Genomic DNA, 126238 nt, shown 5'->3' with positions numbered 1-126238 from the left:
ATGTAACTCAGATGGAATCTCAATTGGAAAATACAGTTTGATTCAGTTGCCATGCTTGTTGAGGGAAGCAGTGGGACGAACATTGTTAATGGAAACTGGCTGGTCTGCGAGCACCACACTGGAATCTCACTGGTTTTGAAAGGTATTAAGAGCTGTGAAATATAAAACCAGTATGCACAATAATTTATATCCATCTTAAAGGCTGTCCTGTGGCTTGATGTAGCACCTACCTTCTACAGACTATAGCATGGTAAAAAAATCACAGAACAGTGATAATGGTGATTTGTAACTCAGTGATACAGTGGATGAGAGTGCAGTAGAAGATCACTTAATATGCATGTGCTGCTAGGCTTTTACAATGCACGAGACATTTTGCTTAGACAAATATACTTGATTTTAAAACACCACTGATGATGCTCTGGGGATTCCTGCCTACCTTCAAGTGGCCCCTAGGTAGATGCATGCTTGCTTTCTGTCACTGTAGCAGATCAGAAGTAAAGATTTAATGTGCTTGTCCTGATGATGGTAATAAGACTGTAATTCCCAGTGGTTTATAGATACAAGTTTTTATGTAATTATCACCAAAAAGAAATATGATTAAAGAAACAAGAACTGAATTCCAAGGTGCCTGCAGAGCATCACTAGGGGCTTATTTACATAGTTTGACAACTTTGATGTTCAGTCAGTTGCTTTACAGTGTATGAAGCAGCAGCTGTGGTCCATGGCACAGAGGTGTGGTATTGTGGTCTGATTGGAAAATAAAGGGAGCAGGGTCCAAAGACCTTGAGTTTTGTTATCTTTGAACTGATACATGGAAGAGAAGTATGAAATATGTATTTTATATCACTGCTCTTACTTTGCAGGTGTTTGCGAGACTGGTCTGAAGCTGCTTAAAGAGCCATGGAAGCTCCTTATGGCAGCAGCAGGCCCTTGAGTTCAGTGATGTCATACCAGTGGCTGCTGGGTCACAGAGCAGCATCAAAGTCCCTCTTCACCTTCTGTGTCTTTTTCTTACAGTTCTGTGCTTTATTTACAGGGAAGAGGAGAAAGGTTGCTTTAGGTTACGGAAGTGTGTATAGGAAAATGCTGACAATACACAGTGTCAGGTGTGAGGACAGCCAGATAGTAGTCACAATGTTGGCTGAAGGGTCACCTTGTCAATCAGCAGAAATACCTTTCTGCTGAGATGTAGATAAAGCTTTCCCTTATCTCTCAGAAAAGGCCTTGGACAAACCAAACATTTGAGTAGTAACTCAAAACCTCCTTGCTATCAACAACCGTTCCCAGCCTGAAAATCAAAACACAGCACTGCACCAGATACCAAGAAGGAGAAAAAATGACTGCTACTGCTCAAACCAGGACAATGATAAGCTAAATCTTGAGGTTATTTATCTGTATTGAGTTAGGTACTTGCTATTTCCAAAAGCACAGGCTCACAGTGGATCCAGTGTAAAACAAACAAGGGGTTAAGGGAACTTAAGTCAGGATGGATCATCTTTCCAATGAGTTGTGTTTGTATTATCCAATACAGAAGAAGCTTATTGTACTGGTAGTACAATGGTAATCCCCCAAAGGGAGGGCTAAATTATGACTTCTTGCATAGACTTGCAGAAGTATAAATAGACTAGACTGGGTACCAGCCATTTGCCTTTCTCTTTCTTGCAGAGGAGGAAGATGTTGAAATATGTCTCTGGAGGCTCTGGAGGTCAAGATAATCATATGACAGAAGTAACCAGAAGTAGATCTTATTCTGTTGGTGTGGCATAATGGTTTGAATGTGCTCATATTTTCTTGCAAATGAGATGGTAGAGTTTAGTTTGAATGTGTTGCTTCAAAAAGGGAGAACTGTCATGGGTGAAAGGATTATATACAGCAGAATAGAGCTATGGTGTAAAACAGCTGGCTGGTGTATCTATCGCTGCAGCCAACCATCAAGGAATGCCCTGTATATACACAGTCTGTGCGTGGCAGTAATTATAAGTTGGTGACAGGTCTGGGATAGAAGTTAATGTGCTTCATTTGTTCTGTGAGGTGACATTTTTTGAAAATTCCACTTAAAATACTCCTTGTGGAATTAATGTTACAGTTTCTTAATTTCCTTTGTAGCCCTCTTTTATTCTGTAGAAAAAGGACTGTGCTTCCCGTGCTGCAGTCTTTAAGATTGAGTTCAGGATGCTGCTGTTGGGAACTGCAGAGCTTTGTCAAAGTGAGATGCCCTGGAGTCAGCTGCAGAATATCTCCTTTCCTGGGTTTATAGTAGCAGTCAATTTTTCCCCTCAGTAGCTGGTGCAGTGCTGTTTTGACTTTCAGCCTGGGAACAGAGCTGGTAATACTGATATTTACTCTGACCAAGGACTTTGTGAGTCTCATGCTCTGACAGGGAGGAGGGGAGGCTGGGAAGAAGCAGGGACAGGACACTGGACCTAAACTAGCCAAAGAGGTATTCCATACCACAGCATGTCATGCCCAGGGAGGTAACTGGGAGTTACCCAGAAGGGCACCCTCTTCTGGGTCGGGCTCATTTTGGCGGGTGGTGTTGTATTCTCTTCCCTTGTTATTTCTCTTATTATTATTATTGTTGGCAGCAGTAGTGATTTGTGTTATACCTTAGTTACTGGACTGTTCTTATCTCAACCCATGGCAGTTACATTCTTTCGATTCTCCTCCCCATCCCTCTCTCTGAGTCTCACTGCTGACTAGGGTGACCGGATTAGTGTTTGTCTTGATAGCTTGTTATTACAATAAAAAAAAATTTGGGGTTTTCTGGCTGAACATTTGTGGCCAGTGATTTTGTAAAGGGTTTTGCCGCCTTTTCTTAAATTACCAGTCAAAACACAAGAATGTAGGTACTTACGAATGTAGATTAATTGATGTGCAGCAGGAGATGTCTATTAGCAAACTTGTGGTTTAGAATGAAGGTGGCTTAGGGTGGTAGGTGGATCATTTTTTATTTTGATTGAAATTGTACATTTAATTTCTGCAGTTTGTAGGCAGGTAACTTTTCAATATACTATCTGAGTCATATCAGGCTGTACCTGTGAACTAACAAGCAATGAACTGCACAAATGTGTTGTTCTTGGAAACTGTTCAGCTGTGAAAACAAGGCCACATCTGAGCTGAGACAGCCTCCTCTTAAGACAGACTTTTTGTTGTAGCCTGTTTTAGCAAGTAGAAGACTTGTGTGTAGCTGTTGAGCCCACCTTACCATTGTGAAGAAGTGGAGCTGCTTCTGGTATGCTTTTCTCATTTGATAGGAATACCATTTTTAGAGTGTGAATTTTGAAGATGTAGTGAGTTTGAAATATAGCAATAGGAATCAAAGTTGCTATGATGACCAAAATTACAGTAATTCTGGTGATGACTTGTATCAGTAGCTTGCTGTTCAGGGTAGTTAAGGCAATCTGCCTTGGTGATATTTTCTCTGAAGTTGCTAGAAAAACAGCACTAAACACTTAGGATATTGATGTGGAGTAAAAGTTGCTAGAACTACATCTTGAGGTCAGTTTTTTGCCTTTAGAGATACAAAATGCTGCAATTCCCACTACTTTATTTGCTGCAACTATGAAATGTCTCTGTGGCTGTGCTCAGCCTGACCTGTTTTGTTTACTGTGTCTATTGTGTGAAAAGCACACAGCATATTAACAAAGATCCCTCCTCCAGCTTGCCATAAGCATCACTATACTAGTGTTTCCTCATTCTGGGGAAATTTGGGGGCAATTGGGTAGCTGATAAGCTTGATATTTCTCCCCTTTCCCCTGCCTCTAATTCTGGAAGATTGTCATGGTTTAAACCCTGTCAGCCATAAATCACAGTCGCTCTCTCACTTCCCCCCCTGCTTTCCCTCCCCCCTGCTCCTGGAGGGATGGGGAGGAGAATCAAAAGAATGCAGCTCCCATAGGTTGAGGTAAGAACAGTCTAGTAACTCAGGTATAACACAAACCACTACTGCTGCCACCAATGATAATAATGATAAAGGAAATGACAAGGGAAGATAATACAACATCTTGCCACCTGCCGACCGATAGCCTGCTCTACCCTGCCCAACTGAACACTGACCGATACGTACTCCAACCCCCCAGTCCCCTAGCTCTTCCGGATAACTCTCAGTTACATCCTGGGCATGACATGCTGTGATATAGAATACCTCTTTGACTAGTTTGGGTCAGGTGTCCTGTCTCTGCTTCCTCCCAGCTTCCCCTCCTCCCTGTCAGAGCATGAGGCTCAGAAAGTCCTTGGTCAGAGTAAACATCTGAGCAGCAACTAAAAACATCGATGTTATCAGCATTGTTCCCAGGCTGAAAGTCAAAACCACAGTGCTGCACCAGGTACTGAGGAGAAAAACTGACTGCTGCTGCTGAACCGAGGACAAAGATGTCGACTTACTTTGCAGAAATGAATGAGGCATAATAACATCAATGCCTTCTGATGGGTGTGTAATAATTCCACTGGTCTATTCTATTTCTAGATGCTGTGACAATGGAGTTGAGCTGCGCTGAAGTACCTCTTTATGTAAGTTCTACAACACTAGGCTTCTGCCCAGGGAGTTATTTTCTTTTGTGTAATGGCTCTTTCAAAAAACAGGGTGAATGAAATCAAAACCTATTCTCTGGCTGTCTGAGACCACAGGCTGTTCAATGTTGCTGTCTGAGGCAGGCACATACAGGGATGATGGTTTTCAGTACTGTGGCTCGGTTCTCTGAAGTAAGTTTAACCTTATTTCCCCTTTATGATCATTATTTTATTCTCCTTTAGTAGTCTTAATAGCAGTTTTCAAAAGCAGAGTTACTTACTGCCTACGAAGAGACACCACTCACTCTCTCCCACAATTTACAGCTGTTTTTTTCCCTCTAAAATTCCAAATTACCATTGTCTCCACTTTCTCAGAGAAGAAAACTGTATATCACAAAAAGAGTAACTTAAAGTTTGTATTCAAGTGGATTTTTTTTTCTGAAAGAGCTAAAACGGTTGGTTAAAATAGGTTAACGCAGAGTTAAAAAACATGTAGTAACAGGAGTGAGGACATGCATTAGATAAACTTAACTTTCTTGGTGCTTTTGGTGGGGTGTGAGTAGGGGGATTAAAACTTGGTCAGTCTAATAATTATTATTAATAAATCATGGTTGTCTTTTTTTTTTTGCTTGTTCTGCCATTGTTTGCAATGAGAATGGTAGTAGCAGGACGTGTATGAATGTTTGGGAAAGTAGTAGGAGACACTGAATGTTTTCAAAAGGGTGGTAAAAGGTGAAACAAAGACAGAAACAAAACAATTACCTGCTTATTGTGATGAGGTGGGGATGGAAATGGAGGAGGACAAATAATTTGTAACCTGGAATACTGAAGGAACATGGGATTACTAATGCACCAGCAAGAGTTTGCATTTCATCTGTCAGCTTGGGAGTGGAATCCCCTGGCTGGCAAAAATTAAATGCAGCATCTTTAAAGGTGGTGTGTGTGTGTATGTGTGTGTGTGTATGTTTGGGGAGGGGGAGGAAAGGTAGAATGGAATTTGTGAGGTCTGTGTGGTATAAGGTTTTAAGAAGAAAAGAATAATAAAGGGCATAGTACTGATTGATGAAATTCAACATGGTTTTGTCATAGGCAGCTGTATCAGACTGATCTGATATCTTCCCATGATAAGATAACTGACCCTTAGATAAGGACAATGCAAGACACTTCATCCAAGTTGTTTCAAATTAAATGTTTGATACTGTGTCTCATAGGAAATTCTTATGGAAGGAAGTTGTGAATGCTCCATCCATGGCGGTGTTCAAGGCCAGGTTGGACAGAGCCTTGGGTGACATGGTTTAGTGTGAGGTGTCCCTGCCCATGGCAGGGGGGTTGGAACTGTATGATCTTAAGGTCCTTTCCAACCCTAACTATTCTATGATTCTATAAGATAAAGAAGGTGGAGATTAATGTAAAGAGGTAGGGATATATGGATATTGCAAGAACAGTTCTTAGGGTGGAGAGAAAGATAATGACAAGTGATACTCCTTGAGTATCATACTTGAGGCCAGTTCTGTTTGATATTTTGATTATAACCCTACGAGCCAGGTGTATCCTTGTGGAATCTGTGTAAATCTGTGGGCATCATAATACTGGAAGGTGTTGGTTAGTGCTGAGGAGAATTCAGTTATTGCATAGAAATATTGAATTTTCTTGCCTTTTATTTACTCCAGGTAATAACAGCATGGTACAAACTTGTGTATTTTGGGACTAATAATGACACAACTCTTCCTAGAGACACATCAGAGGGAGGCAAAGAGAGCATGGGTGTATAAATTACTTGTAGACTGATGGATATGAGAATGTGATTTTAGTTGGGAACATTCACCCTAAGCTTCAAGCACGCAAAGCCGTGTATTGGACCTGAGCTTTGGTAACTTGATAGTTGTGTTCGGCAGCCTCTCATCAACCTAGGCGAGTAAATCCCAGAGGGGTCTTTTAACTTGCTAGAAATCTGATGAGAATTATTTGGATTGCAGTTAGGCAGCTACCATCTTGTTTTCTTGAGGGGTGAACAAGTGGAGGTGGTGTTTTTCTTCAGAGTCTTCAGTGTCCTACTGAAACTATGGATAGCGGCACAATATGGACTCCCAGAGACTTGCAGCAGGACCACCTGGAGTGAGTTTCCCAGAAACTGGGGCTTTAGTAATTTTTTAACAGCCTCCTAAAATATTGTGCAGGTGAGTGTGTGTATGTGGGAATGAGGGTATGTAAAACTTTCAGGGCTTCGAAAGGGAATGAGAAGGGGCTATGTGGACACCCTAAAGTGACTGAAAAAGGTTCAAGCTTGTCTCTCAATGCCCATCTGAAATTTGTAGTTGTTCTGCTGAGTTAGTTTCTTGAAAGAGTTGCAGCTTTACAGGCTTGTCCCTCACAATATTGCTCCTAATCTGAATACTTCTCAGTGCATCTGGGAAGATCAAAGAGGTCTGTTCATCTTGAAAAAGCCCTTGAGTTAAGGCATTTCTTTTCTCTTAGTTAGGTCCAATTACTTAATCAGTTCTGGAAACTTCCAACTGCTCCTGCTTTATTTGCATGACTTTGTGGGAGAACGCAATCAAATCAGCCTTTATATTACATGTGAAAGTAGTTTCTTTGTGCAGTTCTTTAAACAGTTTCCATTAAGCAGTTCTCTGACTTGCTGAGCTTGTCTAAAATCTCTTGATTGTTCATGCGTAAGCAGGGATAGAGAAAGCATCTCTTGGGAAGACTGGGGGAACATAACGAATATTTGCACTGCAGTGAATCTGGGTATTAGAAAAATTCTGATGTATTCTGACACTTTTAAAGGGCACAGTGGAACTGTAGAATACCATGTCATAGCAGTTACATACTGTTCCCATGCAACTTTAAAAATGTCAGCATACAGTTATAGCATTATTTTCCACAGGAAAAGTGGAAGTGGTCAAAAGGTAGGAAGTAATCTGTTCTTTGCAGCCTCTAGGAAAACATAGACTTCTCTTCTTTGAGAGATCTGTATGCTGGGTCCAAAATTAGGATGTTTTTCAAACTGTATTTAAACATGGTTAGCATTTATATCAAGTGGATTTTACACTCTTTATTCCAAGAATATCTATTTGAGAGGCTTGTCCTTCCTGTCAGACTGTCTGAGAATAACTGCAATTCTGTGTTTACGATACACATTTTAAAGATTATATGCAAAGCGCTTTGTTGGCTTGCTGTATATGAGCAGTTGTTACTCAGCTGGAAGATGCATCCATACAGTGCTGTTATTTCAAACTGCCATGCTTTGTCAGTACTGAATTTCTTTTCAGATCTATAATGGTATGCATAACCTGGTTGGTTGAGTGATGGCTGTTTCTTTTTGTTGGGTAAGAGAGAATGCATTCAGAAAGCCCAAGGAACATGCTGGGTAATACAATTTTTGTGAAATAGAATTTAAAGGTACTCTATGAAATTACTCCATTTCAGAAATGCATTATTTTGATACATTTCTCTTTAGATGTAATTTTTGTGGCAGCAATGCATTCAAATATAATCACAACACACATAAATGTCATGGTTTAAAAATAAATGTTAATGAAACAGAAAATTAAATATTTGAAGCACATGCTTTTCAGTTAATTTGAGGAGCCTGTTTCTGGCTTCTAGACAGCAAAATGCTATTAACCACATCATAAATTTTTTCCTTCTAAGCCAGTGTAATTTTCAGGATTGACTAACCAAGCATAAACTGAAACATCATACATGTTGTCTTTTCTTTCACTGCTAGGAATGCATTGTTTAAGTAAATAGAACTTGAATTTAAATAGCTTTCCCCCTCCTAAATTATGCTTTTTAAACCATAATTAGAGCAGCAAGCTGAGGCTTTTCATTTCGTAGTGTACTAAACACATTACATGGAATAAGACCGTGCTGTCTTCAGGCAATCACTGGTTTCATTGCAGACAGAAAAAAGACCATCTGTGAAAGACAAAAACAAAAATACTTGATGAAGCACTTATCATATGTTAAAAAACTATATGTGTGCAAGTTGTTTCTCCTATTGGAAGCAGTTCCGATTGTGGAAAAGCAAATCTTTCTCATGGAAAATACTTCCTTCTTATTTAATTGTAGGTGACTGGTTTTTGTTTGGGTTTTTTTTTGTTTGTTTGTTTGATTCGTTTAAAGTAATGTTATTGATGATCAACACTGATCTTTGACATTGGCAAAGAAATGTCTTACTGCTGTAGGGCAAACATGCTGTGGGAGTAGTCAGCTCTCAAGAACAGAAAGTAAGTGATCTCGAAACTTTGTAAATTATTCTCTGCTGAGAGTGGATGATTGTATCACATGGGAAATAAAGGGATGCTGCGCCACGTAGGATATCCACAGCAGTTCTGTGCAGACATCAAAGGGGCCTCGTGTCCAAACAAGATGATCCTGAAGGTTATGTGTGGATTCTGTCTTTTTAAAGGAGTATTTGGATGCTAATTCTCTGGGAAGAGATAGAAACATGGACTCTCAGCTTCAAGACTCAAGATCATAGAATCATAGAATAGTTAGGGTTGGAAAGAACCTTAAGATCATCTAGTTCCAACCCCCCTGCCATAGGCAGGGACACCTCACACTAAACCATATCACACAAGGCTTCATCCAATCTGGTCTTGAACACTGCCAGGGGTGAAGCATTCACAACCTCCCTGGGCAACCCGTTCCAGTACCTCACCACCCTTACAGTAAAGAACTTCTTCCTTATAACCAGTTTAAACTTCTGCTGCTTAAGTTTCAACCCATTACCCCTTCTCTTATCACTACAGTCCCTAATGAATAGTCCCTCACCAGCATCCCTGTAGGCCCCCTTCAGATACTGGAAGGCTGCTATGAGGTCTCCACGCAGCCTTCTCTTCTCCAGGCTGAACAGCCCCAACTTTCTCAGCCTGTCTTCATACAGTAGAGGTGCTTGAGTCCCCTGATCATCCTCGTGGCCCTCCTCTGGACTTGTTCCAACAGTTCCGTGTCCTTTTTATGTTGAGGACACCAGAACTGCACACAATACTCCAAGTGAGGTCTGACGAAAGCAGAGTAGAGGGGCAGGATCACCTCCTTCAACCTGCTGGTCACGCTCCTTTTGATGCAGCCCAGGATACGGCTGGCTTTCTGGGCTGTGAGCGCACACTGAAGCTGGCTCATGTTCATTTTCTCATCGACCAACACCCCCAAGTCCTTCTCCGCAGGGCTGCTCTGAATCTCTTCTCTGCCCAACCTGTAGCTGTGCCTGGGATTGCTCTGACCCAGGTGCAGGACCTTGCACTTGTCATGGTTAAACTTCATGAGGTTGGCATCAGCCCACCTCACAAGCATGTCAAGGTCCTTCTGGATGGCATTCCTTCCCTCCAGCGTATCAACAGAACCACACAGCTTGGTGTCATTGGCAAACTTGCTGAGGGCACACTCAATCCCACTGTCCATGTTGATGATAAAGATTTTGAACAAGACTGGTCCCAACACTGATCCCTGAGGGACACCACTCATTACTGGTCTCCAGCTGGACATTGAACCATTGACCACAACTTTTTGCATGCGGCCATCCGGGCAGTTCTTTATCCATTGAATGGTCCACCTATCAAATTGATGTCTCTCCAATTTAGAGACAAGGGTGCCACGTGGGACAGTGTCAAACGCATTGCACAAGTCCAGGTAGATGACATCAACTGCTCTAGCCCTGTCCATCAGTTCCATAGCCCCATCATAGAAGGCCACCAAATTGGTCAGGCAGGATTTCCCCTTAGTGAAGCCATGCTGGCTGTCACCAAGCACCTTGTTGTTTTTCATGTGCCCTAGCATGCCTTCCAGGAGAATCTGCTCCCAGATTTTGCCAGGCACAGAGGTGAGACTGACTGGTCTGTAATTCTCCGGGTCATCCATTTTCCCTTCTTGAAAATGGGGCTTATATTTCCCTTTTCCCAGTCACCAGGAACTTCACCTGACTGCCATGATTTTTCAAATATGATGGCCAGTGGCTTTGCAACTTCATTCTCCAGCTCCTTCAGGACCCGCGGATGGATTTCATCAGGTCCCATGGACTTTTGTACATTCAGGTTCTTAAGATGGTCTCGAACCAGATCCTGTCTTACAGTGCGCCCAAGGTCTAGGTTTTCACAGTCCCTGCGTCTGCCTTCCAAGACTTGGGTGGTGTGGTCAGAGCCTTTGCCAGTGAAGTGCGAGGCAAAGAAGCCATTCAGAACCTCAGCCTTCTCCAAGTCCTGTGTAGCCATTTCTCCTGAAAGCTTCCAGAGGGGGGCTGTGTTGTCCCTAGTCTGTTTTTTAGCCGCTACATACCTATCGAATCCCTTCCTGTTATCCTTAACATCCCTAGACAAGTTTAGCTCTAACTGGGCCTTAGCTTTCCTAACCTGGTTCCTAACTTCCCGCACAACATCCCTGTATTCATCCCAGGCCGCCTGTCCTTGCTTCCACCTTTTATAAGCCTCTTTTTTCCTGTGAATTTTTCTCAGCAGCTCCTTATCCATAACCTGGAAAATAAAACTTCCACTTTGTCCTGTACTGCATATTGCTTACTGTTCTCAAAATGCACTTAAGGTTTCCCATACTTTTGCCTACAGCCACTGGAGTTAGCTGAAAGTGCTCAATGTCAAAACTCAACTTCTCTGTTTTCCTGCTAGACCAAGTCTCTCTCTCTTAAATGTTTCTGCTGGTTTGTTCTTGTTTGGGGTTGGGTTTTGTTTCTTGAACCTGTCAAAGATTCTTTGGTGAATTGTAGGTGCCAAGGAGGGAAGGGTGCTTACGTATTCACTGTTTAATAACAATGTATTGAAGTATTCCTACAGGCAGTGTGGGTTCAGCAGGTTTTCCTGTAACTGGGCCGAGAGTAGGATGTAGCACCAGGTTGCTTACAGCCACAGAGCATCCAAATGCCTGGAGATTGCTCTCTTTTGAACAAGATAGGCAGTGGTCTTTGCCTGGGCTGAGTCTGCAGAGTGCCAAGCATGCTTAGTTTTCTAGGGTTTCTGTTTCCCCAATTTTATTCTGTCTAGCATATTTCCTCTTAGTGGTCTTTATGGAGTTTGCTTGGTCATGCCAGTTCTTTGCTTGACTATTTGTTTGTTTTTATTGCTGATTTGCTCCACGTGATGTGATACTGGCTTAATGCGCTCTGGTTTAGGAGCTTATGTGTTTCATCACTGTAATAATGTCAGTGCCTGGTGATCTCTGTAGTGCACTGTTCTTCAATGCTCTTTTGTAGTTAGATGTTTGGCTTCATTTTCAAAGAAGAACTGAAGTGATGTAAATGCAGTGACATGCCTAAAATGTAAGAAAGGTGTGATGCGCTCCAGTTCAGATTTTTCATATCCTATCCTAGAATGGTGAGATGGGGCAGCATCCTTCTTCTGTAACCTGTTTAGAAGTTAAATATGTCTGTATGAAGAACATTTTTGTGAGAAGTAGTTTGCTTTGCTTCGACAGTAAGTGATGATAAGTTAGCTACTTCTAATGCAGCTTGCTCATGGCACATCCCATCAGGAGAGGTGCATCCCATCTCATTTACAGTTCCTAAGAAAGGTTGCAGCCACACTGGGTGAAGACAGAGAGGGGGAGGAGGTGCATCAAGTCTGCACTCACAGCCATCTCTCCTCCAAGGATAAGTGGGAGCCAGAGGAACCATGTCTTGATGTTCATCCCCTTATCCTGCAGTGAAGTGGGATGTAAGCCAATGGCTGTTTCCATGAGGGTTTGGAGCATTTGAGGCAGTGTGTCCTGAATTCATATGCTAGTTCATATGAATAAGCAAGTGCAAACCTGGGCCCTATCCACACCAACATTTCCTTTCACCATTGCACTGCTGGAGCTCAGCCTTGGAAGCAGCAGAGGAGGAGAAGGAGTGAGGTCAGCTCCATGGCTGTGGCTGGCCTTTCAGGTGGACTTGCTCTGAGCAAGTTGAGATGACAGTGTAGCTTCCCTGCTGCCTCCACAGTAACCACAGGCCAAAGAGGTTGACTCTGTAAAGATAAAATAGGAATGGAAATTGGGAATTAAATGCTGGTGTGTACCAGAGTCTGGCAGGCTTTTTTATCACATGTAATATACCTGTAGCTTATCTCCATGAAAGTATGTTTGTATTACAGCCTCAGTTAGTTATCTCTTGGATCCATGCTGTTTTATTTCCTTCTGTCATTAAGGAATATTTTTCAAGTTCTTCTGATTTTTTGTTATTTTTTCAAAGGATATATCCTCCCTCCAGGAGCTTTTGGTCAAACACCTGGGGTTCAGCCATGTTCATTAGCATCTTCTTCTAAACCTGCAGTCTTGTGATTCTTCAGAGATGAGTTGGCACAATTCTCTAGAATCCAGCTGAAAACACTACTGCTTATTTACAGGTACCTTGGCTGAAGAAGGTACCTAAGGAACCTTCTGAGAGGAGAAAGTGAAATAAGGGATCTGTTTCATACCCAAGGGGTGAGACAATAACAGCAATTCCTGGTGTGATTTTAAGGTTCTTCAAATCAAAACCTGCTGCAGTGATGGATGGTTTAACTACCTGGATTTCTGTAGGTGAGAAACATGGTGAAACAGAATTAATTAAAAAATATTTTAGTTGGCAGGTAAGCTCATTTAATTATTCAACAAGAAAAGACATAAGCTGGTAGGCACTGGCAAAAGAATGAGCAAGGTTTCTCTGTCCAGCTAGCTGCCAGGGCCTTCTTGCCTTGTCCCATTGCTGGCTTTCATGTTCGCCTGTTGAATTAGCTCTGGTACTGTTGGACGATCAGTGCCACTCATGAGCAGTGACATGGAATGGGAAAAATAGTTGGAGTTTCTTAATGGACATTTCATAAACTGTTTTGAGGCAAGCTTCAGGATATGCATGGCTGCCCCACAGCAGAGGAAATTAAAAGACAAAAGTTTCAGATCAGGATTTTAAGTCCTATTGAAAAGATCAGAAGGCAAAGGGTCATAGAAAATTCAATTCAAGAAGAGGATTTTAATGTGTATCCAGGGACTGGGTTAATTTGGTACTCTGTTAGCAACTTCTAGCTGCCTGGGCTGTTTTTACCTCAAAGGTGAGAATTTTCCCAAGTGCTCTGTGTTAGCTGATGTTGCTCCAGCTGAAGGCAATGTTAAAGTTCACTCTGAAATTCACATAGTCCTGAATGCCTCGAAAATTTTCAATTCTGCACTGGGGCTCATGCAAGAGGCGATAAAATAAACAAGGTTTTATTTGTACTCTAGCAGCATGTCCAGGAATAATTTGAACACATCTACCAGAAAATGGTCCATTGGCAGGGGGACTCTGAAAACACTTGGTGAGTTAAAAAGTTGTGAATCATCTTGTCTGGCAGGAATAAATTCCAAATTTCCTTTCTAAAGTATCTTAATTTGTGTGCCTAGTTAGAGCTAGAGGGACAAATGAGCTGTAATTTTTGCCTTCTTCACAAATGTGTGGTTTTCATGTGCATGAGAATTGGGAAACAGAATTAACAAAAATAATTAAACAATGTTGGTTTTTTTTTCCTAAATGACTGAAGTGAAGTTCAAACTTGTGCATGATTTCAGCATGCTTTTGCATGACATGAGTAGTAAGAGCCAGTAGGACTTATATATTGATCTCAGAATAAGTAGTTGATTGTTTACCTTGCAAAGCTGTGTGCCTTCCCAGTTCCTTCATGCTGAAGAGCTGAGAAGAGTTGAGGTGGGAAGAGGGGTGGAAAAGGATAGAGTTTTCCATAGTGGAATACAGTGTTTGGATCTTTTGCTCTTGTTATGTGTTCAGTTTCTGCTAGCCAGCTTTTAGACCATCTTGCTCATCCTATGCTTTCATGTTCTTTGCTGTTGAGGTGGGGTTGGACATATCACAGGCCAGCCTGTGTGTTCAACCAGGCTGAAAACACTTTCTTGGTTAGACAGTGATTTCAAAACACAAAAAAGTAATGTAGCTTGAAATATAAATGTGTGTTGGGTTTCCAGCGTGCATTTGCTAATGCATGGAGCTGTGCTTTCTGGCCTGATGCAGTGCTGGCTGGAGACATGAGTGTTTTGTTGTTGACCTTTGTGGGAGCCTGATCAGGTCCATTGTGGGTGGCTTGCATGTGAACACATGGAACAGTGTGCACAGGCTGCCAGAATGAGACTGAGGAAATAAATGTGGAAGAATGGGATATATTTTAAAAGGTATGAAGAAAAAGAATGGGTACTTCAAAGCATGTCCATCAGCAGTTGGATCATTTTTTGCTCCCATGGTGTATTTTTTTTCCTTTATTTTTTGTTTCCCTGTTCAGTCCTTAGACTGGGATTTTTCTCAGCAGGGACTTTGTGCTCACATGTATTTGTGTGGTGTCTGCAACAGTAGAGTCCTGATGTCAGACAGGACGTGAGAATACTGTTATCTGATTGACATATTGTAAATCAAGTCAACTGAAAGAGGTAACTTTTGTTCTTTTAGTTAACAGTTGCATGTCAGAATGGATGCTAATTTTCTATTCATATGCCTTACTGGAGAGTTTTTCTGACCTGTGCATGTGAACAGCTCATTCCCAAGCTTCTTAATTCCTCTGTATGTTTATGTGTATGAGCATTGATTGTGTTGCCATTGACAGCAAAACACTGAATGATATTTAGTGATAGACCAGCAAGAATGTTAATGCATGTTTTGGCACTGTGTAATACTTGCAAAGATATTTTTTAAATTTTATTCTTCCCTTTTATTGCCCCCTCCCCCCCACCCGCACCCCTTTTTCTGATAAGGGCATCAGGCTTTTTTTATTTTTATCTGGCAGTTCCAGAATTAGAAGATTCTTCACAAGTATTGGTTACTTTGCTATATGGGAGACTGAAAACGTTTCTTCACCTTACCCGTTGTCACAGTTTGATGATACATTAAACACAGCTTTAAAACTGCTGGTGACAAGTTAAATGAAATAGTGGCTATGTGGTGCAAGGTACTGAACTGCTATAAACTTGATCTCAGGTTCAGATTGTTTAAAAGCTTTTGTGGATTAATTCTTCACCAGCAGCCAGATCAGGTATTGTCTGTTTTCCTGCTGCTGACATACAGCAGGTATAAAAAGCATAAAGCTGGCATAAGCTTCTCATCGTGTGCTCTCACATTAGTGAGATATTAACACTATCAACAACAAATAGCAAATTGAGAGCCCATATCTGGGGTGGATCAGGTTAGTGTTGCTGGATGTTACTTGTGATGTGTAAATGGTCTTGCTGCCAGCTGTGTATTTAAATTAAAGATTAGTATTGCCAGCCTGTGCTGAGGAAGAAGTTAGTGGATGCTTTAATTCTGTTAATCTTTATGATTTACAGAGTTACTGGGGGAACTTCTTGCTCTTGGCTGAGTTCCTGCAGCCACCTACTCATGATCATATAAAGTGTCTGAACTTCTGCACTTGGCAGTAGAATACCTTTCTGAAATGGCTGATTATATGTTTATATGTCTTTTGATTTTCCATTGTAAATTAATCCTTACAGTACCTTAGTTGTTCCTTTCCTCCACCATCACCCTTTATACCAGTACAGCAGCGCAGCATGAAAACTACATGACACGTGCATTACAGCATTATGCTTTTTTTCACTGCCTTTTGTGGCCTAAGATTGTGCCAGACTTCCTGGGCAAATTTGGTGACCATAAGCTCCTGCTGTGTTTTTGCTTGACATCTCTCAGCGATGGTGCTTTGCAGCAGGGGTGAAGAGCTGACAGAAGTTAAACAAAAAGCAGAGAGTTAAGTGAAGGGGTGCAACAGGAGAAACAGGGCTGAGGAGGGTAGTTTTTTGTGATAAGATGATGCTATAGAATATAAGGACCTGGGACCTGCATCTGGGTATATTGCATGTGCACTGAGTGAAATGCATCAATACATCTAATAAATGTTTCTTTTTAAAGTGAATAACAGAGTCAATTTAGCAGTGAGGAGCAGCATAGAGACTTGCAGACATATATATATCTCATTGTGTGTTACTGGGTTTCTTAATTTTAGAGGGATTGTATTTTGCAGTAAATAAGCAGTAACTTAAATGCCTGCTTTTTTTTTGTTTTTTTATTCTGCTAGTTTCTAATTCCTTTTCCTGGGGCCAGATCTTGCAGTTCTCAACAAGAAACATGTTCTTCTGACTGTGTCTATGAAGAGAGTGAGCTTGTATTGATGCTAGTGAGGAGATAGAACGTGTAGCTTTGGGAAATGCAGTTTCAGGAAGTCCAAGTACAGCAAGTGTACTTCAGTTTGTCATCAAAGAAGGAGTATTATAATAAGCTCAACTGAAAACCTACAAGGTTTAAGGCTGATCTCCTGTAGAACCCAACAAGATGAAATACAGCCCATATCTCTCCTTCTCTTCAAAACAAATAAAAGAAGTAATCCAGCTGTGAAGTCATTGACAGGTTAGAGCTCAGCTTGCGTGTGAAAACAATTGTACAGAAATGGAGGCTGCAGTGCATTCCTTAGCATGGCCTTCTCTGGCACATTGCTGTCCATTTCATATCACCCAACTATTATATTATCAGCCCTAAAAACCCCCAAAGTAGGTACCAGCTGTGGAAGGTGGGAGAGGCCAGGCAGGGAGTTCTTTGGGTGGGAAGAAGTTCCCAGTGCTGTGTGTTAGGTAACTGAGTGAGGGGTGCTTTCACAACAGGGTGGGCAAAACCTCTTTGATGAATAACTTGGCAGTGTTGATCCTGCCATGAGGCATGGGGATCAGTTAGTTGACTCCTTATGATCTCTTCCAACCTTCTTGTTCTTTTTTGCCTTGAGTATACTTTTGTCATCTGTTTGGATGTAACAGAATGCTTGATGTTTTTTCAGTTTATTTGGGCTACTTAGCAGAAAAAAAGGTGGTAATAGCTTCTACCAATACTTGCTTTTTCTTTTTAAAAAGACACTGCATCTAAGCCAAAGTGATGACTTTGTTGATATTGCGTATCAAAAGAGGGACCTTGCTAAAAGCATCCTTCAGGTTATATTCTGGGAGCAAATGTCACTGAATGCTTTTTTTGGAGAGCTGCCTCAGCTGCTAAGTTGTTGGGCTTCTTTGTGCTGTCTTGTGTTAAGTAGATGCTGGGGAGATGCTTCTCACTTTTGCCCAGAGGTGTCTGTGCAAGTACTTCCTCTGTATTTCTCACAAATGTGCCTCACACTGAGGAAGTACCTACAGATACTTGGCTCATAAAGCTGATGTTATTTGGAGTATCTGCTGTGGCATGTTTCCTGTGCGCAGGCACTGTCTTGTGCACAGGTGTGGAGGCTGAAGGATTCTGTTTGACATAGTGTGAATGAGTGAGGTTCTTGGTGTGCTGATGGAGTTTGTCAGTGTAAGTCAGCACAGGACTGGCTCTTCTCAAAGCAGCCATATGTGCATATTTATTTTTCGTGAAAATCTATGTGTAGGCTTTTGGGCAATGTGTAATACTAAGTATGACCATCTCATCACATACCTTGTCTGTATGTGGAATTATGCTTTTTCTGTTACTGTGGATAGAAAAGAAATTAATCATACTCAGTTGTTTCTTCTCTTTAATAATTCAGTTGAAGAGCCCTGACCCCCCATTTTTGTTTAATAAGTTATTAGTTATACAGTTAGATAGTGCTTATAGAGAACTGTTAGCTTTTCGCTCCTATTTTTTCAGTTTGTTACTTTCTTTCCTTTTCCTTTGTTATGCCTTTCATTGTGTGTTTAGCCTTGAATTCCATTGCATTCCATTCAAATAGGGCACATGCTTTCTTAAACAAATCCTTGACAATGTTTACTGCAATCTGTTGACAAGAACTGTCTGGTGGATGTTAAAGAAATACACTCAACATTAGGCATGTGTACAACTTTGTTCTTGTTATTAATGGTATGGTTGTTTTGTGTTTATTTACAGTTTCCCCACTGCTTTTTTGGTGCCTTTTGTGTAGGATTGTTTGTAGTTGCAGCTAAGATGCAGCAAAGGTATTTAGAACTATATGGCTGCTCAGGGAAAATACTTGTCACTATTCTTGTCTAAGCAGACGTACAATATAATTGAACTATTCACCTTAAAATACAAAGATTTTCTGAAGTTAGTCTTTTGAACAGTGATGAAATATTTATGTTGAATTGTGGCTACTGGCAACTTAAGTAGAGGAAAGAAGCCCAATTATTGTTAGCAATACTTGGGGGCTTGCATTTGCTTTGAGATGTTGGGACTTGCATTTTGGAAACAAAGAAACCATTCTTTTATGCACATAGGTATTAGAGCATGTAATTACAAATGTGGTGTCTCTTTATAGTAGTGTATTTAAAGATAATATCCTTGAAAATGCTAGATAAAGTGTTATTCCTCAAGCTATTATTTTGCTTATATAGTTTGACAAGGACATTTTTAGCTACTTTAGAATGTATTATTTTTATGGTAAAAGGCTGTTGGGAAAACAGATTTATCCAGGCAGTGTAAGCAAGGATAGGGGCAAGCTCTTGAAGTTTTTAGCGTTAGCCAGGATGATGGCCTGGATCTGGAAGTCCGCTGAAGGTCCTTTTGCATTGCACTTGTTTTGCTGGGGCAAGTTGCTGGTGAAGAAGATAGTGTTATCTAAATGAATTCAACGTGGAAGAAGCTTGCTTCAGGTTGAAGTTATTTATTAGTACATGGGATGACTTGCAGCAGAATATGGATCAGGCACACTGGAAGTGCCATAGTTGACCCATCATCCCTTCCTGCTGGCCTGGATACCGCTATGCCTCAACCGTGAGGGTTTACTACCTCCTTTCCCCTCTTCTCCTCACAGGCAGCCTGCCCCAGCCTGGTGCAGAAAAAGTTCAGAGCACGGCTGTAGGTTGAAGCTCCTCTCCAGAGGCTTTGGGAAGTCTGGTCTTTGCTGCTGTCTACCTGGGATGTAGGGCTTGGGACCCTGCTCCTGTGTGCCTGACCTAGCTCTTGAGTGCCCTAGAGAAACAGAAGGAAAACCTGTTTTGTTGCATTGAAAGCGTGCATAGACCTATAAATCCTGTTAAAAACACAAACCTTCCTAGTCAGCTCCTTGGTGCTGGTGCCAGGGTAGTGTTTTCACTGGTAATAAAAGGTATGCTTTCTTTTATGGCTCCCAGAGAGATCAAAGCTGCCAAGTACTTGATTAGCGACAAGTTTAATACATTTACAGCTGAGTTGGTGTCTCTTAATTCTGCCATAGCTGCAGCCTCTTCTCCCCCTTTTCTCCCACATGCCTCTTTTATTTCAAGGATTGCAATGATAATGTTGGCTCTCATTATATTCATGGCAAAACTCCTCCTGCCTTCAGTGGACCAAGGGTTTCTCCCATGGTCACCTTCTGTCAGTTTGCTTTTGCAGACATAAATGTTGATGTGGCTGCTTGAAGTTCTCTGCTGTTACAGGCGTGGGTGGTGTTTGAGGGATCTTCAATTCCTGTCTGTCACTGTGATGGTTGGGTGGAGTTGGGTGCTTGTTTTGAACACCATTTACTGTGTAAATGTAAATAATGTAATAGCTGTCTGGTCTCAGTAAGTGCCCTTTGAGTTTAAAACTTGCTCTTTTACCAACTTTGTGAGGATATATAAAAGCTTGTTAGTGAGAGGAAAGAGTGGGAGAGAGGTTGAACTGTTGTTAAATAGTGAACTTGTGAAAATGGTGTCGAAGACACCTACCAACTAGTGGATTGTCAGGAATCTTGTGCAGTAAAGTCCTCTGGGGCCATGCTGTTTTCAAGCCACTTGCCTGAAAGCTTGGCTGGTTTTCCAAAGATGAGTCACCTGTGTGACTTACCTAGTTTGGGTTTTGGTACCTAGAGGATGAACGTTAAGCCTAAATTGGTTCTGTATTTAGAAATGGAGAAGAAACATGTCAATTGGTATGTATTTCCAGCTTCAGTGTCTGAAACAGGCTTAGAACAAACATTGCTCTGTAGCAGCATAGTGTCCCCATTTCAGATAGTGCGTATACCATAACATGCTTGTGAGGTGGGCTGATGTAAACCTTATGAAGTTTAACTGTGGCAAGTGCAAGGTCCTACATTTCGGTCGGAGCAATCCCAGCCACAGCTAGAGGTTGGGCAGAGAAGAGATTCAGAGCAGCCCAGAAAGCCAGCCGTATTCTGGGCTGCATCAAAAGCAGCGTGACCAGCACGTCAAAGGAGGTGATCCTGCCCCTCTACTCTGCTCTCATGAGACCTCACTTGCAGTATTGTGTGCAGTTCTGGTGTCCTCAACATAAAAAGGACACGGAACTGTTGGAACAAGTCCAGAGGAGGGCCACGAGGATGATCAGTCCCCTGAAGCACCTCCTGTATGAAGACAGGCTGAGAAAGTTGGGGCTGTTCAGCCTGGAGAAGAGAAGGCTGTGTGGAGACCTCATAGCAGCCTTCCAGTATCTGAAGGGGGCCTGTAGGGATGCTGGTGAGGGACTATTCATTAGGGACTGTAGTGATAGGACAAGGGGTAACAGGTTGAAACTTAAATAGAGGAAGTTTAGATTGGATATGAGGAAGAAGTTCTTTACTGTAAGGGTGATGAGGCACTGGAACGGGTTGCTCAGGGAAGTTGTGAATGCTCCATCCCTGGCAGTGTTCAAGGCCAGACTGGACAGAGCCTTGGGTGGCATGGTTTAGTGTGAGGTGTTCTTGCTCATGGCAGGTGGGTTGGAACTAAATGGTCTTAAGATCCTTTCCAATCCTAAATATTCTATGATTCTATAATTCTATAATTTTTTGGGTTTGCTTTTTAGTATTGATACATGAATAAGTGGTTAATTGCATACTTTTAAATGCTGATAACCATAATCGCTTCATGCTTTAGTGATAGGTCTGTGTCACAATTCTTCAGCAGACTTCAGAATGTGTTTTGGTTGGGATAGCAATCACTGGAGAAGTGCTTTTACCAGATATGGTGAGAGTGATATTGAACAAATACTTTCTGTGAGTATGAATTTCTAGTGGAATGCTGGAAAATGTGTTTCCCTGTTTACCTGCAGTATTTAATTGTTGTAATAGTCTAATGGATGTATGTTTTGATTGAGAGCACTCAGGCTCTCCCAAAAAATCCTGTTACAGAGAGGTAGCAGCTCCTCAAAAGCTCTGGGAAAGCCCTGTGAAGCAGTGAGGAAATGCTTTGGTGGAGGGGTACATTACAGAGTGTCATTGCAGGATACAGCCCCCTTACCTCCTTCCTGTGTGCCTTGCTAGGAAAGGAGGAGGAGGATGGAGCTGGACTTGTTCCCACTTGTGATGCTCTCTGAGTTCATTTATCTAGAGAGGAAAGATCTGTCCAGGTAGCTCCTGCTTCAACCTGCTCCCTGGCTGGGCTGGCCTTGCCTGAGGGAGCCAGGAAATAAATGCCTCTGCAGGGAGCAGATACAATGGAAACATATAAATGGTCCCTCAGATTTAAGCAAGTAAAATAAGCCCTTTTCTCACAGGGCTAATGTACGGCTGCTGGGTTTCTGCCTAGGTTATGTGTGCGCCAAGATGAGAGAGATCAAGTTCGTACATGTTTCTGAAGCTCTTATTTCAGTTTTCTAACACTGAGCTTACCTCAATTACTCAATTACTACAAAATGTAACAATCCCAAGTAGAATAGACTAGACTGTTTCAGTTGGAAGAGACTTAAAATGATCATCTAGCCCAACTGCATGACCAGTTCAGGGCTGACCAAAAGTTAAAGCATGTTATTAAGGGTATTGTCCAAATGACTCTTCAACACCGATAGGCTCGGGGCATTGACCACCTCTCTGTTCCACTGTTTGACCAAAGTAGTTGTGGCACTGAAATTTTGTTTATTTACAATATATATATTTTTCAACACTCTGTATATTATTCTTTCTAGGCTGTTCTTATATGGCCTAGGACACCCTAAGTGGTGGGTTTTGGTTTGTTTTTTTTTTTATACTTGTAATAAAGTCCTCTGCATCAGTCTCTTCCCCACACCTTCATGTGACAAGTGCTGGGTGTATCATGCTTGGGAGAAGTTTCTTGCCCAAAGCTCTTCAATGTGTTAAACAAACTTGTGGAGGACATACACAGTCATTACGAGTAAGATTGGCAGCTCTCAATAAAATATATTGCCTGTGTGCAGAGCTGCTTAGCAGGGTAAGTCAATGCCCTTGAGTGATCTGCATCTAAATGCAGCTAAAGGCAGGGTCATACATCCGAAAACAGTGCAAAGAACTAAATGAACTGGCAGACTTTTTCCTCATTTCCTCTTCCTCCTTCTCCACCACCTCCATTTTGGTCTGGCTTGGAAGCAGGATGAATCCTTTTGCCTTTTCCAGCTGCAGAGTCTGAAGGAGGGTCACAGCATGCATCACTTTCTCCAAGTATTTTTCTACCTATGAGTTTTCTAGAATGGACTGCAGGTGTTCTTTGTTTGAAGGAAAAAAAAATAATAATTAAATAGTTCCAGTAACAAAGTTGGCTTCACACAGAGGAAATGAACAGCGTGCTAATTACAGTGCTGTCTCATGGCAGCTAGCTTCACAGCTGTCAAGAAGAATAGGAAAGCACCTTTGATGTGTGCATAGACATACACAAACACCTTTTGTGGCAGCAATAAAAGCATCCTCAGAGTTCAATGGTATTTTTGTTTTCATATATGTAGTGGATGAGCCTCTGTCAGCAGTGTTTGGAGGGAAGTCCAAGTGGATAGTAACAGTGGGAAAGACTGATCTGCCAAATAAATGTATTTTGGCAGCAAATGGATTGTGAGTGCAGCTATCCCCATCACAGTCACATCTGTTTGTGATACTGTCTAGCTGCATTACAGGATCTTTGTTTTAATTAGTTCATATGTATATGCAAGGATGTAGATTATATGTATGCTACATATGCAACATATCTACTAATTATATTAACTGTACAATAGCTCTATAGAAATCTAAAAAAAGATCTTGCAGATGTAGGGAAGGGTTGATCAAACATAGTATGAGGTTCTTCTTTCTGTCTTACGACTGCACTTCTTTAGCAGCATATGGATCCTGAATGCTTTTGTTGGAGGTATCACTTTACATTCAGACCTGGCATTAAATAGATGTAATTCAGCACCAAAGGAAAACAGTTCTGAAAGGAAGAGACACTTAAACACAGGCTAAGCTAGGCTCTGTCACATGTAGATCTGAAGCCAGGGTGAAGGCTGTAGCTCAGAGGAGAGGGTGAAGGGAAACAGAAGAACTGATGTGTGATAGAAGAGAAGTTGTCCTGTGAGAAGGCAGGCAGCAGGGTGGGACATGGCTGTACAGGACAAGTGTTGTGCAAAGTATTGGAGGGATGGGAAGGGATGAGTTAAGGGGTGAACTCCAGTGGTAGTAGGATGCAATTGTGAAAGATTTTCAGGAGGTGAGAAGATGACATTACTGCACCAGGGGTGCAGTTGGAGAGGAGTAGCTGAGAAGAAAAAAGATCCTTTGAAACTAGAGCAGAAGGCATTTGTGGTGGCCTGAACAGCAAACTGATGCATGTTTAAGTGGTGGCAGCAAGGATGAAGTTGGTGGAATTGAGCAACATGAAATGCGAACAACTGAAGACAGGATGGAGGTGATGACAGGAACTTGTCCTTTGAGAAATAACTGCTTCTGATGCCAGGTGTGGTAACCATGCAGCATCAAAAAAGGTGTAGCATAGTTCCCTGTGAAAGTTACTTTTTCTGTTATCTTTGAATTCTCTCAAGTAATACAGGGTTTAAGCCTCCTTTTGGGTCACATGGGATTCTCAAAATGAATCACTTAATTGCTTGGCCACATACAAGCTACCTGCTGATTTGCCTTCCTTCTGTAAAATCTTTGGTTAAATTTGCAGCAATTTCTTCATCTAGAGGGTTGAAAGGAGTGGATTATGAAAAACTTTTGTCCTAGGCATATGAACTTTCCACTTGGTCTTTTTTCCTTAACCCATTATAAGTCAAGGAGTTATGAAATTCTCCCTCATGACTGTATGTTATGCAGTCTGATCGGTTCAAGATGCTCCTCTGTCCTTACTGATTCTAAGTTAACATTTTAAGAAAAGGAGCAGTATACAATTTGAGCTTAATTTCCCTCCCCTCCCTCCCTAGAGTGAGGCTTAACAAATCAGAAATATTGCTACAAAAATTCTCCCTTGTTTCACATAGTGCAAAGAAAATGCAAGAGCTGGTGGGCTAATGTAGTCCCTCAGCCTTAGGGGTCCAGAGGGTACAGAGGTGGTTTGGGAGTTGTGGCCACAAGTGCCTGCGTGGGAGAAATTCTGCTGCACTTCTGTGTACCATGCTGCAGTCAGTTAGGCATGCACCAGAGCAGACTCCGGAATGTCGTCAGGGTCTTACCCTGTTCTTACTTCCCCCCAAATAGCCATCCAGACAGAAACGGCTATTCACAACTAACATAGGATTAAAAACTTAAATATTCTGGATAGAACAGTGCAAAACCCAAAGAGAAATAGGAGAAAACACTTGGCAACAAAAACTTTAGGCTACTAAAAAAAGGTGCATTATCAGTTTCTGGGGATGTCAGGCATGTTTGCTCTTGATACTGGATTCGTAATGTTGCTTACATCTATCCTTAATGGAACAATCCTATCTAAGGAGGATTTTGTGCCTGAAACTAGCCTTTGCTTCTTTACGCATAGTTCAAAAGAGTTGCCGACATTTAAGAGGAAAACAAATGCAGGATTTACATCGTTACAAGTGACCATAAAGATGTCCTTGGGGAAGGAAGGTGAAGACGTTATGCTGGGAGGGGAGGGGGGGCAGCAAGACTCTTGCTGCTGTAAGATGTATATTTGCTGTATAATGAACAGGGAAGGAGCTGCTGGGTGTTTGACAGGACTGTCAGGGTTGTAACTGCAGTTTTCAACCACTGAAATTTCTGTGCTGCTGAGCTGTGCTTTGTTTTTTACCAGACTTGTTTATGGAGCTGGTGGAGCCAGTGCTGTAGGAACTGTTTCAAACAGAGGCAAGGCAGGTGTAGTTTGGAAGTGTGGATGTCTGAGGTATTACTCTTCTGTAGTGTGATTTCCAGAAAACACCGTTTTTGACAGATGTTGGAACAATTCTGTCTTAGAACAACCGTGGAAGCTGTTGAGGCACAGTGGAGCACACTGTCCTCTTCTCCAGGGAAATACAACTTCATCTAAATTTCCTCCCTCAGACATGTCAGACATTTGTTATTGTTTGCTGCTTCTCAGATCCCTTTCCTGTTCCTTTTTGAAGCTATTGTATGACAGATTTTTCTTGGCTGGTTGCTTTCCATTTGCTATAAAGAAACCCACAGGCAGATATCTGGGAACTAGTATTCTTTGAAACCAGCATAGTCAGTTGTATAATTATATCAGTGCTTATGTTTTGTAAAATTGATTCTAAGATAATTTCAAGCGCTTCTGATTTATTTTTTTTAACACTGTGTGGTTTTTGAATAGCAAGATAGTTTGATTCACTGACTCACTTTTTCCAATGTGTTTCAAATAAAAAGTTACATTTGTGTCAGGGTGAAAGGAATTAGTTGAAAGGCATTATTTAAAAAGCATTTTTTTTAAATCACCTTTGCTTGTCAGCATAAAACTAGTGTTATTTTCTAAGTGGAAGTAGAAAACTGTAGATTTTTGGTTTTGGATCACAGCCTTTGTGTAGTATTGTTGAAAAGGTTGTAATAAATTTGCATCTGAAATACACTGGAGGTGAGAAATTTACTGTATGCTTCTGAAAGCCCTCTCATTTTCCAGGGACAGGTGATTATACATGCAAAATTTGACAAGGATATTTACCTCCCAAAGGATGCTGAGTTTTACTTTGTTTATGATGGATCCCTGAAGAGGCATGTAATGTTTGCAGAGCGAGTTAGTGACAATGCTCTTCGGTCTATTGTTGCAGGTGAGTGTTAACTACTGTTCACATTTTTGCTCTCTTTGCTGTGCCCTACATCCATGTCAAAGCTGGGCACAACTGAATGATTTGGTACAACTCAGGTTTATGGCGCTGTAATGGAGGAAATGCAGGAATTGCAGGATCCAATGGAGGAAATACAGGATCCAGGCTGAATTTCACTGACGATAGGTGTTCCTGCCTTTCATAGCAATGAACAGTGATACCAACGCAGTATCAGGTGTAGATAGTGTTACTGGGCTTGCACAGTTGGGTGTGCATTAAAGTGGTGTCTTCAGGAATGGCATAATTTTCAATGTGAATTAATTCTATTCCGTAATTGTTCACTTCCAGGCATCCTAACACCTCAAAAGCTATGTTTTTTCTGAGCTTTCCCTTGATGCAGCAGCCACCCCAGCTTCCAAGGCCCTCGTGATGGAGACATGCAATGCTTGGAGATCTGCTGGAGCTATACTCAGTACAGAGGTGTCAGTGGAACTGTTCCAGTGGTGCCTTGCTGCAAACAGGGGGATTTGTTTTGCCTTCCAGCTGTCTCTCTGCCTTGGCGTTTTCCCCCTTACGGATGTAACATAAACCCCGGTTGTTGTCTTTCTTGTGTGCTTTGTGACCTTTTCATTTGTGCGAGTAGGTGGCTATAGACATGGTGTACCTGTGCAAAAGGATCTGCTTGCTATTTTTTCTTGTTTTCTAAAGGGGATTTAGAGTCTGAAAATAACTGCTGAGTATAAAAAGGGAGTTTGCTGCTGTTACATAGTGGCTCCTTTGATCCTGTGAATGATAAATGATTGTCATGGATTACAACTGGAGAAAATTCAATGCTAGGCTTATTCCCGGACAGCAAAGTTTTGTGGGTTTTTGGTTTGTTTTTTTTTTTTTTAAGAGGCCTGAAATGACACTGTTAAATGATTGCTTCTGAGCTATGAATAAAAACAGGAGGCTGCAAGCAACACTTAATCCTCTGCCTGTTCCCAGCAGACGCCATTAACAGATGAAAATAAAGTGTGAGGTTAAAATATAGTCCTGCTGATGTTAACGTTGTTTCATAGTGGCCAAATTAAACATAAGGGAACGCAGAGCACTTTAAAAACAACTGCAGATGTGGTAAGTACATGCTTCCTTCTGCAGTTGCTAGATTGCATATATACTTGCAGTCGTTCAGGGATATTTTGGGGAATTTAGATTTGCACCCATAGTATGTCATGATTAGCTCTCCTGTGAGAGTTATAGCTTGCAATTCTTAGATATATGATAGCCACCCTCACTTAGATAGCAAAGTAGGAGGAGGAATGCACAAGGTGCTTAAGAGGTTTGAGAGACAAACTACCTTGGACTTCGAGGGTCCCAACTATAAGCTTGAGAGTTGATACAGCATTTAATCAAGTCTGCTGGAAGCTTGAATCATGCATTAGTTAAAAGCTTCTAGGTTTTGGCCTACATGGAGACACCAAGTAGGTACAAAATGGGTGTTAAATAGATACATTATTCAGAGTTTGTGTTGCAGGCCACTGTGCCACTCTGGTAATAAGTATCTCATTTACGTAATTCTTATCCAGGAACCTTCAAGGTTTTGATTTGTGGGATTTCATATTGATATAGTTACCTCTTCTTTCCATTGTTGTTAAAGAGCCTTCACCTAGAAAGACTGTTCTTGGTTTATGTCAGTATAACTGGGAGGACTGGCAATTCAGTCTAGTCAAGTCCAAGTTCATCACCAGAAATAGTGATGTGATTAGAGGAAAGAATGAAATAATGCTGGATAAGTAGTCACAGCTTTTGGAGGCAGGGGGGAATGAGGAAAAACTAATGAATTTTCTGAACATAGGTATTGTTAGTGAATAATCTGCATTATAATTACAGGTCATGGATGCCAAGAAGCAGTTGCTGTCTCTGTGTTAATGTACACAAGGGGATACTCACCTGTAGTCCTCGGCAGCTGCCTTGTCAATTACAGGGAGAATCTGTCTTGCAAGTTGTCTCGCTTTCTGGTTGATCATGCAGAATGTGTCACTGCCGCTAGTCATGAGCTGTTGCTGGATAAATTTGGGCTAAGGACAAAAGATCTGCAGTCCCTGGATAATGATTTAATGATGGCCGTTGCTTATGAAGAGTTGCCGTCGACTTGGAACATCCTTGGAAGCTGCTCAGAAGGTGGTAAACTTTTATTTTCAGTTGGAAAGCTTTTAACAATGGTTTTGCTCACAGTTCAGAGTAGGGTGTCTCATCATTTTATCCCAGGTTCTCAATCCTAGTGTTTTATTTTGTGGTTAAGATGAAAAATTGCTCAAGTATGAGAGGGGCAGTGAGAGATTTGGTTTGTGCCCAGAGGTTTAAAAAGGATAATAATGGTTATTGTAACTTAGTCTCTCCAGAAGGTTTTTGTGCCTTGACTCAGTGTAAATGCAGTTCTTTATTTATAAATAGACTCTGACTTTTCACAAATAAAGAGCTGTCTATTTAAAAAAGCAAGGATTGTAGCAGTGAGATGCTGTCGCCATGTTTCCAACCAAGTGAGATATTTTAATTACACAGACAAAAAGGAGATGGTCATAAAACAGAAGAATGTGTTATTGTAGGCAGTGATGTACAGAGTTAATACAGTTTTTAGCACCATTCAGTCTGTTTATGCTTTAAGACTATAACCATTCTTCGAGGAGAATATCACTAAGCAAGCTTTGTTGCTTTTATTTTATTATAGAGGAAGTGGGATAGAAATATACATGAAACTTTACATTAGGCTGGGCTGTTGAAAATTCTGTAACAAAATCAAGTGAAATTTTCCTGGTTTCAGGTTTGACTGCAAACAGAAAACTGTTGTTAGATTTTGCTGAATAGTATAATTATTTTTGCAGACCCACCTGATTTATAGCTGAGGTTGGAAACTCTTAAACTTGATGACTTCGTATGTTTTTCATTGAAAACTTGGTACTTTTGGCTGTTTTCCTTTTAGCACTTTAAATTGCTAAAAGCTGGAGGACAGGCAGTTTTCATGTGAGCCAAACTGAAAAAGAGTTTCATGCAAGCTTCTGGGAAGTAAAAGTACAGCACTTAGCCCTTTTCTTTAGGTGAGGACTTTTTTCCCTTCTTAAATCTTTCTAATTCTTAATGACACATAGCTTGAAATCTGCTACTGCCTTCTTCAGGAGAAGGATGGGTTTTGTCTGTCTGTTGTAAACAGCTCTTTCAAGAGATGTAAAAACAAATACCATGTCTCATTCAAATATTGGCTAGATAGGAGTAAAAAAAAGGCTGATACTTGTTTCATTTTGATGTGTAGTAAATATTTGTTCATGTTATTCAGCTACTGGAATGGCTGTTGGATCTTAGCAATGAAGATCTTGATTCAAAGTCTGAAGAAATCAACTATAGTTTTGTTCACAGACTTGGCTAAGCTTTTCATCAAAACCAGTTGAAGCCCAATGCAGAAGTATCAGCAGGATAACAATGGTACTGAGAGATGCTTGGGCAAAGCTAGCTGGGTACCTACTTGCTGGAAACATGGGGGAGCCTATGCTGGGTGTGTTGTGCACTCAGAGGTTTGGAGATAGCTCAGCTGGTACCAGACTGCAATGCAAATAGCAAAATTCTTTAAGTTTTGGTAATGCTAATTGTTAATTTTTACATGTGCTGCAACATTTGTATGGAAAAGAGTATGTTGCCCTCATGATACTTTATAGGACTGGTATTTTTATGTTTCTATGTCTTTTCCAGTCTTTGTTCACTTTTCAGATTTAAATGTTATACATAAACAAAGTTTGAATACAGCAAAAAAGCAGGGATGTGTGCCTCAGTCACTGTACAAAGTCTCTGTGAAGGTTTGAAATGTTATACAAGCATGCCTCATTAGAGATTGCCACATGGGCACTGTTACACAGAAGAGGTGACATCTCCTTTTGTACCCCAGTTATTGCTCTTAAATGAAGCTGTGTTCTTTCCTTGTTTCTGAATAAAACAAAAGCTAATCTGAATTCCTGGGGGCCTCCTAGCCACAGTGAGGAGCTCTCAGTGCAGTGCAGTCCTGCCTCAGCAGTTTTTACTGGCCACCCTTGTTGAGTGTGGGGCTCCTGGAAGCTTTCTGTACAGCTTGGCCTTCAGCCTAAGGGAAGTCAGTCATTTCCTTTGTCTCTCTCTCTGGGATCCAGCTTGGGCAAGGCCTGACATACATTTTGGTATCCTCTAAGCAGTTTGTATATTTTTTTTGGCTCCTGTATCCTTCTCTCTCCTTTCTGACAATATAGTTTTGATTCTTCTTTCATACAGCTTTATTTCTTTGATTCTTCTTTCTACATCTATATTCTTCTTTAACCTGATTCTGAGAAGCACTGACTCTTGTTGCTTCCTCATGCTGTCCCCATCACTGTGTTTTTGTCCCCAAAGCCAAGAAGCCAAGCATAATTGAGAAAGCCCTGTGTGTGCAGATGAGGGAGAGGGAAGGACAAGTGGGTGGACCAGGGCAGGAGGGCTTCAGATCTCAGCCTGGTGAGAAGTTGATTAATTTCCACCATGAGGTGATCAAGAGTTGTCCCAGCACTCCATTTCTTCCCCATGTTCTGAAAGATCAAAATGGGTGGGAAAGAGAGACTTTATAAGGATATAGAAAGAAGGTGAGACTTTCTTTCCCTAGCTGCTGTACCTGCAACTCCTTGCTCCAGAGGTCTGATGGTGTCATGATGTGTGGCTTTTTAGTATTGGTGGTGTCAAAGATGTGAGTGCTATCATCCTTCACTAGTTAGGACCTCATTTTTGTGAGATTCTGTTAGTTTTCAGAGTGCTTGGTTATTTGTACTGGAACAAATTTGCTTGTGAGTGACACATGGCTGGAGAAAATTATTGCACCATCTGGTGTTTTGGACCTCATTCATTTTTATGAGGATTTAGAGACTTACGGGTTGATGGAAAGATAGAAGAATAATTCATTCATAGTAGTTTTCATATTCAGAAGAAGTGTTTGTATTCCCTTTATAAGGTATAAAAAGGATTGGATAGAGAGAGCCTGGATTGTCTAGGGAGCCTTGCAAATAATTCAGTAATTTAGTGCAGTCATGCAGGTCAGGACTTGTTAGCCACATTGTTTAAAGCTCAACAAAAGAAACAGGAAAGCATGAACCTTTCAGTAATCCTCGCTTGTAGTACGTGCCTGTGTGACAGCCGTGTCAGAGGCTGCTTACTCGCACCAACTGGTTGGATTTTGACATCACCTGGCCCACAAGCAGTTTGCTGCTAGAGGAAACTGGGGACCTAACAGAGGTGCTATGCTCACACATTTATTTGTTGGTGGGTTTGAAGAAAGGGGAAGGAGGGTTAGTGAGGAGGGAGAGGGAGAAGCTGATTTTCTTTTTTGATTGTGCTTTATAAAGGATATTTTCCTTTTGAAAATTGTATTATCTGATTTATGTATTAAATTGTATCCAATCAGTATTAAATAATAAGCAAATAACTTGTAGAGCTGCTTAAAAATATAATAATTTTCTTCCAACAGTTTTTCAGTTTACTGAAAAAAAGAACCAAGATGGAGTAGTTTAAGTTGGAAAAGAAAAATGCTTCCAAGTAACCTTTCCTCTCTTAGTACCATCAAGTTATGGCAGTGTTTTAGGAGTGTCAGTCCCCAGAGACCATCTGACATAGGTTTTGCATCTGCACTGCAACTTTTTTGTCCTTGACACACTTACTACTTTCCTTGGCTGTCAGAGAGGGAGCAGGAGCACTGGAGCCATTTGCCTTACACACCAGAGGCTGAAGGCATCTCTGTTTCTGGTTGTTTCAGTGGTATTGCTGGGAGTGTGAGTGCAGGTTTGTCTGGGTGATTTAACTATACTGGTAACCAAACAAGAACATTTGCTGCTGGCTTTGCCATTATTTAGTTATTTTCAAGAGGCAGAGTGCTCTTTTAGGTTTAAAGCTATCAGTAGAAGCAATAAAATGATGACCTGAATTAGGAAAATTAGTTGTGGATTATAAGGAAGTGTCCATACTTGTTTAATTCCCTTTCATGAAGAAGGAGAATTTCCATTTTATTTCATAAATGCTTCATAATTGTTTTCTAAGATTGGGTCTTGTGGCATGAACTGAAGTACCCAGCCCTGCTGCTTTATACTCTGCCTTTAGGGAACACTCTTAACATTTTCTGTGTCATTTTTTGACTTTGCTGCCCTCTCCCTGCCCTTTTCTTTGTAAATCCTGGTACTATTTCCACTTGGTGTTAAACACATTCCCACTAAGTTGCACCAGTTCAAACCTGGCTGATGCATGTTGTATTTTTGATCTAAATTGAATACTGTCTCTGCCTTTTCCTCAGTTGGAATTTTAGATTTCTTTTTTTCCTGCAGAAGGAAAGGGATATGATGGCAAAGTCCATGTTCTCTTCCATGGAATTAGGAAAACATTGGGAGCAGCAGATAAGTATTTCTAGCTATGGTAAGATTTGTGAGGAGAGGTAATATTGTTTTTTGTCAGACATTTCAGGAGGTTAGAGAAACAGACAAATCTTTGGCCCTGTAGGAGTTTTCTGCTTTGGAAACTGCATGGGACAGAGGAAAAGCAGTACAGTCAAGTGAAATTTCACCTGACAGTGTAGATGGTAGCACCATCCACAGCCTTTACTGCATGGGGCTAGAGGAAGCTTCTGAAGCCTTCCTGATGCTGAAACTGCTGCAAGACTCCTTACAGTCCACCCTTGAGATGGAGTTTAACCTTCCCCTGTTTCCTCCTCTTCTCAAGCAGCATTGATGCCAGCCTCTGGGTGTTGATAAAGGTCTGATGAATAGGGGATCTAATTAAAGAAAAGGGGGATATGCCAGATATGAAGTGGAAAGGGGAGATGTCAGCACAGCTGTGCCCTCCGACGGGCTGTTATGTACCTGACTGTGCATCACAGCCACTGTCTATTCACAAAACCACTTGTGTGTGTTTTTGCAGCAGTGAGGTCCACTGAAAATGGCTTTATAAACAATCTCATACCTAATGGAAAAATGAAAAAATGAAAAAATGAATAGCAGTGCGTGAAAATACGAAGCCAGGAAAAACTGGAATTTGTCAGCCAGTTTTGATGTCTCCCTTGCTTTTCAAGTCACAAGTCTTGTGGCTTTTAGTGTCCTTCCAGGAAATGAATGAGATTCATAGCCCAGAAAGAGCTTAGTCATTTCTGTCAGAGAGAAATATTTGTTTATTGTTTTGGACACAGGAAAGGATTCAGGTGCAAGGAAGAACAAAAGGATTTCTTGAATGTTTAAAACAGACTGTGTTTGGCATAGCTCTGTGTTAAGTCAAACGGACCGTTTGGGCTGGAAAATCAGGATGCGATGCAAAACAGCGTCCTGATAGTGCGCATCTTTTACAGCACCACTTGCCTTGCAGAGTAGCTGACCCTGTATGAATCAGACATCTTTCAGATCTTAGGAACTGTTATTTTTTTGTCTTGATGGAAATGGTGCTTTATACCATTTAAATATGAATATGTTGAAGAAGCTTATGTTTTCCTTTTTCCATATCTTCTTCCTGTTTGCCACTGAATGCAGTTGAATTAATGATGTTTTCCCACATTTTTTAAATTCTTGATGGTTTTCTTTTTGTCGTTGTTTGTTTTTGTTGGGTTTTTTTTTTTGCTTGTTTTCCAACCCATTGTGCCACATTTGAAATCTACCTTGAGGGAAGGGGGAAGGAAAGTGAAAAGTGTGGGAAAATGCCATTTGTTCTGTCATGGCAAAAAGCTTTAAGAGGAGGTTGGTGGACTGAAAATTGTTCTGGAAAGTGCTCAAAATGAGTTGTTTCAGAATGTTAGCTTTCTTTTTACTGCAAATATTTTCTTTTTAGGGTGTCTATTTATAAGTTTAATAGCAGTCATCATGTCTTTTTTTTATGTTATACAATTTGGATGGAAGGGGTCCCTAGAGGTGGCTTGGTCCTACCCTCCACTGGCTTTGAAGTTGGATCAATTTTGAGCACCTGCAAGGGTAGACAGTTTGTAACCTATCTGCATGACCTGTTGCAGTGTTCAACCAGACTTGTGGTGAAAAATACTTTTCTTCTTTTGAAAGAGTGTATTTACTTTTGCATTTATGCTTTCAATTTTACAATTTGTATTTCAGATTTTAGTATCATGAAGTTATTAGTAATTGCTTTATGTCATCAGCTTCTGCTCAATCCTGGGCAAGCCAAGTGGGAGTAATAAAAGGAGAATAGTCCAGCAAACACAGTCTGTAGAGGTGAGGGATGGGGAGGAATGTGAGTTGCTGTTTCTGACAAAGTACATCAGGGGTGAAAACAGCTGGTCGAGCTTCCTGGTGGTTCTGCTACCACATGCATTTAAGCTAGCCATGAACAAATTTAGCTTAAGCTTACATGGAGGTTGTTATGTCAGGCAGGTAGAACTTTGTTACTAGAATATTCAGGGTGAGATAATAGAAATTGTTGTTGTAGACAGTGTTCAAGATCACAGATATTAATTGATGTTTATTAGTTATTTTTAGAACTAGGTTCTTTTGTAACAGACTTACTCATACTGCATTGTTTTTAAGATTTAGCCACCAGAAGAATAACTTTATTTGCTGCAGTGCCCGAGCAGAGAGAAGGCTATTCTTCTTGCTAAGGGCTCCCTTTTTGCTGAGTGGAAAAGTCCTGATCTTGCCTGCACCAGAGCAAGTTCTCCATCCCTGGCAGTGTTCAAGGCCAGGTTGGATGAAGTCTTGGGTGACAAGGTTTAGTGTGAGGTGTCCCCATGGCAGGGGGGTTGGAACTAGATGATCTTAAGGTCCTTTCCAACCCTAACTATTTTATGATTCTATGATTCTAAGTTTATTTGGCTTTTTTGCAATGTCTCAATGTACATTGAAACCCGGTGGCCCCAGGCTGAAGTTTTGTTCAGAGGATGGAGTTCAGATGAAAGTTTATCTTTTTGTTTCTGTGTTGTTAATCTGAGGGTTGGAGTGTGGTTAGTAGTTAATCAGATACTTAGTGTGATTAATACTTAATAATAGAGAAATAGCACTGGGACTAGTGCAAAGCACATACGATGCTATCAATCTCTGGGGAAGAAATATAGAAACACAGAAAGGGAACACACTGGCGCACATGTTTGTACTGTATCTGAATAGTTAGGGCATTCTCCAAGCAAGTGAGACACACAGGCTCCCAGCATTTTTATTATCCTGCTTCCATATTCTTTATGTTCTGACTTTACCCAGCCGCTCACTGTGTGGGTTCTGTTCTTGTGAAACTGCATCTGGTGTACTTCATCCAACATGGATTCCCAGCACATAAAAAGCATGGACCTTTTGCAGCAGGTGAAGGGGAAAGTCACAGAAATTATCAGTGGGCTGTGACATTTCTCCTGTGAGCCTGGAGAAGAGGAAGCACTTGGGGAGTTCTCATTGCAGCCTTTCAATATATAAAGGAGGCTTATAAGAAAGATGGAGACTGACATTTACCAGGGCCTGTAGCAGCAGAACAAGGGGCAACCGTTTTAAACTGGAATAGTCTATATTTAGATTGAATACAAGGAAGGAATTTTTTATGATGAGGGTGATGGGACACTGAAACAGGTTGCCCAGAGAAATTGTGGATATCTCATTACTGAAAGTGTTCGAAGTCATGTTGATGGAGCTTTGGCCAAGCTGATCTAGTGAAAGATATCACTGCCCATGGCAGGGGGGTTGGACTGGGTGATCTTTAAAGGTCCCTTCTGACCCAGGTAATTCTATGGTTCTATGTTGTTTTTTAGCAAAGTAGTTCTACAAATGCTTGAGTTGGATTCAGTGGACATGAAGGTTGTATGTGCTTGAAAACTTTGAAATGTATATGCCGTTTCACTTGATAGATACTTAAACACTGTAATTCATACTAATGTTGGTAACTAAAATCCAGCAATGATCACTGCCTCCAAAGACCAAAACTAAAAATACTTTTCAGACCTTTGAGGGAAAAAAACGTAGTTCATTACTTTCCTCTATGGCCTAGGAACTTGCAGCAGATCATCGCAGCAGCCAACTGAACACATTTTGGCCTAGAATCTGAAATGGGGAGACAAAGAAAAATATCTATTGCCCAAAACCTGGAACGATAAGCATTGCATGGACATGCTAATGCACTAGATCACGTTTTGGCTAGCCACAAGTAAGAGGAAAGTCTGAAGATGACTTTATTTTATAAAGTAATGATGTTGCATTTTACATGTGTGTTCTAGAAATACTTAGGTATATACTGTAAATATGTTTAGTGATATTCTGGTATAAAGAATTTCCCCTGCATCTTGCTAATGTGTCTGCCTCTGTTAGAACTGCAGTAAAACAGGTTTCAGATGCTACATGCAGGTTTGCTGGTGGTTACAGTGTTGGAGTCTCGTGTTCTGAAGCTCCGTTTTAATCTGGTCTGGAATTTATTTTATTTATTGAAGGAAGCTTGACCTGGTTTTCCTGGATTTGATGCTGTTGAAAGTTTTAATTCCTCTTGAAGTGGAAAGGTAGAAGTCTGGATGGGTTGCCACTGAATAGTCAGAGGAAAAACTCATCACCAGTGGAGATTATGCAGTAATTTTTCTCTGTGAAGTGGTAGAGCAAGTTCCTTAGGTTCCTTGCCATTCTGGCTTTATGAGATGGGAGAACTAGCTTTTTTTAATACTACAACATTTCAAGTCCAGTGTTTTCAAAGGAGAATAATGATTTCCCCCCTAAAAACAGCATTCCAAAAGGTCCAGCTCTGGGAAAGGCAACTCTCCGGTTAATAAGATGTCCAGAGAAAACATACTCAGCTGAGATGTGACAAGCAGCCTCTTGCTATGCAAAAGGAAGCTGTGAAAGGAAAGATGTGGGTCTTATGCCTGTTTGGATGGGGTAAGAAGCAGCAAGCTTATATTGGAAAAGGGTGAGCTAAGTTAAGCATTTGAAATCTTTTTAATTGAAAGGATAAAATTATCCCTTGTGTAGATGGCCTATGAAGTTTGTGAAAGCCTCTTGTATCTGGAGGGTTTTTAGAACAGATGGGACAAACATCTGTCAGGAGCTATTCAAGTTGAACCAATCGTGTTAAGGCAAGGAGTGGATGAGAGACCTCTTAAGGACTCTTCAAGGTTGGTTTTCTGGTTGGTTTGTTGTTTTTTTTTTATAATTCTATAAAATAAATATTCCTGACACTTTCAAAGGGAGTATTTAAACTGAATAAGAGTCAGCCATGAGCCACTGTATTTGCTTGTGATTACACGATACTTTTGCTCAGTGCATAAGTGTTTCTGAAAAACTCATGTATTAGCTTTTGGCTATGTAACTGCTTTTTCTGCTGTAGGATTGCTCTCCATCAGACAGTTTTATCTTGTAAATATTGATGCAGAGAGGAAATCTGACAGCAATTTACTATTGATTTTAACTGTATTTGCACAAATGAATGTGCATACCTATGTATGCTTCAGGTGCTTTGCTTTTCCTTTGCCATTGGAGCACATAATTTTTAATAATGTGTTCTGAACTGGTTGGGTAGCAGGGAAGAAAGAGTGTGTTGAATCAGGATGATAAATTTCACCGGAAACCTAATAGATTTCAGCCAGTTGTTCTAAGAGCTACTAATCTCTACTTAGGCAGAGTAACTGCCCTCAAATATTTGACCTTTGTGAATATACCCTTATATTTAACCTCATACCAAAATGTCAGTGTAAAGATCAGGTTAAGTGGCTCTTAATCTTAATTTTATTTATTGCCTTTAAATTGCAGAGGCTTTGTGTTTGAGAATATATGTAGACAGATAAACCCATCTTTGAATAAAAGCCAAGGAAGTGCTTGGGTAGAGAATCAGCATCTAGTGACTAATTTATCATTGTGTACTCATTTATTTTAAGCTTCATCCTGTTGAGCTTGATGATTATGTGCTAAAAAGTGAAGAGGAAGAACTGACAGGTGAGGTCACCTTTCTGAAAAGGGAGGCACAAGAATTATCCTGTATATTTTACCCACATGATTGTCAGCTTATGGCTTGCTGTACTGCTAAGGGTCTCTTGCAGTGATGCCTTGAAAAATCATCCCCTGCCTCCTTTATTTATTTATTTATTTTTATTTTGGTACTTGGCCATGCTGCCAGATATTTTGTGCTGCTGAAGCAGAGGGAAAATTGCCTCAACTGTTTTCTGAAATATATTGGGACACCTGTTGTGCTGAATGTTGTACTACAAGCAGGGAAAGAGAAATGCTGAGATTATCTAATTCAAACTGTTTTCTGCATATGGATCAATCCCAAGCATGAATACAGTCTGGGCTGAGACTGGGTTGAGAGCAGCCCTGTGAAGGACTTGGGGTGTTGGTTGATGGAAGCTCAACAGGACACAGCAGTGTGCGCTCACAGGCCAGAAAGCCAGCGTACACTGGGCTGCAGCAAAAGGAGCGTGACCAGCAGGTTGAGGGAGGGGATCCTGCCCTCTATTCTGCTCTCATGAGGCCCCACCTGTAGTTCTGCACGCAGCTATGGGTCTGCCAACACAAGAGGGACCTGCTTGAGTAAGTCCAGAGGACTGCTAGGAGTAAGATCAGAGGGATGGAGCACCTCTCCTATGAAGACAGGTTGAGAGAGTGAGGCTTGTTCAGCCTGGAGAAGAGAAGGCTCAGGGGAGACTTTAGAGCAGACTTTCCAGTACCTAAAGCAGCCTTACAGGACATCTGGAGAGGGACTTTTTACAAGGGCATGTAAGTATAGGACAAGGGGTAATGACCTGAAACAGAGAGAGGGTAGATTTAGATTACATATTAGGAGGAAATTCTTCACTATGAGGGTGGTGAGATGCAGGAACAGATTGCCCAGAGAAGTTTAGACTGCCCCATCCCTGGAAGTGTTCAAGGCCAGGTTGGATAGGGCTTTGAAAAACCTGGTTTAAAGGTGTCCCTGTCTGAGGTATGTTTGAACTAGGTGATCTTTAAGGTTCCTTCCAACACAAACTGTTCTATGATTCTGTGATTCTTTGATGAAATTAGATGGCATTTGGATATTGTAGTTTAGCTCCGTAGGTGGAATTTAACTCTGTTGATTTCACTGAGAGTTGTACTCTGCCAAAGTACTTTTGTAGGTCTGAGCCTGAGCTGTGGTATTTCTGCAGATGATAACAAGTTTTTTTTTTTATGCTTCCTAGCCAAGAAAACGCTGGAGTTTTTTACACATGATTTTGTTTGCTTATTGTGTTTTCTCAGAGCCTAAACATAAAGAAACTCTTCTCCACCTTGTGATGAAATTGGGCTTGATTAAGCTTTCCCAGTTCTTAGCAGCCCAGCCTGGAGGGTCATCAGCGCTAGCATTACCTAATGATGATGGAGCAACACCATTAGATTTGGCTTTACAAAATGGACACTCTGAACTTGTAAAGGTCTTCACAAAGTGAGTATAATGGTTTGCTAATTCCTCTAAAAATCTCCTATCTGTTAAGTGATGTTTGGGAGTACTGGTGTTATTGAGAGTTGATTATTTTGTGTTGGTTTCTGTTGCTTTTTGCCTTTATTACCATTTTAAGTGGTAAACTATTTGCAGTTGAAGAACGTTTATGTTTTGCATCCTTCATTACATTTACAAGTCAATTAATAGTCAGTTATGTGACAGAGGACCAGCTGCACCATCAGGTACCTTTCCCAGCACTGCTGCAACTGAATCTTGACACATTACCAAAAAGTAAGGACACCCATTAAAACACATACGGACAAATACTTATTTTTATAAATATATGAACAAACCCACAGGACCTGACTTTCACAGTAAAGCTCAGGTAAGGATGGATAAGGGATGGATGGATATCTTATCCATATGGATGGATAGCCTGCAGCAAAACCAGTGCTGCAGCTATGCCTATTTTGCCAGAGAGCTGCCACACTAATAAACGACTTGAAGTAATTTCTGGAACATTTAAGTTGTCTGGAGTTTCCTATATATGGACCTGAGGAGCTGCGTGGGGTATATGTGTGTATATGTGTCTTGTGTCTTCAGCATCAGTTGCCCCTTCTCAGTGTTGGCTTTTATTTGCAAATAGAAATAGACAAGAATTGGGTTACATTTTTATTTGGTATGTGGCTCTTTTGGTTCTGGCTCCATGCAGTTTGTACTTTATGTGAGACTTAACCTGTACTTCAGTTTGAAAAATACCCCTTGAACACTGGTACAGTACATTATGTTCTTGTATGTTATCCTAATGAATGTCTCATTTCTTTGAAACATCCGACCAGTGCTGTGCTCTCTTGAGATACTTTCTGTCCTTCACAGTTGTGGGATAAAAAACCTGCTAGCTGCCAGTTGTGTCCTACTGCTATATATGGCAAGGTTAACAGGAAAAGGTACTATTGCTAATTTAGGAGAAATAGGTGTTTTCAAGGCTTGCTTTTGTGGCTTATTTTACTAATGAGTAACCATCTAGTGCTGACAGTTATTCCCTGCTGATGGCCAGAAAGAGCTGTGTGTTCTTAGGCCTGAATAGAGTAACTGGTAAGTATTGTTTGCCCAGCTGTGTTTTTGGTGGATGTTTCAGATTTTCTGCCTCAATTTTTTTTGCAGTGGGTACATTGAGATCCCATTGGGCTGTGTCAAGGGCGAACCAGAACCTCACTGCGGCTGTGCTTTCATTCTACCTGTGCGCAGAGCATCTGCTTTGGTTTAAGTTGTGTGTTGTTCCAGTTTCCAGGGCAGTCACTCGCTTGACATTTCAAGAGCGGAGATCAGTGAGGGTGCTTGGGTGCAGTTTATTCATTCATCAGGAGCTCTGACACTGACATTTAGCCACACCACACAGCACTTGCTGGAGTCGGACATTAAGCTCTTCAGAAAATACTTCTGGGATAGACCTCTTCTTTACCAGGTAAATACCTGTGTAGCTCAGGGGATTGTCCAGAGATTTTATTCAGTAATTTCCAACTATAGACTCTTTAGGCTGGATTTGTTTTTCTTGAGTAGCCTATCAGTTTAAGCTGCCTCTGTCACTAATAGCATCCTAATCACAGGATTACTGTTGTGGGCTTCTACTTTGCATAAGTGTAGCACACTGTATGCGTGAAGTTGGAGGATAAGAGATATTGAGCACTTTATCAAAGCCTCCTTTACCTCCCAGATTGTTTTTGAATCCGTGTGGACTCTACAGTGAATCTTTCCTGCAATCTCTGTCTTTAATTGCATTGCCATTGTATTCACGTTGGTACTTTGTAATATATAATTTAATTCCATTCTTTTGTCTAGTAGTGTAATGCCTGGAAGCCTTTATCAACAGCCAACCCCACTGTATCATTTAGAGCAGAAATACAGAGTGCAGGCTTTTGCCATAGAGTTTACTTATGGCTTAGTAGGTCTTATTTTACTGTAAGGTATCTAGAGCACTGCTGTGATATCCTTCAGGATGCCTCTCAATTTTTGTGAAGTAAAGAGGAAAACACTTGAAATCATATGATCTTTAATAGCAGTGCAGGTGCTCACTTATGGTTTTGGGTTAATAACACATGACTATATAAAACTAGTGAAATAAAACCACACTAAGAATAGGCTTTTTTTTTTTCCCCGTCTTAAAATCTTTTACTTTCGATGCCTAAGTTATGCTTTCATACTTGGATGCTGATTTTCCTTGGGTTGTCTTTATTACATTCTGTATGTTTTTGTTTTTTTTTTTAGCCTAGAGTGTGATCCATGTGTTATCTTTAGCACAAAAACTTAAGGTGTGATGTATTGTAGAGACCTTATGTATAATCTTGTGTATCTACACTGCAAAGATTTTGATTTGTTCTAATACAAAGAAGTTCTTCTGTGTTTGTAGCTTGCAGAATACCTACCGTTTGTGTGTAGCTTTCCCATGGAAACAATAGTAAACTCAATAGCAAACCCAAGACTGTAATAAAGAATGCATTGCTATTTGTATCATTGCCTCTTTCTTACACTCATCAAATCCTTGTTCTTTTTTCAGTCTTAGAAATAGCAAGAGAAAGTGTGGTGTGGTAGATATTTGCAGGGCTCTCAGAGATAAAGACTCTTTAAAGGCTGCAAAATTCTTTTCTTGGTGTTTTCAGGAAAAAGCTGCTACCTTTCACTTGTGGGTTTCCTGTCTGCTTATTCATCTACTTGCAGTCTAGATCCTCCATTGTGGAGATCTGCCTGGTGTTAATATCGCACTATTTTTAATAAAGCAGAAATAAGCCAGAATAATTGAGAAGATCACATAGTTTAGTTCATTTCCCATACATCAGAGATCATCCTGAAGTGATAATATGTGGGGGGATGATCAAAGTGTCATGTTTAGACTATGTATTATGTGCAATGGGTAAGGTAAAAGGTATTTTTTTTTCTTGGACTTGCAGCCCTTACTTGGAACCAAAGCATAAGGTAGCATTAGAAATTTCATGATACATAGTCTTTTTAAAAGTAGAGGTAGAATTTATTGCTGCACTGGAGTATTCAGCAGCAGACCAAGACTGTACATCTAGTTTATTGTATCTTGACACTGCATAAATGACCACATTGCTATTTTAGGCTTGCATCAGATGTGGACTAAAGAGGAGGGACTTGTCCCAGTTATGGTGGCATGCAGCACTATTTTTATGTGTCAGTGCATGACCTAGGGATAAGCACAAACTATTTTTGCATTTATTCATGCAAAAAAATCCCAATCTTTCTCAAATATGTGTTTTAGTCCTGCTCTGTGGGTTCTTAGTCCCTTAACCGATCCTTACAAGTCTAATTAGTAATGGAAAAGTTAAACAACTTGTCAGTAAGCTAGTTACCCATACAGGAGCCATGCTCTCACTGGAGACCTGCAGGGGCTTTGCAGTTTAAAAAGTGTCGACCCACAGGTTTTGTGGCTGCACTAGGCAATACAGAGGAGAGGTTTTTGGAGATGATGAGGAAAAGCGTGGAATTGCTTGAGCTCTGTGGAACCTCCTTGGGGCAGAAATCATGGTGGTGGTAGCAGCACCCATCAGTGAGGCCGTATGGTTCATCAAGCACCTCTAGCAAAGCCCTAAGCAGTCTGTGGAGGTGATTCTTTTGGCTGTCTCTACTGCTGGAGACAGCACAGGCAGTGCAGGGGAGAGGTGCTCTGTGAGAGGAAAAGAAATCCAGGACTAATGAATATATGTGAAATAGTGTCAGGGTATTAAAAAAAAGAAAAAAGGCCAAACCAGGATAATCATCCAAAATGATCAAGATAACTTATGATAGTGTAAATAATTTTGTTGCCTGGTGGTGGGCAGATGTAGTAGTTGCCCTGAAAGCAGTTGATTTATTTCTGACTGGCAGGTATAGGAGTAGGAGGACATACAGAGGAGCAGCGAAAAACGTAATTATCCCCACTGAGTTGGGGGTTATAGCTTGCTTGACTGCTTTCAAATCAGTTTGGCTGCAGTATTCTGCCAAGAGTCATCCCTCACTTTCGTACTCAGGTTACCATGCCTCTTTTCCGTTTGTTGCTCTGGTAGATGGCAAATACACAGCAACCTAACTAGAGGGAAGAACTAAAAGCAAGAAGAGTTGTAGATGAAACTACACAAAAGGACACATTCTATCCTCCACATCCTTTACTTACAATCTTTGAAGGTGCTAAAATAAGGCATTAGATCTTAGCTCCATCTTCCTCTTGAGCAGGAGTCATTAGTCAGTGTGTTTATCTGAGTGAGGGGGTCACCCCAGCCAGTGGCCATGGATGCAGGGAGGGAGCAGCTCCTGCATTCCAGTTTGGTTTACCACATAGTTAGTGTTTAGTCCTGGTTTAGGTTCTTTGTATTGCTCACCCACCAAAATTTCTTGCTCTGTAGAGATGCTCTCAAGGTTAATCAGACTTCTGAACAGAGCTGTTACGCAAAGCTGCTGTGCTGCTGTTCTCATAGAGAAGGAGGTTATAAACAATGTATTGTAAATGTTAAATCTGATTCTTTGGCTTCCTTATATATTGTAACCAGGAGGTAATTTCTCATCTGCAATTAAAAATATTTTACCAGTTTCCCTCTTGAGGAACTGCTACTGGTTTCCTTTGGAGGGTAACCGATAGAATACTCTGTGGAATTTCTCTCAATCATTTTGGTATTGCTTATAACATATTTGTTTAATAGGCTTTGATACTGTTTTTGAGTTTTCAGATAAATGTCATGTACGTCAAATAGTTACTGTTATTTTGATTTTTTTAATAGAGTATTAATTCAAACCAAGTTGAGACGATGGAAGGTCCAAAAATTCCCTGCAGTACAAAAAGCCATGTAGAAGGTACAGTTTTATATTCCATAATTTTAATTCCATAATATAGTTTTTTATTCCATAATTTGCAGACTTTAAAAGCTTTAGAAAGTTGGCACAAATTCAGACACTATTCAGGAAGATCCTATGTTCCGTAACACTAGAAACCTGTAAGTAGACAACAGTGAAATACACCAAGAGTTGTGTAAATTGTGATATTCCTTACGGAGTGTATCTTTTCCAGTGTCAGACTAAAATGTGCACAAAATACTATGTCATTTATTGTGACCAGAAATGACTCAATTAGTTTTATTATGAGACAGAAAAAGTGTCAGAAATTTCCAGGAGAGGGCAGTGTTTAACTGAATGAACTCTCCAGCTTGCAAAATCCAGTAAAGCCAAACAAGTCGATAAAGATAGGAATAAAATAATGTTTGGTATGAATAGTTTTTGGGATCCAGTCCAGACTTCTTAATGTGGAAAAGTTCCCATTAGACATTCAATATTTTAGTGATCATTTTACCTCTGTAAGTATTTTGTGACTGTGCTTGCTGATGAGAATGCTCTTTCATTAACAAAACATATGCTGGTATGCATTGGACATACAAGCATGTCTTACATACAGCTAAAAAAGAGAACCACAAAAAAAAGCGTCAGAAGTATGACACTTTAGGTATTTACGCACGATTGTTAGATATTAATTAAAGGTTTTCATCCATCAGCTGGCCATTTGCTTGTGTGGCTGGTGCTGTATATGTGGGTAAAGCAATAAGCTGAAAACCGTGAGCTCCGTGAGAGGTTCAGTCTTGCTCAGTGGTAGTGCTGGACACAGCCCTACTTAGGGCAGCAGGACTATGAGCACCTGCATAAACTGCTGATAGGACCAGGGGCAGACTGAGGGAAAGGAATGGGACTGCAGTTCCAGGTGGCATCTGCTAGAAACTTTTACATGAATGGATAAAACAGGGACATAAACATCATGTAGCTCTTGTTTAAACATGTAGGGTGCCTTTTTTAGTGCTGGAGAAGTGCTGAAAAAATACCCAACGTTTCCAGCAGGATTCTGCCATTATAAGGGAAATTTATAGAGATATTATAAGCAGTTGTTATCAGTTGCAAACTATGCATCTGTTATTGTAAGTGTAAGTGGCAATTTACCATAAAAGGTTTGTGAATTATTTTGCTGATGCAGTGTGCAAACATTGACTCTGGGTATTCATTTGCCCAGCGTTATCTTTGTGCTGCTTCTCAGGGATAGAAAGTGAATGGCCTGGATTGGTAGCACTATATGTGGCAGTAGCTTGGGCAATACAACTTCTAAGTGATAATTACTTTGGTGTTTTTCACTAAAAGCAGTTTCAATTCTGGCCAATTTGGCCCAAGCAGGTAATGAACATCAGTGGATATTGGTTGTCCAGAGGAAGAATCACCAGTTCAGGACTTCTAGTTTCATTTTGGATTCTGATTGTAAAGTTTCTCATCCCCCCTTTATGCCAAAGATACTTGACATAGATATTGGCATAGGCACACCTACCTATTTCTGTTTTCAATGGAAGTTACACACTTCTGTGCTTTTATGCATCATTTTGTGCCTGTTTAAAAAAAAATCCCCATAGTTTAGCAGCAAGAAGCAAAATATGCCATGTTTTGGCAGTATGCAGGACTATATACAAACTCGTTGTAGTAATTATGCTTGCACGCTTTGCAGTCTGTGTTAAGTACTTGTAGACATGAGGAGCCTATAGCTTTTACGCTGATGAGCAGCAAGGTTTTTTAATCTTGGATTTTGATATTGTTATTGGTAACTGTGTTTCTAGAAATGAGACTTTTTTTCAGTTTATTTTTTTTTACCTCTTCCACTAACCACCACCAAATCCAGATAATGAAAAATCATGAATGATTGCTACTGGTGACCAGCAGCCTGTCTTACACTCTCCATTTGCCAGTATTTTCAAGACTGGGTTAAAATCATTGCTCCTAGAAGCAGAAATGATACAAAATGGTTGATAGAATACTTTTTACTACAACTCAGTTGCATTCAGTGACTTCCTTTATAAAATTGTTGCTAGGCTTAGGTCATTAATTTGGCTCATTCATGTCATGAAAGGATCTCCCTCAGATTTTAAATCTGCTGCTATTCCAAGAAGTAGTAACTCCTCACTTCTGGGTGGACCTAAAGTCAAGATAAACGAACTTCTAAAACACAGTGCTATCAGAAGCCCCTTGTGAAATGCAATCGTACAAAAGCAGTGGGTCAGTGTTAGATTATGCTACTAGCGTACCAGTGAACCTCCCATACCAACTTAATTAAATTCAAATACATGGAGTGATACATTATCCAGCAGGGATCCAGAACAAAAGGCGAAATAGGTGTTATTTTGGCTAATTCAGTAGTTTGTGCTTTTTTTCTGTTTTCTGACCTTAAAATTCCATGCCCATGAGTTGAATGGATACTGTTAGGTATTGAGCAACCAGCTTTTTATTTCTGAGTATTGTGAAACTGAATAATAATACTAACAACAACAATAGCACAATAATAATAATAATGCCAGTTATATGACAATGCTGTAAAAATATCTTCCTATTGAAGCTTTTAAAGAAACTTTCTGCAGTTACAGTTATAGAAGAAATAGTCTGTTTCTTATAGCTGAAAAGCAGTGTCTGGAATGCTTTGTTTGGTGGCACTAGTGATTTTGTGTTCTGTGACTGTCAGAATGCAAGGAGAGGTATACATGTGACTACTGCAGAAAATTAATTAAAGAAGGTGGATTAATTAAAAATTAATGATCAGGATTCTAATCAACAAGGACTCAGTCCTGACTCCTGCCAGCATGAAGTGGCACTGCTAGGGTGAGGAACATCAGGCATACTGGTTGCAGGGGGCCCATAATAGCATCTCAGAACTTGGCCTCTCAGGGACCTGCAGGGTAGGTAGGGTTGCTGAGCTGTTGCTGAAGATTGTGTGATCTCGCTAATAGGCAGATATCTTTGAATTGTTTTTTTCCAAAGATATATTGATGCAGCTCTTTTTTCTAAACTCAAGTATAGACGTTGGGCAATGCCAAGAAAGGACAGAGGTCCCAAACCCCCACATTTCTCAAGACCGTCTCCCAAACCACCCTATACTGGCTGCTGAACCATACTTAGTTCAACTATTTGCTGGAGCTTGATAACAGAGAGGGATTCATCTATCTTGGAACAGATGTGAAGCTTGAGTTGGGAAATTAAGTATAAAATAAAACATATTTACCAGCATAACTCTGGCTATATAATTATTATTATTTAAAACATGTTCACTAAAGAATAAGGCTCCTGGAAGCCTGAGTGATGCTGGTGTTCATTTGCATTCCTATAGCCAGATAACTCCTGTTTGCTCTTTCACAATAGTCCTTGAGGCTGTGTTTGGGCAAAACTTGCAAAGTGTGTCCCTTGTTTTGCACGTGCTGTGGTCTTCCCAACAGGCATGGGACAGAACCATTAGAAAAAACCACACATGAAAGCCCTGCAGTAGAAAAGCAGAGCACAGCTACTCTGCAGAGTTGTTGTGAGGAATGGCAAACTGTTGGTTTTCTGAGTCTGTGGGGGTTAATCAGCAGCTGGCTGAGAAATCGTGGTGCTTGCCTAGCCTGGACATAAGCGTGACAATAACATAGCACTGTTGTGTATCCAGCTTTCACACTGCCCACAGGAACACTGCTGTGGGGACAGGAGATACATGAGCTGCCCGTATCCAGTGGTCTCACTTGCCTGCTCCTTGTGTCCCCCATTTCTTTGAAAAATGAAGGTGACCAGGAGCAGCAACCAAAGCAGACCCAAATTGACGTTGCTTGTTACTAAAGGCAAGAATCTTTGCTTTTACAGGTCCTGTGAACTTGGCATCTGGTGAATTGTCCCAGGAAGATACAAAGGTATGGGTTTCTCTTTATATTAAACTTTGTTTTGGTTGAGTAGCAGCAACCTTTGCTTAGCTATCTGAGCACCTCTCAGAGCTAACAAATAAATAAGGTGACTAATGCCTACCAGACAACATTTCCTGCCCATTCCTATCCTGTGGAAATAGTTACATGTGCAAATGATTATTATTTGAAATAATCTGTTATGTAGTTGTGGGCTGGAAAGCTGGATTGAGAACCAAGCTGTGCTTTTGGACCAGACAGCTCTTGCATTTATGCTGAACCTTAGTGCAGTTGGTGGTTCAGCTGCCAGTCTGGACGGAGCACAACCTGTTTCTACGAAGCGTCATTCTTCAGATAGCATGATTCATTACATCTGAGGAGTCAGTCTCTGAGAGAGACCTTGTGGGTAACTGTGAGTCTTTAACTTGTCTTAACTGGAAGAAATGCCTGATGTAAAACATATGGCAGTTCCCATTGTCATTTACATGGAGGTATCTAACAGCTATTGGAGGAAGAAGTCTCATTAATGGTTAGTCAGTTGTATTTGATATCTAGTCTCCTATGCTTTTTATTTATACGTATCTGCTTACAAAACCAGAAAACCTTTCTCTCAGTGTTCTATCACCTCTCAAAGCAGGGAGTAGATTACTAGCTCAAGTGGACGTGAAGCTAAAATGATGATTCACTTTGTGAGAAACATCTGGCAAAAAATCTGATAAAGGTGTGTCATGGTTTAAGTCCAGCAAGTAACTCAGAACCACACAGCCACTCCCTCATGCCCCAACCACACCCTTCTTCCTCTTCCCCTCACCCCGCTCCTGGAGGGATGGGAAGGAGAATTGAAACAATGTAACTCCCACCAGTTGAGAAAAGAACAGTCCAGTAACTCAGGTATAACACAAACCACTGCTGCTGCCACCAGTAATAATAATGATAAAGGAAATAACAAGGGTAGAGAATACAACCTCTCACCACCCGCTGACTGATACCCAGCCCGACCTGAGCAGTGATCTGGGCCTTCCGGGTAACTGCCCCCAGGCTATATACTGGGCATGACGTGCTGTGTTAGGGAATACCCCTTTGGTTAGTGTGGGTCAGGTGTCCTGTCCCTGCTTCTTCCCAGCTTCCCCTCCTCCCTGGCAGAGCATGAGACTCAGAAAGTCCTTGGTCAGACTAAACATTACTGAGCAACAACTAAAAACACTGGTGTTATCAGTGCTGTTCCCAGGCTGAAAGTCAAAAACACAGCACAGCACCAGCTACTAAGAAGGAGAAAAATGACTGCTGCTGCTGAACCCAGGACAAGGTGATAGGTGGTAGTAGTAATAACAGCTACTAGCTATTAGTAGTAATAGTAGTAATAATAGCTACTGTCTATTGATATTAATAACATCTGAATTTAGTGGAATGTTGTTGGACAACCACTTTTGTTAGGTCATTATTACAGAAGTGATGACTTTTTTTTTTCATAATTGCCAGTTGTGCAGAAGCTTGACAATTTGTTTGAGATTGTTACTGTTGTAATTACATAATCTCCGAATTATATCTCTGCAGTACGCATGCATTTTGGCAGAGTGTTGCAGTTTACAAGTCTTGCTGAGGGGAAAGGGTTCTGGTACCATATTGTCTGTCTCTTGTTTTGATCTTCAGAAAGGCAATAATTGACTGTAAAGAATGAACTGAGCTAGGATATATCTGCAGGTGTGAACAACTCTGGTATTAGGGAGGCACCTTAGAAATACTGTATATTGGCTAGTCGGGGCACTGTTAAACTTTGTAAGAGGAGAACAAACTGAAAACTGGAATTTACATGGAAAGTGATACATTGTTTGGTGTCCTCTTCAGTTATGTTTAGAGTTTGAGCCTATACAGTTCATGTTAGAGTCTGGGAGTAGCATGCTGTATTTGTTGCATTTATTAAAATGGGTAAAAGAAAGTGACTTCTGCTTGGTAGTGTTTGAACTGAATACTGAAAGCCTATAGCACAAATGTCTTCAAAGTTATAGCTCAAGTTTTCTGTTTCTAGCCTTTTCTAGACTCCATGGTTCCTTCTGAAGAAAATGAAGAACATGTCCTTTCGGGTGTAGGTAAGAAATAATTAATAATTTTGATTTCCCAAAAACTGCTGATGTATACTAATGTGATGCCAAATACACATAGGGTAGTTTCTTTAAAAGAGATGAAGGTCACCGACACTGTGGCCTAGCTTGGCAAAAGATCAGTTTGATCTGTGTCAGAGAGAGAACTTCTTTCAAAGCATCGCTACCATAGAAGGGTGGTGTATCCAACAGTATCATAATACCATAGGATTTTTCAGTTAGTATACTAACTGTTGTAGGAGCAATAATCTTGAAAATAATTTCTGGTAGAGCCAGCATGTGACTGAAGGTGAAAAGAAGCATGTTGAAATGTTTAGATGCCAGAATGGTTAGTTCTGGGGCTGGTAGAGGAATATTGCCAGTTGCCCTAGGCAGTACATTTAGAGACTGAAAATCAAATGGGAAGGTCAGTATTTTCAAGTCTGGGGAAAGCTCCAAGAACTATCTGCAAACTATAAGAACTATAAGCTCATGCAAAGCACAGCAAAAGACAACGAGTAACTAAGCTCTGCCAGTGGGAGCTGCTGTGCCAGGCAGAGACAGCCAGGATGGCATCATTTGCCTGTGGTCCAGTACTGAGATCAGAAAGAGCAGCTGAGATGGTGGCATTCAGACAGTCCATATGCAGACTCTGGTGGCTGCAAAATGAAGTGTCACTCTGCATGTAGAAAGGGAGAGGATATATGTGCATGAACGAGGGTAGTTTTTGTTAAAGGGGAATGAACTGATGTAAACTCGAGAGGCACAGTTGTAATGTTAAGAAGCTGGCAGATTATTTTAATGACCCCATTCAATTATAATTCAACAATTATGTTATTAATGAATTAATAACATAGATTAATTCATCTACTTATCTATTTTTCTAGTCAGTGTTATGCCAAATGCCTGTACTTCGACCATGTAAGTGCTTGTCTCACTATCCCATCCAGGGGTTACGAAAGCTGCTTAAGGGAATTGTGAGTAGTAGCAAACATAGTAGTATTCACAGTTATCCTGACTTTAGTGTTTTTGAGCATAGGACAGCATAGCAGTCCTTGCCTTGCTCAGTAATGCAGTGCATGTATGTGAGATGTTACTGCCCATATGAAAAAATTTGTTTTGTCAAGTGAAACCAAAGTGTTGGACTGTATCTCAGCGTAGGAGAGTGTGGAGCCATTGGGGAGGAATTATGGTTTGCTAATCTGAAATCACATCTGCTACAGTCTCTGCTGCACTTGTACCATCTGGAAGGAACATAAGGTAGCTTGAAAGTTGACAGGGTGAATTTCTCCACCCTGAAATTATAGCTGATTCTTTTTTTTAGTTCTGAAAAGCCTTTTCCTTCTAAGGCATCATTTACACAGGGCTGCTTGTCACAGCTGGAACAGGAACCAGGCTCTCTGGCTTCAGACTAGCTCAATCTCCTCTCTGGTGCTTGGACAGGCAGCTGCAGCAGATCCTGAGTCCTCTGCAGGCAACAAGCAAGCAATTCTGGCCATGGCTACTACTGTTAGGAGTGTTTGAGTATAGATTCTTAGAGGGGCTTTGAGGTAAAAAAGTGAATTTGCATACAACTTCAAACAAGATTTAGATGCTTAAAATTTTATTTAAATATATTTTCTTAGGATCTTACGTATGTATGAATGAAAATTCTAAATATGGATATGAACATGTAGATATACATCTATCTGTACATATATATATATATATATATAAATACCTTTAGTCCCAAGCACAGGCTCAGCTAATATTAAACCAAGAAAAATCTCATGTTATACCTCTTACCTGAAAAAGAACCATCCCTCTGCTCTCCCCTAAATTACAATTACCTTGTAGGACATTTAAGAAGTTGATTTGCTTGTGCAGAAGCTGCACTGAAATTGGTTCTGCTTGGTTTAGAAGTACATTACTGTAACTGAGAATTTGGTTGCCCACTGTAAGGACTGGAGCATGGACTCGCTTCTGGCTGGACTGTGGGCTCTCCTTGCCTATCTCCCTATTGCACACTCAAGTTGGCTGTAATGCTCATAACAGACATCTGATATGATTTTGCCACTGACCTCAGCAGGGCCTGGGGGCTGTCAGTCAACACTGTGTGTGAGATCTGATGAGGCTCAAGTGTATGCTGGGGAGTGAGTGGGCTATTGGGCATGCAGTAAAAGGCAGAAGAGGAGGGATGAAGAAGGATGGAAGCAGAGTTTGGTGACAACCAGAAATTATAACTTGACTTAAGCTGGTTTTATTGGTTTGTTTGAATTTAAAGATCAGTGTATGTTCTAGCCTGACTCATAACCACATGACTGAATATCAGTTTTATTATCCTGGATGGTTTTAAACTACTTTTTAAAAAATTGGTTGGCAATGTTGTTAAATGGCGATGTTTTTGGCAGGAAGAGCACACAGTGGGGGATAAAGAGAGAAATGGAAATGGTTGTCAGTGGGGGAGAGGAAGAAGGAAAACAGCTAAGGGGGTTTGAGTGAAGAAGAATGAATAGAAACAAGCAAACTCTGGAAGCTCACTGGAAATTTGAGCATAAATCAAAGAGGACTTCTAAGAGTGAAAATGTGAATGCTCTTTGAATGGGTACAGATCAATCCACTTGTGCTTCTAACTTCCTTTTCTCTGTGGTTCTTGCTTTCTGAAACCTTTACCAAAAATGAGTCTTGTCATGGAATGCTTTGGGTTGGAAGGAACCTTTAAAGAAGGGGTGGCTCCTGGGAAGGTTTTGCTGTTCCTGTTCTCTATTTTCTTCCCCAGCCTTCCTTTCAAGCATATTGACCATACTGTTTCCCTACAGCCAACAAAGTTTTGTTAGAATATTTGCAGGGGCATTTGCAACAGTTGGTAGGATGCTAAAAGTGTACCAGCTTTCCTTGCTCCCTGTGTTCTTCATAATTGGATTAGGACCTGATAGGCACCAGCTGAATCTTGCAGTTCAATTTTGAGAATTGTAGTTTAATTTGTTGCATAAGAGGCTTCTAATCCTCCAGGAAAGCCCCTGGGATCCCACCCCTGTGAGTGTCAGGATAGGGATGGGCCAATAAGAAGGAAGATGATGGTTTAGGGGTTTCCACATTCAAGTATTGAAGAAATAAGAGTAAACTGTGGGGCATAACAGGATACTAGACTATGCTGGACAGGAGTTGTATGGAGAGTCCTGAGTTCAGTGCTATTCACACCTGCCAGCCTTTCTCCTCTCTCTGTATCCCCTGGAAATTGTTAGAGATCTGTTTTGTGTTTATGAGAGGGGAAAAAAAAAGAATTTTTTTTTTCAATTAATTGAGAGAAAACACACTGGAAATATTGAGAGACAAAAGCAATATCCACTTGGAGAGGGTGAATGAAAGCAGCAAAAATGGAAAGCAACAAAAAAGAAAGATTGTTTTTTCCTTACAATGTTAAAATATTGAAATATTATGTACTATTGCCAGGCATTGTCATCCTCAGAGTCAGCAACCCTGTACATTTTGGAAGGGAGTCTAGGAGGTGACAGCTGAATGCTGTTACTGTTGGGCATGTGACAGTGTTAGCTGGCATGTGTTTTTAAACATTTATAATTCCTTCCTCTTTTGCATAGCTGCTTTGGGAAGAGGATATTCATATGGCCATTTATAAAGTTTCTCTTTTTTAAATTTTAACCCCTGTTTTTTCTCCCAAGGAAATACTGTTTGTTGGTTTCCTATACTTCAAGAACGGAGGATAATGGTATTTTCTTCAAAATATTTTCCCTGCTCTCCTAGTTAAAATGCCAGTGACCTAGCGGTGTCTGTCTAATCTGTTGTATCTGCTCTACTGGCGATGAAAAAGTTCTATAAGCCATGTTTTGCAAGAGATAAAAATACTGATGCCAAATTTTTCGCAGTTTGCCTTATGTGACCAGGCAGCTACAAAGCATTTTTACTAGAGTCTGCACTTTGATTTTCATGGTTCCACACAAACCACAGTTCAACCACAGATCAGTTTGAGGAATAGAACTTAATGATCTTCTCCGTGTAAACCAGTAGGGCTGCACTGTAATCTGCAGGAAAATCTGGTTTCAGTATTGCTGTTTTGTTCTTTTTGAATTAGATTTCCTTACCCTGATTGGCAAGACTTAAAAAAGTGGGTTTGTTAAGACAGAAAAAGCATGGTCTTGCTCTCAGGAGTCCCACATCTGTGCAGTTTTTGTTAAGTCCGTAAAATGATTATTTTTTTGTACTAAACCGCAGTCATGTTTTTGACATGCAGGCTCCCTTTTAGTGTTCATTTGCTTTTGGTTTTTGGTGGCCAGCATGTTTGCGTTTGGAAGTGTTTTGAGTCAACTGGGCCCATTTTGACATTGGAACTATAGGCAATAATTTTATACTTACAAATAAAAGCGAAAGTTACATGCTTCCTGTAGCCTCTTTGAGACTGTTACAAGAATCTCATGATTAAGACTATTCAGATCTTTTCTCTTTGTAGTAATTTTTATCTTTTCCTGGCAGCTTTCAATCTTGTCTTTCTCTTATGTATGCTTCGAGAAAGGTTGGGTGATCCAGACGAAGCATCTCTAGTCCAGGAGCTTCAGACCTTTGCGTCAGTTTCTCTCTTTAACAGATTTACAGTAGGACTTTGGGCATGTCACTTTTTTCCCCCCAATGTTTCAGTTTTTCATCTGAAACAAGGAAGACAGAGTGAGGTGAGAAATGGGCACTGCAGTACTTGGATGATTAGAGATGTGTAAATACTTAGACTGGTTGTGCCAAAGAAGTTCTGGAAGGTCAGTTAGTAGTAAAGGAGGCTCTTCTAAAAACTCCTAATTATTTGAAAAGTAGGTGGTCTGAAAATTGCAGAGGAAAACAATAGCTGAAGAAAGCTGAAGGCTTGCTGCAGCTAATCACTGCAGCAATTGCACTCTGCCCTTTCTTGCTGCAGCTTTCAGAGACCTTCAATGTTGATGCTTCTGCAAATTGTTTGCATGGTTCCTTTCACCTTGCAGAGGACTTGGGATTGATCTGTCACAGTCCTGCCAAACAGCCTTTAAACAATATTTAAACATGGCAGTAGTTTATTTCAGTAGAAAAAATATTCTCATTTGTTTGGAGTGTCTATAAACAGCTAAATGTTGAAGACTGTATAATAGTTGAGGCTACAGAAGATGTGGAAAGTAAAACCTTCTTGGGATGAGAGGCTAAACTGGGATCAATTAAAAAGCCATGAAGAAATCTCTAAGAAACACCATCAGGCACTAAAACAAGCTGGTTCTTGTTTCTTGGGTTTCCTCCGCTCTTGATTTTCTGAGACATTATAATTCAAGCTAACCTCAAAAGGAAAACAGAAAGAAAAATGAACAAGTTACAAATGTGCTGTCTGACTTCCCAGAACTTGTCCTCCTCTGCCTGAAATCTAAAACAAATTTGCTCAACAAACTAATCCTTCAAAAAGAGGCTTGCTATTTCCTGATGTTTAAATAAGCTCTGTTGCCTGTCTTCTGCCCGGTCTCATTTCATGTTAATATAAATAAATGATCTGGGATATATCTAATGTCAAGTTAGTCTTTTAATGTAAAATATAATCCAGAAATACATTGTGAAGAAAACAGTGGTAGTCTTGAAAGTGCACACATGAATGTGCTTCTCAGCTGGTCTTAAACCATGACATCAGCTTTCTTCCTTCTTGAGAGGCAGCCCTTCCCTTGAAGTTCTCCCTAAAACATGGAAAATTTGATTTCTAATGAGATGGGAGTTTGATGAACTTTTTGGTGGTGCAAGCTGCAACAACCAAGTCATTGGTGAAACGTCAGTAGGAATGAGGTCAAAGTCAAACTTGGGTTGGCTTTCAAGTGAGGTTGCATGTATTCTCTGTGTTGCTGGGGCTCACACTTTCCTCTGTGGAGCTGTGTGAGGAAGAGATTTTTATTGACTCTAGCCCTTCGTTCTCAAGCTTTTGCAAATAAACTCAAGCCAGCTTTTCATCAGGATACAGGACAGAAAGCAACAAGCTTTCCACCCACATTTGTGCTGCATATCCCAGCTAGTCTTTTGGTGTGAATAGGTACTGGACAAGGAGAGCATTTAGGCAAATTATATCTTTATGTACTCTGTTGGAAGTACTTAGTGGTTACTTCAAGAGTCAGGGCATACTGACCGCTGTCACATGAAAATAGTACTAATGAACTTGTTATGTTAAACCACATCAGGTGAATTATGTGGTAAACAAAGGCGGGGTATGGGGGGAAGAGGGAGGGAGGGAAGACAGAAATCTGTAATCAGTCATGAAGCAGAGATCAGAAAGATCTGAGTCAGAGGAACACAGTGAAATCCTGACAGCAGGACAGTGAACTGGACAACATGGAGAGTCTGGAACAATGCCTGAGATAGTGCAGTGTGCAGGCTCACTGACTTTTTGGAGCTGCACTGAGTCAGCACTAGGCAGAGGTCATGTTTTTGCATTGGTTTTGTAAAAACTCTGAACCCTTCCTTGCCTCAGTATTGTGTTCTCCAAGGATCTTCTGGTATGAGTGTAGTTTATGTAAAGCTGTTTCTCTTAAATTTTTAAATTTACATTGCTCCTTTAGTTTATCAAGGAAACAAGACAGAAGTATCACTACAGTCACTTTTCAAAAGAAGTGAGTACTCCTAACAACTCTCTGTAGGATGCTGCATCATCCATTGAATATCATGAAGATGACATTTTTTAGGATGATTTTTTTAATTTTTGCTATACCTGTTCTAACTGTAGTTGACACCCTGGTTTCAAAGAAAATATTAAAATAACAGCCTTAATTAATTTAATGATTGACATTGTAATGACAAATATACTTGCTGGGCAATAATAAGCAGTTAAGTATAATTTTAGATGACATGGTGTCCTCTCAGTCTGGGTGGTTTACAAGCAGCTCTGTGATTCCATGTGCTCTCTCTGGGGTTAGTAAAAGTATATATCCATGTGGAAGTAAAAGCAGTGGAGCATAAAAACTCTTGAACTGGTAGTCTAGCTTAAAACAATCCACAAAGTGCACAGATAAATTGACTGCTTCTCCTGCAGCCTGCCATGACTGCATAGTGTTTCAATAAACGTTGGGGTCTGTGTAGAACAGTGTTTTTGGAGATGGGTAGGGTGGCCTGCCACTCTCATCAGGGTGTCTGTGAAGGCAGCAGCTGTTCCGTGTTAATTTCCAGGCTATTGTCCAAGAAACTGCACAAATAAGTCAATGAAAAATTGACCCAAATTTATAGAACCCTATCATTATTCTGTATATTTCATTAATATTTCTGGTATTTATCTCCACAGCATCTATAGGAGACACTTATTACAGAAAAGGGGTCTGCAGAGTGAGTGAGGTTTGTCATCAGCTGTTTAAATACAAGAATAGAAAACACCTGCATGAGGGGAGGTGTGAGAAGGAGGGTTGTCAGGGCCATTTAATCTCATGTGAAAATGTGCCTAGGTTTAATACCTAAATTCACCCAGGACTACGCTTTTCTGGGAGAGCAAACTCTGGCACTTCAAACTAGTAGTGAGAGGAAGATGCTGAACACTAGTGATCTCTTATCCTGTTGAAAGCTGTGCCTTCATCAGTTTGCAATGGAAAGTGTGCAGTGCAAGAACCTAGCCGTTCCTCCTTTCCCCACTCCCTTCCCTTCCCAACCCTGCCCTCCTCAGGGTCATTCAGTATGGAGAGCTAGTGAGAGAGGTGGGATCCACCAAATGCTGTCAGGTTGGATGAAGCCTTGGGTGATACGGTTTAGTGTGAGGTGTCCCTGCCCGTGGCAGGGGGTTGGAACTAGATGATCTTAAGGTCCTTTCCAACCCTAACTATTGTATGATTCTATGATTCTATGATTCTATGTGTTGGGCAGTGACTGTCCAGGACCTTTTGGGATCCAAACAGCTGTCTTGCTTGTGGGAGGTCTCAAGAAATCTCTGTTCACAGAATAAGGAAATAAATGGACCAGTTTGCTAAACTGAATTAATGAATCACCGGTCAGGAATTTAGCAATAAGGAAGATCATAAAAACAAGTGCGGGAGGTCATCTGCCAAGATCTTAGAGATCTGTGCTTGGTTCTGTGTTTTTCAATGATGGGGTAATCAGTGATTAAGGAAAGGGAGAGGGGGAGAACAATGATGTGGCAGTTTCTCCTGACTATTCTGGTATAAACTTTCTTAAGAAAGGCCCAGGTCTTCGGTAGAGAAAGGAGGTAGTAAAAATAATGTGTGTGACAAGGCATCCTACGAGACCTGTGAGGCTGTTGCCAACAGCACTCTGCACAGCCATCATGTCATTGTTGTGTGCAGGTGTAAAGAGCGTTAAGAATTGGAGGGTGCTTGATGTGTGGGATCTGGTGGTAGCATTTTGCTTTTAGTTGCATTTGATTCACATTTGCTGAGTTTTCAGCATGATTGTTAGGACTTTTGTGAGTTACTGCAGACACTTTGTCCATGTTTGTTGGCTGATTGTCTCTGTGGGAAGTTGTGCTTTATTAGTGAAAACAATGGAATGTAGAAGGTAGGAAAGCCACGTGTGCCTGTGGGTCACAGAGGCTGGTAGAGATCATCGTCTAGCCCTTTCTACACCAGCTTTCCTTGTCGGACCCTTCTCTGCAGCTTAGGGAAATAACTGCAGGTCTTGGGATGGAACCAAGCTTGGGGAAATCCACTGTCAGGGATGACTGGGCAGAGCAAACTGCAAGGGCGGTTTTGGGAGAGCCGTTGTTCAAGCAGCTCTCACCAAACCTGTGTCCAAAGGTAACCCTCTCCAGCCTTGTTTCTGGGGTTGGTAGCCCAGCTTTACATCCTGTGTACATCCCTTCTCCATCTTGGGGGGGGTGCTAGGCACAGAGGGGTTGTCTGCCAGACCAGAAGGAGATCTGCATGAGAGAGAGAGCTGGCGGCTCCTGGTTTAGTAGTGTTTGGCACTTACGCGGTGCTGTGGGGCTGTCCTCTGAGTGTGCTGGGGAGGCAACAGTGCTTTTCCATGGAGGTTGTGGATGCTGGTGACATTCCTCTGCTTCCTTCCATCCTGCCACGAGCTGCAGGAACGTTCAGACAATAGACAATAGACTGTAATATCTCTGAAAAACATGTATATCATTTGGATATGTCTTAGCAAGCATTGGGTGAGAGAATTTAATGTATTACATTATTTATTAAAAGCATTAGCCCTAAGTAACACACACAACCGCGTTATTTGTTCTTTATCGTCACATCTATACCTAGGTATACATAATTGAAAATGTTATTTACAGAAAGTAAGGTTAATGTTTTCCAGCTAGAAAGCACCTTTTCTCTTATAAGCTGCCAGATCTCTGCCAGCTGCATGCAAATGCCACCACTTTGGGAACAAAGAGTGTCAGGTGAAAAGTGGGTTGGACCATCCCACAAAGTGCAAGAATGGGGAAGAAAAATATTTTTAGGCAAAGACTAAGGCAAAGCCCTTCTTTGTGGCAGAAAACCTGAATGAGGTCTTTCATGGCTGCATAAAGAAGTTTTACAAACTAGAAAAAAACCCACCTTTCGTGAGGCCTGAACAGAGCAAATAACATGAGTGATATTCAATTAACCCTTCAGAAACAGGGGTTAAGGTTGATAATTTATCTGCACTCTCAGACTACCACTGACAAATTCCTGTGCAAGATCCTATTCAGGGGAGATTGTTGTAAGTGGTGAAAAGCCCAAGAACTTGGCTGAGAAACAGAAGATAAAGGGCAGGAGTAGTGCTCAGGGTTTCATGACAGCAGGAAGTTTAGCAGCTGATTCTCTGATATGTAATAGGGGTGCTGTTGAAAAATTATTTAATAATCCTTAATTACTCATTTGTAATAGAATGTTCTTAATTAATGCTGCTAGTTTGAGAGAGGGAGCAGGCAGTAACAGCAATGAAAACATTTATGCAGCATACAGAGGTCATTCAGGAAAGTAAATGTCTCGGCATGTAAAATATTTTAATGCCATTAAATACATGGGCTACATTTCTGCATTGTGAGTGTTTTGTTCGGTTCTAGTTAACCCTGGCTGGGCTAAACAGAAGTCCAGGAAGACCAATGGGACTGAGGGTATTTTAGTTGAATATGTAAGTGAAAAAATCCAAAATTGTTCAATTTAGAGAAAAGATGCACAAATGGACATATCACAGATGTGAGCCAAATATACCATTTCTCATAAAGCAGAACAAAAGAATAATTGCTAAAACAAAAGTTGTGAGACATTTTAAAGGCACTGTAAAACATATACTCTCTCTAAACGTAAACTGTTGCTTGTCCATGGAGCACTGCCTTTTGTACATATCTGAAGTGATGACTTTTATTCTGGTTGGCGTTAAGTACATCTGATGGGTGAGAGAGCACACTTTTGAAGGGAAAATTGCTGCATAGATGGGAAATCTTTTATGTTGGAGCACTTGGAAAGACATTTCCTAAGCAGACAAGTTATACAACAAAATATGCTCCATCCTTTCCATTTCTCTCAAACTGTGTCCATGATGGGAGGCAGGCGAGTGCCCTTGATGGTGTACAGGTGGGAAGGTGTATGTCAGCGCCTGCATTCCTGTATGCCCAGGGGATTTATCACTGCAATTTGAGCCTGACATTCCAGGGAGTGGAGATATTTTGAAGTGGATGCTTAAAGCATGAGTTTATATCCTCTCTGTATTTTCAGTCATCCATTGTCTGTTGTAATTCCCTGGGGCTGTTAATCGTATATATAAATCAAACAAAGTCTATGGGAGTGTCTAATATTTAAAGTGAAAGTCTAAGGCTTCCAGCCTTAGTCTGGCGCAAATTATTCTTTTTAGGCCTAACAAAGCTGGCAGAACTTCAGTTAAAGGAAGGACAGAACAATGATGTGTTTCAACTGTGTTTTATGTCATTTCTGTGCTTTATGAAGTCCCTGTATAATAATTATTTTATCCCTGGAAACGTGATAGATATTTTTTCTAATGGGTTTTGAATTTAATTTGCATTTGAATTGCATTATTTTCTTTCAACAAATATGCTGTTATCTTTGACTGAAATGTGGATTGAGGAATCACTTGAAACATAATATAGAAGTAGCACTGCAGACCTTAGCAGCCTGAAAAATAATTGAAGTGAAGTAAGGAATGTTAACAAGCTCAAATGTCATAATCTTCCAAAAACTGGCATTTAAACTGATTCACATTCCCTCTTCTCCTTTATGTGGAATACAAAACCACATACATTGTGGGGAAACTAAAAGAAGTGTTTGGTGGAGTTGGTTAAGAAACAGTGAACATGTTATTTTTGTATTAGCTCTTGTATAGCCACATTTGAGCCTGCTAAAAAAAAATAGTTTGTATAGTGTAAAGATGTTGGGGGAAGGGATAATGAGTTTCTACTGAATACTAATTGCCTACAAGTTGTTCAGGGAGACTGTATAAGAATGGAGGATTTGTTGTAAATTAGTCACTAGCTGTATTGTGCATTGCTGTGAGGTTAGAACCAGAGTTGTAAAGGTGCCAGCTCTACAAAGTCCTTATGATTCACTAACTTGGTGTCTGTGTGAAGGAGAAAATACTATTCAGACTAAATATTATTGGAAAGAGAGCTCCTCTAATGACAGTGTCATCTTTCTTTATAACACATAAGCTTTAAGCTCATTTGAGCTGAAAAGATGGGAGTGACAGATTTTGAGTGGGGGTATTGCTGCCTTTGCAACTGCAACATCCCAAGGTCTGCTGCAGTTGTAAGCACTGAGAGGAGGGGTATTGCTCCTCAGTAATATATGGTACAGCAGAGTGATTAGTGCTCTTAGTTTTACTGTTAATCTTTGGCTTCTTTAATTCCAGCATTTGCCTGTCCCTAATTTGAGAGTCCTTGTAAACCTCACTTTTAACATGTAAACAAAGCTTTGAAAAAGCTTGCAATAGTTTGTTTACTTTTAAGATGTATTTTCTCATTTTTACTCAACTCCTATTGTTTTCATTTACATCAAAATTGAGAGGTGAGTTAATGATTCATTGTCACACTGTGACCTTTAAAATAGCTGTGGAGCACGATGCAACAGCTCCACTCAGAGCTCTCATACTTTAACCTCATTGCTACTGCTGTAATATTTGCAGCCTGATCTGTCTACATGCCTGGACGCCCGAAGAGAGCAAACATTTACAACTTCTCCCTCCCCTGTGTTTAGTGGGCAATTTGATCCTTCTTTGTCCATTCCTTTATTTTACATAATTCTTAGACTTGACTTGCTATTGAGAACAACAAAGTGCAGCTTTGGGAATCTGCTCTCTATTTAGCACAAAAATGGACTCAGATTCTGATTCACCTTTTAATTACTCTTGGCCTTCCTTACCTAAAACGAGGATTCGAAGAAGGGCATCCAAACCAGGTAGAAAAAGCTATCTTTTTTTAACTGACTCTTGCTTAATAGCTCTACCTCCTTTTTGTTGTCTGTTTGTGTGCAGGTGGCTCTAAACAGCTCACATGAAGTAGATTTTCTTGCTATCAAAAGTCTACCTGACTGTTACTTATGCTTTTGTAGATAACAGTGCTGGAATTTGTTGAGAAGAAAGTGTTTTCTTAGAATTTTGTACTGTTCTTTGAAGTTATTTTTATTTTTTTCTTATGTTCTCATTTTGTTTTATTTAATTTTTTTTTTCTGTCTTCTGCATGCAAGTGTAGCTCTCACTGTATAGCTCTCACTCTGGGAGCTGCATGGCACAGCAGTGGCTACAGAAAGCTCTGCTGGCTACAGTTTTAATTTGGGGAGAATTTGGTAATTCAAATGAGCCTCAAGAACTAACAGGAATTATTATTATTATTATTTTAAATTAGAAAAATCTTACCAGAATGAAGAGGGAATTCTTTTGCTGTCTGTAAATTAAAGTGAAAGGGTCAGTTACTGTCTTTGCACAGTTAGACGCTGTTCTCCCTTGTTGAGAAGTTTTTGGGAGGTAAGCATTATGAATGCTGTCAGTATGATTAAGGGAGTTTTAAGAAGGTTGAAAAGCACTGACCAGCAAGTTTATGTTAGGATGAATTAGCATTGAAAGCTTAAACGAGGAAAGATAAGTTTTTTCTACATTTAAAAGCAAAGAAATGAAGAGAAAGAATGGCAACAAAATTTGATTTGTGCTTCCTTCCATAAAATCGCTTTTTTGTGTTTCAGAAAGGAAAAAAAACAAATAAAAGAAGGAAGGTCCGTCAGTGTCATTAAAGTCAATGAGCCAGGAGAACCATGTTTACACAGACTGAGACTTTGACCTAGTTTTAGAGAGAAAAATGTGTACAGAATGCACATTTTAACATGCAGAACACTTTTGAACTTCTTACTTTTATTCATGGGGAAATCTATTGTTTCCCAAGCGCATAGGAGTTTCTGCAATATGTATGGATGCAGATGCAATTTGCAGAGAAGATGAAATGGGTTGCATGGTGCATGATGTGTGTTGTTTCCACAACCATCCTCCATGGCATGGTTGTAATTTATTATACCTTAGGCAGCCTTTTTTATTTTTTCTTTTTTTTTTTTTTTTCCTTAACACTTCACGTGTGGTAAAGGACTTCATACACATCTAATGTTTGCATGTTACAGCATTGGATGTGGTTTCTTATCCCTGCTAACAGTATACCAACACATGTGGCTGGTATGCAGAGCTGATCATGTATGTGGGGTTGTTGGAGCAAGAAGGTGCTCTTGGATGCATGTGCATGATTTAGTGGTAAAGTTCAAGGGTTCACTTGTGCTTGAGGAATTGAAATCCTGGTTTCCCACATGATGGGAGAAGTGCCTCTGCAAGGGGACAGTAGGCTCGTGATCTGCACTCATGATCTGTTTCTTCTTGGTCCTATCTGAATATGGCCAGTGGATTCTGGCACTTAGGTGTGGGGTATGTGCCTCACAGCTGCATTTCCCTCATGCAGGAGTTCAGGTCTCAGCAAACAAGAGGCTTGTAGTGAGTGATAGAAGGTGATGCAGGACTCGTTCTCCTCACCCTGAAAGTCATGGAGGTTTTGTGTACATGTGCTGGGTGCTCTGACTGACCTGGGCAATGGAATGTCAGCTTCCTCCCTTACCCTCTGAACCAGCAGGCTGTTGGTTTCATGTTCTGGGGTTGGTCCCCCTGGGAGCTGTGCAGACCTCTGGTGGGAGACTCTAAGGCAGTCTTTGCACCATACACATCAGTGTTTTTCGATTTTAAGTTCCCTGCATACCCCAAGGTCAGCTTTTGTCCCTGCTTGGGGACCTACAAACTGGATGGTGGAGCCCTTGCAGTTTCCGTCAACTCCCGGGGGCTGGCAAGAGCCAAGAGCAGGCTGTGCACCTTCGGAGACATGCATTGCAGACTCCCTCCATCCTGATGAGGCTGTGTATGTCTGGCATATTTAAAGGTTAATTAAGCTTAGCAGAGAATGTGAACATGACTGCATCTTAGTGATTGGGCTGGGGAGGGTGTTCTAGGTTTTCTTCCTTGCTGCAAGACCCCTAATGGTGTTTATTATATTATTTAATGTGAAATGACTGTAAACCAGGTCTCTTCTCTATTCCTGTTGCACTGCATAGACCTACCTGCTCAGAGGCAGTGACTCTCAGAGCCTTTTTGGAGGCCTTAACAACTTCAGCGATGCTGAGAATACCTGTCTCTAGCAGGTCTGTCCCACTGTGCTGGGAACTGGGGGTTATGCACTGAGACCACTCAGGCAGAGGTGGGAATTGAAACTGAGTGTCCCACACTTTGGGAAAGCACTTTATCTATGGTGCTCTTGTACAAAACGAGACACTAACTTATTTCTATTTATATATCCATTTGCATAGTAGGTAAGGCCCCTTCTTCACTGTGGGGGGTCAGGGCTGTGAATCCCATGTTGGAAAGTGATGCTTTCATGTTTAATAACAAAGATCAAAGTCAATGATTGACAAGTGCCTTTATCCTCAGTGTTTCTTAGAGGTTACTTTAGGATCACATCTTGAACATGATGGTATGGTTTCTAGCATCTGGATGTCTGAGCCTCTCACACAGTATATGGAAAACAGTGCTTTGGTTTCCACTCCATAGCTTCAAGACATTAAATGTTCATCTTTATAAAAATAGGACTTCAAAGCCTACCTCACTTTACCCTCCATTTATTACTATTCTTATGTACTTGCTAAATTTTGCTGTCATGAGTAGTTGCACTGTAGTTGCACTGTCTTAATGAAGCACTAACACACCTGAATTAGGGATGCAGATCCCCCATTGGAAGTGGCTGTATGGTCCACATCTAGATCTTCATGTCACTTAGGTCAGCCCCTTGCCAGGAATGTGAGGACTTATTTCTCCAAATTCAGGTGACCACTTCTGGATTTAGAGTATAGCATATCTAATGTGCTTAGCAGTCTGCATTTTTTGCTGACTTCGTAGCTCTGTTACTTCCAGTTATACATTAACCACTGCACAGGTTGCTGGGCGTAAATGAGATGAGCTGTCTGAAAACTATTCATTGTATCTGGAGAACAAAATTTGTAATTTCTTTCCTGGCTTTTGCCTTGCTCACATCGATGTATTTCACTTCTGTTTTGTTGTGTGCTCTCATAGAACAATTTAAGTTTTTGTATTTTGTGGAAAAACAGTCAGTGTTATGTTCTTGCCATTTTCCAACATAGGTCATTCAAGGCTATACATTTTCTTATGCCAGAAAGCATGTTTTGAATTATTGCTATGATGATCATGTGCTTTCTTTTTTTAAAGCATTTTTATAAGCTTTTTGTGCTTGCTAAAATGTGCATCCTTTGCTATGTTACTTTGATGACAACATCACAGAAGATGTAGAGAACTTGTGCCTAGTTGTTCATTGGTCAAGGTCTTTTATTTTACCCATGTTTGGAGATTCTTCTTCCCAGAACTGTGGTTTTTGTTCACCTGTATCTAAATAACACATACATCTTTCTTGAGTGTTTATCAGGCAGATGGCAGAGAGCTGCAGCCTCTTCTAAAGGAAACATGCCTTTATTTTATTCTTTGTGATCATGGCACAGTATACAGCCAGAGAGCATTCAGCTCTGCAAGAGGATCAGCTTGATGAGCTGTGCATCCTGGGTGGTTTCAGTACATATTTGGGTAATTTTTACCTTAGCATCTTGAAGTCCATTACTGACACTTTATAGAGCTAAAACTCTTTGGGACACTGTCACTCTCAGAAGTAGTTTGCCCTGACAATCTTGTCTGTCTTTTCATAAGCTGTGCTAAATTTCTGTGGGTGCAGTAAGAATAAACATTTTGAATGGGTAGGGGACATTTTTAAGACATTTTGTTTGAAAATGCATGTTGTCGATACCCTTCATCTTTCAGGCACTGGTACCCAAGGTAGTGGCTCTTACCTGCTGCCATATTAACCTGAAGGAAGGTCTGCTGATAGTCCCTGTAAGACCAAGATAACTTGTAGCCAGCAAGGCAGGCTGGGGGCAATTAGTGGGGTTGTAGAAATGCAGTGTGATGTGGATGTTTGCCACTGTTTCATCACTTCTTAAGCCACATAGGCCTGTCTAGTAGAAATAAGTTACTAGCACAGTCATTGTGTAATTAATAACACTCTTCCCTATGTTCAGCAAAGTCTTTAAATGCTTCTCTTGTTACAAATTTAGTTTGAGGTAGTTGGCCTTTCACGCACGTTGAAACTGGGGGTGGATGTGGGAGTAAGGAGGTACAGTGGGGTCATGCTGAAACATGAAGTCCAAAATAACGTGCTACCTTTCGTGTTTTCATTTAAACCCCAATGAGTATTTATTTAGACATCTCAGGTTTAATAACAGACTGACTGGAGCATCGCCAGAAAAACATATAGCATTTAGCAGTGGTAATCAGTTAAGTTTTACTGATGGAAAGTACTGCAGATAACGTATTCTGGGACCCCTTGTATTTGCACCAGCTTTCTTCAGAAGTTGTTGCTCAGGTTGTTACTGTCTTACAGAATTTGAAAATAATGTAAAATGTGGTATTAGAACTTGATCTATAAACAAAAATATTAAGTAATAGGGGGACTTTGTTGTTTCTGTCTGATGACATATAATTCATAGTGCAGTCCATTAACTGACTGCAGGGACTGCTGCAGTGGGGACTGTTGCTGAAGTAATGAAACTCTTTCTGTAGGCTTGGGTTTATGCCATGAAATGTTAATCGTGAATCTATAATGCCTGGGATTTTTTTCAGGGATATGTATCGGACCTTAGCTGCCTAGTACTAGAGTGCAATACCTCCCTTGCCAGTCGTACCCAGTGGATTTACATACAAGAGGGAGTGTGCTGGCGAAGGTAATAAGCATGCAAGAAGCAATAGAGAGCCTGACATGTTTTTTCTTCCTGGTTGCTGGTTTAAGACCAGTGCTTGGAAAGCTTTCCTTGCCACAACAAAGTATCACCAGTTTTGCCAAATCATGTTTCCATATGATTTTAGCTGCCAAAACTTTTAGAAAAGAATGCTTTTGTACTATTTATAAACAAAAGCTTTGGGATCTTGGCAGACATAAATAGCATGTAGCATTAGTAGTTCTCAAGATGGCAGTCACTAAAACTATGTTAAAATTTAAGGAGGTAGAAACAAAATGAGATGCATAAGGATGTTTTAATGGTACGAGATACCGCAAGGCCTGCCAGGACTGGAAGTGAAATAATACATAGTGTGCTGTTTCTAAATGGGAATTTCCAGTTTCCTCTAAATATAGAGCTTCCTGTTCTTGGGCTTTATGAGATATTGCCTTAAAATGAAGTAAATGCTGTGGTGTAGCATGGAAGTTTTGGCAGTGGTCTGGGTATTTTTTTTAGTATTTTTTATTTTTTAAGAAACAAATACCTCAGACCTTGACAAGTGTAGCTTCTAATCCAGCCCCTGGCACGCATGGCTGGGTGGTTGGACTAGCTAATCTTCAAAGTTCCCTTCAAGCCCAGACCATGCAATATAATTCTGTGGTCTTCCAAAAGCAGTTACATTGCTTTAGGAATATAGACTCAGAAAAATCTTCAGTGGTGTCTTTTTCTTTCCAGCTTTGCAGAAAGTAAATTTCTGATGCAGACTAAGAAGGATTCTTTGCATAATTTTCAATGACAGACAAACTGGAATGAAGTTTGTTGAGAGTTTTGATTTCAGATATTTTGCTGGTTATACTTTTCTCTGTCACACCATTCTTATGCTAGTCTATTTCAGTTAATTTCCAATGGCAATGCTTGACTTCCAGCATCTTAAACAAGGAAAATTACATTGCAACTTTGTTTTGTTTTTTGTTTTGTTTGTTTGTTTGTTTTTGTTTTATCCTGTTTTCACACAGTCTAGAATAAGGCTGGTTTCCGCATTGTCAAATTTTGCTCTTTTTACAATCTGAAGATAATATGAGGCCTTGACTGCAACCTCAAATGCTGGATAGGTGTATGCTCTCCATGTTTGTAAGCAGCTTTAAGAAAAGTGGGTCTGCAGGGCAGACTGACAGTGTTTTTGTAGCACTTGGTTGTCTGCTGCTCAAAGCAGTGAAATATTCAGCCCATGCAGCTTTTTATAATATTTGCAGTCATGACCACACTATTGAAAACTAAGCTCTATGATTTCTGGTGAGACTGATAACTTCTTATTTTAGTACCAAAAGAGGTCAGATGCAGTCTTCATCCCAAATACCTTGTTCATGGGTCAGATCTTGACTGATTGCTGTCACCCTGTAAAGGCACTGTTGGTGACATTTTGTTTATATTCCTCTTATAATTTTATTGCTGGTTTTTGTTTTAAGAACAGTAATCTGTTTTATTGATTTAAGATTAATATTTATGTGGCTTCCAGTAGGTAGAATGCTTTAAGAGAGTCATTATTTGACTGCCGTTTGAACAGTATTCTGTTCCTATAATGTATCAGATGTTAGGTATTTAATGTATAGGCCAGAAACATGCATATTTCAACCCAGCCCATAAATCTTGTCCTATGTACTCCTGCAACCCCACGTCTCCATGAAGTTCTAGCTTAGATGGAAAATAGAAGGTTTTGTTAACCAAGATACCAGAACACTTATTTTTAATTTATATAAATGATTTGGGGGTTGGACTAGATGATGTCCAGAGGTACCTTCCAACCCTAACAATTAGAGTTGGAACTATAGGCTTCTTGGAAGATACAGCAAGTGTTAGGGAATTATAAAATGGACAGATTTTTGAGTGGCCACACAAATACTACTGAAATTGTAATAATTAGATTTGGTGCTTAATTTTTAATTTTGCCATTTTTGCAGCAGTGTATATACACATGAGAAGTAGTTGGCTTGAAATTTAGTGACATATTTTCCGTAATTTCTTTTTTCCAGATCAGAGACAGTCTACCTTTGATGTTCTCAGAAAACTCAAGGCTCCACCTACTTTTTTTACTGCAACCAGACTTTCTGCCATGATGAGTGGAAGTGATGAAGTATATGCAAACTGCATGGTAGTAGACCAGGTAAACTTATGTTTGATCTTTTGGCAATTTTTTCATCATCTTCTGTTAAAGTAACTTTTTTGTGTGATAGTGGGATCTTCTGAATGTCAGCAGTGGTGTATGGCCAGTTAGCAAAGTTCTAAAATAAACCCAGTAATACTTAACTCTTCTGTGTTTTATAACCCATTTAGGTTTTATAACCCGTAAAAGATCCCTTGTAACAGCTTTTGCTGGTGAATAATTAGGAATTATTCTCCCTAGCCTGTAGGAAGAACTCTAACGCAGCTCTTACTATCTTTTCTGTGTGTTTGTGAGATAAATGATGTTCGCTTCTTTCTAAGAAACATTAACACTATATAACTTCCTCACGTGCACTCAGATTTTCTGAATTCTATGTACATTCACAAAAGAGATGAGTCTGCTGATGATGGCTAATATTAGAAGAAGCTTAGGAAATAGGTGCTGGAAAATCAAAAGTGCATGATATGTAGGCTGATTTTTCCAAATTAAATTGTATCATGTTTGAGTTCTCTTCCATATGTCTCTCAGGCTAATATATTATGCATACTTTTTGCTTGACTCAAGGCTATTTTTTAATAAAAGCTATAAATATATGAATCAATATATTTAACAGAAGGCATAAATATGAGCAAGAAATACAGTAGACTTGCAAATACAAATTCATTGCTAGTTTAATTATGGAATAATCAATGCAAGGTCTTGAATCTCTTACCATATAACTTGCCTTCAACTCATGTTCTAAAAAAAGAATAATAGGTGAAAATAAAAGGCAAAACATACAACCATAAATAAAATGGAAAACTAATCTGGTCTTTATTCCTTGACAATATATTCTGTTACTTCCTCTTACCAACATTATTTTTTTCTCTGCAGGCTGGAGATTTAAAGACTAACTATGTGAAAAGTGAAACATGTCTTAATCCCACCAGCTCAATCATGAAAGTTAAGAGCTCTTCATCTCCTTCTCTTGAGAATAATGACCAATATATACATGTTCCAAATGAAGAAAACCAAAGGCCATTGAAAAATGTAGAAAATACAGGTGTAAGACATACTGATCCATATGGAACCGATTCATACCTTTCATTCAAGAGTCATGAATTTATTAAGGATAGGGACCAACTGTATGCTGACATGAAAAAAAAAAGGTATGGAACTGACTTGATGATATGGCCAGAATAAGGATTATTTTTTTATAACCTTTTACTTCAAAATATGTAGAATATGTAGAATATGTAGTGATGTAGAATATGGAGTAGCAGAATATGTAGTGATAATATTATTACAGAGGTAGTTTTAATTACTGATATTTAAATTGTCCTAATGATCTGTTTTCGTAAAATAGTTATGAAGACACTTTTAACAAAAAACTCACCCATGCTTCTCTCAGTTTTATTGTCTGTTAAGAATACAGACCAGAGTCTGTTGAACTCTCTGGGCATCTTTCCATTCTTTGGACTGGCCTGAACCAGCTTGTTCCTGAGTACACATAATTTTTACCTCAAAAGACACAGTACAGAATACAGCTCTGTGTTTCTGATAGGTTCTGGCTGTTTTCTGCTCTTCTGCTGGTATACAAGTTTTGTTGCCAGAAGAGACAGTTGTCTGAGGACGCTACTCCAGATGGATTTGAGTTATGGTTGGAACTGGTTAGATTCAGGAATGCAGAGAGCTTTGAGGATGAAATTATAAATTTTGTTGTTACCAATTAATAAATTTCCATGATAAAAAGGCTTTACTGTTTCTCTGGAAAGAAGGGATGTGAAATCAGTTCCTCCTGTAGAAGAGGAAATTTGAATCTGTCTCTCACCTTTCAAAAGTGTTTGTACCAGTTGGAGGTAGGGCATCAGATCTGTGTAAAAACAGTAAGGAAGCAGTAGTATCTGTCATCAATTAAAGCAGAGAATAACATTTTCTCTACATTAATTTTGAGTTTCTTATGCAACTATGAAGTTCCTCTAGACAGACCTTTTAACACAGGTAATACAACAAATACCAGACTATGAGTTATTCTTTCCCAGACCTTTTATTTTTGCTAGCTTTTACTTTTTGCTATGTGGCAAGTTACTTAGTAGGTCTTTGAACCAGCTTTTTATGTCACAGAAGTTCTCTGGGTAAGTTACCCCCAGTAATGTATGCTTGATTGCTGACATAGACACGTATCACTTTTCCAATTTTAAAATGCGACAGTAACTTAATGCAGTTAGGTAACTTGTTTTTGAGATGTCAAGTGGGCTATTACGAGGAAACACTGCAAAAGATGGTCTCCAGAAGTGTAATGAGGATGTAGTTTTGGGCAGTATTGGTATATTTGCCCTTCAACAAACTGTAGTGGTGTGTGAAGGAACTGTTGTGCTATTATTCCTGGAAGGAACTTTGGCTATTTAGAAATACCACACATAATTCAATGTTTTATGTTGTAAGGCTGGAATGTTGTTGCAAGCAGTCAACCGTTCCTTCCAGTAACTCTGATGGAGACCATGAACTTGCTCTTGCAGTTAATGGGACCCATCCTCCCGCTCAGGAACCTTGTTAATCAAATAGTGTCTAAGTACTGATTTACCCAGAGATTGTTTAGCCTGTTTATAGTTTGTAGGTTTTTAAATTAATAGCTTTTGAAGTGAATCTTATGAACTGCCTCAGCCGCTCCTTCATCCGTTTTGTTATTTCTCTTTCATCCTGAATCAAGTCATGGATGTAGAAAAGATGTATCTTTGAATAGCTGTATCATATCTTTAAAATACAGACATATTCATATAATTATTTAACAAAATATTTGTATATTATTGCACAAAATATTCATAATATCCATGTCTTGATACTGAAATCTGAGCTAGTTGTCTCAGTTCTCCTTATCATTGATACAGACGGGAGGGTACATGTGTGGAATAAAATATCTAATTCTAAGGGAGATGCTAAACATTGGTCTGAAAGTCATCCTTCACATGTGTCTGACTGTGGTGGGAATTCGTGTGGTAGCAAGCAATGCAAATGTACATACTGAAGACCCAGAAGGTTGCATCAGGTGAGTCCTGTACAGAATGACTGAGAAACTTGACCAAGTGACTTCACATCTGAGAAGGGCCTCAGAGTGTGACTTAACTTGATGTAATCATCGTGTTTTGGATTGTCACTGATCAGAGTTATACAGCAGTATTTTGATTGTTTCATTAAGGCTGAGATGTATTATTACTTGGATTCATGGGAAATAAAGACTTAATTTTCTGCTTCAGTTCAAGTCTTGATGACCTTGAAGCAGATGGTGGAAGTGGAGAAGTTTTGGACAGATCCCATGTTTGCTACCCTCCCCTCAGCTCTTCAGAAGCCATGGCTACTAGCAGAGATGGATTAGATTTATCCACCAGTCTGCAGCTTGAGGTATTTGATACTCTCTTGCTTTGCACTGTTTTCCTTTTAAGTAATTCACTGAAAACATCTGAGAAACATAGAAATCTGAAGGGGAAAAATGAGTTCCCAGTTAGCAATTCTAGTCCCTCTAGAAAGCAGCACATATGGGGCTGTGGAGCTGGAGCTCCCCATTTGTTGTGGCGAGCCTTGGCAGCAGCCATGGGAAAGGTCCATCAAAGATTTGCTTCAGTTTTGAAAAAAGCATAATTTATTTATCAGAAGCATTTCAAATGAAGTATCTCAAGTTCAGTGATTCAGCATTTTCTAACCAAAACCTATTTAGCGAGCAAATGTTTAACCAGCTGTAGTTATGTGAAAGGGTAACAGCTTTGTGAAGTACAAAACCAGCCTGCTGCCTGTTTCAAAACAGTTGCTAAAGTCAGAGAAATTCAGAGGGGTTTTGCATTGCCGAGTGCAAATCTTTCCTCTTCATCATGGTTTTCTAAATTTTCCCGGCTACATTAAATTTCATTTCAGTGGTGCCATTTCTGAGATCTTCAGACACAAAGAGTGTTTTTTGGTTTATAGGGTTTCTTTATGTTTTTATTAGGCATACTTTTTCCACTGTTGAGCTTTATCTGACTTTATCCTGACTTGAAAGGATAAAAAAGTCCAGCACAAACACTGAATTCTGCTAGGGCTACTTTTAAAAACAATGAGGCAAGCAGTTTAGTAGTAGGCTCTGTTGAAATGTAAGTGAAGTACAAAAAATCAGGTATGTTCCTTTCCAGAGCAGAAAATCTTTTCACACAAAATAAAAGAAGAGAAATAAAAAAAAATAGAAGGAGGCTAAGTCCTTTCTTTGGAAACTCAGGCATTGACAGTTACCAATGCAGGGTGTTAGTCTTCAGGAAATAATTGTGAGGTATTAAAGTTTTAAAATCAGTGGCTTCTTTGGTAAAAGAAGATAGCTTGGCCATTGGATATAATGGCTACAATGCTGTTTGGATGGTGCTTGCCACCAGCCTGGAGTAGAATTTGAGCTTTTTCTTAGCTTTTTAGTCTAACTTGCACCCATAGATTATTTCCTGTAGTATACAAAGATTTATTGTGGTGGAAGTATGACAGACTTCAAGTCATCAAAAATTGTACTTAAACCTTTAAAGAAACCATGAAAACATGTGTGTGGTCAGTCACCTTTCTTCCAGAAATTCTGTCACTGCTTTCTTTTGTTTATGTTACTGATGCATTTCAAAATTACACAAATTTGAATTTGCTGCAATTTCTTGTAGGAATGTGCAGCATCTGGGATTCGGTCACGCTCCTATTCCTGCTCCTCTCCCAAACATGTATTAGGAAGACCTCACCTTCCTCGAGACTTTGCAGTTGGGGATTCAAATGAAGGTCAGTGCTCTGGCTTTGCACCTGCACAGCCTCAGCCATTGCCTGTCTGCTTCAGGTGCAGTGCTGATGGCTTTACTCAGGCCTATCCTGTACATGGACCTTGCCAGTATCCAGGAAAGCAGAGTTCTATTGTCTTTTATTACCTCTACTGTTGTCCCTTGCTCTTCTTCCATCTACTGCCCCATCATGCTCTCCCCTGTTGCAGCAGCTGATCCTCAGGAAGGCACAAGCTGGGAGATCATTAGTCAGAAAAAGTAATGCAGGCAAGGGCAGTAATCTTTTTGGAAGATCCTAACCCCAGCCTCCCGCTGGGCACTCAGCAAAGACATAAGGAAGCTTTGGATGGGACAGAAGAGGTGTCAAAGAGGGTGGATGGTCCAGCTTCCTGCAGATCCCGGGGAGCATCTGAAACATGGATGGGCTATTATAATCTCCATAGGAATAAAACCCACCCTCTCCATTAAGTAGAATCACAGATGTTTCTGCAAGAAGCTTGTGATTTTTTTACTAACTGTTTCTAACATTTTTTGTTTCTGGACAGTAACTTCGTATTCAGAAGGCAACACACTTTTCGCAATGACGGCATGGGTTATGTTTGAGAACCATACAAAGCATGAGATACATATATCTGTTAGCTTTTCATATAGATCACATCACCTGCATTTCTAGAAGCTTGACCTCTGTCATTGTCATACTTCAGCTTGTCTTTCCCTCCAGTGTACCCTTAGCTTTCCGCTAGTCCTGAGCAAGAGGCAGGCTATATCAGTTACAATGAACCAGATGCGATCAACACACAGGGAAGTTGTGGGTGCCCCATCATTGTAAGTATTAAACGCCAGGCAGGATTTGACTGCAAGCAACCTGATGTAGTGAAAGGTGTCCCTGCCTCTGGCATGGGTGTTTGGAGTAGGTGGTGTTTGAAGGTCCCTTCCAACCCAAACCATTCTGTGCTACTATGACACCAAATATGAAAACACACAAAAGTTGTTGAAATGTTAAGTTACCTTTGAAACTAGACAATAAATTCAAAAGCTGTTGGGAAGGTGAGATGAAGAAAGCTGGTGGGCAGGCATACATTGTCTGCAGACATCTTTTTTCCTTAAGAAACTGTGAAAAGCAGGTTTGTGATTGCTCAAATTAATGGTAAGATTCCGTGTTCCCTTGTAAGGAGGAGCATGTACAGCAGTCTGCAGCATGCAGCTATGTTGCATTTTTCCACATCACTTCATGTATTTGTAACCGTTCCTATCAAGGAGGTTAGGTGAGCAGTGTGGCAAAACAAGGCAGAAGGAAAAGAGGAAAGTATGCCTCAGAAGTAGAAGATGGGCAGATCAGCGAAGCCAAGTACATGTCCTTAAAGTTAAACCAGAATTCCTTTGACCTTGCAGCTAAGGAACTGTTGGTCTAACTTCATCCAGAAACCATTACCTGCTCTGATCTGAGCTCAGGCCTATGTCCTCTTCATTCTCTCTCCCCTTCCTCCTGGGTCAGTCAGTGCTGGACATTTACCTGTCTTGTGGAGAAGGTGGAAACCCTTTCCTGACCATGGTTTCAAAGCAGTCTGTTCTGCGGCCTGCCCTGCAGGTCTGGTATACTGCTGGGAGGGAGGGTGGTGGTTTGCTGAGGTTCCTGCTGGTGCATTCCTGCCACCAGCACCTCCTGCCTCATCCCTTTCATCTGCAAAACAGGAGCATTGAACAGTGTTTGGCAGCTGGCTGTGGTGACCACTGTGTGAGGCAGGCACAGCTGTACTTGCTTTGAGCAGTTGCATCTGAGCATGGGACTAACCCAGGGGCTTAGTTCAAAAAAGCTGGGTCAGGTAGTTCATCCTGATCTCTATGGGCTGTAGTGTGCTTGTGTCTGGGTCTGTGCAAGTGTCTGCACACCAAAAACCTGCCTATTCTTCTCTGCCCAGCTGCCAGCATTTAAAACATCTCGCTCAGGGCTTAGGTATTCAGAAGGGAGGTGCTACTGACCTTGTAAGTTCAAACCTAAGCCAAAGCAGATGAACACAGGATGGCAATAGGAAGGTCTTTCTTACATGAAGTATGAGAAAAAAGTGGGAAATCACTCTCCATTGCTGATGAAAGCTTTTCGATATGCTCAGTTTTAAAACAACTACCTGCTTTTATTTAAGAAGATATTACTAGGCTGTAACAGTAAAGGATTTGTCCCTGCTCTGTAGATGGTGTGCTCATGAACAGTGGTCGATCCCTTCTTCAGGCTCTTTCACTCTCTAAGTCAGTGTCTCTGCTCCACCCTTGTAGTAAGTACAACTCCAACCCCACAGCGCTGTTTTGCATGAGGCTGTTTGCGTCTCCCATGGCTACATGGCCTTACTTTCTTCCAAAAACATCCTGAGGCACCTATTGTGCCTGACCACTAACTGAGCTGACCTTTTAGTCTTGATGCGTCTTTGATGTCTTTTGAACCATACCTGTAATAGCTTTGCAGAATATGTCTGGAAGATGGAATGGCTTCTAATGTGGAAATGGTAAAGTGGTGTGTATTTTATTATTTCTTCCAGAGCAGCCCCACTGAATTGCTTTTCTTTAATTTTGCTTTTTAGACAGTTTGTTGGAAAGTATCTGCTTGAGTCCTCTCTATTGTTTGTACAATGTAAACTTACAACACTACATATCGTGTGCATTACACAGACTAGTAATAATCTTCTTCATGTAAAGGGATTTAATTTTATTTTTTAACACTGCAGATAAAGCCGCATAAGACAGGTAATTGCACACATTAAAAGAATGTCATTAAGGTATTTTACAACAAATTATGTGAAAAGCAAAATGAAGTGTGAATCATTCAAGCCTGGGTTATTAAGAAAAAAGAAATACTTTTTGTTATTCTTAAAACCAGACATTTCTGCAGAAACTGGCTTTCACTGATAACCATCTCAGTTCTGGCAGATTCTGTCAGCTAAACAAAGCTTACTAGGCAGTGGTCTTAGCCTAGGAAAAGCTGCTTCTAATGTATGTATGTTTTTGCTTTCCTAAAATTCAATGACATTGCAAGCCTTTAATAACAAGCTTATGGCCTGGTGGAGGTCGCACGTTTCAGATAAACGTGACGACCTCGCAGCCTAAGTGCCCTATACCTATTCATATCTTGCAGAGAGAGCATACAGTCTTCCGGAGCACTCCCGGGACAAAAGGTACGGGTGCCTGCCGCGCCATATCGCGGTGAGGGCGCCGGGAGCGGGTGCAAGAATGCCATCTAGGGAGCGGAGAAGGGAAGAGGCCACGGCACCTCTCTCAGCCGGGTTTTAGCAGCTGTTTAGGGGCGCACTCCCTGCCCACCGGATCTGTAAGCCCATGCTTGAACTCGGCGCTCTCCTTGCTGCCCTCACCGCGCTGCACAGCATCTGCGGCACACCACAGAGGGACCTGAGCGGTTGGGATGTGCTCCTACCTGCCTTTGGACCATTAAGGTCCAAAACACCTTAATGAAAGCAAGGGGTATTTGGTACCAGTTGTGAACTACACATGCACGTAACACTGCACATTCAGAGTGCTCCACGGGCTAGTGGATTAAGACAGGACAAGAGGTAACAGCCTCAAGCTGTGCCAGGAGAGGTTTAGACTGGATACTGGGAAAAATTTCTTAACTGAAGGGTGCTCAGGCATTGGAACAGGCTGCCCAGGGAAGGGTTCGAATCACGGTCCCTGAAAGTGTTCAGAAACGGTATAGAAGAGGCCCTTAGTGACATGGTTTAATCCTGGGTTTGGCAGTCCTGGGATAATGGTTGGACCTGATGATCTGAAAGGTCTTTTCCAACCTAATTGATTCTATGATTCTAGTGCTACTCCTTTTTTTAAAGAGGGATTGCAAAGTTTTTTTTAATAACAGCAGCTAAACCCTCAAAATAACAAATAATTAATTGTAAATGTAGGTGGAATAATCACCATCCAGATTCACAGAATCACAGAATGCCAAGGGTTGGAAGGGACTTCAAAAGAACATCTAGTGCAACCCCCTGAAAGAGCAGGGTAACCTAGAGTTCTGTTTTAAGGGACTGTTCCCGCTGGAATGAGTTTGTGGTTTGTTTGGTTTTTTTTTTCTTTTTTTTTTTTTTTACTGATCTTTGTTTTAGGATTCAGGAGGAGGAATGGAATAAATATATTGTACCCTCAAAAAATGAGTCTGAAAAATGTAAAGTGAGTCGAACTTTCAGCTTTCTGATGAACAGAATGACCAGCACACGAAATAAGTGCAAGGTAATTTAAGATTTAAATCCATGTTATTATATATAATTATGTCACTATAATTAAATTAATTATATATGAGAATATATTTTTATATAAAGTTGTTTATTACAAAACCACATAAAAATAGTAGGAAGAAACTTTTATCTTTTTTTTTTTTAATTTTATTTTCAAATATATGCAGGATACCCTGAAATTGCCTTCCTATTAAAAACAGCTTTCTTTTTAAACAATAACCTTGCTGAACATCATCAATTGTTTCCCTTGCTATTATTTTGATGTTATTAATAATCTCATCTGGCCATTTAACCAAAGTTTAAATGTGTTAATTTCTTTCAAAAATAATTCTCTTTGTTAAATAAAGAGGTATGGGCCTGTGCTTGCAATTGCTCTCAACAAATAACCAAGTCTGTAACTTCTGCATTGGCATGTTATCAGTTGAATTTGCCTTATTTGAAGTTAAAGGGACTTTTTGCATGAGTAAGCACTACTTAAATAACTGCAGACTTGAGGTCTTCACAGTTGAAACAAACTTACTACCAAAGATAGGTTAGAACATTTGTGGTTTAATTTTGAGACATCTGAAATTTAGATTAACAGCATCAATCAGCAGCTTGAGAGATGGATCTGGTCTACAGGATCTTTTGAGCTGGCCTTTTGGCAATTTTGCAGTCTTTCTAGTAAACCCTCCTGTGCCCCAGGATATCCTAAGGTACATGAATTTTAAGGTGGTTGGCTGAGGCAGTATCTTCAAGGGTGTCAGAACTGGGTGTGAATATGTATGTCTGGTCCAGCAGCCATACATTAGCCTGTGTCTGTGTGGTCTCCTAAAGGATACCTAGCAGGGCTGCTCAGAGATTGTGTACTGACATCAATAGAAGTACTGTAAAAATAGGCAGAATTTATTAAATAAGGCACTATTAAAAATATGTTATTTCTAATGTCTTCTAAGACCTAAAGGCAAGTTGTCTAAATTTACATAACTGCAGCTTTAACTGTAGAGGCATGAGTTTGCATGTATGTGTCAGGGAGATGTAGGCATTGATATCTGTGTGTGTGCAGGGAGTCAGTAACACTTAAATTTTATCATCTGACCCTTCCCTTTTTGCAGCTTTATGAATGTATTTCTGGCAGTCTTCCATGACAATGCTGACTGGCTTAGCCTGTATCATTTTAGGACTTTGACAGTGTTGGATGTAATGATATAATGTACTGTTACAAGACTTCTAGGACAGGGAATAAATATTTCAGAATGATTCAATTGCTTCTTTTCTAATATCCCTTTTTTTAATTTTTTTTCTCCCCTGCCCTTGCTCTTTGGGATGAAGACAAAAAATAAAGATACCAAAGATAAAGAGAAATTGAGCAAGCACAATTTTACAAATGGGACCTTCTCAGGAGTTATGCCATGTATGGCCTGTGAAAAGGCACTTCTAGGAAGAGAGTCACTGCAGTGCTCTTGTAAGTAGTTGTTGGCTTTTGCATGTGAACTTAGAGTGCTCTGAATCCTGCCTTGAGATTCTGATTCAGTGTTTTCTTTCAAAAAGAAACCTTACTTAGAGTTGGATGCACCTCCTGTATGTAATTGGATGCACCTCCTTTATGTAATGATCTGAGGTTGGCAAGGAAGAGGGAGGAAGGACAGCAGTTGATGGATTCAGGAGGGACCACCACCATCTCCCAATACATTAGGCAAAAACTTCTTCCTAGCAAAGGGCTGTAATGTGAAAGCATTCTCAGGGCTACTTTAGTAACTGGACCTGAAGGAGAGAAAAAAGTGAAGCCTCAAAGTAGTATTTTCTGCAGGCTGGAGACCTTGTGCCAGGTTTTGAAACATGCCTTCTCTTTCAGATTGCAACTTGATTGTGCATAAGAGCTGCAAGGATTGTGCTCCTGGGTGCACCAAGGTAACCTCCCACACCACACTGTTCTTATTAGAGCACATCTGCTTTCCAAGGGGTCTGAAAAAATCATTAAGAAAAAACAGAAAGTGCATACAGTCTGCTGAAACCCAGTGTCTGTAAGCACAGCAGGCTTTTGCTATGGATTTTGCAAAAGTCCTGTTTGAAAGGGGGATTGATTCTGCCTCTAATAAGCAGGATTCCTTGGGTAGTGCCCTGCCTATGCTTCAAGCTTACTTGAATATAAAGCCTTGAATGGCAACTCCTTTACTTGCAGCATTGGCAGGCAATATTCATATAGGGAAAACACCGTGCTGTAACTCAGTGGCAAGCTTCTCTGTTTCGAGTAAACAGATTCAGTTTTGTATTGTAGTACAAATATTATAATTCTTCTTTGCCTATTGTATTGTTATCTACCATTATTGTATTGTATTGTTATCTACCATTAACTAGTAAATCTTCATTTATTACTTATTAGTAGAAATTAGGACCATAATTTAGGACCACTTTTCTGAAACCTTTTTGTGTGATGATACATGGAAGTGAGTTACTGACTTGACTACTCAGTGTGATATCAGCTGTGATTTTATTGCATTATCACAAAGTTCTTTTTTTTTTCCAGAAATCCCAAGAGAGGTACTATAATAAAAGTAAAACCTCTGCTGGTGTAACAAGTAAGTTAGGAGATGTAAACCTAGCACTTCTAAGTTAAGCTTTGTTAAACACCTTGGGACTGACAACATGAACTTTCCTGCATCAATTTTGTGTCTCTATTTTCATTTCAATATCTGTAAGAGAGTATGTGTGTCTCCAATACCAGTGGGATTTTTAAAAGAAATTACTGTTGAATTAACTCATCTTCTACTAAAATGAGTGGGAGTTTTGCTATGTTTTGGTTTTGGCGAGAATGAAAATCAGAAGTAGTTAGTTCTGTCTTGTGCTTGTGAGTATGTCGTTCATTGGATGCACAAATATTTGGGTCTCCTATGTTCAGGTTGCAGTTTCAGAGCATATGTGATTTGAGATTGTTTTCAGTAATATCCATGCTGGATCTATTCCGCTTTGCCTACAGGCTTATCTTGATATTCTGTGGGAGACTATCATGGTCTTGTACCATGGCAAGTGGACATTCTTTATACCCAGTATAGGTCAATACAAGCACCAGGTAGTGTTTCGCAGTATAAACGTGCTATTGATGACATACTCTACACTGTTTATCAAAATGTGTTGTACTTTGCCTCAGATTCCCTGCCTGGAGATACTTTACAAACGGCACTCTTCCCAGCACATTCTTCTTCCTCTGTGCCTATTGGACTGTCTGCTGGAAGGAGGGAAGCCTCACAACAGTTCCAGTTCTTGTCCAAAAGTGTTCCCAGTGCCAGTTTTGAAAGGTAAAGGGCAGCTGCTAGGGGACTATGCTAAGTAGTCCACTGTGCTAAATAGTACCTCCTATGCTAAATACATCAAATTTCCAGGAAAATTGATACTATTAAATAAACACGGGTTTGTGTTTTTTTTTTTTTCCCTGCTGTAGAAAATCTATGCCATTTTCTGAACAAGACTCTGAGACTAGCACATGGAGGTCCAAGTCACGGTCTGAAGAGATGTTACAAGCATTAGGGACTGTTTCTTCAGTGGATCCTTTTATGAAGGAAGGTGAGAAGTATTGCACAGATGTTGCATTTTATAGCCTGTATTAAAATAGCCTGTGCAGAATAGAAAAACTCTTTATTAGATATAGGAAGTAATTTCATCTGCTGAAAGAACACATATTTTTTACAATTACAATTCTGTCCCTCATTAAAATGTTACAATCAGACACATTAGTCCTAAAAGACAAATTTGCTTTTCTTCCTTGTAACTAAATCTTTGATAACTTTTAGAATATTATTGTGTGGTGTTAACATTTTAAAATAACAGGGATAAATGTATTTGGTACCCTTGCAGAATCAGAAGACAGACATATTTCTGCACTTATCCATTCATCTCCATTGACAGTATACATTACAAAACATAAACCTACATCACTTTTGTTTCCCCAGTGGCCCAAAAATCTTAACCTACCCACTGTTAAGCTGCCCTCCTAAAATGGGTACATATCCTTGTGAAGTGAGTAGATACAGGCTTTTTCTGTAGCTGAGTGTGAGACTGGATTCCAGAGCCAAAGGGCATTCAGTCACAAAGGATAGTGCAGATATCTCTCACTGGACATCTCCTTCCGAAAATGTTGGATTTTATTTTTAAATTTCAAAATGTTTCTTTAAGAGAAGAAGTATAAAAAGGATTTAATATGGCAAAAGAACAGTGGGTTTTTTTCTCCTACTCCCCCCTGTCACATTTGCATTTCAACACTTTGATAGTGATACTGACATCTGGCAAGCTTCTCTGTTGTAAAGCTGCTGCTGATATTTGCAGCAGCCTTGTCTAAAGTTCATTCCTGTGATGTGTTGCCCTTACTGTATGAGTACATCTGTGTGTTAATGAGATTATATGTTTTGTCACAGATGATGTGGATTTGTCTCAGTGGACTGATCTCCACACAGATGCACAAGAGTTTGAGGCAGAGTCCTGGAGTCTTGTTGTGGAACCAATGTTCTGTAGAAAGCAAGCAAAGGATGTAATCAAGAGGCAGGATGTCATTTTTGGTCAGTATTTCAAAGCTTCATGTAGGTTTAAAAGCAATTTGGCTTAGAAACTAGAGAGGGAACCTGCAAGTTTTATGCTCAGAAGAATGAATGCTTTAACTCAGAATAATCAGAAGGTTCAAAGAATGTTTTGGTCACAAATTACAATGTGTCGTAGAACTAAGGAAATTGAGAGTACTGACTACTAGTGACATGTCTACCCTGTTCACAGAACAGTTGAGATTGGAAATGACCTCATCTGATCCCCAGCTCAAGCAGTTGTAACCCCAGCTTATTCAGTGGGGTACAGTTGAGAAAACTGTGCCAAAGCCAGATAAACTAAGTTTTCCTACTTAAATAACCTATTAGATTTGGGGCTCACACAGAAAAAAATATAACTCTATTTGAATGTTGCTAAAGTCTGTCTTAGGTGTGCAAAGTGTTCAGGTGGATCAATACTATGCTGTTTTCTCTCATACTGCAGAGCTGATGCAGACTGAAGTGCATCACATCCATACTCTGTTCATTATGTCTGAAATATTCAGGAAAGGGATGAAGAAAGAACTGCAACTAGATCACAGCACAGTGAACAGAATATTCCCCTGCTTAGATGAGCTACTGGAGATGCACAGGCAATTCTTTTGCAGAATGAAGGAGAGACGGCAGGAATCCTGTGAGGCAGGGAGTGAACGTAATTTTGTCATCAGCAGAATTGGAGACATCCTTGTGCAGCAGGTAGAAGCATCAGCTCTGTTAATCCTTTATGTACTCAAGTTTCCCAAATTGAGTAATTTATTTACTTTAAAACTTCTGTGGGCAAGAAGAGGGTTATGGTTGCCTCATAAAATTCAAAGGCTGTTCCCTCCAGATTGTTACAGGCTATTGAAATAGCAGTGAGAGAAGACCATTTATAAGAAGTAAGTGTGATGAACTTGGGATGAACTTCTACCTATGTGGTACAAGTGACAAGGGAAGTCATGAACTTGGTCCAATTCACAGTAGCAGGCTGCTGCAGTCCTATCATGAACTCCAAAAATTGAAGCAGTGGAATCACTTTTCTAACAGCTGAGCAAAAGTGTGAAGAATTGACTGGAGAAGAAACTACTCTTTCATTTCTTTTAGTGATCTGGCACAGTGCATCTTGAGTTGCTGCTCACTAGAGAAGGGGTGGTGACAGCGTGTCTATAGACCTATATAGGTGGCTGTAGAACAGCTGACTGCTTGCTGGTCACACTTCTAGCACTTCACACATTCCTTGCAGTCAGGAGAGTGTGGTTTTTCACCTCCGTCAGTCAGTTTTCACTCCGCTGAAATAAAGCATCTGAACCATTATCTTGTCTAGAAGTTGTGTGGAGAACAGACAAATACAAATAAGCCTAAAGGGATTGTGTTTGCAAAGAGGTGAAGGAAGCACTGTTACAGTAATTGTTCTAGTGGTTATTGGCAAGGCTGTAGGGGAAGTTGCTTGTGCTCTACCCAGCCTATGTTCTTCCTCTTGCTCTTAAAACCAGTTTATTCTTTAGTGGTGGGCCCTTTTGAGAAACAAGTAGCAAAGAAGTTCTTTATTTGTACAAAATACACAAATTGAAGGTACACCCTTTCCTATTAGGTGCACTAATGAGCCTAATTCACTTACTAATTTCTTCAGTTTTCGGAGGAAAATGCAACTAAAATGAAGAAAATATATGGAGAATTTTGCAGCCATCAAAAAGAAGCCGTTAATCTCTTCAAAGAGTTGCAACAAAGCAAGAAGTTTCAGAATTTTATTAAAGTAAGTTTATGGGGAAACAGATCACTATTGACAAAATGCTCGGGAAAAAGACATGTAGCTTTTATTTAGATTTAGGATTGAAATAGTATTCAGTAACTCACTTTTAATGGCCAATAAAAATGGCAAAAGTTTTTCCTCCTTAACCAGTGAGCCAATAAATTGCATTTTTCTTTCAAATTTTAGAAAGCTTTGGCATTCAGTGAGCATTACACACATGTTCCTGTTATGGTACACCTCGTACCTCAGGGCAGCAACCGTTCCTTGGGGATGGTTCAGATAACCAAGCATTTTGCTTTAGTTTATTCTAATGCATTTAGATCATATTTCTTATTAGTCAATTGGTGGTTTAATACTCTTTTACTACTTAAGGTATATATTTGTATCTGCAGCTGAGAAATAGTAACCTGTTGGCACGACGCCGAGGAATCCCTGAGTGCATTTTGCTTGTCACCCAGCGAATCACCAAATACCCTGTCCTGGTTGAAAGGATATTGCAGTACTCAAAAGGTGAATAAAAGCTAAAGTATTGCTTCATGTCTGGAATCCTAGCACATTTCTAACTTAAGGAATATACACTGCTGCAATATAACAAAAGGTGAAATTCACTGCTCTGTAGAGAACAAGGGCAAGGTAAGTATCTCCTGTTCAGGCAAATGTCACCTAAATGTGGTGTCTGGTATATGTAGTCTTTGTCAAGCCTGGGCTGTGAAGATTTTCAACATTCCAGCTGAGTAAGCCATAGAAGTCTAGAAGGGAATACTTGTTTTAGGAGAAGACCTTGACTAGAGGATGTGAACTAATTCAGGCATACATCTGCGCCTTCTTGGAAATAATTCTGGTGGAGTTTCTTGTAAGTAGGGCTAGGTAAATGTTTTGTAAATGACTCGCCAGTTTTTCAGACAAAGCTTGAAAGACCTCTGGAATTTTGTAGAGCATTTTAGAAATACTAATAACTTACAGATATTGTCCCCCTAAATGGGCAGCAAAAAGCATTGGAGAAAGTTGTATAACCAAATGCAAACCCTTTATGCTTCCAATCTTGTTTCAAGGGTTCAATATATTATATGATTTACTTAGTAAGTAAAGTTTTTAAAATGCTAACAGCCTATAAATATGTCAGAAACTATTCAACATGCTGTTTTGACTTATGAATACATCTGAGGTACATGTCATCTTTTAATAAGCAAGTCAAAAAAAGGTAGATGCCTCTAATATTTCTAGTAAATTGATTGCCAGGTTCAACTTAAAATGGCATTTTTATCAATTTAAACTTTGCTTCATGCTGATTGCTCACAGAAATCAAGGAATGATTCCTTATCTTGAATATCCTGACCACTAATGTGTTTATTTTTTGTTTCATACAGAAGGGACAGAAGAACATAAAGACCTATGCAAAGCCATTTGTCTAATCAAGGACGTGATTGCAGAAGTAGATTTGAAAGTGAATGAGTATGAGAAAAAGCAAAAACTGTTGGAAATTCTCAGTAGAACTGAAAACAAAACATACACCAAGCTGAAAAATGGCCATGTTTTTAGGAAGCAAGACTTGATGAGGAAAGAGAGGATACTTCTTCATGAAGGTTTAGTGTACTGGAAGACAGCAACTGGTCGTTTCAAAGGTATTTTGTCTGAGCAGTAAACCCCTTTAACTCTTTGTTTACAAATAATGTACAAAGACTGATTTGTCTAAGAATGAAAATACTTTATTATGATGTACTGCAAGCAGAAATTTCTGAAGTATTGAAAACATGCAATTAATTGCTAGAAGAATAGTTGCAGAAACTGCCATGGTTTCTGGGTAATCCACTGTATATGGGTAACAGGACAAGTTCACATACAAAGCTATCAGCTGCGTTTTTCCTTTCTGTCCCTGCTTTTAGTTCATTGGCTTGCAGGTTCATCCAATAAAATTGAGTTTTGACTTCTACAGTAGTACTTTTCAGAGTGCTGACTATTGAAAACAATGCATGAAAAATCACGTGCTGTCACCTCCCTTGCCCTGCTGTACATGGCGGTTTTGATGCAGCCTGGCACATGGTTGGCTTTCTGGGCTGCAAGCGCATACTGCAGCCAGGTCATGTTGAGCTTCTCATCAACCAACACCCCAAGTCCTTCTCAGGGCTGCTTTCAGTCCAGCCCCTGCCCATATGCCCATATCATTGTATATGTTTTAATTGTACTATATATGCTGTATATATAGTACTAATTCTACTATAACTGTAATAACTTTAAATAATAAACAGTTATTTTCTTTTTTAATTTTAAAAAACAATCTTTTCCTTTTCTCATTTTAAGACACCTTAGCTCTGCTTCTAACTGATGTACTACTGTTCTTACAAGAAAAAGATCAAAAATACATCTTTGCAGCTGTTGTAAGTATATTACCAGATGTTTGAATATACATGTTGCACATTTATTCATGTATTTCTCAAAAGTTAAGTCCTTTGATAGGTTATTCTCAACTTTTTTTCTTTTTTCCCACTCATCGGTTAAACCCTGCTAATGTTTTCAGAACAGCAATATATCAATATATGGAAAATTAAGTTTATTTTCAAAATTGAATAATTTTCTGAGGAAGGAGGTTGCAAATTACAGAATGATATTTTTAGAGTCATGCCTTGTTTGATTATGAAGGCTTGAAGTAAAGCAGCCTCTTTCAAGTATCTAAAACAAATTTTAACTTCTGGTTCTGTGAAACAAGCCAGAAGAATAATTTTAACTGCAAATGTAGTAGTAAACACACATAAAATGTAGAAAAGGTCATGCAGAGAAGTTCCCAAATTATAAAAATGCTATATGGATACTGTGCCTCCCTATCGCTTAGCCTCTGGGATTTACTTTTTATCACATTCCCAGTGCTTTACTTGTTCATAAATTTTAATATATATTAAAAAACAGTTATAAAGACGCCTGAATACTCAAAGCTTGCAGCTTCTTATACCTGGTGAAGACATGTAATCTGACTATACCAGGATTAGAATTAGTCCATGCTCTTTTAAAAGTGTGGTGTTTCCTAAGAAAGTAATTTATTATTTGCTGTGACTGTTTCCCCCAGGACCAGAAGCCTTCAGTTATCTCCCTTCAGAGACTTATAGTAAGAGAAGTAGCCAATGAAGAAAGGGGGATGTTTCTGATCAGTGCTTCATCTGCAGGGCCTGAGATGTATGAGGTTCATACCAATTCCAAAGAAGAACGTAACAACTGGATGAGGCATATTCAAGATGCAGTAGAAAGGTAGAGCAAAAGGCTTCTGGTTTTCACCCTGGCAGTCCAAAACGGATGGGAGATTGGTTGGATATTTGTGGCAGCATTCTCTCTGTTCTGCATTGCGCTGGATCCATCCTTTGAGGCTGGGATTTCCACTGAGCTCAGGATTCACTGACCCCAAAATCTCACCATCACTTCTGCCAAATTTCCCATGTTACTTCTGGTTTCCCACTGAATGAGCCGACCCTTCCCACTCCCCATTAGATGTCCTTACCAGCCATTGTATGCTTTCCTCACCTTTACCTTTGGCACTGGTTGCTTTCCAGAGTCCTGCAGGTGTCGATACAACCATTTTGGGGAAATCCTCCATCATGCCTGTTATCTTGGTGTCAGTGTCTTAAGAATGGCAGGGAAAGTATTGCCTCCCATGGGGCCCAAACTTATGCTTAGCACAGCAAACCTGCATGAGGGCCAACCACCTATTTGCTGCACGATGCAGCCTTACCAGACTTAAGAGGAATCCTTCAGTCTGGTTTACGTCAGTTGCTGATTTTTAAAGAAGCAGACAGATGACATGCTTCTGGATTGTAACAGAAGTTTGTGCTGATGTTGTGTTCTGTTTATTATGAACAGAACACTGTACTGAAGACGAATATGTGATGTGCAGATTTTGGTTTATCCACCTTTGTTTTTCTTTCATGTTTGAAGTTGTCCAGAGGAAGAAGAAGAAGGAAAAATGAGTGAATCTGATGAGGACAGACGTATTGCTGAGGCCAAAGCATGCAGAATTCAGAAATGTCAAGGTGTAGTACCTTTTCTGGCACTCTGATAGCTCCTGCATCCTGACAGCTCAGGATGAATGAATCATGCTCCCATACTGACTGTTGGGTTCAGAGTGGCTTAATAGGCACAGCCACAGTGGAAGAAGCTGGGGTGGTGTGATGGTATAATGTGAGTTTATTGAAAGAGAACCACTTTTTTTCCCAAACACTTTAAATTTTTGCCACATTACCATAAGTATGAAAAAGAAAGATGGATGCTTTCAGAATAAACAGTGTATTTCCCACATTAGCATCAGGGTCAGGTAGTTTCTTGTTCATGGAAATATTCAGATCTTCAGTGATTGTGTGGCTTTGTGGTTTTTTATAGCATTTCATCCTTTGCTGGTATTGTTTTCATCTGATAATGTAGCTAATAGGTATAAATTCTGCTTCCTTGGTTCCTCTACATGTGAATTCCACATCTTTATCCTGCTGTTGGGGGTAGAAATAACAGCCATATTCTACCTGTAGAGAGCCATGGAAAAGTGCGTCCTCTGTTGAAAAGTGTTCTTTGATGCTGAGGTACTGAATCAGTGCATCTTCTAGCTGCCTGAGCAAAGAGCTTTTCCAGCATCAATCATTATGGGTACACAAGAGGTAGTTAGGCCCCAGAGTGCAGGCAAGATCACTTCATCAGGGTAGAACACTGGCCTAACTCTCTGCCAGGGTCTTTGCCAGCTTTCATAAGGACAGACTAGGGAATGAGTTTTGGTTCCTGGCCACTTAAAAAGGGCCTAGCTTGAGTCAGCAATGTCTGTGTCATGCCATGAGGATTAGAAGAGTAAATTTGGAACGTGCTTTGCCTGCATGATAAAAAAATATTAATATGGTGTTCAATTTTGATTGACAGACTCACTGAGTAACCAGGACCAGCAGATCTATAGCTGTTTGGAAAAGAAGTTTCATATCCATGCAGAAATGGTAAATATGAGTGGGTTTGAGGATGTTCATGTGGAACCTTACCTCCTTATCAAACCTGATTCTGGAGAAACTCCACAGGCTTCTGCATTGCTGGCAGCAGCACTCAAAGAAGGTGAGTTTGCATGGGGAGAGTAAGCTGGTGGCTCTTCACATGGGGAGATGGTTCAGGGTACCAGAGTACAGCCATATTGGCTTGTGCTGCTATTCTGTCAAGTCTGAACAACTACCAGTGTCAAAACTTGGCAAAGGGAATTGAAGAGATGTATATTTGTCAGATGCATGAGATGGTACTTGCCAGATTGTAAGATAAGAGGAATGTTTAGTGCATAAACACATAGATAAGTAGGTAGGGACAGGTTGCACCTGGTGATTGTTTCCTTAGCTGTCCTTGCAATACAGCCCTGTGATGCAGATCACAACATGATATTCCATCTGGTTCCTCACCTTCACCTACTTGGGTGGATTTGGTGATAGGTCAGAATCATGCAGGGCATATACACACCAAACTGCAGATGTGTCCCTGCCTGTGGCAGGGGGTTGGAACTAGATGATCTCTTTAAGGCACCTTATCATCCTGAAATCATTATATGACGCTATGATCTGGGCATATCTGCAGAGAAACACTTGCCAGAATTGATATTTTTCCTGCATACCAACAGATGATAGCCTTATGCTACCTACAGGGCTGTCCTCCAAAGGAAGGAAGGGAATGGTATTTGTGGGTACCTTACTTAAGTGGAAGTTCAGCTAAGCTCAGCTGAAAATAGTCCTGGTAAACTAAGCTGTATCCAGCGTGGGATCTATGCATTTGAGAAGGACTGTAAGATTTCAGCAGCTCTCACCTAAATTGAGATCTGTAGGCTAATAACATTTCAACCAATAAAGCAGTGAAGTTGTTCATCAGTCTAACGTTAGAGAGCATTTTGTTGATAAAATTGATAAAACTTGGCAATAGTATGTTAGCAAAAATGGCAGCCTATACTTACGCACCTGATCTGCCCACTTTAAATTTTCACTTTCTGTCATGCTAATGTTGGTGATGTTTTGGATTGCTTACAATATAGGCAATTTGCAAGGATCGTTTTCCAAAAGAGAAATTCTAAGTGCCTGAGGTAATAGAAGACTCTGTAGGAATAAGACATTTCTCACACTAGAGAAGGATAGAATTAGGGAGTGCTTAAGGCAATTGGATATACACAAATCCAAGAGATGAGATGGGATAAATGAAACCCTGCTCAGGGACCTAGCCAATGTCATTGTGAGGCTGCATTCTATCATCTTTGAAAGGTCACAGTGATGAGGTTTGTGATGACTTGAAGAAGGCAAGCACCACACCCCTCTTCAAAAGGGAATATATAGGGAATAACAACATAGTTAGCCTCACAGCTGTCTCTGAGACAGTAATAGACCAGATCATCCTGGAAGCCATTTCAAAGACCATGAAGGAAGTGACTGGGAACAGCCAGCATGGATTCATCAAGGGCAAATTGTGTCTGGGAACCTGACTGGTCTTATTATGAGAAGAGATCAGTGTGTGTTGTTTATCTTGACATTTGCAAGGTAAACAACATGCAACTTCACCAGTGTGTGCACTGGCTGTGGTATCTTTACAGCTGAATTGGTGGGATGTGGACTGCATAACTGGGTGGAAAACAAGGCTGGAGATCTAGGCTGGTAGAATTGTGATCAGTGATAGGATGTCCATCTGGCAACCTGTTATTAGGGAATTCCTTAATAACTCCTAATAACTCGTAATAGCTTCCCTAATAATCTCCAGGAATAGTCTGGAGAAGAGAAGGCTGCATGGAGACCTCAGAGCAGCCTTCCAGTATCTGAAGGGATGCTGGTGAGGGACTATTCATTAGGGACTGTAGTGACAGAACAAGGGGTAACAGGTTGAAACTGAAACAGGGGAAGTTTAGATTGGATATAAGGAAGAAATTCTTTACTGTTAGGGTGGTGAGGTACTGGAATGGGTTGCCCAGGGAAGTTGTGAATGCTCCATCCCTGGCAGTGTTCAGGGCCAGGTTGGACAGAGCCTTGGGTGGCATGGTTTAGTGTGAGGTGTCTCTGCCCATGGCAGGGGGGTTGGAACTAGATTATCTTAAGGTCCTTTCCAACCCTAACTATCCTATGATACTATGATTTTATGATTCCTATTTGGGTGGCTCCTGAGATCAATACTGTTCAATGTATATATTAATGAAGTTAACCAAGAGATTGAATACACTTTTGGCAAATGCATGCCTGTCACCAAATGAAGTGAGCAGTGTGCTGGAGAGACCTCTACAGATTGGGAAAGTGGGCTAAGAGAAACCCCTAGAAGTTTGACAAAGGCAAGTGCAAGTTCCTGCATCTGGGGTGGAATAACCTCACGTGTTGGTACAGGCTTGTCATTGACAAGATAGAAAATAGCTTTGCAGAAGTGGACCTGGGAGTCCTACTTGACAGCAGATTGACTGTGCGGCAGCAATGTGAGCTTATGGCAAGGAAGACCAACTGCTCCCCAGGCATTAGGAGAAGAGCTGTCAGCAGGTGTTGAGGGAGGTGATACTTCCTTTATTCACTCCTTGTGAGTCCTGTCTGGTGTGCTGTGTCCAGTGCTGAGCCTCGATAGAAGAGAGGAATTGACAAACTGGAGCAAATTGAGTGAAGAGCACTGAGATGACTAGGAGACTGGAGAACATGACCTCTGTGGAGAGGCTGAGACAGTTGGTCTGTTCAGTGTTGAGAGAAGAAGGCTTGGTAGGCTCTCACTGCTGTCCTCAGCTGCCTAATAGGAGGATACAGAGAAGCCAGATTTTTTGTGGAGGCATATGGTGATAGGACGAGAGGCAAGAGGAACAAGTTAGGACACACGGAATTCCAATAAATGAAAGGAAAAGTTGTATACCATGAGGGTGGTCAAAAACCTGAAAACGTTGCCCAGAGAGGCTGTGAAGTTTCCATGTTTGGAGATGCTAAAAGCTTATCTGTGCAAAGGTCTGAGCAACCCAATTTAGTTTGACCAGCTTTGAGTAGGGCATTGGACTATATTACCTCTGAAAGTCCCTTCCAAGCTAACTTATGATCTGGTGTCATTGGTTTATACATTAAGGAGCCATTTGATAGGTGTTTGTAATTCTGTGTATTTTCCTCTCTAGTTGAAAGTCTGCATGTTGCTGTAACACTACAAGGGAGTGAAACAGACAGATCACCAGAAGAAAGTATTGAAGAATTAAGTGTGAGGCACGGACTTAGTACTGATGAAATCTTGGAATCTGTTCCTAGTGGTGAGTAAAATTGTAGGCTTTTACATATTTAGAGTGCTAAAATAATGGATACTGGATTGGGGTTTTTTGGAAAGCTTTCTCAGTCTGTGGCAGAATGAATAGAAAATAATATAATAAAAGTTGTGTTTGGGCAAAGACAACTAAATTGTCATGTAACTTCATTTAAGTAAACCAATGGTGTGCATCCACTGCACATGCCTGCATTCAGCAATATTGAGAGAGACTTGCAAATCTCCATATACTTGCTTATTACTTATTTCTTATTACTCAACTCCAAAGAAAATCTATATTGCAGTATAAGCCTTTTCCCAAGTCAGCTCATTTTTGTCAGAAGGTCTGAATATTGGTACTGATATTCCAGTAATTTCAGTTGTAAAAGCTAGCATGATTTTTTTTTTTTGTAACTAGAATGCAAATAAAGTCCTGTAAAAGCTATTGCTGCAGAGCATTTTTTATGGTACAGCTACACTTATCTCTAAACTTTCATAAGTGAAACACTACTAGTTTTTAAGGTAGGGAAATTGAATTGTCCCACATGTGCTGTCTTGGCTTCCAAATTTGTATTTCCCCAGTTTAGAAACCATTATATATCTCCAAATTATGTAAATCTCTGTTTTCAGCATCCTGCAAGTAGCTGTAAAAAAAGGTTTGCTCTTTGTCTCTCTAGTTAGAATATGCTTTGATACTTTTCTCTTGCATTTTACTGGGGCTTTATTTGTCAGTTGCAGAGTCATCTGAAGTTGATCTCAGTGTTGAGAAGGAAATGGCAGCTGCCAATCTAGAGGATAAGGTATTGTAACTGATTTTTCTTCCTGTGTTGCACATAGCACTCTGGGCACTGAGAGTGTAAATGCTGTCCAAATTTTTCTGGGGTATCTAAGGACTGTTCCAAAACACAAAGCATGGGATAGGCATGCTTTCACCCAAATTTAGATAATTCAATTTAGTAGAGGTCACTGCAATTAATAATGAATTTTTAAAAAAGCAATCATAAACAACCAAAATGCAGAACAATTTTCCTACCAGGCTTACAGATTGATTGTTGTAGTAACAGCCACAGCGTTTTCATGCCACTTGCATGGGCCACTTAAGAGCCTAGCTCTCTGCTGTCGTCATTCAATACATCCATCTCTAAGGATCTTAACAGTAGTATTCCCTTTACTCCCTCCTCCTGTTCACAAGATGATGAAAGTCTCCTGCAATGACAGAGACCTCAGCTAACACAAGCAAGACTTATGCACTGGGGAAATTTGTCCTGAGAATAAGGATTGTTTTACACCAGCTTGCTTCAGAATTTTGAATTAAAACAAAGTGGAGCTTTTCGAGAACAGAAGAGAAAGTGCCCTTTTTTCAAAGTCTTGTAGCTCATAAGCAAACCTGGGGAAAAAGGAGGATCAAAAGTCAGTTCTGGACAAAATGAGGAATGGCAGATTTCATGTAGCAGCAGAGGTTGGAGTAAGAGTAGAATGAATTACTGTGTGCAAATAAAGTGAACTTTAATTGTGGAGTCCTTAGTTGGAGAAGCAGGACCACAAAAGGAATAAAGTGGACAGACAAGCAGAGAAATACATGACTTGAAATGGAAAAATTTTTGCTAGAAAAGGATACTTAGCATTAGGGCTTGACTGCCTGAAGCCTTACTTGTTTTTTAACTAGCTGTTTCTGGAAGACTCTTGCTAATACACTAATCTCCCTATAACCTTGCCTGATGTTCAGCTCTAGGTCATCTTACTTACCAGGCTGCTGTGTTAGAAGGGAGTAGGAAGAGGAGTGTGTGTGAGAAAACTGGGATGAAAGCGAAAGTCCAAGTGAGGGAGCACAGAAGCTAGGTAAGGGGAAATAAAATAACCTAGGGGAAATAAAACAACCTAGTAGAGGATACAGGGGCTCAGACCTAGCCCATTAAATGTTCCACATGAAAATATTGCCAAGATTACAAGTTGCAGTAAGGGAAATTCTGACTATATAAGGGGAAAAAAAGGAAATATGACCATGAGGGTGATGAAGCAGGAACAGGTTGTCCAGAGAGGTTGTGGTCTCCATCCTTGGAGGTTTCCCAGATTTGTCTAGAAAAAAGGCCCTCAGCAACCTCATTTAACTTGGAAGCTTTGAGCTGCATCTGGACTAGAGGGACTTGTAGCAAACTGTTCTATGCTAAGTTAATATAAATGTATAAATACTAGTCTGCCCTGTTGTTTGGGCAAGGCTCATGTCCGTATTTTACCGTGTTAGAATCAGGCTTACCAGGAGGTGGCAGAACGAGCTAACAAAACACGCAAGACAAGGGCTTTCAAGGGCAGAGGGTGTTCCGCTGCCTGCCTTCGGTCGCTGGGTGTGCAGTTCTGGGGTTGTGGGGCAGCGGCACCGGGCCTGGGACAGCTGGCCTGTGAAACCCAGAGGAGGGCAGCCGGAGCGGAAGCCTCCAGCTCGGAGGTTAGGAGGTTACGTGCTGATCGGAACGGAGAGCTTTGTGCAGCACATAGGGTCCCAAATGAGCAGCTGTGAGAGGTGGTACTTCTCTCATTCCTCCTGCTCCTGCCTTGTAATCTCACCTCTGGGGGATTGTCTTAGGCACTGTGCATGCAGTCTGCCCTGGGATCTGACTGTTCTCATCTCCGGTGCTGCTCATCTCTTTGAACCGCAGTGCTAGGGTAGTGGCAGTGACAGCACAGGTTAAACAGCTGAATATATTGGTTTGGACCTAGCTGGGGCTTGTGCTGAAGCTGTATCAGTGCAGCGGCAGTTGCCCTGACTAGTGTTACTAAATGTGCTTTGGGCTCATTGCACTCACTGGACTCTTGCCAAAGCCAGCTAAACCTCCAATCCCCATGTACACCTTGTGTGTTAAATTTAAAAAGGGCTTCAAAAACTGAAAGAAAACTCACTGTTGTTCAGCATGTGGACTATGCTTTGTACAGTTTCTCACCCTGCCAACATCTCTTTTCCCTCTCTCTTCCTCTTGGCCCTGCTCTTCCTCCTTGCCCATTGATCATCTTAGCTGCCCAGGAAAGAAGGTGGAGCTGTCTTATGTCAGTCCCTGTGCTCTACAGAGGTACCCATGTTAAGTCCTCTGCTGCTCACAGCAGAGCTGAGCAGTTGTGTATCTTCAGGGTGCAGTGAGGAGAGGAGAGGGTGAAGATGCAGAGAGGGAATGGAGGGAAATACTGAGGGGGGATGATGAGAGAGAGCACGACAGCAGAGAACTGGAGGAAATGCTGCAGCTGGTGCTCCCTTTCCCCCTAGCTCATCTGTGTTGAGCTGTGTTTTGGGGCCTGGTCTTTTTCATCTTCATTTTCAGTTATCACAGCTAAATGGAGCAGCTGCTGTGCTCTCTGTGGTGGAAAATGAGACTTAGTAGAGATTGAGAGTGCAGATATTCCCCAAACCCTCCTCTGCTCCACTGAAAAAAAAAGAGTGAAAAATCGTACAGGAAGTCTTTCAGTGTGGCCTCAGAAGGGATTGTGTTTTATTTCTCCACTGTTTCACTGTATCTGTCTCAGAGGAGCTGTTTTTCACGCTGCAGGGATTATGGGTGGCTTCACCCCATAAACTTAGAAAGCTTCTTTGGAACGGGGTGCAAGGTGGAAAGAGTGAAATATCTGAGCCTTGCTTCATTGAATAACAGTAACCACGCTGGTGTGTTTTGCAGAGTATAGCAGGCATGCAGCCTTTGCTCAGCACCTCACAGCACATCTGAGGCATTCACTGTAGTTCCATAATGTGACTTCTGCTAGCTTCTTGCTACATTAATATCTCTTTTTCAAGAGTCTTTCTCTGTTTCATCTTACTATAAGTATTGTGCTGTATATACAGAAGTCTGGTTACTGTATTTCAGAACTGTCAGGTAAACAAAGAATGAATGGAAATGTCTTTTCTGTGTAGCATTAGTCACAAGAGGATTAAAATTGTGGATGAAATATTTTTGTTTTTACAGTTTTGCTTAGAATCCCTAGTGATTTCCACAGAAACTCCAGTGTTGATGAATTATTAGTCTTTGTAGGTTATTGCTTCTGTCTTTTTTCACATTCCCACAAAAACGTTTGACTCAGCACTGCATATATTAGTGATATGAATGTCTCCACTAGTTTAAGAGAAATACCTAAATGATACAATTCTGAAGTTAAAAGCTGCTTTATAAAGCAACATGTGTTTATTTTAGGGAGGAAGTATGAGTTTCCCAGGATCTAAAGGGACAGAGGTGAGTTTATTTAAACCCCAGACAGAATGTAGTAACTATTTAATTTACAGTGGCCAAGCCTTTGAAAATCCTCCTTTATTTTCCAGATTGTACAAGCAATTCAGAACTTAACCCGTCTCTTGTACAGCATGCAGGTAACTACTCCACTGCTAACTTTGTAAAGTAATTAGTCTTAATAATTTATGTCTTAAGGTTTGTTTGCCCTACTTTTAGATATTATGTCAGTGTATACTTACCTCTAGCAACTGTTGAACAAGTTGTCATACAATATATTTTATTCTGTATCCGTGGGAGGTTTCTTTTAATAATTGAATAATACTTGCTTGAAGATCAAGCTGCCTCCAGGAAGATGTGTGTAAAGTCAGAAAATTTAGGGGGAAGGTAATGATAGCTCTAGCTGAACTGATGTAATTTCATGTACAGATTTCTGAAATTATGGTTCAAAATACTGAAAAATTTTAGCATTTTTTTCAGAACAATATCCTGGCTACTGGTAAGCAGTGTGCCTGCCACTTAGGTAGCAAATTCAACCCATTTGAGATATTTCAATTTCAATTATTGTGTATATTCTATAGGGCCTTAGTCTCGCATTTTTGCCTCTTTCATGCCAAGCTTGACTTACTTTTTCTTATTTAGGTGCTGTTTTATTTTTAACTATTTCATTTGAGTATGTTTAATTTTTAAACCCTCTTAACATTAGCATGGTTTATAATAATCCTGGAAACCTTGATCTTAAAAGTTAAAGAGATGGGAACAAAGCAGTAACAAAATAAAAAGCTTACAATTCAGGCAACTTTTTTTTTTTTTAATTGAAAAACTAATAGCTGAACACCAGAGGGACAGTAAAATAAGGCTTGGGATCATGTCTTACTTGTTCAGACCATGAATTAGCCTTGCCCTGTTTATAAATCACTGGAACTGACTCAATACTGGAGGGAGAGCCAAGAAAAGTGGGAATTGCACATTGCATTAAGTTAAAAACTCTGGGGTGGATGGTATGGGGTAACGGGGCTGTGGGAATTCTCTGGGAATGTCTGCTGAAGTAAATTCCCATGTCAGCTCATGAAGATAGGCTGTGCAATAAGTGCCTCAGCAGATCTAGGGCTTTCTTGCTTTTCTTTTTTCTTAATCCCAGCTATTTATTTTTGTGTTATTGAAAGATGTCAGGATCTTTAATGCAAACAATGTCACAACATCCTTGTTAAGGGTGGAATATAGCACTCTCTGTTATAAACTATTGAAAATGAAAACTGAAATCTTTACTATACTGCACATTTCTGCCAGCACAGATACCTGGGTCAGGTGCAGGTAGTGGTAAGGTCCTGATGACATGACTATATTGGCAGGTGCTTGTAGGACTGGTGTTAGTAGGACTGTGCTGTTGAAGCTTAGCAAGGAAAGCCTTAGTGTTGGAGTGAGCTGTACTGGAAACAGTACAGTTCTAACTGTATAAGCCACATCTGTGTTAGGAATACTGTGGTGAGTGTAGCATTCCCTGTGCCTTAATACCGTCTTCAACCATGAAAATCATTTTTCCTATGTGTCTTAACACCTTCTGACAGAACAGGACCCCAGCTGTAAGTGAAGTGCACAGCACAGCTATTACATATACATATGTAATAACACTAAGTGTAAACCAGAAGCTGTGTTAGAAGTGCTGGAAATGGTTGAATGCTTTTAGAAGCATCTCTTGGTAAAGGCATGAATACAGAATTTTCCATACTTCAATGAGGAATAATATCCCAAAAAGCATTAAACACTGATACTATGGGAGGTTGAAGCATTTTTACCTAATGCTGCTACATAAAAATACAGCAGTGGATTAATGTTAATGTTTAAACATTTGTGTCTCATTTCGTTGTGGTGTCTAGGCAGCATTAGCTATCCAAGACAGCCACAGAGAGCTCCACAGGTTACTCCTGCAAGAGAACGAGAAGACTGGTCGGGGCCATGGTTCTCGCCTAAACCTCTTCCTGGAACAGGAGAAATACCGGAATCTGGAGAAACAACGGGTGGAGCTGGCCAACATACACAAACTGAAGCAGCAGTTCCAGCAGGAGCAGCAGCGGTGGCTGCGAGAATGCGACCAGCGGCAGCGGGAGCAGGAGGCGAGGGAGGACCGGCTGAGACAGCGGGAGCAGGAGTGCAGGTGCCAGGAAGAGCTGCTGGACAGGAGCCGACAGGGGCTGGCGCTGCAGCTGCAGGAATACCAGCAGAGTTTGGAGAGGCTCCAGGAGGGCCAGAAAATGGTGGAGAGAGAAAGAGACAGTATGAACATGCAGAAGAAGCTCCTCTGGCACTTGAAACATGGTCCTCAAAGTAGCCTGTTGTCATCCACAGGGAGATATGAGGTGTGTGGTTCCCTGCTGTAATTACATCCCCACTGCAGACCTAGAGAGACTTTTCTTGGTGAATAGACTAGTATGTCTGGGTTTTGTTGGTTGGTAATGTAATGAGTGAGCATGTGCAAAGCTGAGGTTCAGGCATATCCAAGGGCTTTGTTTGAACCTCATGAAGTTTTACCAGGGGGAGTGCAAAGAACAACCCCACACATCAATATATACTGAGATGGGCATCCAGCTGGAAAGCAGCTTTGCAGGACCTGTGGGTCCTGGTGGATGCTAAGTTGAACATAAAACAACAATGTGCCCTGGCTGCAAAGGCTAGTTGTCTTGTGGCAAAGTATTCCTAGTAGCTCAAGGAAGGTGATCCTTCTCCCCTGGCCACACCTGGGTGCTGTGTCTAGTTCTGGCTCCTCAGTACAAGAGAGACATAGAGCTACGGTGTAAGCAATGCGGGGGGTGGGTTGGAGGGAGGCGGATGGGTGAAGGGCCACAAATGTGTTTGAGACTGGGCATCTTTCTTGTGAAGAAAGGCTGACACTGCTCAACCTAGAGAAGAAAAGGCTTATTGGGGTTCTTATTAATGTGTATAAATACCTAAATGTAGGGTGTAAAGAAGATGGATCCAGGCTCTTCTCAGTGGCACCCAGTGGCAAGACTAGAGGCAATGGGCACAAACTAGAGCAAGTCTGAAGATCAGGAAACACTTTTTTTCCTATGTAGGTGACCAAGCACAGGTGCAGGTTAGCCAGAGAGGGTGTGGAGTCTTCATCACTGGACATACTCAAAAGCCATCTGTGTGGCCCTGCTTGAGCAGAGGGGTTGGGCCAGATAGCCTTCATAAATACCTTCCAGTCTCAACCATTCTGTGATTTTAAGATGGGTGCCCTACAGAAGTCAGACTTAGACTGATGGGTATTGAGGAGGTGGAAATTACAAGTGTTATATTCTGTGTTTTATTATGGTTTGCCTCTATGATTGCAGGATACCTAGTGTCTCCACCTCTTGTATGAAACCTAAATTACAGTAATGCTTGAGGCATATAAAGTTTTTAGTGAAGTCTTTGGCTGCTGTCCTTGTTCCTGGACAACAGCACTGACTCCAGTGAGAAAAAGTGACTGCCGCAGGAGTGAGAAACACAAGGCTCCCATGTGTCAGGCCCTGCTCTCCTGCTCCTCTGAAACAAGCAGCCCTTTAGGGGAAGAGATTGGTGTGTGGCTCCATCCCTGACAGTATTATTCCTTGGAGATGGTCATTATTAGGGGATAGAATTTAAAGTACCTCTGAAGCTGCTTGAGCATGTAATACTAAAAATTACAAAGTTTTTGTTGATGGTGAAGGATAGAGGCTGACTCTGAACTCAGATGCCTGGGTGCTTACTTGCCTCTGCTCCCTGTTCTGGTGGGTAAGGTCGTGATTTCTATTACTGTTCTCTAAAGCACCTGAAAATCAAAATATTTAGCCTGGCTTTAGCATATATTGAAAGCTCTCTGACCCAAATAGATTTATCTTTTTTTCCCTCAGGTTTTCCTTTTCACAAGAAAATCTGTAAAGCCTTTCTTCAGGCCACCACCTGCCTAGTTTTTCAGCTGGCAACTGACCCATAATGGGAAGTGACCATTCAGCGTTTAAGCTTGTGCCTGCATGAGGGGTGAAGGATTGGCCTCTGACCTCTCCCTTTTCCTCCAGCTTTTGTGAACACTGTCTGAACATGACTTTTCCATATACGCTTGTGCAGCCTAAACAGTGAAGCCACTTCCTACTAGTACATAGCTTGCAGTGCAATTTTTACTTTTTAGGCTGTGCTTAAGAAGTGGATGATGAAACCAAATCTGAATTTGCATGTCAGCTTTAATGGATGGAACTTTTGAAACCTTTTGAGGAGAGTAAGTTGAAGGATGGTAGCCAGGATTGCAGAGGTGGAGAGGCAAAGTAATGAAATGTTGAGTATCAAAGAGTAGTAGTTCTTAATTTGGTATTTCATGTATGAGACTTCTTGTATTTTTATTTCAAGTAAACTGCATGGGTTTATATACATTCCAGGCCTTTGTCCTGCATTTTCCACTACCATGCTCCATGCAGCAGGAGAGCTGGCTGAGTAGTTGCAAGTCAGGCAGTATTTCCAGGCCAGTGTTTATGCCATTGCATTGAACCTAGCTAGTTTTGAAAGGCCAAACATTGCAAGAACTCACATTGCTACTCTAGATTTTCTGTGAGCTTGGGCTTGATAAACACCTCCAGGCAGGGAGCCTTCACAGGAGTTGCATTTTCAGCCCCTGGAAGCCATGGCCACTTACAGAATGCTGTTTGTCATCTCCAGCTTCAGTGCTGCAGACCTGTTCTGTATGATTACCTGTCTACGTGAGGTAGAGTGTTATTTTTGGATTGCAGTGTACACAGATTTACATATGTGGTGGTGCCTTGCTCAGCCATGAGGCAAATATTAGCCCTCTGAAAGGTTAGTATTTTTAAACAACAGAGCTCAGTGTGTCCTAGGTAGCGGCTCTTTGTTATCTGCTATTTCATGATTATTACTGATTGCCTGTGTTTTGTGGGGTGTTAAGGCAAAAGGTACTAGGTTATTGCTGTTTATTCCTGAACACACATCCAATTTAACATGTTTTGAGGTTAACTTCTGGAAAATTATGTGACTATTTGCTATAAATCCCCATCTGTCTAGCAGTTATTTTCATGTATCCTAGTATGAGGATTATTCAGGGTGGTGCTCGTAACCATATGGTTTATGTAGTCCTGTGGGGAGCAGGGAGTTGGACTCAGTGATCCTTATGGGTCCCTTCCAACTTGAGATATTCTGTGATTCTATGATTCTGGTGCTGGACAAAGGTGAAAATGCTATTCTCTGCATTTTTTTCCCCTTCTGCAGATAATGGGAAATAATAAATCGGACAGCTTACAGGATGAAAATGTGTTGTACTTAAATGAAGCTGTAGTATGTGTGTCTCTAAGCAGTCTCAACGGATCAGATTCTTCTCTCATTTATGAGGATGGTGTGTATGGTCTGAACATCTCAAATTCTGATATAGCGTGGACTAGTGAAAATCAGGTGGACCTCAAAATGGACACTTCTTGTCAGCCAACATTAAGCAGTGCACTGTGGAAATCCACTGGTCCTTATAATCAGATGTCATTTTCCTGCAAAAGCAACAAGGATGCCTTTAATAATGGTAATTAACACTTTAATTAATGGATAATATGAGCAGTTTGCAGCTTCTTAGAATGTGTAGTCCTAGGAACAAAACCAGCTTGGTAGTGGTGGAAGCAATAGATTTTGCTAAAAAAATTGCATGCTTACTTGCCTGTTTGTTGAGCATAGGTGAGAAAATGAGCAAAACGGAAATACAGACAACTTTTACAAAAAGAGAAAAATCACAAATTCCTGTTTGTTTCTGCGTAACGGTACTGAGAATGTAGCTCTCCAAATCCTTTCCCACTGCTTTTTGACTTTTTTTTTAAGCTGAAGTCACTCTTGCTGTTTCAAGTGCATTTTTTGGCTGGTTTAGAACATGCATCCATTAATCTATGATTCCTAGTTAAAATAGCTTTTGATTTACCGTCTTCAAATGATAATCAGTGGTAAAACACCTTCTTTCTTCATGTAGAATGGAATGAGAGTGTCTTGAAAGACTCTGTAGTCATGGAAAGAAATGTACATCAGGGATAATATAATCTTTGACAGTAAATTTCCATGTTAGTAAAATAGCTCATACTACGTTACCTTTCTTTATTCTTGTATTTTACTGTAACTCCCAAAGACAGTAGATTGCATGGCAGTTATTGGTGGTGGCTACCAAAATGAGTGGAAGAGGCCACCTATCTAAGCACTGCATCACACTGAAAATGCCCTGAAGACTGAAAAACATGTGAATGACAAACTCTTAAGTTATCTGGGGTTTATTTCTTGTGTTACACAATGCTAGTTTTGATCTTACTTGGTGTCTTCATTCTTTCATTGTTGTGAGTTGTAGAGCAGCATCCAAAAACACAAAGCTAAAAAGTCTTCAGGGACAATGGTGTACTTCTGGTGTAACAGTAAGCAGTCTGGTGGGTTTTTTCTGCACAGCTGTGGAATTCAGGTGAGGCATGGCAAATCAATGCTGCAGCAGTGCCTGAGCTCCCAGGCACTGCAGCTGGCATTGCAGGTTAACTTCTGTCTTCACACCAGTTGTAAGAAAGTAAGGTCACAGCAAAGAACAGTGGGCAGCAGGATCAGGAGTTTAAAATATGAACAGGTACAGTGTTTGTTTCTTTGTCTTAGGCCAAATTTTGAAGTTGTTTAAATGAAGTCCTTGGTTAAGGAACTTGCTCATTCGCACTCCTTGTAATGTATTAAGCAGGCATCCACTACAGACTTAGTAGTCCTTGGTATGTGGATTGCCAAAATAGCATTTTATAATCAAAGGCAGGGCAGGCTATTCTCATCACCACAACCAGCAAAACAAGCTGATCAGTAAAAGAGATTAATATTTCTAAAAAAATAAAAAATAAGAAAAAAGGCTAAACAATTAGCCTAACGAAACTTGTTTAACTGAAATTGTAATTTTAGTGTTAGTTAAGCTAGTGCAAATTTGAAAAGAAACACATATGTGGGTTTAAACCTCTCAAAAGCAAATTAGCTTACACCGGCAAACAGTCAGATGCAAGCTAACCAGGATACTTTCTATTGAGCCCACATAAGAGCATCTGGTTTAATTAAACCGGCTTGTACCAGTTTAATTGCACTGATGCTAAGATAAGCTGGTGGAGCTTCTGTATGCAAAGATGCCCTTCACCTACAATGGGCCAGCTTTGTGTTCAGCTGTTGCCACTGCATCATGTGTAGATATCCTTATCTTGCCCTGGTAACAGGGCACTGCTGCAGTCCTAGAGCCTGGGGACCAGCTCTGGCTATAAAGCCTGTTCAAGAGATAGAGTAAGAGACTAGTATAAGTCTCTCTGGCTAAGTCATGTCTATAAAATCTGCCTTGATCGAGTCACAAGATGCCTTTGGCAAAGCAGTACAGCAAGTCCTTGCAGTATCCTGATGGTGCAGAGGGTGCTGCGAAGCTCCCCAGCATATTACTAGAACAGGCGGGGCTGGAAGGCTCCTCCAAAAGATGTGCCATCACATTCCACAGTCCCATTTTTGATTTGGAGGGTGACAAGTATTTTATGCTCTGATCATGCAGTGCATGAGTTTGCATGACTCAGACTTGCTTCTGTCATGCGTCAGGAGCCACTGCATGGGGAACAGGGAATGAGAAGAACGCTAAACTTCCCCCTGAAAGACAGATGGCATCAGAAGCCCCAGCAAATGGCTCTGCAAATGGAAATGAAGTAAATACTTGTTCCTAAACAATGTGAATCAAATTGAGCTGTACGAACATTTCATATAAGTGACCTGATTTATTTTTTGTCTTTTTTTTGGCCATTTTTTTTCCTTGTACCTCAATTTCCTGCCACTTCTGTAGGATATAGTGAATTCCAATCACTGTGGAGGTAAACCAAGAGAGATGCAATGAGAGAAAGACTAGAAAGGATTTTAGAGTTAGCTGAAACTTTAAATATTTAATGTTTCATGACATTTTGCTGCATTTTTCGATTAGATCTGTGTATGAAGTCTCATAATAATATTTCTAAGTGTAAGTCAAAATAAAACTAAGAAACAACATTGATTATGGTTTACTGGAAATAGCCACATACTAAATACATACATGGCCAGATCTTGCATATATTAAGATTTGTGTGTATGCAAAAAGTATTTCTTAGGTTTGATTTATTTTCCTAGAATTATTAGGCATCCTGTAAGAAGTCTAGTCTGTCAAAAAAACCCTAAATTATTTAATGAGAAGCATCACCTGAACTTGTCGAGGAGTTAATCATACTGCATTCTACTGTATGTTAAGTACTATTCAATTAAGCTTCATAAATATATAAAAAAAGGAAACTGCTGCATTCCTCCACTGCATAATTTTCCATTCATATTTTCTAAGGTAAGACATACGTCTCTTCACATAGCTAGCATCATGATTGCATATCATTGTTTTATGTGTATGGGAGGGAACTTTACAATGACCTTGGGGGCAAGTTCCCACAAAGCTGAAACTGGCACAAGTACACTCGCTAGAAAAGGTGTGTCAGTCAACAGGGGGAAAATATGATTGAAAGAAAAATGTGTTAATGCTTTACACTAATGGTTATAAAATTATCTGCATGAAAGAAGACAAGTACTTTGGCTAATTAGGAATCAGGGGAAGTATAGGTTTTGTGTCAGACTAGACTGAGAATTGAATAAATTACTCTTGCATTTAATTGACATGTCAGGTTTAATAGCCGAAGTGATGCCTAAGGATTTACCTATGGATTCACCTTTTTGATTTCAGGAATCAGTGCGATTTTAATTCTTTTAAGCTTTGAAGTGAATGGTATTGTTTGCTGATACTGCCTTTCATTTTAATTTTTTTTTAAATTCAGGTGTTGCAGCTCCAGGAGTAGAGTTGAAAAGTGATAGATCTGGAAAACTGCACTGAAACTTCATTGTGGGGGGATTTTCCCAACAGAGGTTTTCAGTGTTAGCATGAAGGATCTTGATTCATGATGTAATGAAAAAAACCCAGTTTAAATCTTTGTGGGCACCATAGAAAAACCTGTGATCTCCATAAACGGCCAAATGCAAAACCAGGGAGCAGAAATAGGGTTCTGTTTGACTAATGTGATTATAGTCTTTCTTAAAGGACAGAAATTTGTACACACATGTATACATGCAAATGAGAGAGTTTGATTTTGGCAGAATAATCAATTTATAGTGTTTTTCATTTAAGTGGTTTCTAGAGGTGTAAAATATTTAATTTGCAATAGAAAAAGCAAAACCCCCAGAAACAATGTGTAGTATTCTGTAACTCCATATTTTTTCATTATTCTTTATAAGAAATTTCCTTCCTATTCTTTCAGGCAGATTGAACTTGTTCTTAAAACTGTAGATGAGATTAATTTGTTTTGGTTTCCCATTGTTAACTGAGATGAGGTTTAGCACAACATGCTATTTTTTGGCTACCTTAACACTGGTTATGGCCTAATGGCGTAGTATAAAAGTACCTGCATATGTTTGCATCAGAGGGGTTGAGGATGGCATTGTAGGGGCCTTGCTCTTTTTCTCCTATTTGAGTAGGATGAATTTGTTGTAAGCAGAAGAGGTATACAATGTAAAGCTGATGCAAGTGTGATAAAAATAGGTGTAATATGCTTTGCACTACAGTGTTAAAAATGATCTGAAGATGTACAAGCTGTCTCCCTGTGGTTCTAAGTCAGCAAGGATTTTGGCAAGGGTTGAAGCTCAGTAACTCAGGGCCATATTCAGATAAGCGTAGTTACTGCTGCCAGTCCTGGAGATGGCTAATGGGATTCCATATTGAGGACTTTGTTGAATAGGATCACTTTCATCACTTGGAACCTGTTGAATAATGACTAGCTCCCACAAAAAAGTCATCACAGTTCCAGATATGTGACTGTTGTGAGAATTTCTGTACTATTGCTGCTGTATTCTGAGCACATCTGACCCACATGTCTTCTGAGCTGGAATGTAATTGTGCCTCATACAGCACACAATTTATCCTGTTCAAATGGCATCCTTCATAGCCACTTACCACCTGCAGAATAGAATGTGAAGAGGCTTGTCTGTCTGTTCTGAGTTTTTCTGGTGTGTTTCACAATATTTTTAATAGTGACTTTTTTTCACTGTTTGCCCTGCACAGTGGGCAAATTCTCTGTTGTTCTTTTACTTGAGAAAAGGACCAGAGAGAAATCTTTTAGAAGTAAAGAATGACATGACCAGGGAGCTCCTGCTTTGTAAGTCCTGACCAGATGTGTGGTTTTGAGCTGCTTTGCACTCTTTGCCTTTTTTAATTGAGTAGATGCCAACTTGAGAACATGCAGTTATTTGTAATTGCCCTTTCTGTGTTTAACATATTCCTGCTACTCTTAGCATGAATTGCTGCATAGGTGGGCACAGAGCCTCATTCAGTGATCAACATAAGTTACAGTGAGAATAAAATGAAATGGAAAGAATATGAAGTTGAGTAACATCAGCACCTGCATCTCTCAAGGTTTATTAGAACTAGTAAGATCTTACTTTTAACTGTGCAATAGGTAAAAGCAAATTTGCCTCCTCTCCATACCACAGAACACCAAGTTTTATGATCTGCCATAAGTGTTTGAGGGATACTTGCTGCATGTGAATCACAGGGGAAGTATTTTTTTCCTCTTGGGAATAACACTGCCATTTGTTTAAAGCAGATGGCAAAAGGGATTAAATCACATGGCAGTGTGATACTGAAGTGAAAAATATGTCATTATATGTCATCTACAATTAGTGTATTTCAGCAGTTGCTTTTCAGCTTTGCAGCACTAGGGTTCTGTAGCCTGTTACTAATTTTCTCATCTCAAAATACTTTTTGTCATTTCTGAATATAACCACAGTAGATGCAGCAGTATTGCATAACCTTTTAATTAAGGCAGTTAATGATGCTCTGGTTTTATTCTGTATGCTAATATAAGTACAGAATTTCCTGTGCTGATTTTATTATTTCTAAAATCTTCTCATCTAGAGCTCATTCATGAGGAGGGGAATTTAAAATAGTGCACATTTTTAAGGTGATGGAGTGAAGAGATTATCCATCCCTGTCTTCTGAGATAGATAGCACTGCTGTTGGTGTAAATCTGTGCACCACACTCAGGCTTTCGTTGCCTGCAGCCTTCTTAAATAACAGGATGATGGCCAAATCTTTCTTGTTTTCCTCATATTTACAGTTCCAGCAACTTCTGTGCAGTGGTATTTGAAGGTGGAATTGCTGGCATCAAATAAAATGGAATTGTTTGGACCCTATCTCTTGCATTCTTTACTTGGGTTAGGTTGTTGCAGTAGATACTGGTTTCAGGAAAATAGGAGGAGGAAAAGGAGCAGGTTTTGAAGCAGAAGATCCTGTACAGGGGGTCCTTTGCCAAACGACTTTTGCTTGTAGTGAAGCAGCTCCAGTTCAAGGTTGTGCAGAGCTGGCACTTTGGCAGTGGGTCTGGAGGGAAGGAGGTGATCTCTCAGGGAAAGTAGTCACAAAACAAGAGTCTTGCTAGTTGTTTGGTGTCAGGAAGATACTTGTAAGGTCCACGGTTTCCTCAGGTAATGTGATCTGTGGGTAGAGTCCTGGTTGCGTGCCCTGCTTTAGTACCTAAAAAAATGTTTTGAATATGTTTTGTAATGGAATTAGAACCTGAAATAGATGCACAAGTGTGAGTAAATAATGTGTTCTAATGGCTGGGAGAAGCTGTTGATGGATGATAAAGTTTTGCAAGTTATTGAGTACACAAACACACCCTGTAAAATTGTGTAGCTGAATCACCAAGTGTACCTGTCTGGCTTATTTTTTAAAGTACAACCTCATTTTAATTATTTAGTAGAATACTTTACATATTCCAGGAAGCGGCCTGTAGCATGTTGTGTAAAAGTAATGAGGTCCTAGTAGTATGAAACCTCCTCAACAGCATCTGCTGTTAAATATTTATTGAAAAATAGGGGAAGATTGTCTGTCTTTTACTAGGATTCGTCACAGGAGCACCCGATTGCCTTCCACATAAATTATACTGGCTGTAGCCAAACTGCTAAGGGAGATTTCATGGAGTATCTTGTTCTGCCTTCTCAGCTGCTATAGAAAACTTTCCTTTGGGAGTAAATTTTTGGCAGGGCAGTAGGGGGAGGAGCCTTGGTTCTGGTTTGAAAATTGGTTTCAGTTAATCAAATGGGTATACTTCCAACAGTCACCTGCTGGGATTCCTTGAGTGTCCCTCGGAAGTATGATTTAGAGCTGGAATGTAAATGATACAAAAATAAATGTGATCTGACTCTATTTGTTTAGGATCTGCCACAGCAAAATCTAAAAAACCTGTGTGTCTTTAAAGTCATTAAAAGTCATTTAAAAGAATATATTCTGCCTTAAAAAATACATGGCAGATAGGGAAAGTAGTATATTTGGTAAGGATAAAACGAGATTTTTTTAACTGAGGTTGGGAATTGCAGGATAGCTGTTGATGACAGTAAGAACTGAAGAGAAGCTATCTGCTGTGCAGAGGAGCTTGCCATTACAGCACAGTGGCAATAGGAAGAGAAGATTGCCTATGAAAGGTTTCTCCATTAAACACAGTTTTAAACTGAAGTTGAAAATGTTGCAGGAGGGTGTTTTAAAACAGAGTGTTGTTTTTGTTTTTTGTGTTGTGGCCTGCTCTGTGGAGTGGTGGGGTGGGAACTACTGCAGAGCTACAGCACATGAATCAAAGAGGTCAGATGGGGAGGAAGTCAGACCAAAGCAGAGCCAGGATCTGCAGAAGGAGGTGGTGGTGAATTCAGGCTTAAGGATAAGACCAGTGTTTCCATAGTGGAGAACAAATGAGAGCAGAAGAAGGGAAAGTAGATCCAGATATGTTCCATGCACTCCAGGAAAACACTTGGCTGAAGCAGTGGAGGTGCATGCTGCTTTGATAATTGTGCTTTTTTCTGGCTTTGATGTGTAGTTTTCCCATTAGCTTTTCTGCACACCGGTTTCACAGCAGTTATATGTTCACAAAGCATTTAGCAAACAATTAAAGAGGGCACGCATTTCAAAATATTCATTCACACCCTGAAACTTCCTATGCTTACAATGCAAAACTCATAAATGTGCAAATTTTCTAATTTTTCTGGTGTTTTATTCAGTGACTGAAAGAAGAAAACAGCAGTGCATATACTCTCTGCCAGTCTGACTAAAAAAACAGTTAAAAATGTTTGTGCTAATACTCAAATTTCAGTAAAAAATTATCAAGTATTTCCCTGTTTTGAGCTTGGGGAGAACAAGTATCTCTGACAGATAAGAGGCTTCTTTCATGCATTCACTCTTACCTTAATGCCCATATATTTTCCAGCACTAATTGACAAGCAGCAGCTTCTATTAAAGGGTAAGATTAGCATGTAATTGATTTGAAACAGGTGCTTTGCCTATTTTTTTTGCTTCTGCAGCAATTCTGTTGCCTTAGTATTCCTCTGCTACTTACTTTGAGTCAGCTTTTTATGAGTAAGAAGTGAGGGATCTGGTCTGTTGTTGGGAAACTAACATATAAAACAAAAGTGCTTAGGAGGAGGATTGAGGGTGTTTTGTAAATGACCTTCCTGTTTCAGCTTTTGTAACAAAATTGTGCCTTTCTGCTACTCAAGATAATGTTTGCCAAAGTCCAGAGCATGCTCCTTTGTGTTGCACCTGTAAGACTGGCCAAGAGCTGGGGATTAAGCCTATTGTTTGCCAAGGTCTCTGGTTTAATGTTTATTTCAAAGCAGAAGTGTAGTTTAAAAAAACCCAACCCAAACCCACCCATAAAATATGAAGCAAAGTTAATCAGCACAATAATGTTTGTCTGTGGTAACAGAGAGTTCAAAAGAATAGTTTTGATGTGTAAATGTCCCTTTTTGTTTCAAAGAGAATGAATTAATATGCCAGACACTGTTTTTTCAGGGTTAATGCTAGCAGTTTCTCTCTTTGGGACGGGAGGCGAGGAATCTTCAGGGAAGTGTTTTACCTATGGGGTGCAAATAGAGACAGGGGGTAAGAGAGGTGTGGGGATGTGCTGGCTGGTGATGGAAAGGGGGGCTTGTTTCATTGCCTGCCAGGTCTTTGGAAATGCTGTTTGAGTCTGTATCTTCACAGGATTACTATTTCTCTAGCAAACATTCAAGCAGCAGCATTACACACTGGCTGCAGTTTGTTTTGACTTCAGTCTACCGGCCAAACCTCTTCTTACCCCCAGATTATGGGTGGGGGAACAGTTTCAGCCCACTGGAGATACACCCGCACTAGGTACTGGGACAAAGAGGCTGCAGGAGTTTTCCTGTGCTTCTCTGCTATTGCTGTCGGTGGACAGACATTCATGCTGGTCCCTGGAGAAGTGCTCTGTACCACTGCCCAGGGTGGAGCAGTGGCTCCATGCTGGCAGCTGGTCATGATCCTTGTGATCCTTTGTAGGAAGGGTGTTCTTGGGGTTTTATGGTTATTTTCTCTTGATCATTTGAGTGCAGCTGTGTTTAATGAGCTGGAAAAGAAGTAGGTCAATAAAACATGTGTTCATTGTTAGTAGAATACCTGTTGGACCATGTGTGTGTCTGTAATTGACCATCTAAAGCTTCAAAGCTTAGCACAAAGACAATTTAATAGGGAATTCATGCCTAAATAAATTAAGCAGAAGCAGACAGCTGGCAGGCAGTATGCCTTGCCAAGGTGAGACTGTGGGTATTCAATGCACAGACAAGTCATGGCCTCAAGTCAGACCTGTTTTCAAGTGTCTCTTATTGATATGCGTTAAAAAACAGCATGCCAAAAATAGCTTAGAAGCTGTGTGGTTTAAAGCCAACATGACTTATAACATAACCATGTAAGTAGGTTAAAATTTTAAATTATTTCAACTTAGGGGCATACTATGAACTTGATATTACACTGGCAGTGACTGAGCTTGAGATGTTCTTGTAACCTTTTCTTTGATAAAGCCAGTGTTAGGACATTGTGTGTTTATTGTGCTTTAATAAAAGATGACTACATCATCACATGACTACAAAACCTGGAGCTTTAACACAAGTTTCAAATAATTGAGCTGGAACCATTATGGAGCTTTATGATAAAGCAGTTTTGGTGAGCTAAATGTACCTTTTGTCCTAGCCAAGAACTTGGTCCAAATTCTCCAGACCAAACTTTCCCTAAAAAATTGTGAGACAAAACCTGAGAACTGAATTCATTGTTTTACCTAAGCCAGCAACTAAACAAAGAACAGAAACATGCAGAATAATGGTATTTCCAGTTTTACCATGATCAAAAATTCGAAGTACAGACTTGAAGAAATTATGTTGCTGATCTTATTCATCATAGACTTTGACTTCTTTCTGTTCTCTGTCTTGTCACAAAAAAATGCTACAAAAGCTGATGGGACTAATTAACATAGGATCTATTAAGATATAATTGTTCATCTGCTTTTCATGAAGGTGCTTGTTTGTCGAAGAAATGCAGCTGCTGCTTTTTCACAGGGTTGGGCTGGTTAAAAGTAAAAAGCATTAAAATTCTTAGATTGATTTCCTGCCTTATTCAGTCAGCTGAGAAATGGATTAGGTTTCCCCTTTCCTTGGCAGCTTCAGGGTCAGACTGTTTTTCTCAGTACCAAATGTAGTTCCCGCTCTGAAGTCAGATTTACTGAGGTGCAATGGCCTTGGGTCTCGATGGTGTCTGAGATCTCCTAGTGAAACTGCTGGGAATTGTCCTCAGACCTTCAAAGCATATGGAGACCTTTTCTGTACTACTGGTCTGAACCCATGTGGTAGCAGCGGTGTCCTGGTTGTTCTAGGCCAAAGGGCCCTGGTGCTGCCCATGGTTTTCCCTGTGTCCCACCAACCATTAGCTCTATAAACAACTGAACCATTGCAAATTGGGAAAGTCTTAGTAGGCACTAAAAATATGCTATCAAAGCCAATCATAGTGCCTTTAACCAGGAGCAAAGGGAGGGAGGCCGAGGTTCTTGGACTTCCCTGGGGAATTGCCTGTCGCTAATGAATCTGCATGGAAACTGCTGGGAGCATCATTAGAGACAAAGAGGTGCGGTTGGATTTGCTGGTGGGGACTTTTCATGGGAGCTCATGGGAGTTAGGCTGCCACTTGCTATTGAACTGTAATGGCAAATGAGAGCCTGTTACCCTTGAATTCCTTTGAATATCCCAGACCTGGTAGACTTAGCATCAGTTTTTAGGTGTCTGCTTGTGCTTTGCATTATGCATGAGTGCCAGTTGGGGGATTAAATGCAGCAGCTCTGCCATTTCAAATAGCTGTGGCCTGAAGCTGATGTGTCAGCTGTCAGTCCAGATGAGCTTGATATAAAAACTGGTACCAGTTATTATAAGTAAGTGGTAAACTCAAAACCTACCTCTGTATATTATTGTCAGAGGAGTAATGGTTTTGACAATCTCTAACATATTTGTTGCTAAAAATGGCATCTCTCTTATTGAAATTTTATTTTGTAAAGAGGACCAACATGTGACAGAGATACCTGAAAGTCGCAGCAAGTTAATTCAGTGTGTATATGCAGTTTCTCTGAATCCATTAATTTGTGTGGTATGCTTCTCCCAAACCTCCCCTTTTTGGTTTGGTGGGGTTTTTGGAGGATTTTGAACCAGGGGCCTCCTAAGATCCCTTCCAACTTGAATTATCCTGTGATACTGTGAAATTAGGGTCAGAGTTGAAGGAGAAAAGCTGAGGACTTCCTGCTAAAAACACAGAAACTTGAGAGGTTGTGTTTTTTTTTTTTGTTTTTTTTTTTTGTTTTTTTTTTTTTTTTTTTTTTTTTCCTGGAGTGTTTCCTAGTTCCTTGATAATATCTTCCTTTCCTGCCCAAAATCGTCATTGTGGGCACTCCAGGCTTACCTGAAGAGCTCTGTTCCCATGGGGAGGGCAAGGAGGGGTGAAGGAGAAAATCTGTGGCATTTATTTGATGTGGAAGTGCTTACATCCTATGACAACAGACAGAAGGTGAGAATCAGTGTGACTAATGAATTGTTTGCTTGGCTTTTGTATCCCCCTTCCCCCCCCCCCCCCCCACTCTCCCAGAGCAGGGGCTATGTTTGTTTTGGTATGTGTTGATCTTGGATTCCTGCAAATGCCATTGCTTTGTCCTTCACCTTCCCAGCAGTTTAGGTGATGCCACTAATCCCATCCCTTAGTGCTACAGGAAGGGTAGGGTATGGTAGTTAGGATGTGGAATGCCACATTTTTCCTTTTCATGACAACATTAGCATGTTTTCAGCCAGGAGCTGTCTTTGAGTTTGGACCCAGACACCATTTGGAGAACTGAAGTCCCCTTAAAGGCTCCTCTGAAAGCTGGCCCCATGTGCTGCCAGGGTGGAGTCTGCCATTACTCTTGTATTTAGGTTGCCTAGGAAAGTATTTTTATTTTGGGGGGAGTAGAGTGTCTCTCTGCAGTTTCCTGATTCCTGTGCTCCCGGTGGACTGGAGCTAAACTGATGGAAAATGGGGGAAAAAAAGGGATTTGTCTTTCATGTTGGGTTTGGCAGTATGTGTCCATGTGCATGAGACTGTTTGTGATTTATTATCCCAGAATTTGTTCGAAACAGCCTCTAACTCCTTTTGAACAAAATGGTGTGTAAGAAAAAGAGAGTGCCCAGATTTTCTTTCTTTAATGAAATTTTGTCAGCTGAGGTTAAAAGGAGAGAAAGCTGGACTTATTTTGTGCTATGGTGTGGCACTGCTGCGCTGAACTGGCTACACAGCCCCAAAATGTTGAAGTGCTGTTACAGATCACCTAGTACTTGGTCTGCAGCCTCAACCACATCCCTCTTGGCTGGGGAGTTTGACCAGCCTGACACTGAAAGAGTGTGTTTTTCTGGTCTGCTGTTCAGTTTAGAGCACACAAGGTATGGATGCAGACTGGCTCTGGCTCTTTATGAAAGGAATGCCTGGTGTTTTGTAGGGGAAAGAAATTTTGTACACCGGAGAAGCAGCTAAAGGGTATGTCAGTTTCCACATGAACTCCAGGGGCTGGGATGCTGTGAGAAGCCCACAGCCCTTGGCCGCAGCAGAAGTGGGAGGCAGGGGGGACTGGGAGTCTCAAAGTCCCTGTGGAAAGGGTCTGAGCTACAGCTCGGCTTTGTTAAAGCTTTGGAAATCCGGGAATAGCTTCTGCACTTAGATAATTATGAAAGAAAAATTGTATTCCTTGATGTAAATTGTCAGGAGGAAGGCCGTGGCTGGGTAAATTCACCTTCGCTTGCCCTTTCTGTGCAAGGGGTACAAGAGCAGGACAGCCTAAGCAGGAGCGTGCGGGCAGGGGCAGACGGAGCGCTTTTGCTGAGTGCTGGTGATGTAGGTGCTGGTCTGGTGGGCGCGCTGTTGAGCTGAACACAGCCTGCCAGAGCGTCCATGGGCAGATTGGAAGGGAGCAGAAGGAGAAGTAAATGCTGGATTCAAAGAAAGGGAATAGTACAAAAATGATTTTGTGGCTAATGCTGGCAGGTGAGTTACAGACAGAATGAAAGAGACTCATAAAAGGCCCATGGTCCTTTTCTACCTGACTCTTGATCCATACCAAGTTCTGAGTGTCAGCCATAGCGCAGCAGGGAACAGGCCTGGAGAGGAGCTGGGAAGGTTCCTGTGGATGCGCCAACTGGCTGGAGAGTATGGGATTGCTTCTCTGACATTGCTTTCCAGTAGCAGCCTGCTTTGCCAGCCCTGTGCTTTGCTATTTGCAGGGATAATTGGTGTGTTTCCTACCCCCTTTTTGTTTTGTTTGAGCATCCTAAGCTCTAAGTGCGCCTGAGAAGGCAGCAGCTGATGCTTTCTGGGTTGGTTTTGGAGTTGTCTTCCTTGATTTGGGAGAGCTTTTTAAGAGGAGGATTTCTCCCACCGTTCTCCTGCTTGGGGCCAAGGGCAGCTGGTTTCCCTGTGCTGTGCCAGGGAGTCCAGGGGAGGCTTCTTGGCAGCTCTCTCAAAAATTCGTAACAAGAACCAGTGCTGGCTGGTGTATTGGTCCCCTTTCCACACTCTCCCTTCACCTGAGGCTGTTATTAACAATTCTAGCAGTTCTTCCGCCATCCCTGAGCAGCTGTTCTGGGGCGCATCTCACTGTTGCCTGCGATACCAGCTGGTCTCCTGGCTCAGCTACTTCCAGCATTGCAGTGGGCAGGGAGACAGCAGGTACCTTTCACACCAGCACACTGAGTATGTTGGCCCCATAGACACATTCTGCTTTTATTAGGCAGAGCCATGCTGAGTGTCACCTGAAGCCAGAGCCAGTCAGAAACAGCACCTTCCCTTCTCAGTTGGATTAAGCACAAGCTTTTCAGTGCATTAAGCCACTTCTCACCCGCTGGCAGCTGGGCTCTCACCTCCTGGGTGCTCCCCTGTTGTTTGGTTTCTCTGAATGCAACAGAATTTAAAATTCATAGAATCATAAAATGGTTTGGGTTGGAAAGGACCTTAAGATCATCCAGTTCCAACCCTCCTGCCATGGGCAGGGACCCCTCACCCTAACCTATGTCTCCCAAGGCTCTGTCCAACCTGGCCTTGAACACCGCCATAAAATGAAATAAAATTAAACGAAATAAAATGAATATAGAAGCAGCTGAACTACTGATAAATCATTTATTTCTATAGTGACAGAGTCTGATTTGTTTTTCCAGAATGCTGGCAGTTTCCACTGCTCAGCCCTGCTGTGTAGAGTTGTAACAGTTAATGAGAAATGGTTTGGAAACAGCTACTGTTTTAATTGGTAAAGTAATTACGGTTTAGTTTTGATGGCGGAAAATAACTGCATGTAAGGTGTTTTTCTTTCTTTTCTGGGCTGTTTTCAAATTTGTAATTAGGCTTCTCCAATTATGCACTTCATAAACTTTGGAAACAGAACTTTCAAATAAGTGCTTACTGCATGGTATTCTTGTGCACATAACTTTGTTAAGGTAAATAGACTCACAGAACTTAAAAAGAATATTAATGTGGGTAAGATTACCCCAAAATATATGTGTCTGGAGGTTGAGGACCTTTCACTGGTAGGGCTGTTATAAATAAATAAATAAAACTGAAGTATCCAGTTTCCATAAAGAAAAGCAGGTGTAGGATATTTTTGGTTTCTTCTTCTGCTGTAAAAGGTAATCTTTTTTTTTAATATGGCTATCAAAAAGAAATACAGAAGTCATATTTAACAAAGCAGGGCTGTTCAAGTAAGTTAGGAGCTCAAATCCTGCTGTGTTATGTATTGCAAATAACTTGCCTGCAATCAAAATCTACTCAAGATTTTCATCAAGACCAAAACTTGATCCTTTAAATGGGTGTAAAACAGTAAAAGAGGGGGAATTTGGGATTAATTTTCTTAACATCCTGTGTTATTGCATATGACGAAGCACCACTTGCGTATAAATGCATTGCCCCTGCTGCTGACCCTGCAGTCTCAGCAACAGGTATAACATGCATGTGACTTACACTGGGAGCTGAAGCTCCAAAGCCTGTTTGTTCTCCCCCCAAGCTGTGTGAATATCAAAGAGAAGACACTGAAGCAGGAGCAGCAATGTGATGTGTTCCCACTTGCCCTTCTCATAATCATCTCCCACCGCTACACACACCCCGTGGCAGGGAGCAGCTGGGGAGCCTAGGCTTTTCTGGGTGCCAGCAAGCTTGTTTTGCCTTAAAATCCTGCCTCAGTGAACAAGACTGGTGAAAGCCACATGTGCTGGGGAATGCTAAATGTGAGCGGGTGTCATTTAAATTGCCACCAGTTAGAGCAACAAGGCGTGTAAAAATCCAAACATCTCCATTAAAACAGGTTTTTGTTACACATACATGTGTGAAGGAGTAGAGACCAGTGCAGGAATGAAATGCCTTTTTAGGTCTGCATGAATGACCAAGGCATATAGGAAACCATTGCTGGGTTCTCTTGCTTCTGGCATTACACATGCTGTGGGAGGGGTGCTAAGCTCTCCTTTTTCCTCAGAGTTCTTTTTGCAGTGGGTAGAATGAGAACTTAACACTCCTGATGTACAAGCAGCAGTCATTTGCAGTCAAGCAGTCAAGCAGTATTGCAGCTTGTCCATTGCAGACTTTTCCCTTCCCTAGGTATGAGGATACCTGTTCCCTTGTTATGTAGCTTGTTTTTATGGTAAAAACTGCTTTGCAGAAATACGGATGTGTAGAAAAGCCAACTACTAAGGTGTAGTTCCTGAGGGCTTGAAGTGTTGCAGAAAGCTGAATAGGGAGAAAACCCAACTGTGGTTATGCATATATTTTTTTGTCTTTTTGAAGTAGCGCAGAGATCATCACAAAAACCTTCAGAGCTCAGTGCTGGAAAACAAGTACCTGATTCTCTGCATTGGCAGGAGAAAATTGGAAAGATAATTAATCAAGATCCTTATGAAATAATTTCTTAGTTTTTGGGTGCAAATATCTCCACTTCAGACCTTAAGGAATGAGACAAGAATAGAGTAGGTAGTTTGTGCAAATAAACACAGATAAAGTGGGTAGAAAAAGCTGACTGGTTATGCATCAGTTACAGAGTGCAAGGGTTAGTCATGTAGATTTTTAACTGGGTTTATTCAGTTGATTCTTTTTCATCCATAAAAAGAAGGCTTGCAAATAAAATTCTCTGTAATGATGGAAACTGTATTAATTTTGCAATTATATTACTACTAATATAGGTACTAATTAAGAGCTGCATGTGTCCCTCCAGCCCAAGTCTGATTGCATTTATGCCTTTCCATTATTGTATGTCTGGTTAGTGAAGCATGGGTATAAATTTCTTTTACTGTAAAAACAGCAACAGTGATCATCCCTTGGATAACAATGAGCAAACTTAACAGATACCATGATGGAAGATGGATTGTCACATGTCCTTCTCTCCTATAGATCTGAATGCATCACAGACCCAGGGTTCCCAAACAAGCATTCCAAACCAGGGATCCATCCAGCCTTCACGGATAGATGCGTTGCTGCTGAACCACCAGCCTGAGAGCCCACAGGATGACAAAGATGAAGACAGAGTAGAGGAGAAGATTGTGTACCTCTGATGGCTCATTTTCTAATTTCAGTCGCACTTTGGAAATACAATTGTGTTTGCTTTTCTAAATGTCTGTAGTTGCTCTCTGTATGACCACATGGCTTTAAGGATAGTATTTAATATTCAATGTGAGATTTTCCCCATTACAAATATAACAATTAAGTTATTTTAAAGCCTTTGTTTTATAATCTATAATTTATGACATGATTTCAAATGCTTTGCAAGAGGCAAGGGGATAGCAGAGAAGATGTAGCATTTTGGAATTGTAAGGATGCCACTGAGAGGTGTGAAAGCTGGTGCTGAATTTCTCCTGAGTCCTCTTTTTAAAAGGGCAAGATGAGGGAGATGGGCCTGCTATTTGAGATTGCAGAATATGGATCAGTAACCTTCTAACAGCTGTTACATAATGTGTTAAAACAGCAGTGTAAGAATGATGGCTGAAGTCTTCGCTGAAATGTGCTGTGTACCCTTAACTATGGTGTTTTCCTTATCTTCTGGCTCAGGAACTGTTCAGAAGAGGATGTTTTTTATGGTCTCAACATAATTGCATAATTGTAAGTGTTTGTTCACGTCCCAGTGCTTATCATCATTTTGGTAGTACCGCCAGTTTCAGTGAAAAAATGCTGTAAATCAGCTTGTTATTGTATTATAAGTGTATCTCATTTCAGTAAGTGCCCTTGTGCATTAAAATCCACCAGATGAAATCACCTCACTGGTAAAAAAAAAAAAGGGAAAAATAGTAGGCTTTTAGGTAACTCAACCTTTTTGAAAATCCTCTTCTTTCTTATGTAAGAAACAACTACTTTCCTGCTTTCAGGTTCATGGGGTTTGCTATGTGTTAAGCAGTAAGAAACCAGGACCAGTTATGTGTTTTTTGGTCTTTCAGAAATATTTGTACACTTCTGTCAAATTGAATAAATGTTCCGTGCATTTCTGCAAAACTGTATCTTTGGTTCATTGTGAGGTCCTTCAGAGAAATCTGAAAACAGAAGGAACACAGAAAATCCCACTGTCCTGAGTTCAGCAGCAGCAGTAATTTTTCTCCTTCTTAGTAGCTGGTGCAGTGCTGCGTTTTTGACTTTCAGCCTGGGAACAACGCTGATAACACCGATGTTTTTAGTTGTTGCTCAGTAATGTTTAGTCTGACCATGGACTTTCTGAGTCTCATGCTCTGCCAGGGGAAGAAGGGAAGCCAGGAGGAAGCAAAGACAGGACATCTGACCCAAACTAACCAAAGAGGTATTCCATACCACAGCATGTCATGCCCACTATATAAACTGGGGGCAGTTACCCAGAAGGGCTAGATCACTACTCAGGTCAGGCTGGGTAGCGGTTGGGGGGTATTGAGTGGTTGTATTCTCTCCCCTTGTTATTTCCCTTATCATTATTATTACTGGTGGCAGCAGCAATGATTTGTGTTATACCTGAGTTACTGGGCTGTTCTTTTCTCAATCTGTGGTTGTTACATTCTTTTGATTCTCCTTCCCATCCCTCTGGTAGCAGGGGGAGGAAGAAGGGGGGTGGGGGGAGTGAGCAAGCAGCTGCCTGGTTCTGAGTTACTGGCTGGGCTTAAACCACGACACCCCCTCCTTGCCTGGTTTGCCCTGTGCCCTGCTGCATGTATGCCTGCCTTGGTCCAGTGCAGCTAAAGCTGTGTGCAAGGCACCTGGGCTGGCAGAACCATGGACATGACTATTGGAGGAAGTGTGGGCAAACCACATCTGGGCTGTCTGGGTGCTGCTTATCCTGGCTGGCAGGTTGGCAGCAGTGCTGAGTGAATGCAGACGCACAGCCCCAGAGGTGCCTCACATCTGCCCAGCTCACCTGTCAGATACATGCAGGATTGCCCCTCCCTGTTTGTCTGGATAAGCCCCAAGCATCACATGCTTTCCATTTACCCTAAACCTTGTGTTATGCAAAATCTTTTTCAGGGGGCAGAGTTTTAGATAGTAGATGTTTGTCAGCAAGGTTTTCCTGATGTGGAGGGTTCTCTTCCAGGGACTGATGTGCTGTTGGGGAATATTCAAAAGCAGAGCTTTCTGAATTGCATCTGTCTGGGTTACTGGACTAGCTGCTCAGTTGGTATCTTAGGCTAACAATTGAGCTACTGACCTTGATGAGCAGGACCTGATTCCCAGCTGGTATTAACTGGTGTGCCAGTGTCATCAGGGAAAGATTTGGTCTGCCAACACATTTTTCAGTTGACATTTCCAGCTTTCAAGACTCAATGTTCACCTGAGAGCACTTCTTTAATATGTCTCCTTATTAGAGAAAAAACCTTTTTAGAATTTCTGGAAATGTTTTACCTTCTTTATTTTCACAGGTAAACTAAAATTACAAGGGGAATCCAGTCTTACTAAAGGCTTTATAATGAGAACAGTCCACTGCCTCTGTATTTTACCAGTCAGAGTGAATTCAGGGTTGCTATCTAGACAGCTTTTTGGCAAATTTTTGAATAAGCAGACCAGTTCCTTGGGATATGTACATTGCCTAGGGACTAGTAGGAACCCAGGAAAAACTGAGTAGTTTTCTCCACAATTATTCTTTCTGCATTTTATTATGCCTTCGCTGAAACATCTGGTACTGGTTACTGTCAAATCCAAGCCGCTGGATGGATAGTTGCTGTCCCAGCCTGGTGTGGGAATTTCCATGTAAGCATCTTGCCACTGGGAGAGGAAGAGAGGATACTGCTTCTCTCATCAGTTTTAATTGAGGAGCTGGGAGTTGAAAGGGGGGGGGAGAGGGGGGGGCAGGACTGCAGCTGTTGGGCAGATTCTTTGAGTCCCCTCACATCAGGCAGCATCTTATTTTGCTCACCTGTGTTTACAGTAAGAGTTCAGGCACTCAAGGAAGGCAAAAGCAGGAAACAGGTGGTCCCTAGATTTAGGTATTTTAATTGTAGAAAATGTTTAAGCTATAGACCAGTGAAGTGTCAGCAGGTGCTCCTTATAACAAGACCTATTATGCACCCAGGACCTCTGTCCATTATTTAGGCATTTCTTAACACCTAGCATAAATTAGCCCCTTTTTAGCAGGCTGCATTTTCAGTTATCACCAAGCATATATTAACAATTGGTCTTCTTTCTAAGTAGAAAAATATATTCACAAATCCTCCCCTTCACCTTCATTACAGTATTTTAAAGTGGGCTTGTTTGCAAGGCCTGCTGGTTTTATTTTTAACTCATCCCATATACTGTGGGTTTGGGTTTTTTTTTTTTTTGCCATGTTTCTCAAGGCATCTTGCCTCTGAAAGCTCAAAATTGAATTTAGTCATTCATTTCAGTGTTTAAATTAAAGAAGCCATTGCTGTACTGAAAATCTCTGCTGCACCAGACTGGGCTTTCTCTCAGGATTTCCTCTTTAAACTTTCTTCCATCATTTAACAAAGTGGGGGTTTCTTTACAGTAGTACCTAGGCTTCATCCAGCATTTTCTCCTTAATGTTGCTGTATGCCAGTAAAACTGTCATATCTAACAACTTTGAGAGATTTTAAAACAGAACTCACAACAATGCAGTTTTTCAGCAAATCTAAAACTTGGTAAAGAACCAGCTCATGAAAGGGTCAAGCTTGCAGTGGGCTGGATCCAGAACCTTGTATTTATGCAGTCATTCACAGAGTGAGGCCAGAACAGAGCAAATTGAGTATTAAGGTAAACAACACAGCTGCATTTTTGAGAAATTTTTCACAAAGTTCGTCCATGTAATTTGCAAATTACTGGATTAAATACAGATTAGGCTCTCAGCAAAATTCCCCAAAGGTTGCTTACTGAAGTGATCAAAAAGTATCTGTTAATGTTTGCCATGTAAGGAACAAGAATCATTTTACTTAGTGGCCTGAGGGCTGCATTAATTTTTATTCCACCTATTTAGGTTAAAAAAATAGCTAAGATTTTCACTGATTGTTAAATGCTAGTAAGTAAGTGCAAATTCTGTAGTAATGTGCCATAACACCAGTAAAATCGTGTTCATTCAGAGCAAAGCAAAGAGGCTGTGATCTGTTAAGTAACGTGTGCTACTTGCTCTGACTGAATTTTGAAAGCAAAGGAGAGTTGCAATGAGGCGGTTTTCCTTTTGCATTTGGTAACAAAAGGGGAAATAGCATGACTGCTCAGATACCTTCTGATTAACACTCTATTTGAAAATAACTCCAAACCCAAACCCTTCCAATCCAAAGCTTCCACTGTGCTCAGTTAGTATTACAGATGTAGAAACAGCATAGGGTTGTGGGGCATTAGTGTACTGTAACAGGTTGGATGTTTGCTCTTTCTTATGGAATTGCAGTCACTTTGTCACTTTTTTTGCCAAGATAAATTGATGTGTTTGTTAGTTTCTCATCCATAGCAAAGATATTTATGTAGAAGCACTGCAGAAGTAGCTGTGAATACGCTTGGTAATCTTAAGGACAGCTGCATGTTCACTCCCAGAAAGGTTTCGCTGTCTTACTTGCCACCAGGTTCTGATACAGCACTGTGAGGATGGCCTGTATTCAGTAGCTCATTTTTTTTGTAAAGGATCCCTTTGTCAGGCTGATGTGAAACCAGAGTGTTTAATATTTCAACATAAAGGAAAAACCTCAAAGGGTATTAATCTAAAGTATTTCATTAATGCAGCCCTTTGCTCTGCAAAGATGCATCAGACAATAGACTACTACGTTTCTTGTAAGAGATCACCAAAGATTAAGAGATTGTGGAGGGATTTTCAGGTGTTTTGTGGACCATGGTGGTGAAATGGTCCAGGTACTTCCGTCATTGGAGAATGCCATATGAATGTTTTTCAGCTGTTGGCAGCAGCTCTAGCCAGGTGAGTAACTGGCTCCCAGTTTCCCAGAGCACTATGTTTTCTATCCTGAGGATCAACTATGCTGAAGTTTCTTCCCCTTCTCATCACTCCCTTGGTCTCAGGCTCAGATAAGGGTGTTCCCACCCCTTACATGAAAGGGCTCTGCTTCAGAGAGAACTGTCATTCCGAGGCTGGGTCTTGAAATATCCTAGGTGTGGACCAGGAGGAGAGAAAAGAAATATCAACTGGTTATATAGAAGGGAGGGTTTCCCCTACCATGGAATGTTTTCTAGGCTCCTTCATGGAACAACTTTTTTTATTTAGAAGAAAAAAAATTGGCAATTATCACACTACTTACTGTTTGTTTGGCTGATAAACTGATAACTGGTTAGATGCCATTTTTCTAAACCCAGTGCCAGATGGAGTGAGGATCAGATATTTATGAAAGTGACAGTGAAATGTGCAAGTTGAAACAAAGAACTTCTCCTATGGAGAATGCCTAACAGACCCAAGGGAACTTTTCTTATCAACTTTCTATAAAGCTGCCAAACCATGCCTACAGGAGCTGTGCAGAGGTGTGAACATTTTACCAATCCAGGTTATCACTGCTAACAGCCAAGCCCTTCACAGATGAACAATTCCCTGACTTGAAGGAGGTTTGTCAAGACAGGCATGAACCCCCTGCCCTCCTTTGCAAGTGAACTGGCAGGATGCTGTCATTCCCTATGTTTAGCTCATTGGGGATGCTCAGGTCAAGCTGTAGACCTACTTGTGCTCCTCTAGAGTAGTGCAAGAACCAGGAGAAATTGGTGTTGCTCCTGGTTAAAGTAAGTAATGGCTCACCTAAAATTAATTTTTCCTGTTTTCCTACATGATTGCACTTGTCCTAGCATTGTTGAATGACTGCTACAACAAATTATTTTTGTTCAATTATAAACTCATCAAAAGAAGCCAAATCCAGAAACAAAGGCAGCCCAGAGGACAAAAATAGCTTTAATATCACAACTGAGCATCACCTGCTTTCAGGCAGTTGAAGATAGCCACTTACATCCTCCAGGACCTCTTTCCAGCTTTCAATGCTGTTGTCTATGTGATACTGATGCCCTGTATGTGTAAGGAGCAAGGTTTCAGAGTGATGTACTCAGATTGTCAGCGTAAGGGAAAATGTCAGAAGGAGCAAAATTGCTCTCTGTTGGCATTGCTTTCCTTTGCAGAGTCCCCTATTACCAGATGTAGTCTGATTTTGAACATGTGTGCAGCCACCAGGTGAACTGAGAAGGTGACATGGACTTAAAATTATCTGCAAGTGCCTGATGCTTAATATCAAAACAGCTTGTATCTCGACGAAGGCTGGACACTGTCAATGCTGCAGGCAAAGGAAGGACTTTGAGGATCCAAAGCTAAGGTGTGGCCTCCTTTGAAGTGCACATCAAATCAGTCACTTACTTTGAGATCCATCAATGCTTCTAGATGCCCTATGGACAGAAAAAGCTGCCACATAGCTGTATCTGTAAGTAATGTTCCCTTCCTTGTTCCAGATGATTTGAAGACCATTTTCCACCATGGAAATATTGTCCTGGCCTCAGCTGAGCTGTGTTTGATATCTAGGCAGTAAGTCTTGAGACTGTAGGAAATCCTGTTGCTGTTGTTGAATGCTGTGGAACACATCATACGTACATGAGGCTACCTTCCAGTTGCTGCCCAGTCTTTCTGTGGGTAGATTTATTAAGATAATATTCTTTAGTTTTATGTTCTCAGTAAGCATCTAAAGTTCCAGGCTAGAGGGTATGGTTGATATTTCTCTGTGGCTGGCACAGCAGAATTGTATTTTATATCATCAGATGAAACTCAGGGGTTCAGGAGGCAAAGTTTGCTTGCAGCTGATCCATAGATGGGGAGTGAACTCCCTGACGAACTACAGGTGCTCACTAATGTTTCAGGTAATCTATGAGGGATGTTCCTCTGGATGGCACGTAACACAGGGCCTCTGTGTGTGCAGAAGGAAGAGTTCCAGCTCTGAGGCTAGTACATGGCTGTCAACTGGATGGTGCTGGCAGCTTGTTTATCTAGAAAACT

At 40.6% G+C, this 126238-nt stretch overlaps 2 protein-coding genes across 4 annotated transcripts; both read left to right on the top strand.

Annotated features, from left to right (window-relative positions):
- Positions 1-6588: 6588 nt before the first annotated feature.
- Positions 6589-48327, top strand: LOC115947446 (rho guanine nucleotide exchange factor 28-like). Its single transcript, XM_034072709.1, has 5 exons — positions 6589-6624; positions 26122-26269; positions 28280-28429; positions 39433-39616; positions 48287-48327. Exons 1-5 carry the CDS (start codon positions 6589-6591, stop codon positions 48309-48311), a joined length of 543 nt encoding a protein of 180 aa, XP_033928600.1. The 3' UTR covers positions 48312-48327.
- Positions 48328-62625: 14298 nt separating this feature from the next.
- Positions 62626-120302, top strand: ARHGEF28 (Rho guanine nucleotide exchange factor 28). Of its 3 annotated transcripts, XM_031054362.2 has the most exons (29): positions 62626-62710; positions 69634-69764; positions 70638-70912; positions 72998-73142; positions 74405-74516; positions 76702-76782; positions 77637-77676; positions 78616-78739; positions 80056-80188; positions 80579-80634; positions 81251-81302; positions 81872-82019; positions 82163-82284; positions 83133-83273; positions 83737-83987; positions 84901-85023; positions 85413-85530; positions 86388-86642; positions 87319-87395; positions 88079-88257; positions 88939-89033; positions 89902-90084; positions 93116-93244; positions 93967-94034; positions 97404-97442; positions 97529-97576; positions 99314-99793; positions 102669-102969; positions 119233-120302. In XM_031054362.2, exons 1-29 carry the CDS (start codon positions 62626-62628, stop codon positions 119391-119393), a joined length of 4152 nt encoding a protein of 1383 aa, XP_030910222.2. In that variant the 3' UTR covers positions 119394-120302. The 3 variants fall into 3 exon arrangements, with proteins under 3 accessions (XP_030910222.2, XP_033929060.1, XP_030910221.2); XM_034073169.1 differs by lacking the exon at positions 76702-76782; XM_031054361.2 differs by lacking the exon at positions 102669-102969 and having other exon boundaries at positions 119233-119344.
- The last annotated feature ends 5936 nt before the right edge of the window (positions 120303-126238 follow it).

The sequence above is a fragment of the Melopsittacus undulatus genome, chromosome Z, assembly GCF_012275295.1.
Source record: "Melopsittacus undulatus isolate bMelUnd1 chromosome Z, bMelUnd1.mat.Z, whole genome shotgun sequence".
Lineage (NCBI taxonomy): Eukaryota > Metazoa > Chordata > Aves > Psittaciformes > Psittaculidae > Melopsittacus > Melopsittacus undulatus.
This window is presented reverse-complemented; position numbering and strand designations above follow the sequence as displayed.

Excerpts from the sequence above, each read along its gene's own strand:
- ARHGEF28 (XM_031054362.2), top strand. The coding sequence starts at position 62,626 with ATGGACTCAGATTCTGATTCACCTTTTAATTACTCTTGGCCTTCCTTA. Across the intron at positions 74,517-76,701 it reads AGTTGGGGATTCAAATGAAG|ATGGTGTGCTCATGAACAGT; the intron begins GTCAGTGCTCTG and ends CCTGCTCTGTAG. Across the intron at positions 77,677-78,615 it reads GAGCACTCCCGGGACAAAAG|GATTCAGGAGGAGGAATGGA; the intron begins GTACGGGTGCCT and ends TCTTTGTTTTAG.
- LOC115947446 (XM_034072709.1), top strand. The coding sequence starts at position 6,589 with ATGGACTCCCAGAGACTTGCAGCAGGACCACCTGGA. Across the intron at positions 6,625-26,121 it reads TTGCAGCAGGACCACCTGGA|GGACAGGTGATTATACATGC; the intron begins GTGAGTTTCCCA and ends CTCATTTTCCAG. Across the intron at positions 26,270-28,279 it reads TCTTCGGTCTATTGTTGCAG|AATGTGTCACTGCCGCTAGT; the intron begins GTGAGTGTTAAC and ends TTGATCATGCAG.